A 140,849-nucleotide genomic window follows, 5' to 3' on the forward strand; every position below is an offset into this window, starting at 1 on the left:
TTCCTTCAATCTTTACAACACTCTTGCTTTCATTACTCATTAATTCCTAGCACATGCTACTGTTATCTTTTTCGTGACCATGTGACATCGCCAACCTCTGCAATTTCGTTGAGATCAGAGGCCAGTTTCCCTTTCCTTACACTGCCTTGTGTAATCTAAGAGCTATGCATGTTGGTTAACATTTGCTGTTTAAGAGTTTATTATAAAAAGTAAAATATTTATCAGAAAACAAAGCAAACAGCATAAGAGGGAAAAATGTTACCCAGTCTTTTTAGATGTAACTGTTAACAATTTCTATATTGTCAAGGTATCTTACTTTGAATTCACCGAGTCAGTTTTTCCCTTATCGGTGGGGGTATAAATTAGTAGGCCTCAATCATGAGTCTTTGCTTAGCTTTGTACACCTTTTATAGCACTCTGTTCTCTTCATAGAATAACCCTCTCCATTTATTTAAAAAAAAAAAAAAAAGCAGGGGATGATGCCACTATCAGCTGCTTCTAATTAACCTCCTCTGGCTCTTTTAGTAAATGACTCAGCACCTGGACTTCTTAAAGCGGTCAGGTTATTTTGAATCATAACCACATAAAATCACTTAACACTACTCTGGAAGTTCAACATCAACATTTCTTCCTGTAGCCTTGTTTCTAGAGTCCAAAATGACCATGTTAGAACCTTTGCTATTATCCTTTAAAAAATGACTGGGCCAGAAGGTATGAGCCAGTCAGTCTAGGAAAGTAAGTGATTCACAATATTTTCCAGTATAATAAGCCCTTTTTAATAGAAAAAAATTTTGAGGAACCCCAGATAATTGTGGCTGGATATTTAGTATTCACTGAGTGAATATATACATATTGTTGAAGATTTAAAATAGGAATATTAAATGGAAATGGGTGAACTATATTGGGAAATCCATCTTAAAATCTCAAATATTCATTCAAAATAGTAGTTTGCTTCCCTTTATTTTCCAGGTTAGGTTCTATTAGTTTTCCTATAATATGCCCTACATTAGAAAGTCTTTTATATACCTTGTAGACTGGAATTGTTATTCTGGCTTTCATTTGAACTCCAGGGCCAAACCTGGAGGTCACATATCAAGATGATGGACACAACACCTTGATACATCTGAGACCTTCTTTTTTTTTTTTTTTTTCATCTGAGACCTTCTTAACTCTCTCAAGATTTCTGAATGAGGGTAGCCCCGGTGGCTCAGTGATTTAGCGCCACCTTCAGCCCAGGGTGTGATCCTGGAGACCCTGGGATCAAGTCCCACGTCAGGCTCTCTTCATGGAGCCTGCTTCTCCTTCTGCCTGTGTCTCGGCCTCTTTCTCTTTGTGTCTCTCATGAATAAATAAATAAAAGCTTTAAAAAAAAATTTCTGAATGAGGTCCTCAAAGACACTTGTTGGAGAGAAGCGTTCACTGGCAGGCTCATTCCTCCTACGGCCTGTGCACGGTATTTGGGGGGGAGGAAGAGACCATTGGCAAAACACATGAAATCAACATCTGCTAGAATTGTGTGGGAAAGTTTGATTTTTGGGGCAGTTTATATCATCTCAAGACCCCAAGAAGTCATGGCTTCCAAGGTAAAAGAGGATTTTGGTAGTGGTGATTATGAATACAATATTGAGAAACCCTTGCAATAATTCCATACTCTTCCATTTGCCATCAACACGTTGGGAAGCAACAACCCAGGGTTTTGAAAAGATTATATACACCTGTGAACATAGCTTAGTAATTGTGGCAGGTGGGTGGAATGATGGGAAAAAGACTAGGTCAAAAACACTGACAGAATCTAGAATTACTCCATGGGCTTTGGGGCCTAATGTATTTGTCGGGTAAGGCAAGGATGGGGCAAGACTTCTGAAGCAATTATATATATATATATGACTGGGTCCTGTACTTGCTCAAAATAAGTGCCAAGGAAATCTTACTAGAGTCCTATACTTTTCAGGTGGGGGATACTCCCACAGATTTCTCCTTGGAACAGGCAATTGGGAGAGAAATGCCATATTAGCTGTCCACAACAGCTTGAGGCCCTAGTGTCCAACTCTCATGAGAATTAGCCCGACATATCATTTGGCAAAGTATTTTAAATTCCAAAGTCTAAACTTAATGAAAACAAAACAACAACAACAACAAAACACATTTTTTTGTGGTCTGAAAACCAAAGTGAGCTATTCTACAATAATTACTATAAAATATACCTGAGTTATTTTATCTGTAATAAACACCTAGATTTCATTAGTACTAGTGGAAGGAGGAACTAGCAACTTACCAAAGACACATTGACTAAGAAAAGATGGTAGAAATAAGTTCTTTAAAAAATAACCTCTACTGGTCTGGTTTAGACTAATGTCAACTAACAAAGTCATTTCTTACAGTTTCATAGGTCTAAGTGATAATGAACCAAAATGAATTAATTTGTTTAGTCAGCCTCCAATTCTTTATCACTGTGGCATAATTTATAACTAGTTGCTTCTGGCATACTTAGCGGTTAGTTTTCTGGGGCTTATTTCCTTTATACACTGTCTCAAAAATAGAGATTTCCTAAAACAGCATTAGAAAGCTCTTGAGATGGTTGCAGAGATTAACTGTGATTTTGGCCAGAGTCTAATCTTGTCTGAATTTGGCTCAGTAATAAGACAACAGCTGTGTTTATAAGAAAGATCAAAGTTTTGTGTTTAACCACCATTAGGAGCAAAGATACCAGCAGCATTTATTGTCTTTTACTGTAAAGAAAGGAAACAGGGAGCCAACTCATTCTAGCATTGAAAATGCAATTGGTAGAAATGCTTATTTTATACATCCTTGTATCTATGGGGTTACTCAAATTGTTTGCAAATGCTGAGAAACCTGGTGGCCTCTCCTTCTACTTACCATTGTTCATATGGATTTTATAAGCTTACATAAGTGTTACAAGTCCCAAGGTAAGAGTATTCTGTTAAAAATTAGTTGAGAAGGCAAATAGCAATATAACAAACACAGAAGTTAAACAGAAATAGGCCTATCCAAAGAAATTTCCAGGCAAATGTAACTTGATCCTAAATACAAGCAACAATTGTTTTTTTTTAAAGATTTTATTTATTTATTCATGAAAGACACACATACACACACACACACAGGCAGAGACACATGCAAGAAGCCTAATGTGGGACTCGATCCCAGGACTCCAGGATTACACCCTGGGCGGAAGGCAGGAGCTAAACCACTGAGCCACCCAGAGAGTCCCATAACAATTGTTTTTACTAAGGTAGTTCAAAGAACAGCTGAAAAGGTCAGAAAGGAAATTCAGTGCTTTTGATTTCCCATGAAGTCTGTGTCCATGCATGCGAAAGAAATTGGTTATGTCGAATCTGAGTAATGGATATGTCGTCAAATGTGTGTTTGTTTTTCCTTTTGTGAAATTAGATCTTCAAAGCCGATATCCTAATCATTTTGTTGTGTTACTGTGCTTAGTTGACACATGGTTGCTATAAATTAAGGTCATGTTAATACCAACAACAAAAGAAAACTTCTACCTATGGTTTACAAGGCATATTTCTTTAAATTTATAATTAGAAACAAATGTTAGATGTTTTGAAATTCTTTCCCAATGCCTGTTAAAATAAATGTTTTTGAATCAGCAAGGTGTTAGATTAAAGAAACAGAGTGTTCTCTCCTGTCCCTGTTACTGAGCACACCGACAGCTTGATAAAGATCTATTGGAACAGAATGTTGCTTCTGAGGACTTGACTATGCTCTCATGAGGAATATGTGGAAATGGACCGTCATAATGGTGATTTTTACTTTGTACATTTTATTTGGGCTCAAAACTAAGGCTATTACGGGTTTCATATAAAGTTGGGTTGAGTTTAACTTTTAGAGCTACAGGAAAACATGGGGAATAATCTGGAGCAAATACTTGTTCTCTCCTCAGAAATCAGTCTTGGGCACAATACTGTCTCATAACTTCCCAATCAGCATTTCTGGGATAATGTCAGATTTTGGACAATTACAAAAAACCAGACACAAATGTGCAAACCAGATTTCAATTTCTTCTTCACTGACATGAGATTTAAAACAGCAACAGGAACATTTCTAGGTCAGTGTCAATATGTAGTCACAAATTACCAAAGAAACAAATTGGAGTGCATGGGTGTGTGATTTTGTGTTTTGGCATGGGAGAGACATTGAAATTTTCACGGTGTACAAGCCAAATCATAAAAATAAAATAGGGCTTATGATCCCATCATTTTGAAAGAGTGGGATTTAGTTCTGACATCTTGCAGATTTGTGATATCCCGACTTTTGCTTCAATAATCCTAAATAATATGAGTTTTACAACATAACTTTTTTTTCTTTCCACAATGTTTGTAAGTGAAACAATCCTCAGGAAAGCTTATTTTCAACAGAAGTCCTCTTAGATATACAGAAACATGGAAAAACTAAAAATGTGTATGGGATACATACACATACACAAAATCAGAACTCATGTTATTTATCAGGAATTAGAAGTTATGCCCAATAAAAATTTTTCATTAAATACTGCCTCCTGTGTTAGTCTAATTTAAACACAGTTTACCAAGAACAAAGTTTTCTAAGGAAAAAGAATGCTATTACATCATTTAAAGTAACTGGACATGGTAAAATTTAACAAATGCTTATTCAGGATAACCTGAATACTGTTCCTGAAGCTAAGAGGTAAAGATATCCCTCTCATTTCTTGAGACTTTAGTGTCACCAGAGTCATCATATTAATTTACAAATGAAACAACCATTTTCTCATTTTAAGGGTAACACTTCCCACCTCATTAGCATAAATCCACAAATTTGGTCCTTATAGGACCCCTGTGGGCTATCTTTTCCCAGGACAGCTTCCCTTAACACATAGTAGTCTTACTGGGTTACTTCTTCAGACAAATTATTTTTGGGTAAGCTTTCATTCCCATTTCCTAAACAACCAAAATACAAGGCCAACGTACCTTTTCAATCTCCATGATAGGCCACGATAGCCAAACTGTGGAAGGAGCCTCGGTGTCCAACGAAAGATGAATGGATAAAGAAGATGTGGTTTATGTATACAATGGAATATTACTCAGCTATTAGAAATGACAAATACTCACCATTTGCTTCAACGTGGATGGAACTGGAAGGTATTATGCTGAGTGAAGTAAGTCAGTCGGAGAAGGACAAACATTATATGTTCTCATTCATTTGGGGAATATAAATAATAGTGAAAGGGAATATAAGGGAAGGGAGAAGAAATGTGTGGGAAGGGAGACAGAACGTAAAGACTGCTAACTCTGGGAAACGAACTAGGGGTGGTAGAAGGGGAGGAGGGCGGGGGGTGGGAGTGAATGGGTGACGGGCACTGGGGGTTATTCTGTATGTTAGTAAATTGAACACCAATAAAAAATAAATTAAAAAAAAAAAAGAATCTCCATTATAATCACAACCCATTCAATTACTAAGTCAACTTTCCTGAGGCTAAACAATTTTCAAATACACTGGCTCAATCTGTCATCTAAATATGTATGTACCCTTATTTTGGGGACACATCCTGAAATGACAAATTTTTACAAATTCTTTTGCCTATCCTAATGCTATTGAGGGTTCTCTGTTCCATCACAGAGATTGTTAAAAGGAAGTATATAAAAATTCCCTGCTCTTTGTCTTAAGTTCCAATCTGCTTATGAAAGGGTAAACTATTCCTACTATTTGGTAATATTTTATTGTATCAAATAACTGACTTGGAAATTGTTATGCTATGCACTTTTCTCATCTGTACTTTAAGCAGTAACAGTTTATACTAAACATCTACATAATTACAAAATTTATTGCATTAAAATTATCTGCAACATTTGTCTCTTAAAGCTAATTTTCTTGATTCCATAAGATATGTATTATAAGACATCTTATGAATAATAAAACACTTGAGTAAAAAAATTCAATGGCATTATTAAGTAAATATAACACCTAAATTCCTCAAAAATAAGAACTGTACATCTCTGAAATAAATTAATACCTACAAATCCCTGAACCATGAGATAGACCATCAGAGGTGTTTTTATTCATGTTAACCCTCACAATAACTCCACGAGACAGTGACTCCTAGTTCCATTTTACAAGAGGAAATGCAGCTGTAGAGGGTATTAACTCACACAGCCGCAGAGTTTGTAGGAATCAATTTTTCTCTATACTTGACTGATAAACAGAACTATAATCTTATACTCTTCAGATTACAACATGATGTGTCACAGAAACATGATATGGCTGCCTTGCATAATGATAATTTCAAGGATTTTGAGACAGTGAAGAGTTCTACTGACACTAGGTATCATCTCAAAAACATTTCAGTTTCTGGGGTAAAAATGGTGAAGATTCATAAAAGGCAGAGGCTGTCAAGATAGTAAATTATAATCCATTTTTCAAGGTAAGCTTTATTCTATACACCAGATAGAACTTCTAAGAATGTTGAGATGTCTAGTCAAAAGAAATCTGCATATAGTAAACAGGGTTGAGTAAATTGGTCACATTTTTAAAAAATGAAAATCATTCTTTATATTAAATTGAATAATAATCTTTTATAATTACTGAGGAAATTATAAGAGCCTTACACATACAGACTGCTAACAAAAATGCATACACCCACACATATACATGGAACCACTTCCAGAGTAACAATGAAATGAAAGACCTTTACCTTTTGTAAATGTTTGTGTCTCTGAGAATTAGGAAAACAGTATATATTTCAAGTATAGAGGACAGGATATACTTTGGATAATCCTCTGAAAAATCACAAATACATATGCTTCCTTAGTCATCTCTTTTCTAGAGCTGCTGAGTCAATTATAGTCTTAAAAGATGATTTAAAAAAATGTATGCGTGTGTTATGTGTACATATGTTTATATATGTGTGTGTATATATATGTATATACATATATATACACACACATGCACGCACAGAAACACATACAGAACAGAGAAGGAAAATGATTTTTCAAACCATTATTTTATTTAACAGAAGCAACAACTGGGACATTTCTAGAGCGTACGGTATATTTGATATAAAAATAAGAAATTCTTCAAAATATGTATTAAAAATACAGAGTTTATGTATCTAAGGTACAGAGAAAATTTGTTCTACATTTCAGTTACCCAAAACAACAGCTTGTGGTCTCCTCCAATTGCACACAGTGGGAGAGTTCTATGCCAGGAAAGACCAGATCCGACGGCTACAGAACCAATGAGGACAGGCTACAAAATACATGAAGAATTAAACTTAATAAATCACCAAAGATGATAAGTAAAACTACCCTTCAAAAATAAGAAATGCATCGATAAATTGTTTTTGGTTAACATAGTGGAAATAGAATTAAAAATTTGCTTCCTCATAGGTGAAACACACGCATTATTTGTTTGCAGCTGGCTAGAATGAAGGATACAAATAATCTATGAAAACTGTTGTAGCTTAGACTCAAACATTTTTGTAGCCTAAACCAAGCAAGCAAAATTATTATATTTCAATGAAAAAAGAAATAAAATGCTTTTTACATGAATAATGGCAACAAGTCTGTTATCACCAGCAATTTAAACATCAAAAAATTCTTTCTTTTTCCAATTTAAGCAGATAAGACATTCATAAATGTGTTTAGTTACACATTACAAATTTGGGGCTATGAGTAAAAAAGTAAAAAACACACATTTAAAAACACATGCCACAAAACAACCCCTAAATTACCTGAGGGTGTCCTAAATGATGAATTTGAAATTGGCTTGCAATTTTGCCAGGATAACCAGTGGTTGCAAACAAGTTCTCATTAATTGTGGACCACCTAAGGAAAGACAAAAATATGCATATATCTTAGAGATAACTACAAGCTTTTCTAAACAAGTTATTCCTTTTTGCACAAAACCGATAGTTTTATAAGTCTAAATTGTTAATACAGCTTTACAATTGGACTGGAAATTTCAGGGAAGTTAGCTATAAATATTTTCTCATTCTGTGAATATTTATTAAACGCTTATTACCACGTGCCACTTTGTTAAGTTCCAAAGTTACACAAAGTTAGCAGTTCTTATAACCAAAGGGCTAGCAGTGTGGTAGGAGATATAAACAAGGCATCAGACAAATATAAAATATTTCACGGTGCAATACATTAAAAAAAACTTAACGTTCTCATTGACATTCGTTATAAAATTAGTGATAAATTCATGCATTTAAACTCCTTGGGATGAATACAAACAACTAGAATATTTGGATATTTGAATATTTAAGTTTCAAAATATCCCAGACATTGAAACACAGTGAATTAATGAATCAAAAAGCATTAATATAGCTTCAGTGACATGCCTAGTACTGTAATAAGTGCAAAAGGGAAGATAATAAGAAAAAACAAAGGATTTTTTTAACCAAAAAAGAAAAAAGCAAACAAAAAAGAAGAAAAAGAGAAAAGGCTAAAGTCTAGTTAATATTTTTATATGGGCAGACATTAGTTGTTGTCCAATAGCCTTTCTGACATTTTCTCAAGCTAACTGAACCCCAACTACTTTCTGACAGTGTGTTCAACCCCAAGGGATGACACGCAATGAGAACAATTCCTAATAAGAGAAGAGTGCTCCTTCCTCTCCTCGTACTTTGGACAAGCTTGTACAAGGCTATGATGCCTGGAACTCTGGTAGTCATCTCATGACAGTGAAGCAACAAGCCCGAAGCCAGGCTGTGGTGGATGGATGGAGAGGGAGGGGGCTGAACTCTTGGCAGTGATGACCTACTAAAGCCAATCCTCGAGACTGCCTCCTTCAGAAGCCTTTACATCTCTGTGATGTGCTCACATTTCTGAAATCAGAGTGCACCTTACAATCTATGGCATTCTTACATTTTCTTGAATATATTTTTTTATAAGGTGTACAAAAAATGATGGTGTCCCCAAGTCCTATAATTTTATTGGAGTTATAAGAAATGTACTACTGGTTTTAGTCTCCGTTAGTAGTTTTCATGTTATTTGAAGTTAAAAGCACCCTAATGACTACTTTATGCAATGGAATATTATGCAAAAATCAATGAGAAAGATTCAGATGTATATATTAAAGTAGAAAAAAAGTCACAGATACAAAATATACTGTTTTCTCATTTAAAGCATAATAATGAAGTTTACATGATTTTAAGTGCATAAACACAGGCCCGTGCATAAACACGGGCCCACCTACACTTTACATCTTTATCAGAACAAACTATAAGTATATAACCCAAATTGTTGGAGTGGTATTAGTGGAATGGCCATGTGTTTTGTATTTTATAAAATTCTTCAAAGAAGGAAAAAAAATTCTTCAAAGAAAATATTGGAAAACAAACCACTCCCTCACCCAGACCAAAAGACCAAAGCAAAGACGTAGTTAAGAAAGCAAAATAATCATCTATTAAAAAAAATCAGAAAAGGAACACAAAAACACGCCCCCAATACCTCAATGCAAAGGAGAAGATTGGGAAAGTATTTGAGATGGTGGCACAACATTTAACAAAATAAAAAAATCAAATATAACTCCAACAAACATGGTACATTACCTGAATAAACAGGCTTGATCCATGTGGACAGGTCTCTTATCTTGAGGATAACTAAAAGATAACATTTTTGTATTTTATGAATTTATGTGGTCTCAAGTAGAGGAACTTAAGGTTTAAATGGTATTTCTTCTTTAAAGGACACAATGCCCAATGTACTTAAACTGTGACAAAATTCCAAATAAGCACTGGATTAACATAAATGAAATATGACAGAGACACAGATCTGATTTAGAACCATGATAGAACCATTGTTCAATAGAGTCAATGGTTTTCTTCTTCTTTTAACATAAACATTGCTCAGATCAAAGATTTCTTCCTTTGCATTTTTCTTCCTCAGTTACTCTCCGTAAACCTGCAAAGCCTGGGCATATATCTCTGTTATGTAAGAACGAATAGCTCTGTTCTTTCTGCAGGAGACTTGTTTCTGCTCTACAGTGAGGCTCAGGGAGACAAGAATGGCTCTGTGGACCATTTAGCAATAGCCACTGACTTTTTGTGTAAGCAACAGATAAATATACTAAGAAAGTACCTGGATCGAGTAATATCCCAAATTAACCAATCATTTCCTGCAACAGCTCCAACTTTGAAGGTATTTTTTAAACACCAGTGGGCTGACATTAATGGCATCTGTTCTGATTCAAGAGATAAAATAGCCTGTTGAGTCAAAAGATCATAAAACCGGATTGTTCCATTCTTCTCTGCAACCATCAGCTGTAAGACAGAAAAAAATAATAATAATAAAAAAAAATAAACCCAAAGAATTATTCTGGGAAAAGCTATAGCTTCAAGTTAAGTAGTCTAGAAAGGATAGAGAGCTAAGTGTGTATTTCTCAACAGAGATATATTATGTTTACACATCCTTATGAGGTGTGAATTTGTTCCCAGAATGGAAGGCAGCATAGTGTGAGGAACATGGCTGCTTCCTCCACTTAAAAGCTAAGTGACTGGCCAAATTACAAATCTTTGATTGGCAGCTTTCTCCTTTCTAAAATGGATTTGTGAGGATAAGAATAGCTACAGCATTTTTGTGCTGATTAAATGAGCAATACATGGGAGCGCCTGGCTGGCTCAGTCCATAGAGCATGTGACTCTTGATCTTGGGGTTGAGAGTTTGAATTCCATATGTTGGCTGTAGAGATCACTTAAAAAAAAAATAAAAGCAATATATGTAAAGCACCCAGTACAATGCTTGACAAATGTTAGCCACTCACTCAATAAATAGTAGTTACTCTTATTTCAGTTTCTCCTTTATTCTAAAATACTACTGATTTAAGATGTTGAACTTGCTTGCTTGCTTCCTTCCTTCCCCTCTCCCTCTCCTTCCCTCCCTTCGTATCTAAGAAATATTTTATCAATGCAAAAATGATTATAAGATAAATTTCAATCTTACAAAATATTAAGATGTGAAAAAGTTTATTTCTCAGACTCAAAGAAGCAAGGCATTAGGATACTCACTTATGGCAGTTAAGGTAAAGAGATCACTATGAATGGGTAAGTAAGTGTTGCCCAAATAAAATAACAAAATGCTTTAAAAACTTTGTTTTCTGTAAAGTTCTAACTTTTACAGAATGGTCTTGTAATTCTGATTATATTAAGGTGAAAACATTCCTGAAGGTGTGAAGTACCAGTGGTAGCCTGGAAAGAATGAGAGACTGAATATCAATAATCATGGGTGCTACTAATCTGTTGAGTGACCTGGAGTTTGCTTTTTTCCTTTCTGTGAAATGTTAGATAATTACATCAGACTCAAAATGTTTCCTTCTGGCTATAAGTAATATTATATATCACAGTACTTTTCTAAACCCTTAAAAGTATTGTTACTACTTCTAATAAGATATCATGTCTGGCTCAGAACCACTGGCAATCATTCTATTATTCATCATCTAGGAGACCCTCACCAAGCATCTACCTCTACCTTCCCCCACTGTCTACACAGACTTGAGTCTTATTATTCAGGGTAGGTAGAGTCTATTAAGTTGCTGCAAACAAGGAATTAGTGAATATTGAACACTGATCCTAGAGGAAATAAAGGGTTGGGTTCTTGTGAGTCTCTGGGCATAGTATTTTTTTGTCAGCTGACCAATATATAATCTTGTCTTATGTATGTTTAAAAATACCATATTTCATATTTATTGATTAACAGAACTCACAGCTGGGGTGCCTGGGTGGTGCAGTCAATTAAGTGGCTGACCCTTGGTTTTGGCTCAGGTCTGATCTCAGATTCTTGAGATCAAGCCCCTCATTAGGCTCCACACTCAGCACAGACTCTGCTTGAGGTATTCTCTTCATCTTTCTCTGCCCTTCTCCTTCTCCTCACTCCTCAAATAAAATAAATCTTAAAAAACAAAAACAACAACAACAAAGAAAAAAACAACAAAAAAACCAACAAACCTCACAGCTACCAGCACTCTAGCTCAGGCTTGAATAAAGCTTATCTAACACAATGTATTTTCTCCATAAAGCACATTACAGCCTTCTGGCACTTAGGAATTCTAGACCGTATTTTAGCACTTATGCTTGGGGGGCCATTTTACATGGTGAAATCACCAACAAAAAGCACAAAAATGTAGCCCTAAATAGACCACAAATAGGACACTTTTTTTAGAGTATGAGGACTAAAACAAGAAGGCAAGAGCACTGGCCTCATTCAGCCTTAGCTGGAAATGTGTACATTGGCCAACTCAAATTTCTTGTTACTTTGAGCATGTCTGTGACTGTGAAATGCCATGAGTACTGATATTGGGGTTATAAATAAGTTCCAGTGAGTAGACAAACTTGCAGATATGGAATCTGTGAATAATGAAGATCAACTATATATACATTATATAGGTTTATGCAAAATACAATGATAATTTCAACAGAAGTCAAAAGTAAGAGATGATCCTTGATATCAAGAAATTTCCCATTTCAGGGCACCTGGGTGGCTTAGTTAGTTAAGTATCTGCCTTCGGCTCAGGTCATGACCCCAGGGTCCTGGGATTGAGCCCCCACGTGGGGCTCCTTGCTCAGTGGGGAGCCTGCTTCTCCCTCTGCTTGGTGTTCTGTCAAATAATAATAAAAAAGAGTTTTCCCATCTAGAGAAGAGAATTATGAAAAAAAAAAAAAAAAAAAAAAGGACCATAGACTATAAGTAGAATATTGGTAGTCTTTGCAATTACCGGATTCTTAATAGAAAAGAAAGAACTTAAAACTACTCTTTAATAGGCAGGATGTTAAAATAATACTAATGCTACTAACAATAACAACAGGTCAGTGACATATATGACAAGATCAAATTCAACACTGAGCTTTTATATGCCCTGTCTTATTGAGCCTCCTAATCACTGTATGAAGAAATTACTATTAATCCCATTTTTCAGAGGAGGAGACTGAGGCAGAGCCTGCAACTGCATTCAGGTCCTAAACCAAGGTCTGACTACAGAGCACATGTATTTCTTATTGCAAGTTGGACTGTGAATATCGGTGAATGGTCTGGTGAGCTACATACATATAGCTGAGGGTGGGGAAGCAGTGGAAATGGGAGGAGACCAAGGGAGCCTTACCAGAATTTATAAAAATATTTGAGATTTCGAGCCTGACTCTAAAAATCTTAAGGATTTCAGGTATAAATTATGGATTGTGGACAGGCAAAGTTCATCTGGGCCAGGTCCTAAATTAGGAGAGGCAACCAAACAGGTGGTTTAGAAAAGACCTTGTTTGGTTGGGTCCTAGCTCTGCTGTATGATCTCAAGCAAGTGACCTCACATCCTCATCAGTAAGAATGGAGCTAATAACAGTACCTATTTCATAGTGTGGTATGAGGATGGTATAATTTAATATATGTAAAGGACTCAGAACAGTCTTAGCACAGTACAGGCACTCAAAAAACATTCACTATTATTATAGGTTGAAATCAGATTGAATACTCATTTATCCTTTTTTAAACTATGCTCAATTGTGATGATAGGTTATTTTTTAGGTTGAAAGCAGAGTAAAAAAGTTAAGTAAGTTTGGGAACTGCTGTAGCTAAGAAGTTTACAGAAGAATTTTTCCTTTAGGACTTTTCTCAGAACCATAAACAGGATACGCATTGAATTTTCAGAGGGGAAATATCTTTTGTAGCACAGAACACTAGAACTTGAACTAGAGTGAGGTCAAATCTGTGACTGTGTGGCCTTGGGCTAATTACTTATTAGCCTTTTCATGCTTCAGTTTTATTTACCAAGTGAATAGAAAAATGTTACCAACCTCAGTGTTTTGTGAAAATTACAAAAGAGAACACATGTAAAATACTCAGCACAGTTCCTGGCACTCAGAAAGCATTTAGCAAGTGTTGGTTGTTACACTTCATGTCATTTAGCAACAGTCTACTCTCTTAGAGTCAGAGATGATGATGTCCTCAGTCCCAATTCTCTTGATTCCATGACATCCTAAACTTTTGGTTCTGTTACTACTACCTGGTAAAATCCTAGCTCCAATTGTGGTAAATTAGATTTAAGATCTGAATTTCTTGAGATATTTTGATTTTTGTATCTTTTACTATTAAATGCTTGCATCTGCTTTGTGGTTTCCAGACTACATGCTCTTTTGTGTAGTTCACATCTCACATGATTTTCATAAGAATTCTATGACACAGGTAATCATGGACCTACCTCTCTTCTCTGGCTGCCTCATTTTCATCCAGACTAAGCAAAACAGAACAAAAATTCTGGGCTTGATTGGATATATCAGACCAAAGAGAAGCACTAGATCACTTTAGTAGTAGTAAGTGTCAATAATGACAAACAGCTAAAATCGATCTAGTGCTTATTATGTGACAGGTTCTCTTTTAAGGACTTTCTAAGAGTTCATTTATTTAGTCTTCATGAGTTTCCATTTTACAAGAGGAAGAAGTAAAGGCAGTGACTGACAGCTTTTGTGACTTGCCTGAGATCACACAGCTAGTATGTGGTAGAACTGGGACTGGACTCCAGGCTTAATCACTTTTTTGTCGCTTTTCCGTATTTCAGGTTTTTGAGTTTAGGGGTGACATGATGAAACTGGTATTTTAAGATTAGCTTAACTGAAGTGAGCAAGAAAGATCAAAGGGTGGAGAGCCAAAACTTTTGAAACAGCTAAGCCTTGGCGAGAGTTATTTGTGGGAACAGAAAGGTGAAGGATGCACCTAATGACAGAGGAATATATTCTACTAATGTGTTCCTAGGGAAGGAAAAATTAAAAACCTGGAAAAGGCTGCATATATGGAAGGAAGACATCAAAGGCGAGGTCAGGATTTTTTGAGTGTATGTGATCTACAGCAGGGACTTCCAAACATTCTGAAGGCATGGAAGCAATAAATGGAGGAGGTGGGGTTGGATGGAGTTTTAATGATATACAGAAGAAAAACAGAAATTAACTTAAAGCACATGGAGGAAAGGGGTCTGAATCACAAGCATTAAGATACAAGTTTTGGGATAGAAGTTGTAAAAACAGTTCTCATTTGTCATCTAGGTCAGATTTTAAAAAGTAGCCTACTTGGGGTGCTTGGGCAACTCAGTTGGGTAAGCATCCAACTCTTGATTTTGGCTCAGGTCATGATCTCATGATCTCATGATCTCAGGGTTAGTAGATTGAGCCCCATGTCAAGCTCCGTGCTGCATGTGGAGCCAGCTTAAGATTCTTTCCCTCTCTAACTGCCTTATCCCCTCATGTACTCTCTCTAGAAAAAAATAAAAATAAAAAAAAGGTAGGCTATTGTATTCATACGCGGTAATATTAATACTTAGGTAGACCCACTGCTATAGGGGAGAAATCTGGCAGGAAATAAAATATAGGGCCTGGTTTCAAAAATAATACTTATAGACAGAACAATCCCTATTTATGTAATATGAATAAATTGCAAAATTTTACTCATGCAAATATATAGGCTGTATCTTAAACAAGCTTTCATGGCATCCCAAGGCTCAGAGAACATATTTATATAGTCTGGTATATAGTCTGGGACATCTCAGCTCAGGATTACCTCCTCAGTGAAGGCTAATGTGCAGATCTGATTAATGCTTTTTTATGTCATTGATCTATTCACTAGATCTTTTTATTCCAACACTTAAAATCTGTGTTGCTGTATTTACGTGTTTTTCTTCCTGATAAGCCATTCATTGTATAACTTAAGGGCAAGGGCTTTATTCATTCTTTTATCCCCTTTCACACATAGAATGCAGTATAGATGAGAACTACCCTTTCTAACAATTCACAAATACCTGGTGAAAGAAGAGTTGGCAGAGGAGAAAGAAAAAGGGAAGGTCCACCTATATGTGCTCAAGAGGACTAGAATAACGCAGCTTCAAAAAACAAGTGAGCAAGGTTTCAAGATAGAAGTAACAGAAACGGTTTCCTTACCTGTTAAATGAGGATCGTCATAGTTGCCGTTAAGGATTAAGTGAGCTAACAAGAAATGCTGACAATGGGCCAAGTACATTTAGTACTATGTAAGGGTTTGCTATAATTAATCAAGCTCATCTTTTGGGCAGTGTGAGGATGGAAGAGAGTCAATAGAGAAGCATGAAGACATTGGAGAGCTCTAAAAAAGATACTGAGGGAACTGGCATGAGATCTACACAGCTAAAGAAATAACTTTATCAAGATGGACTTAGTAACTTCTTAGATTCTAGGGAAAGACAAAACAGAGTGATGTCCAAGAGAAGATACTGGCCAACAAGAGAACTCTTTTGTTGAATGAATCCTATCCTCTCAATGAAATAAGAAATTAAGTCAATTGATAATGTCATAGTATAGTTTTAGAATTTTAGAAAGCTGTACTCTGAATAGGAGCTGAATAGCACTGCAGCCAGCTCAAATTTGCCTTATGCCACTGATGCTTTCTTGTGAGTATAGATTTTAACTTTTTTTTGTTTTTAATGAATACTGCTACTAAATAGTCTGAGCATCTGTCTTTAGATTGCAATCTAACAAAGAGCAGGAAAAACGTACTCTGAAAAAATGTCATTTATGGATGATGGCAATAAAATAAAAAATTATAGAGCGTTTTTAAGTTACAGAATTCTGGACTAGTCCAAGTGCATTTATGGCAATTAGAGTTTCTGAGGTAGAAAAAGTAATTGATTTTTCTCCTCTATGTATGCATGTATTACACATGTATAGGTCTTTTCAGCTTGATAAAAGAAAGCTAAGTTATAAATAACAACCTTAAAAGTTTCCTCAGGATGCCAGCACACACTCATTCCAGGGGAATGAAGAACAAAATGAGCTGTCTGCATTCCTTCCAAGTTCCAAATCCTAATTAAAAAAAAAAAAGGCATACAATGTTAAATATATTTGCTATATCACTACTATCACTACTAAAAAAAAGGAAACTTCCATGAATTTATTCAAAGCTATTAACTAGAGTATAAGGCAGACATTTATAAAGTATATGTTAAAAAACATAATTTTAGAAAATGTGAAAGTAGTATAAAGAATTTAACCTTTATCATAACCAATCATGGAAAAACAGTCACATACATTTCTGATCTAACACAGCAACACTGTAACACAGTAGCCAAATTAAATTATTCATATGTGCTTTTATTTTGTGGGCAGAATCTTCCAGTTTCCAGTTCACCAAACAGGCTACATTCCTACTCCAGTTGTCATTTCAGTAACAAATAATTTCTGCCAGGGGTGCTTTTTACACATGCGCGTGCACATGCACACACACACCCTTCTAATATTCCCATTTTTCAAAATACCATACAAAGAAGCTAGTTTGGGATGATGTGATGTGAATTTGGGACGATAATTTCTGTACTTATCTATTTCTTCTGCTTTTGGTTTTTCGTGCCAGAGGCTACTTCCTATCTTACACCCTTTCTGATCCCGCTCACTCCAATTCTCCTTATTGAAGGTGGCCTTGATTGAAAGCTAACAGATTAAAGGTTGGCTGAAGGAACAGATACTCAGTTCCTCCTATCTTCCTCTCCTCAGTACTTGGCGAATCCATAGTAACAAGGACCAAGTGGCTCACTGACATGGCTTTCCTAACCTCATGGTGGAGGTCAAAACTTAGCCTGGGTGCTCAGGGGTTTAGCGCCGCCTTCGGCCCAGGGTGTGATCCTGGAGGCCCAGGATGGAGTCCCATGTCTGGCTCCCTGCATGGAGCCTGCTTCTCCCTCTGCCTGTCTCTGCCTCTCTCTCTCCTTTTGTCTCTCATGAATAAATACATAAAATAAAAAAAAAAAAACACAAAATTTAGAGATCTCAGTAATGGCACTCTGCTGGGAGAAGTGCGACTCCCTCCCCAAGCCTGCGAGCTGCCCCACTCATCCTTCCTGCTGTTACCCCTCACCGGCCCAGAGTGTGGCAGAGCCGCATGGCAGGAAGCAGGAGGCAGGAGGCAGAAGTGTGAACGGTTGGCAAAGTATTCACACCACTCCGGTCTTTAAGAATTTATTTATTTTTTGTGTATTTTTTTTATAGGAGTTCGATTTGCCAACATATAGTATAACAACACCTGCAGTGCTCATTCCGTCAAGTGCCCCCCGTCAGTGGCCATCACCCAGTCACCCCGTCCCACCGCCCACCTCCCCTTCCTCTACCCCTTATTCATTTTCTAGAGTTAGGAGTCTCTCATGTTCTGTCACCTTCTCTGATATTTCCCACTCATTTTTAAGAACTAAGACAGCCCATTAGAATGGAGGTGGGCAGGGGAATGTGGTAACTGGGTCATGGCAGAGGGGGGCACCTGACGGGATGAGCACTGGGTGTTATACTATGTGTTGGCAAATCGAACTCCAATAATAAAAATACATATTAAAAAAACAGAATGTCTTAGACCTTTTTTTTCCCCTAGGGTTTATAGTTCATATCTCATTAGACACCATAAAATAATTTCAACAAACATTTAAAGTTTAGGGAAAGTTTTACTTCAAAAACAGTAGGCATATGGATTGGACAATACTGCTATTCTGTGCCAAACCACACAATTTCAAATATTTATTCTCCCTTGTAGAAATTATAGGGTCTCCAATTATGAAATGTTATAGTCATAAACTAATGTAAATGTTTTTCAAGATGATTACTTGATTAAATAATTTAGAAGTGCACTCTTTTCTCTTGCCAAATCAACACTTTTCATCTATATTTACTATACAAGAGAAACAATTACAATTTAATTGAAGAGGGGAATAACATTTACTAATGGTTTGTGCAATTGTGTTTCACCCCCCCACAATGAATAAAATTATTAATTATGGCAACTGAATATTTCTTTCTTCTCTATTGCCTCTTGCATAATAAAGTGCTGGGCTAGCATATATTTTACCACTACTGAAATAGTAAGAATGTTTGGCAAACTCAGTAAGTCTCATGAGAGAATCGTTTGAAGCCTCCATTCTTTTGAACTTACTCTAATATGTATCTGATTTTTGTTTGCTATTCTATAAATTGAATATGTACCAGGATACTTTCATGATTTTTTCCTTTTAAATGAAGAAAACCAAAGTGGTAGAAATTATGAATAAAGATATTCAACAAAAACAGGTCAATTAATGAAATGTATTTTAATATGGTCCAAGGAACCAAATTTTAGTCTAATTTTTGAACAGTATTTTATCCTGACAGAATCTGACCCTTAAAAAACCCAAAAACAAACTGACTTAAAAATGAGGAGGGTGATCCAGATTACTTTACCATACTAGGATACTAGTGATTTATGGGTTATATTTACATGCTCATTAAGTAATTCTCAGTAGTTGCATAATCCAAGTACTAAGTATGCAAAATACAACAAATTGGGCTGAAATGAGTTATCAAAACTACATAAGATACAGATGGTACACTTTAAGTTGATCTTATTTCCCTTTTTGATAGATTCTGTAAGTAAGCTCTTCTCCAATCCCTTTGTAGAGCTCAACTCATTTTTCTGTCCTTACTTCATGGCTCATCTAGTTAATATTAGTTCCATCAGATAAAAATCACATTCTTTTATTTTTTGGATACAGTTTTTGCAGTTCGCTATACATAATAAAAAAACACAAATCTTAAGCATACAGCTCAGAAAGAACAGAACCCAAATTAAGAAACGGTATTTCCAGAACTCTGAAAGTTATCTCCTGCTTCCTTCTAGTCATCCTTCCTTGCTCTCTCACAAAAAAGCACCTACTATCCTGACTTCTAACAGTACCATGTACTTTAGCTTGGTTTGAACAGCATAAAAATGGAATCATAGAGTATGTATTTCCTTGGTCTGGCCTCTTTCACATATCATTAGATTTTGTGAGATTCATGAACATCGCTGCACGTTGTACATCGTTCACTCACACTACTGTAGGTAGTACTCCAGTGAGTACACTGTGATGTATTTATCTATTGTACTGTTGACACTTAGGCTGTTTCCAGTTTTGGTCGTTGTTAATAATGCAGCTATAAATTCTCTTGTATGTTTTTTAGTAAATACAGATACTAACACACCACTCCTCCACCCCACTCCCGAGTATATACCTGGGCATGGAATTGATGGATTATAGTTTACAAATAGTTTTCCAGACTGGTTGCACCTTTTCTTTTTTCCTCTCATATTTCTTTCTTTTTTTTAAATTTTTATTTATTTATGATAGTCTCACAGATAGAGAGAGAGAGAGAGAGGCAAAGACACAGACAGAGGGAGGAGCAGGCTCCATGCACCGGGAGCCCGATGCGGGACTCGATCCCGGGTCTCCAGGATCGCGCCCTGGGCCAAAGACAGGCGCTAAACCGCTGCGCCACCCAGGGATCCGATTTCTTTTAATTATCAATGGAAAAAACCTATACTTTGACAAATTTCCAACAAAAACAATTTTAAAACCATCATTTGTCTGACAGGCAAAATGTACAACTTTTCAGTTGGTCTTATTTGTAAGGTAGATTTTTGAAATCAAGTAATTCAATAGTTCCATATATTATTCAGTGCTCATCAAGATAAGTGTACTCTTGAATCCCTTTCACCTATTTTATCTATTCCCCCCACCCTCCCCTCTGGTAACCATCAGTTTGTTCTCTATAGTTAAGAGAGTCTGTTTCTTGGTTTATATCTCACTCTTCCCCTCCCCCTTTGTTTCTTAAATTCCATATATGAGTGAAATCATACGGTATTCATCTTTCTCTGACTTATTTCACTTGGCATTGTATTCTTTAGCTCCAAATATGGTGTGTATACACACACACACACACTCCACATCTTCTTTATCCAATTATCTATTGATGGACACTTGGCCTGCTTCCACAGTTTGGCTATCATAAATAATGCTGTAATAAACATAGGGGTGCACATATCTTTTCAAATTAGTGTTTTTGTATTCTTTGGGTAAATACCCATTAGTGTGATTCCTGTATTGTAGGGTAGTTCTCTTTCTAATTTTTTGAGGAACCTCCATACTGTCTTCCACAGTGGCTGCACCAGTTTGAATTCCTACCCACAGTGCAAGGGGGTTCCTTTTCCCTCACACCCTGCCAACACTTGTTGTTTCTTGAGGTTTTGATTTTAGCCATTCTTATAGGTGTGAGGTGCTATCTCATTGTAGTTTTGATTTGCAATTCCTTGATGATGAGTGTTGCTAACCATCTTTTTATGTGGCTATTGGCCACATGTATGTCTTCTTTGGAGAAACTTCTCTTCATTTTTTAACTGGATTATTTGGTTTTTTTGGTGTTGAGTTGCATAAGTGCTTTATATATTTTGGTTTCTAACTCTTCATCAGATACGTCATTTGCAAATATCTTCTCCCATTCAGTAGGTTGTCTTTTAGTTTACTAACTTTTTGATTATTTAATGAACTACAGGTTTAGACCATGTGAGATAAGAGAGTTTCTGTTGTAATAGGAAAAAAATTAATAAATTTGAAAATTTGTATTACTTTTTCCAAACTTACTGCTAATAAATTTGTTTATAATGAATAAAATTACTTAAAGTTAATTATAACCACAGAAGCATACCATTCAGGGACATGGAACATCACAAAAAAAGAAAAGCTGTTAGAGTTCATAGCCTTCTTAATATGCATAATCAAACACATGGAAAGATAATAGACTATAAAAGTATAAAAATATAATAGTATCAAGTTAAACTACCTTGACCAAAACTCAGGAGCTATATGAAATGTATTGTTTACCTATTTAAATGTTTGTAAGAGAAATTTCAAAGAAAAGCTTTGAAGGTAAAATTAATTTACTGACATATTAAGAAGTCAATATTACAGATTAAATCAAAGGACACTGGAGTACAGATAGCATCCCTCTTCAAGTAAAGGAAAATAAATGACAGTTTTGACCTAATTTGACTATCAAAAACCCCCTCCAACCCTGCCAACCCTGTGGTCCTTTCTAAGTTGAACTCTTAGATTTCAGCTGTAAAATGTACTGATGGAGAACTGTCTAGATCTACGATTATGAATTACACTTTACTTTTGGTAGTTTATTGTTAAAATTATTGCCTCATTTCAGGCTGAGCATTTTTCAGTAGAATATTAAGTATCCCTACCATATGGTATTTAAATGTAATTGTCCCATTTAATTAATAAAAAGGTCTCGTAAGTTGAATGTTGGTGTATCGGAGATATCCTAGATATTCTCAAGGGTCTTTTAAATTGTCAATAGAGGGAGATGTTCCCTCCGAGAATACGAAAGGAAATTTCCTGGGTAATACTATGTTCTTTATTTGCTCTCCATTTTTGGCATCTCATTCTCTGTTAAGGAGTTCACTGTAGAAGGAAATTTCTGCTAGTAAATATTTCTGACAACACAGACAAAAGAAGGAATGGATGACTTAAATGACACATCTGTAATTCATCTGACCATCTCTAATCAGTAAAGCAAAAAATACTAACCATAATCTTTCTTTCTTTTTTTTTTTTTTAAAGATTTTATTTATCTATTCATGAGAGACACAGAAAGAGAGAGAGAGATGCAGAGACACAGGCAGACATAATCACTAAGTTACTCATCACAGTATGGATAATTTAGAAAAAGGAAAAACAGTATATTTCCTTAGTAAGAGAACATAGAAACAGGAAGAAGTGAAACAAATTACAAAGTAATTTAGTGCTAAAATGTCTGGTTTTAGGTGCAAAATCTAGGGATTAGATGGGCAAATCTTGACAGTGGGAATGGTAAATTAGTGTGGTGACAGTGGGGGCAACAAAAATGGCATGTTAGTATAAAATAAGAATTTTGTATAGGGTATATACTTTTAGTATGTGTCAGTATTTCAAATATATTGAGGACTAAGATTAGACTAATTTTGCTTTTTATTTTAAATGCTAGATACTACTAAGCAAGTAGTATTAATGTACCAGTAAATATTAATGATAAAAGAAACAGACTACCAGAAATTTTATTCACTTGAGTATAAGAAAAATTATAAAAATGAAAGTGGTAATTGCATTTGCTTATTATTTGATGCTTCAATAAAAAAGATAATGAGTCAAAATAGAGTCAATAATCAAAGGCTGTGTGTATTTTGAAGGAGAGACAAAGGTGGCTTGTTTCAAACACAATACTAATAAACCAAGTAGTATACATAAAATAATCTACTATTGTAAATCTTCACAAAGCCTTGGAAGAGTTAAAAAATCTTATAAACTCACATGTTATTGCTTCATTTTGTTTTCTTGAAATTATAAACAAATTCGGCAGAAACTACAAGCTTATCATCACATAGGTGAGAAACCAGCTGAGGCTGCCCCAGGGGAAAATTAACATCTTAATTTATGTAGAGAGATATTTTGAAGGATAGGAATGAGAGAAATTTTGTCACATTTAAAAATAAACCTTAAAATTAAACTCTCAACCGCAAAGAAATACCATATGGTAGTTTTCAAACAGATCATATATAATGATTTCATCTTCAAGGAATTCAGAGTAAAAGGACTTTTCCTTTAACATAAACACCAGTAATACTATCCAGGAAATATTAGAATTTCATTATTTCCAAGAAAAATTTTGATATATGTTACAAACTAAAATTTGACTATTATGTTGTAAATGAGGGAAAGTAGTCCATATTAGTGACATAAATGGGCTTTCAAAATAAACCTGAAAAACGTTTATGGATCTGATTCTCATTTATACAATTCACTTACTGCAACCACACGAGGGCCACATAAAACAAGCTTAAATTACTGCAGTCACTGATATGGTAATACACCTTATGAAATAGTGGTTTTGTATTTCATCTACAAGGGTACATGAGAGAGAACAAGAATTGAATATTAGAGAGGGATATGACCAGTACACAATCATATAAAAGTTTAGTAAAGTCTTGCATCACTTTATAACTTTTACTCAGTTATAACCTTGCATTAACATACTATTTTACTGCATCGAATTAAAAAAGGTCTGCAAATATGATCAACAGATTTTAGTATATCTTTTGGATAGTTCTTATAAAGACACAGAATCCTTACATTCCATTCACTGGAGGAAAACTATTACCAAACCCAACACAAACTTTATTTATCCCATTCTTAAAGCTCTTGTTATAACTGTGCAATAATTATCTTCATTCAAAATGTTACAAAAAATTACATGGACTTTTAGAAGCAGAGAACTTTATTTCTGCAATTATTTAACCATACATTAATAATAAATAATATATATTCTGCTGATTTCACTTTGTACCTGGAATTATTTGGCACAGTTTACTTGCTCCTGATTAAGGGATTAACCTTTCCAAGGAATGCTTTACTGAAGGCTCCTTGTCCCCTTCTTTCTGTTTTCCTGCGAGGACTATTTTTAATTAGATCACATATTTTAAAATCCCAGTTGGAGCGGGGGTGGGGTAGGAACACTCCATCTTACCTATGGATTTTGAAGACTCTCAAATGTACATAACAATGGTAATATGGAAAGAACTTGACTAGCATGAGGTACATGGAAGACATTTGATAAACATTCTTTCTTTTTGTACAATGTTTCAGAAAACAATACACTGGCTTAGTGAACATCTTAAGTAATTTAGTATTCCCCTATCCAATGGTTTGGTTCTATTCCTAAAAAAAAAAAAAAAAAAAAAAAAAAAAGCAATCTTATTTTTTATATGCCACCCCTCTCCCATTCTTTTTAAAAATGATTAACAGCTAGAACATGACATGACAGGTACTAATATCCCATGTTTTATAGACGAAATGAATAGCACATTACATGTTTCTATTATTTTAGTCTTAAACTAAGAATTCTTAGTTTCTTTCTTTTTTTTTTTTTTTTTGAATTCTTAGTTTCTAGAAGCCAATTTTTCTTCACCATAAATTTTATCTAATATTTAAAAAGACTATTGGGGAGGTGGAGGAGGAAAGGGATTTACTTCTGACATCCTTTGTAGTAACAGTGAGTACTGGGTCTGCTATTTCTTTTGTATCCCCCAAAGTACTAAATGTTGGCTATACTAAATGAGTTTAATAAATAATTGTTGATCTGACTTGTTCTTACAGAACGGTACTGTTTTTAATATACAAGAACATCTGTTATTTGGCACTGACTTGGGAATAAGATGTTCTGTATTAGTGAGTTTTTAAAATAATAAACTTAACCCATTAAATACTTAAACACCATTTTCACCTTCTTTTGGAGGTGTGGGATAATTAATCTTTCTAAACGAATATGCACTTTTTTACTTCTCAAATATTATAATAATTTTAACCTCCTTTTGATAATGCTGGATCATAACTATGGACACTGGTCCTGACATTTCCCTGTGCATATGTATACACATGCATACATGCACATATGTGTATATACATATACATGTATATTTAATTATATGTGTATATGTTTATGCACATGTTATTTGAATATGGTGGAGATGATGAGGAACCATAAAGGAAATGGTATCAAACATGAGGGCAAATGGTTAATGCTATAATTTACCTGAGAATTTCTCTTAAACACAAAACACATCTGTCAGATGTTTTGGTGATGGCAAGATGCTGTGAGAGGTACGGAGTGGTATTCATTACTTCCCCCACTCACTAAGTACCTGCCACAAGGGCACCCTTGTAAAAGCTGTGATGACTCCAAGGTAGTAAAGCAGGGCTGACCCTGAAAAATACCTTATTAGTGCAAAGGCCAGAGCAGTCTCCTCTAGAGTAATTTTGCTCACCCCTACATAAGTCTGTTTCTCTTTACTCTTTTCCTCACCTATGAACTAGGCTAATGAAATATAAAGAGGGAACATGACATCATCATTTCAAGTACTGTATAGAATGTTTTAGCAAAGGCATCTTTCAAAAATTATAAATTCCTCATAAGTAGAAGGTAACACTTCTGTAGACATGACTCTACCATTCTATCAATTTTATTAAGCCCTACATAATGCTTGATTTTGATCAGAACACACAGGTAATCTGAATATCTTTTTCAATAATATAAAAAGACTAAAACTTAATGAGTGTTAAAGTAGAAGCAGCATAATGCAGTAAAGCTAGATGGCCTAGGATTCTCCTCTATTAAAAGGAATAAGAAGAAAACCTACCACATAAGGATCAAGGATTAAATGAACGGATTCATTAAATGAGAATGAAATTTACAAAATACCTCTAGAGGTGGGGGTGTTTCAAGATAGAATATACACTTTTTGCAATTTTTGTTAGCATTACATCCCATGGCATAACAGTGAAGTATTCTGATATTATCCACATAAAAACTGATTTGCAAGAATATTGTCTTTCCTTAGTTTTTCAACTTGACATCCTATAATTTGTCTTGTGTTATTTCTACTTTGAAAACATTATTTCCCTCTTTCACTTTCTATTACTTCTGACGTGAGTTTTATTCTAATAACCATAGCTCTACTCAGGTATATGACGGTGCAGAACTCCAGATGGCACTATTTTACATTGTACTTTATGCAAAACATATCCTTCGAACTGTGCATTGGCAGCCTTGCCTCTGCCTTACATTTTCCTGTCATCTTAGTTTTCTGATATTCCAATTTATTCATTGTAAACATGGACAAAGACTACCTCATTGTCTTCTTATGTAGTCCTGAGTAATACACACTACACTGTTAGTCTGTAACAATTTTCTTTTTATAGAATCCTATAATACTATTAAGATACTAAAATTATGTATTTTGAGAGCTTGTTTGGAGGTTCTAGCAGGGGAGCGCAGCTACTTGTATACCGAAGAACGGTCGCCCTCTACGACCGTGCACAGCTTCGGGAGGGAGCAGCGGTGAGGGAGGAAGGGGACACCCGCCTAGCCAGCCAGATCAGCCGAATCAACCCTGGCGATCAATGGGGTGACAGATGTCGCAGCCAGATTGCCCTCACATCCTGATTATATATTTTGATAGCTTATATTTCTCTGAGTTTCATTTAAGACTGTATAGTTGGCATTTTAAAATATTTTTTATTTTTTTAAAAAGATTTTATTTATTCATGAGAGACAGAGGTGTGGAGACAGGGGGAGAGACACAGTCAGAGGGAAAAGCAGGCTCCATGCTGGGAGCCCGATGCGGGACTCAATCCCAGGTCTCCAGGATTACGACCTGGGCCGAAGGCAGGCGCTAAACTGTGGAGTCACCCAGGGATCCCCAAAATATTTTAAAAGGGGGATACTGGGGCTGATAAAGAACTGCTAATTTAAATGAGAACTCAATTTTCTTATAAACTTGCATAGATCACAGAATACTAAAACTAGATGGAAGCTTAGATAAAATTTAAGCTACCCTCTTCTCTAATAACATTTCCGACTATGAGTAGCACGTTGGTTCACAATTGAATTAATGAAGTTAGATTACAGAATATAGAGAGGACAGATCTAAAAATATTTTCAGATATGAATACCGTCTTCTCAGGGTACACACTGAAAATTGTTACTCGGGCAGGTGAATGAGTTAAGAGTGCAGGTACTGGGGCCAGACTACCTGATATCCCTGTTCCTCTACTTAACAGTTATGTCCCTTTCCACAATTACTTAGCCTCTCTATATCTTAGTATCCCCATCGTGTAAAGTGAGTATAAAGTAGTACTTATCTCAGAATTGTTGTAAAAATTAATTAAATTTACCTACATAAGGTACTTAAGAGTGGTGGTTAACATAACATACAGTAATAAAATAAAATATTTACTAACATTTTTGCTTATTAATACTGCAATTAATTTACACAAAATAAAATACCTTTGTCAGTCTTGGGAGAAGCCTGAATGGTTTTGAAATGATTAGTCACAAGTATAAAAGTAAGTCTGTGTTTCTCCCTCCCCTTCCTCTCCTCTTTCCCTTACTGTCTCAATGCTCCAAAGAAAGAAAGAAAAAAAATAGGTCAGTGATGACTGAGTCTAGCACAGTGCCTGGTGCATAGTAGATGTCTGATATTTGCTGACTGAATGAACTAGTCTATGGGTCTATAGATTAGTTTATTCTCAATACATTTATTCTTTATAACTAGAGATAAATAAATGATAACTTCTTAAACCATATACTGACATACTAGTTTAGTATAAGTAAGAACTATATTCATTCTGTCTGATTCAGAATTTGGCAATTTCAATACAATAGATAAACCTTATGAACTTGTTCAGGGGATAGACTGTTTTGAAATGATGTCCCTATGGCCATAAATCTAGCTAATTATAATTCTGTGTCTCTCTTGGAAATGACAAAGTCAAACACTAGAAACCATGCATAGGTCAAAATATTTATTTTAAAAATTATTTTAAGTTGGCACTGAGTCAGTCAGAGAGAAATATTTTTTCTGCCCTTTATAGTATAAAATGTTAAGAATTCATATTGTAGTCCCGCTCCTGTTATATGGTCTTTTTGGTCATGGATGTAATGTGATATTCCTTTGTACAGACTATAGTATTTTACATAACATATCTTAGTATTTAAAAAATTTATTAAAAAAATTTATTGACTTAGTCACTTACTTTATTTTATGCACCATTTTAAAGTGCATGATTCACAGCCACTTAGTACATTTACATTGTTGTGGAACTATCACAACTCTCTAGTCCCAGAACATTTTGATTAGGGAACACTATTCCTACTGAGCAGTCACTTCTATTTCCTCCCACTCCCACTGTTCCTGGCAATCACTCATCTGCTTTCTGTTTCTATACATTTGCTTATTCTGGAGATTTTATATAAATGGAATCTGAGAATATTTTATGTCTACCTTCTTTCACTTAGCATAATGTTTTTGAGTTTTAACCATGTTGTAGCATGTATCTGTACTTCATTCCTTTTTAAGAGCTGAATTGTCTCTCAACATATGGATGTGCCACTTTTTGTTTATCTAGCCATTTGTTTATTTCCACCTTTTGGCTATTGTGAAGGGTACTGCTAGAAATATTCCTTTGTTAAATTTTTGTTTGAATACCTGTTTCAATTCTTTTGGATGTATACCTAGGAGTAGAATTGCTGGGTCACATGTTTAGCTATTTGAGAAAACTGCCACAATGTTTCCACAATATCTGCACCATTTTACATTCCCATCAGCAGAGTTTGAGAGTTCCAATTTCTTCACTTTTCCCAACACTTGTTACTTTCTATTTTTGTTTTTAATCTATCCTTGTGAGTGTGAAGCAGTATTTCATTGTGCTTTTGATTTACATTTCCCTAATGACATTTGGCATCTTTTTTAAAAAAAAGATTTTATTTATTTATTCATGAGACACACAGAGAGAGGCAGAGACATAGGCAGAGGGAGAAGCAGGCTCCCTGCAGGGAGCTCGATGTGGGACTCGATCCCAGGACCCTGGGATCACAACCTGAGCCAAAGGCAGACGCTCAACCGCTGAGCCACCCAGGCATCTCTATTTCACATTTCTTTTGAGAATTCAAGTGTATTGAAGTCCTCTGTCCATTTTTTTAAATTGGGTTGTCTTTATTTTATTGAAGTATAACTAGTATATAGTATTATAATAATTTTAGGTGTACAGTATGATGACCTAACAGTTCTATCTGGGTTGTCTTTTGTCTTTTTAATGTTGAATTTTAAGAGTTCTTCATGTATTTTGCATACCAGACCTTTATCAGTTATGATTTGCAAATATCTTCTTCCATTCTGTGAGTTGTCTTTTTACTCTTTGACAGTATCCTCTGATGTCCAAAGTTTTAAATTTTGATTAAGTCCAATTTATATTTATTTTGTTGTTGTTTGGTGTCATATTTAAGAACCCATTGCCAGATCCAAAGTCACATATATCTGCCCCTATGTTATCTTCTAAGAGTTTTCCAGTTTTACATAGATATTGTTGAGGATATTTTTTTTAAGATTTTATTTATTTATTCATGAGACACACAGAGAGAGGCAGAGACATAGAGGGAGAAGCAGGCTCCATGCAGGGAGCCCAATGTGGGACTCAATCTCAGGACCCTGGGATCATGACCTGAGCCAAAGGCAGACGCTCAACCACTGAGCCACTCAGGCGTTCCACTGTTGATGATTTTTGCATCAATATTTGTAAGGGATATTAGTTTACAGTTCTCTCGTGATGCCTTTGGTATCAAGATAATGCTGGCATCATAAAATGACTTAGAAAATGTTCCTTCTTCTTCAATTCTCTAGAAGTATTTGAGAGGTTGGTGTTGATTCTTCTTTAAATGTTTGGTAGAATTCACAAGTGAAGCATCTTGTCCTAGGCTTGCTTTTTTGGGAAGTTTTTGATTACTGATTCAATCTCCTTATTTTCTATAGGTCTATTCAGATATTCTCTTTTTCTTGAGTTTTGGGAATTTTGTGTTTCTGGGACTTTACCATTTCATCTAGGTAAATTTTTTGGTTTGTAACTGTTCATAATACTCTCTTAAAAATCTTTTTTATTTCTGTAAGGTCAGTAGTAATATCCCACTTTTTCTGATTTTACTAATTGGAATCGTCTGTCTTGCTGAAGGTTTGCAAAGTTTGTTTTATCTTCTCCAAGAACCAACTTTTGGTGTCATCTATTCTCTATTATTTTCTATTTCTATTTTATCTCTGCTGTCATCTTTACTTTCCTCCTTCTGCTCCCTTTGGGTTTCCTTTGTTCTTTTTCCAGCTCTTTAAAGGTGTAAACTGATGTTACTGATTCCAGTTATTTCTTTTTTTTTAATTTTTTTATTTCTTCTTTTTTAATATAGGTGGTTATAGCCATAAATTTCCCTCTGGGCATGGTTTTGCTGCATCTTGTAAATTTTGTTGTGTATTCATTTGTACTTACCTCAGAGTAGTTTCTAAATTCCCTTATTTCTTTTTTGACTTGTTTATATGTTGATATTTGTAGATTTTTCAATTTTACCTCTGTTACTGACTCCTGGTTTATTCTACTGTGGTCAAATAAGATACTCTGCATGACTTTGATCTGTTAAAATTTATTTAGACTTGTTTTTAGGCTTGACATAATGTTTATTCTGGAGGATGTTTCATGTATACTTGAGAAGAATGTGTATTCTGGTGATGCTGAAAGTGTTTGGAGTGTTTCGTATACATCTGTTAGGTCTAGTTGTTTATAATGTTGTTCAAATCCTCTAGTTCCTTGTTGACCTTCAGGCTATTCTATTGAGTATGTATTTTTAAGCATGGTATCACCTGCACATAAAATTACTTCCAAGATGAAAGAGGATTTGCCTATGATTGGACAAGGATTTCATTTGTCCAAGTGAACAAATGAAACATGCAGACCCAAACTATGGTAGGCATTTCTTTAGTATAGCGATAGGGACGATTCCTAGGATATAAATAGCTATTTCCATTGCCCAAACCACAGCTGCCATTTGGATGGTGTCTTTATTAGTAACTTGGCAATTCATTCTATACTTTGAATTAATGAAGATAGTTGTACTGAAATATTTTCCTCTTGTAGTCCTCTCGGAATCCCTTCTTCCATTTGTTATTATGAATGTATGATACTTATTATTCTTCCTTAAACTTCTTGATTTATGCTGTTTCTTTTATTTTTTTTTTAAAGATATGTTTATTTATTCATGAGACACAGAGAGAGAGAGAGAGACAGAGAGAGAGAGAGAGAGAGAGATAGGCAGAGGGAGAAGCAAGCTTTTTGCAGGAGCCCAATGTGGGACTTGATCCCAGATCCCGGGACCACTGCCTGAGCTGCCCAACCACTGAACCACCCAGGCATCCCTATGCTGTTTCTTTTAAAAGTCTCATATATATTGTTTTTGGCCCAAGAGGTCTGACTTTCTTTAATAGCCAATCAGAACTGTCCTTTACTTCTGATAGGAGAACTAACCTGATGAATTCTAAATTTAGCTCCCCAGCTATTGCTAAAATGATGTTATCAACCTCCAAATCTCAATGGCTTATAAAAATAAGCATAAATTTCTTGCTCACAAGTCTGCAGGAAGCTCTATTTCATAATACCAGATGGGTCCATATTTGTTCCATATGTTTCTCATTCTGGGACCAGTAGCTATCCAGACATGTTCATCTTATAGGAGACAGAGGACAGTAGGTCAACACAAACCAGGTAAATCATTTCAATGTCTGCTTGCATCACAACTGCTAACATTGTGATGGCCTAAACAAGCTAAACCCAATGGTGTGGGAAAATCTCCTTCCATGTGAAGGGGGAGGGAGAGTAAGTATTTGTTGAACAATAACATCATCAACCACAGTCTAGCAAAATAAGGCAATTAGGGGCATCAGAGTAAGTTTTTCAAAAAGCTAAATTTATTTAAAGGACTTACTTTGAAGTTAAGCCTTTCTCCTTTTTAGAGTAACAATGTTCTTACTTTCATAAAATGATGGTAATAATAGAAGGCAGCAGACTTTTTAAAATTCTTATTACTTGACAAAAAGTTGGCAACCCTTTGTCAGTCCCTAAAATTTTAGGACAATTTTACTAGTCTAAAAAACCCCCAAATTCTACTATAAGAAAAAAAAAGTAATCACAGACCACTGAATGTAATCCCAGGTCTCTAGCTATTGTTCACTATTCAGAGGTTATTCCTTGGCTTGCAAAGTCACTTATTTTCCCCCTTCTCAAGTTTCATTATTCCAAATGCTTGTGATTAGGAAAGTCCATGAGTTAGAGAACTAAAATGTCATTATTTGTATCTGTGATCTATTCTAAATTTTATCTTAAAAATTATCCCATTTACTCTTCAGGTCTCTATACAAACTTGGGGTTTGTAACACTTGAGGCCCTAACACCTTAAAATTTTTCTGTTCTTGACATGAACATTTTCACAGGCAGTATATAAAGAATAATGACCTATGACTCAGTAACTTTAAAAAGATGAGCTATTATGATTAAAATTGAAAGAGTAGCTAATGGCTTTACTGCCAATGTGAAAGGACACATACTTAAAGGTTTTATGTGTATACAAGTATTCACAAATACTAATGATTTTGTTATAGCCTTATCAAATATTAAAACTATGTGAAATAGCAGAGCTGTGTTTTTTTTCTCACAGTACTGTTAAAGCAAATGAAACTGGCACTCCTTTAGAATTCCCTCATCTCACTCCTGACTCCTCAGCTTATTTCCACCTCCTACTCTTGCTCTTCATCTTGTTCTTTACTTGTGAAATTCTCCACTGTTAGGCACTATTAAAAAATGTTATAGCTCTCATCCATTCCAAACTGGGGAATGGGATGGAAGAAAAGGATATTGAAATGCACTATATCTACAGAAAACCTTATATACAGACTTCAGATTTGTCAAAACAGGAAATCTCTCATGTCTTTTTTTAGCAAAGAAGATTTGCAATTCATTAAACATCAAGTTATCAGACAGGATCTGCAAAATAAATCCACAATATGGCAACTGCCTTTTATTGCCCTACTGATCTTACCCAATAGTGGAGAATTTGACCCAATATATATTTAAATTTCATAAATGCATATATATATATAAACTAAGAGGCAGAGAGGGAAGTTTTCATTATCTGGGATGAGAGCTCACTAGTTTTGAAACTTATGTCTGTGCCATGCTTATAATTTAAATAAAGTGTGCATCTTTTACAACATTTTATGGAGTATATATGAAAATTATATTTTCTGTAATTTTACAATGTAATTCTCATTAAAATAAGATGAAAATTGAAAAATGTGCTTTTAACATTAAGTAACATACCTGCAGGTATGATCATCACTCACACTTGCAATTTCTTGTCCTTCTTTGGGATCAAACACCAAGCCATTAATGAAATCTGAATGGCCCTCTAAAACCTGACATAAGGGGAAAAGGTAGTAAGAATACAGGAAAATAATCTACAATATTTCTAACTAATATTTTTACTTCACTGCCTTAAAAACTTTCACTGCATGCTTCCCTTTTCTATAAATATTTCTTAAGCAATCTGCTATTTTTAAAGCATGATTTATACACCCACTTTACTGGAAGGTTTATCTTGGAAAGAAGCTGATCACTCAACACATTGCTATTAGCTTGATCTTTTTTTTCTAGTATGCATTTCTTATAAAAACACACACACACTTTTTTTACTGTACCTGTCCTCATCTCACCTCCTCTCTCACTTATTATATAAAGCTTTAATAAAAATTAAAGCTAGAATAACTTTCTAGGGGCACCGAGATAGAGCCTCCTGAACTTTTTAACTCATACCTACTGCTCAGCAAACTTACTGCCTAATAAACACATAGTAAGGATTTCACCTTCTGAGGTCTTTATTCATTTCCTCAATGTGCCTGCCAGCACTGGAGACAAGTATTAGAAGCCAATAATCATGACAACCTAGAAATTAATTTTTGTTTTATGGTGAGAACATTTAAGATTTACTCTCTTAGCAACTTTCAAGTATAAAACCCATTCTATTAACTATACTAATTGTGCTGTACATTAGGTTCCTAGAACTTACTTATCTTATTACTGGAAGTTTGGTACCCTTTGACCAACATCTACTCATTTCCCCCAGACCCCAGCAATCACCACTCTACTCTGTTTCTATGAGTTTGGGTTTTTAAAATTCTGTATATAAGTGAGATCATACAGTACTCATCTTTCTCTTATTTTACAGGGTTATTTATTATACTAATAGAAAACATATACATAGGGTTCACTTGTACAAAACATTGTTTTGTTTTATATGAATTAGCTCAGTCAATGTTCATAATCTTATGAGACAGATACTATGATTATCTCCATGTTAGAGATAAGGAACTGAGCACAAAGAAATTGAGAACTTGACCAGTCACACTGCTACTAACGCGGGAGAACTGACTTCAAACCCTGGCAGTCTGGCTCCTGTGTCTGCGCTCTTAAGTGCTTTGTAATTCTACCTTGCCCTATATGCTGCACTAATCATTGGTTGTCTCAAAGTTGGACTCTCAACACTACGCGTGTTCATGTCTATAATCCTCCTACTATACCCAAATGTGAATTTCTAATTCTCTCTCATTTGTTGTGCCTACCTAATATTTTAATAAATATCAAATTTATAATCTGTAGTTCTTACTATAGCCTAAAATTGAGTAAATTAAATCCTAAACTGTATACTTTAAAGGTGACCATTATACGTCATTTTAAATTGAGATAAATCCAATTAAAAAGGCAAAATGATGTTTTCAAATAAAGTTATGAATTACAGTTGTCAACATACCTTATATTCATTTTTATCTTGAAGATCTGAAGTAAATAATCTTATTTTCATATCAGCAGCTGATGTACAAAATCTGGAATTAAGAAAACAAAAACCAACACAAATCAATAACTGGAGCTACAAGCAGAGACAAGGATGAATCTCACATACATAAAGTCAAATGAACAAAGCAGGACAAAAAAAATGATATTATTATTCCATCTGTATGAAAGTTCATTAAGTAGGAAAAAATAATATAATAACTATATTGTTTTAGGGATGAATACATAGCTGATAAAACTATTTTATAAAGATAAGAAGGGCAGCCCCAGCGGCTTGGCGGTTTAACGCCACCTGCAGCCTAGGGCGTGATCTGGAGACCCTGGATCGAGTCCCACGTCGGGCTCTCTGCATGGAGCCTGCTTCTCCCTCTGCCTGTGTCTCTGCCTCTTTCTCTCTCTCCATCTCTATGAATAAATAAATAAAATCTTTACGAAAAAAAAAATAAAAAATAAAAAGATAAGAATTGACTGCCGTAATAATCATGAGTTTAATTATCTTTAACGGGAAGGAAGAGGGTTGATTAGGGAGGGGCACAAGGGGTCCTTGGATGCTGGGAATGTTCTACTTCTTGACCTGGTGACCATTACAAGGGTGTTTGTTTTATAATAATCCTGTTAAATTGCCCATGTACTTTTTGGGGCACTTTTGGGCATGTATGCTATATTTCATAACATACCAATAAAAGGTAAGAAAACATAAAAAACAAAGCCTATCTACCTGGTTTTTCTCCTTTGAATTTATCCTACTATTGTTTTGGGTATTCATATTTTTCCACTCAGAGGAAACTCTAGAACAGATTTTTCTAACAACATTACTAATGTGAGGGTTTCCTAACATACATCTCCTCATACTTACGTCATAAGAAATCATTTAAAAATCATCTCTAATAAAACAGAAAAAGGCTACTTTAGAAGGTTTTTAAAAGAAATATTCCAAGCAAAAAGGTTTATAAAGTATTAGTAAAAGAGTAATAAGGCCATGTTCAGTAAAAACATTGAAAACAAAGGACTTACAGAAGTCAAAGATTATTTACTTAAAAAAAAATAACGAAAGGATCTTATTAAAGGAACACACACTCACCAAACTTTATGGCAAACCTTGTGTTGTTCCACCTTTCTCCAAACGTTGCTACTTGAGTTTATAGCGTTAAGTGTATTTACACCATCCTTTAATTAAACCATAAAGCCTCAGAGAACAGAAGTAAGGTGAAGAGTTGCTCTCCAGCAAGTGTGAAGAAAAGCAAGTAGGGATGAACAGAGAAAGACAGTTGAATGGAAGGCAACTAAACGCTAAATATAAAACTCTAGGAATGTGTTCTTTCTAACTGTAAGTTAAAAGTTAATGATGACAAGACAGCCACCAAGTTTTACTTCAGTCATCTTGACAGGCAACTCTTTAGTTGTGATAAAAATAGTATTTACTTTGGAATTTATATATAAAAGTAAAATAAGAAGTATAAAAACTTACAAATAGAGTTTAATCACAATTGTGTAAAATTATTTATGAAAAAATAGGGCATTGGGTGTAGAGATGGTTTTTGAAAATGTTTTTGTATATCCCAAATTTGATATAGTAAATATGTATTATTTTGTAACAAAAATATATAATTTACTTAAAAACAAAATTGTGCTGTCAGCTTGCTCTAAAAATATTATCCTTAAAAGTGATGGTTAGTTAATGTTCTGAATTTATTATATTTATTTGCAGAATTTAAAAAAAAATTTGAGGCCGCTTATCAAAAAGCAAAAACAAAAAATCAAACAATATAGCATATCCATTAAAAGGAGGACAGGAAAACAGGCACTAAGCAAAGCCATGGAAGAAGATACTTTGTATAAAGGAAGAAGACACTTTGTATAGCTTTCAAAGTCCCCTAGAGAATGCAGAGAGTGAGGGACTCCTGGTTTAGCTCCAGAGTCTGTGAACATTTTCTTTTAACATAAAAGGAAATGAACAGCAAACTGGCTGTTGACAATGATATACGTATGTTAACAAGCACTATTATGTGGATTATTTAAAATTCAGTTAGCTAACACCTGTATAGCTTATAGAAGGAACAAACATCTTCACAATCTTGTAGGCAAATATTCTTTAGATAGGAAATAGGATGTATATGAAAAAGTGCTCAAAATTGTGAGTCATCAGGGAAATGTCATTTCAGTCCCAACGATAATGGCTAAAATTGAAGACTGACAACAATAAATGTTGAAGAGATTTCTGTTCATGTCTTTTGCCCATTTCATGATTGGATTGGTTGTTTCTTTGGTGTTGAGTTTAATAAGTTCTTTATAGATCTTGGAAACTAGCCCTTTATCTGATAGGTCATTTGCAAATATCTTCTCCCATTCTGTAGGTTGTCTTTTAGTTTTGTTGACTGTATCCTTTGCTGTGCAAAAGCTTCTTATCTTGATGAAGTCCTAATAGTTCATTTTTGCTTTTGTTTCTTTTGCCTTCGTGGATGTATCTTGCAAGAAGTTACTGTGGCCGAGTTCAAAAAGGGTTTTGCCTGAGTTCTTCTCTAGGATTTTGATGGAATCTTGTCTCACATTTAGATCTTTCATCCATTTTGCCAACATGCATATGAGAAAATGCTCTGCATCACTTGCCATCAGGGAAATACAAATCAAAACCACAATGAGATAACCACCTCACACCAGTGAGAATGGGGCAAATTAACAAGGCAGGAAACCACAAATGTTGGAGAGGATGCGGAGAAAAGGGAACCCTCTTACACTGTTGGTGGGAATGTGAACTGGTGCAGCCACTCTGGAAAACTGTGTGGAGGTTCCTCAAAGAGTTAAAAATAGACCTGCCCTACGACCCAGCAATTGCACTGTTGGGGATTTACCCCAAACATACAGATGCAATGAAACGCCGGGACACCTGCACCCCGATGTTTATAGCAGCAATGGCCACGATAGCCAAACTGTGGAAGGAGCCTCGGTGTCCATCAAAAGATGAGTGGATAAAGAAGATGTGGTTTATGTATACAATGGAATATTACTCAGCTATTAGAAATGACAAATACCCACCATTTGCTTCAACGTGGATGGAACTGGAGGGTATTATGCTGAGTGAAGTAAGCCAGTCGGAGAAGGACAAACATTATATGTTCTCATTCATGTGGGGAGTATAAATAATAGTGAAAGGGAATATAAGGGAAGGGTGAAGAAATGTGTGGGAAATATCAGAAAGGGAGACAGAACGTAAAGACTGCTAACTCTGGGAAACGAACTAGGGGTGGTAGGAGGGGAGGAGGGCGGGGGGTGGGAGTGATTGGGTGACGGGCACTGGGGGTTATTCTGTATGTTGGTAAATTGAACACCAATAAAAAATAAATTAAAAAAAATAATAATAAATGTTGAAGAGGTAGCAGAGCAAGTTGAACATCTTTAGATTATTGGTGGGAGTATAAAACAGAAGAGCCACTATGGAAACTGGTACTTTCTTAAAATGTTAAAAACCATACGTCTACCCTCTGATTCAGCAGTTCTACTCCTGAGAAAAATGAAACCATGTTATGTACTAAAAGGTATATACAGAGGTGCTTACAGCAACTTTAGTCATAATAGCTAAAAACTGGAAACTGCCCCAGTGTCTATTTTGAGGAGAATGGATAAACAAATAGTGGTATTTATGCAGTGTAATGGAATATTCATCAAAAATAAAAGAATCACCAGTACTTGTAACATGAATAAATCTCAAAACCAACAAACTAGATTTAAAGAAATACATTCTATATGATTCCATTTATATGAACTTCTAGAATAAGCAAAATTAATTTCTGAAAATTACATCAACAGTTGCTATGGCAAAGGATGGGGTACAAAGATTAACTGGGAAGAAAGAACCTTTTGAAGTGACAGAAATGTATTACCAGCATGGATTATGCAAGTGTATGCACATTAACACTGATCAAATGGTACCCTCAAAAGTTGAAAATTTCACATGTGAATTATCCGTTAATTAAAAAAATTAGATTAGCTCAGTAAGAGCTAACTTATGGTTGCTATACTGTTACTAAAAGAAGTCATACCTTTTAGATTTGATATCTGTGGAAACAAGGCTAGTGTTTTGTAACAAACATTAAAAAACCTGACACATACTGCCTTATGAAGAAGGCCTCAGCAGGTAATATCAAGATTTTTCTCAAAAAGAAATTTTCCTTTTCAAATACTTTCATAAAAACTGAAGCCCAAGGATTAGAATTGCAGTTTTACATTATATGGTCTCATTCATTTGGGGAATATACAAAATAGTGAAAGGGAATAAAGGGGAAAGGAGAAAAAATGAGTGGGAAATATCAGAAAGGGAGACAGAACATGAGAGACTCCTAACTCTGGGAAACGAACAAGGGGTGGTGGAAAGGGAGGTGGGCGGGGGGTGGAGGTGACAGGGTGACGGGCACTGAGGGTGGCACTTGATGGGATAAGCACTGGGTGTTATGCCATATGTTGGCAAATTGAACTCCAAATAAAAAAATATATTTAAAAAGAAAGAACTGCAGTTTTATGTACTGTTTAAACATGAAAATGTGACAGTGACCTATGTGTGTAGCAGGAAGGTTCATTAACGACTCAACCAAATTTACTTATTTCAACAGAGTTGTACTTTGAGTAGGTGGTGAATTCAGGAGAATCTGTGAAGACTTCAAATGATTCAGATAAAATTCAAGAGCTTTGGAGTCAGGTCCCAACATATACTCAAGGCATCACTACCATGTTGCATATTTAAATTACAAATTCATATAATAAGCCTAAATTATGATATAATGGCTGATGTTAAAATATCTAAGATCTAAAATTGGGGAAAATGGAAATAGAGGGAAAAAAGTCCTCATGATCACATGAAACAAAGGATATTAATACTGCATTTAAAAATTTTAAACTTACTTGATTACTGGAGGCAATGAATCAAGTCTTGTTTCTGGGCTCCAAGCTATGCCATCAACTCTGACTCCATGCTGAAATGTTCGTAATGTTTTATATTGAATTCCTTCAACGTCTGCTTCTTCCTCCTAAGCATATATAGTCAATGTTTTAAGAAGTTATGAGAACAAATACTATAAACACCATAAACACTCTGATTTCACTATAATGAAGAATTTATCAGGAGGCCATATATTCCTTTGAGAAGTTCAAAAACAGATTAGATATTGAAAATTAACTGGTTCATTGAACAATGACAGAGTTGGCAGAGCAAGCTAATGTCCCTAGAAGGACGGCCTGAGATGGAAGGAACAGGGAGTAAAAAAAATCAAAAGCAAACAGGTAGGTTAATCTAAACAAATATTAGTCATATAAAACACAACTTGTGGGTTAAAAAGAAAAGAAAAACAACAGAGAACTAAGATATGACAGTAAGTCTGGAGGGGTGGTAGTAGCTCAAGAGTCAAAGATCCTTATTTTGTTCACAAAAAAGTTAAAGATATTAATTTGACTTTGTGTAATTAAGTATGTATGTTAAAGTGTCTTTGGTAACCATTAAAAGAAGAGAAACAGCATGCCCGACCTCCAAATTATCAGGGAGGAAAACAATGAAAGGAGGTTAATAAAACACAAACAGTAGACATAAGAATATGCACATTGGCAAGTTTTCAAGAATGAAAAACTAAAAATAACCCAAATAGCCAATAGAAAAATAAAATATTAATTATAGTATATTTATATAATATGCAACAATAAAAAAAAGAATTTTGACATGGAAGACTCCATCAAATACAATGTTAATAACAACATACTGCAGAAAAACATAATGCAGAATCATTTCAATTGATACAAAGTTTAAAACATGAAAAACAATATATTCCTTTGCAACACCTACATATATGGTAACTCTATAGAGAAAAAAAGGAATCACCAAAGCAAAATACAGACCTGGTTACCACTTGGGGGTGAGGAGGAAAGACAGTAAGGGAAGAATGCCCTGGGGTCTTCAAAGGAATGGCTAATGTTCCATTTCTCAAGCTGGGTAGTGGGCATCTGGGAATCTACTTTATTATTCTTTATACCTTATAGATAACAGTTATTTTAAAATACTTTCTATAAGCTTAAACTACTATGATTTAAAAACAAGATAATTGTTTTGTTATTTAAATCAATACCCTAGGTCTAGAGACTACAGCAAATTTTTTTCATGACAAATTTGCCCAAGGAATCCTCTGTATTAAGTGACTATAATTTTAAGCTCATAAAATTATAAAATATCATCAGGGAAAAAATTCGAAGCAGGTGAAACTTGTTATTTAATGGAATATACATGTCTACTTAAATAGGACTATTACCTGAAGGCCTGTTCTAAGAATTCCAGTTATCCTGAATCTAAATGCAAAGTTTTATAATGTGTACCTTATTTGAATCCTATTGGATGTGTTGGTTTTTCCAACATGGCCTTTGGGATCCTAGCAAAGCCATTTCACAAATATATTACACATGGCTTTCTCTACAGAATTCAGATGCCCCTTGGAAAATAACTTTAAATTTCAGATGAACTTAGAGTTAACAGCAAAAAGTTTTTCTCCATAAAAGAAAAAAGGAAATAGATATGTACCTATCAAGAAAAACACTGTCAAATTTCATTACTTTATAATCTGCGTGTATAATAACTGTATAGCTAACAGCTAGATATACCAAGGTAGCAACCTTTAAGCAATTTAAAAATAAGGTTAAGAGAGCCTAATCATAGCTTACTTCATAGTTCAGGTTATATCTATTTTTCCACACTGGACAAGTCAGTCTTTTAAAAATGAAGTTCTTACAATCAAAATACACATTACTTTGCTACTGTAACAACAGTGTTGACACTTAGGTCCTGTAATTCGTTACCCAAATATATATGGAGTTATTGGGTGGCCATGGAGATAAATCCCAGGGACTGTATAGCTTGAGCTTTATGTATTACTAGTGAAAACTTTTTTCCTGGCAGCAATGTCTGCCACAAAGCCAACTAAAAGGCCAGGGTGTGTGTGTGTGTGTGTGTGTGTGTGTGTGTGTGTGTGTGTGTGTGGTATAGGCAGAGACAAATGCTATTTTGGGTTTAGTTTGGGGTGTAGGCAGTATTGTACAGGCAGGAAATTAAGACACTTTGGACAACTTGCTACAATACAAATCATTTACACAAGGCTCCGGTGTATTTGAGGTTGGGGCAAAGCCAGGTTGATGAAAGGGCTCTTCTAAGGGTTTGAAATTGGCAGGCCCTCCCACCACACCTATTTAAGGCTAAATACTGAATTTTAGTCAGATGAGACTGTAAAGTTTAGCTAGTCCATTTCTTTCACTTCACATTTGAATTTATATAACATCTGGAGAGAGTTTGCACAACCTTTCTCTGAACACTCTTAAGGACAGCAAACTAGCTATTTCTTGGGGGAGCTTATTCAACTCGGGTAGTTCTAATGAGAAGAGCTCTCTTTTACATTAAACCCAAATCTGTTTTCGTGTAAATTCTACTCACTGCTCCAAATTTTCCTCTCTGGCACCAACCATATGGATTAAGCCACAGCTGATCTTAAGTGAACACACCCAAATAAGCAGATTCCGTGACAGTCTTAGAGCACTATAAGCCACAACTCCACTCCGACAGAGTTGACCAATAACACAAAATACATTTACCATTCTGAGTCTAATCCCTCTTTCACATGACAGTTTTAAGCATTTTAATATCATTCTGAAATGTCTTAAAAAAAAAAAAAAGAAAGGGCTTCAAATACATTGACTCCTTTGCACATAACATACACTGCTGAGAAATGAAGTAAAGATTAAACAATCTTGGGCAGCCCGGGTGGCTCAGCGGTTTAGCACCACCTTCAGCCCAGGGCATGATCCTAGAGACCCAGGATCGAGTCCCACATGGGGCTCCCTGCATGGAGCCTGCTTCTCCCTCTGCCTGTTGTCTCTGCCTGCCTCTCTCTCTCTCTCTCTCATGAATAAATAAAATCTTAAAAAAAAAGATTAAACAATCTAACCAATTTAGAGGGAGATATAGAGCTATGCTGTCCAACATGGTAGCCACTAGCCACATGGGGTAACTAAGCACTTATATACAGCTAGTTGAAACTGTGTATACCTTATAAAGTGCAAAATCCACACCACATTTCAGACTTAGTATAAAAAGTATATATAATATCTTATTAATTTTTTATGTTGGTTACACATGAAATATTTTGGATACACTGGGCAAAATAATACATTATTAAAATTAATTTCATCTGGTTTTTACTTCTCATAATGTGGTTACTTTAACACTTAAATTTATATTTGTGGCTCACATTGTATTTCTATTGGACAGCATTGAATTAACTCTTTTTGGTAGTTTAATTGTACTGATTCATGGTGAACCTCCAGGTGACTAAAAACCATAAGTAACCATTGTCCCTTCTAGCTCCAGCAGTCTATCATTTTAAGACTTTATTAAATTTTAGGTTGTTCAACTTGGCCCATTAATCCAATCTATTAATATTTGAGTTCGAATCACAGTGTCTGGCATACAACAAGTGCTCAACAAATACTTGTTAAATGTAGTTTATCATTCAAAGCATTAGGTATCCTTCTCAGCTTCATGTTCTATATAAGTTCAATGTGCTTGCTTAAATTAAATGTTCTCATTCAAATACCCTATTCACTATTGGTGATCCTTTGAATAGACTTAGAAACTTTCATGTTCCCTCTACCCTTTGCACATAGGACTTCTTACATCAGTTTTCTTACTGCACTGTTTTACATTTAAACATCTTAAGGTCAAGGTCCTTGCTGTTTTTAACATATGTATTACCATTTCTCAGCATCTGATTTGCATTTAATACTTGACAAATATATGACACCAGTTAATAGTACTATTATTCAGCTCAAATTTCCATCATATTCAAAAGAACACCATAAGATTCTGAAAAATAGTTTGTTGAAATTTAAATCTACTGTATTGACAATGTTTTCCTAAGAGTCTTAGAATGAGGATTGCCTTTCCAAAAGGAATGTGGAAAACTTTCAATTCAATTTACCTTTCCTTAGTTTTCTCTCTCTCTTTTATTTTTTACAGCGAGGAAAAGATAATCTCTTAATATATGGTGTTAGAACTGGACAGACACAAGCAACAGGATGAAATTAGACCACTACCTTACATTATATACTCAATGTAAAATTAACTCAAACTGGGCTAAAGACTTGAATGCTAAGACCTGAAACCATAAAACTCCTAGAAGAAAACAAACGCTATCAGTTATTTGACATCCATGTTGGTGATGAATTTTTGGATCTGATTCCAAAGTCAAAAATAAGGAAAGCAAAAATAAATAAGCTGGACTGCATCAAACTAAAAACTCTCTGCATTGCAAAATAAACCATAAACAAAATGAAAGGGCTATGTACTAAATGGAAGAAGATATTTGAAAATCACTGTATGATAAGGGGCTAATATCCAAAATAAAGGAAGAACTCATACAACTCAATAACAATAAAATAAACAATCCAATTAAAAAATGGGTAGAGGATCTGTAGATATATTTCTGAAGGCAATATACAGATGGCCAACAGGCACATGAAAATATGCTCATTATCACTAATCACCAAGCAATGGAAATCAAAAGGGAAGCATGAAATTGGATGCTATGGAACCTGAAGAATCTAACATGAGAGAATAGAAACAAATGAACAAGGGGTAGTGGAAGGGGAGGTCGGCAGGGGGACAGGTGACTGGGTGACAGGCAGCACTGATGGGGGTACTTGAAGGGATGAGCACTGGGTGTTATACTGTATGTTGGCAAATCGAACTCTAATAAACTGATATACAAAAAAACCCCAATGTTTAATAGTGTATAATTAGTTTAAAAAATAACTTTAAAGGAAACCAATAATTTATTCTGAATCTCCAAAGGCAAATTATTGGGACTCTATTCTCCTCCAGAACTGTTTGAACTATGGCTTCAACCTTTTTTGAATAGCAGCATGGAAGGAAAAGAACAGGTGTTTAGAAATGGAGTCTAGGGGTCCCTGGGTGGCTCGGCAATTTAGTGCCTGCCTTCGGCTCAGGGCATGATCCTGGAGTCCCAGGATTGGGGCCCGTGTTGGGCTCCCTGCATGGAGCCTGCCTCTCTCTCTGTGTGTGTCTCTCATGAATAAATAATTAAAATCTTTAAAAAAAAAAAAAGGATCTTAGTTTTCATTACTAGTCATACAAATCCCTGAACTTCTTTGAAGTACAATGGAAACTCTATGAGGATGGGGACAGTTGCTTAATTTTATTGCCAGTACTTGGCACAGAATATTTGTGTTAGCTACTTGCCAAGTTAATAAATCCAAATTTTTTCTTTAGGTTATTTGGCTAGAAGACCTAGCTTGCCAATCTGATAGGTCTGAGGATCAACAAGGACAATGTGCAAGACATGACAGAGCAATACAAATGTTTTTTGCTAGTTCCTTCTTCTAATTGTCTTTTTCTCTCTCTGCCACTCATTACCTCTGCCTTTCATTTTTCTGGATTTTTTCCTCCCTTCTTGACTTTCTTAGCTGAACATAAACTAGAGATAAAACAAATTTTTTCAGTATTTTTTAACACAATTCTGTATTCACAGTTATTAATTTTAGAAGTGATTAAGTAAAAAGTTAGTTTCACCTGTAGGAAGCTGCTTTATTCTTTTGTGGGTTAGTAGCCTGTACCAGAAAAATGTTTTTTTCCCCTCAGTCTTTTTCAAAAGTGTGTTATATTATTTCTCTTAATCATGTCGGCTTTTTATAATCCTAACGAAGTAGTCCAGCTAAAGTCAGGCTGTGGGTCATGGCTAGCAATTCCTACCCTAACCCTAAGAGAGACAATGTGGCACAATGTAAGAGCTTTTATATTACATTCAAACACCAAAAACCTGAAAGCTTGAATTCATACTTTCTCCTTAGGATAAATATGCATGCAGTCTAATTTTGGATAATTTTACTTATTGTACTATAAAATGCTAAATTGCATTTATGATGTCAAAACACTATATTGAAATAAAATACTGAACTGCCTCGTGAGTAAAAGAGGAAATAATAATTATGTTTATAATAGTACCATTCTAGTGGTAAAGTTACTTTAAATCTTTGAAAACTGATCACTGCCATATTACCTCACTGATTAACCTTAATTTGAGAAATATTGTTTTATGAATAATATTCTGGTAAACAAAGGATTAGCCAAGATTTCTGAGGGTTGAACTCTGATTGTTTAGACTCTTTCACATGTGGAACTAGCTTTCCTGTGAGAAAACATGGTGTGTGCTCACCGCAAAGCATCCTGCTTTGGTGATTAACCATGGGCCTGTGCTAGAGGGAAACAATGCCGAATTAATAACAGTTAAAACATTATATATATATGTGTGTGTGTGTGTGTGTGTGTGTGTGTGTATATATATATATGTATATAATATGTATATATGAATTAAACATGCAGATGCCTTACAGGAACTTCACATGATGTACTAACTACATTCTCATAAAATCCTATTAAGTATTATTTTCCTCATTTTTATATAAGAGAGATTAAGTACCTGCTCGAGGTCATATTGCTATTAAGAGGTAAAGCCAGACAGGGGTAAAAACCTAGGCATTCTGGCTCCAGAGTTCAATCTTAATGAATATGCCTAATTGCCTGTTCAATTAATTGGGTCTCATACTTTGTATACTCTGGATTATGCTTTAGATGAATAAAAAGCATGAGAGCATACTAATAGAAAAGCTGAATATCACGACAGCTGTAAAATCTCCTAGAGGATCATTCTTCTAGGCTTGATTTCCGTGTCAAAGCCTAGAATATAAAAAAACTGGATTACTTAGATCTCATTTAATTGGTGTTTTCCCTGTACATACCAAATGTTCAGTTAGTCACAACCTTCAATTACCAGAATATTCCATTTCTAATTATTAGGCAAAAGACAGGCCTCATGGTCTTTTTTTTTTTTCACTAATGTTTGCACAAATCTCAGGCATATATTACTGGAAATATCTTCCTCTGTAGTTCTTCATATTTTTTTTTATTACATTCAAACTCAATATGCTTTCCAACTTTAATCAGTTTACCAAAGTTTGTTTTTTTAACCAGTAAAATAGCTTCATTGTCAGTCACTGAGTTTTGTACACTAACCTGAAAAGTACACATGCCAATGACCACATAATTACCGCCACCATATGCAATTAGGTTTCCTGAATCCCCACTGTCAAAGGGATTAAATTCTACCACATGCACATAATCTTCACAATCCACAGTGTAGGCAGCACTTCTTGTGGCATCTTGCTTCATGTTGTATGTCAATACTTGAGCAGTTGTAATAAAAGAGCCTTCTACTGGACAAGGTGACGAAACTGTGGATTACAGCAGAGACACAACACAGATAGAAAACGTCAAAGTATCAGTCACTTTCAGCAACTGAATCAAAATAAGGACATGGTATTTCAGATGCCACAGGCAGCTAAAAAAAAAAATTCAAGTACTTGTTTAAATACTTTATAATACTTGCAGAATAAATCGTCATAATAACCTGTTTAACCAGAAGATACAGTGAGTACTTGAAGATGTAATCACTTTAGTTGTAAATATATTCATAAAAAATTAATGATAAATTAACATTTACAGAGCACTATTTGCAGGTGCCATGTTAAGGATTTTACTAACATCATGACACCTAACACTTGCAAACCTAAGAGGAGGGAAATGGCTGCCACTTTACAGAAGAATCGAGACTTCAGTAGGTTAGTTGCCATGCCCGTAAGAGGAGATAGCACTTGTAATACTTTACTATGCGTTGGACACTAATCCTAGGGAAGAAAAACAGCCCCTTTGCCTTCAAGATCACAATATCCGCTAACAGTTATGACTCAGTGTGAAAAGCGCCATAACATAAGCAGATCGAAAATATAAGATCTGGTGAAAGGTGTGTCAAAATGTGTGATATAAAAATAATACTCATAAAACCAGGCACAAAAGTTCAACTAACCTGCTATGGCCTGGTGTGCACTCTGAAAGTAGCATTCCCAGATAAGACTCAGGAATGTAAAGAGGTTTTTTTTTTTTTTTTTTTTTTGTTTTTGTTTTCTCTCTTAATTGGACGCAGTTGTCCTGAGAACAGTTGGGCTCAGTAACGAACACATCAAGAACCTGAGAAGTATTTACGGAGAATGAGAGGAATCCCAACTCATGTAGCCTATAACCTAGTAAGCATACGAGTGGGAATCCGGGACCTGACATGTGTTAAGGGTGACCAGCAGGTGGATGCCCTTAGAGAGGCACGGCGGTGTGGGGAGTGGAAAAGACTCCAGGTCAGGAAACTCGGTCCCCTTCTTGCTCCTTAAACTAGTGCCCACTCTCACTGCATTTCAGGGTTTCCCTGCACACTGCGGGGAGGGGGGGGGGGCGATGTGCCCTCTAAAACTGGAAAGGCAGAGGAGGGAAGGGATTGCGCTGCAAAGAGCCCCAACGCCTCTCCCAGACAGGCAAGTCCCGCGAGACCCCGCGACCACCTCCCAAAGCCTGAGGTCCGGGAAAAGACAGGGTGCGGCCCGGGAGAGAAGTAACTCGCAAGGACACCACGGGAGCGCTGTGCAGCCAGTAGTAAAGCAGCAGGGACCCCTAGGGCTCCCGCGCGATACGCACCGGGGGCGTCGGGAAATAGCCGGAGGAAAGGCGGTCTCCGCTGGGGGACTGCCGCGGCGCGCGCAGACTCTGCTTCCGGGTCAGAGGGCGGAAGCGCCGATTGGCTCCCGAGCCTTCCCGCGAGATTTAAAAATCTAACTCGGGACGAACTCTCACCGCTTGGAGACCGCAGCCTGGCGGGACTACTGTAACGTGGGGTCTGCACCTGCCGGCTGTTCCCGAGGCAGGTGAGTGTCATCTCTTGCCCGCCCGCCTGTCACACATTAATCTGTGATTCAGGCTGGGGCTGGTGACAGCCAAGTGACCGTCCAGAATGTGATTTGTTTAGTGGCTTTGCTCTGTAGCCTGCTTGGGTCTGGGGGTGTAGAAGAGTTCCCGGTTATCTGGTGAGAGTATGGCTGGAAGGTCCTGAGGGACGCCTGGAGGGACCTCCGTATGTTCCTTAGGGTGGCAGGAAACCATGGTTCGAGTCCCAAGACGCGAGCAGACTCCAGTTTCACTACTTTCTCTCTCTCTGTTACCGTCTCCCAAAGAATATTTAGGATCTGCACCCTGACGGCGATGCCCCTTTTTTTCTTCCTTTCCTTTCCTTTCCTTTCCTTTCCTTCCCTTCCCTTCCCTTCCCTTCCCTTTCCTTCCCTTCCCTTCCCTTCCCTTCCCTTCCCTTCCCTTCCCTTCCCTTCCCTTCCCTTCCCTTCCCTTCCCTTCCCTTCCCTTCCCTTCCCTTTCTTTTCTTTTCTTTTCTTTTCTTTCTTTTTTCTTTATTTTATTTATTTATTCATGAGAGACACACACAGAGAGAGGCAGAGGGACAGGCAGAGGGAGAAGCAGGCTCCATGAGGGAGCCCAACGCGGGACTTGATCCCGGGACCCCAGGATCACCCCCCAGGCCGAAGGCAGGCGGTAAACCGCTGAGCCACGTCCCTCTTTCTTTTTAACGGAGCACCTATTAAGTGCGTGACCCTAGGTGGATGTTTCCTTGTGTTATAGTTTTACGAGGTAAGTGATATCTTAACTCCTTTATGCTTGAGGAAATTTATGTTCATCAGAGATTTTAAATACCGAAGGACGTACATTTCATACATTGAGGAACCAGGATGTGGGCCCTGGAATATCCGACGTAGATATTCTTTTACCATCTCTCACTATCACCCTAGTGATAATTTCCCGTGACACAGTTTTTGCTCCAGTGCAGTTTGGAAGCTAGTTTTTTCAGGAGAGTGTTCATGATCACTGCCACCTGCCACTGTTGCTGTATAGTGCCGCCCAGCCTGAAATTCCGAGTGCTTGTGTAGTCATCGTCTCAGTGACTCCTCATAATTGGCTGGAAGGTATTATTCCTGTTTTATTTTTTTCATATATATAAATGTATATTTATATAATATAAATGTATAAGTATCACATATATATTTTTCCCGTTTTCTGCGTGATGACACCTCACCTGGGCAGTCAGGGGTAAAGTAAAGCTTGTTGCCCATTAGCTGTGGAAAGCATGGGGACTGGACCAGAGTTGGCAAACTCTTGGTCTACTTGTTTTTGTGCAGCCATTTTCAGTGCTAAGAACAGATTTTCCATGTTTGAGTAATTGAAACAAAAACAAAAAGAATGATATTTTGTGACATGTGAAAATCATGTAAACGTTCATTTCAGTTTCCACAAAGTCTTGTTGAAGCAGAGTTATGCGCCTAGCCTACGTTTATGTATTGTCTGTGGCTGTTTTCCCACAGGCAAGGTCAAGTTGAATGGTTGTGACACAGATGGAGCGCCTTGCACCCCTTAAATATTTCTGGTTTAGCCCTTTCCCACAAGTGTGCGGACCCCTGGATGAGACTCTGGGCTTTTCTACGGGTCAGACACGCTGCTAAAAGCTCAACTTGTACTTCTATCCTTGACTTTTCACAAACTCCTGTGACATAGGAACTATTATATTTTCATTTTCAGGACAAGGAAGCTGAGGCGGGGGAGATGACGTAACTTGCTGTAGATCTCATGGCTAGTACATGGTGTGGCCAGGATTCAAAATGGTCTAATTCTGGACTAGTTTTCATTCTTAGTAATCTGAACTCATAGTACTTTTTTTTTTTTTTGAAAATTTTATTTATTTATTTATTTAGAGAGAAAGAGAGAGATTGTGCTTACACATGAGCGTGGAAGAGGGGCAGAGGGAAAGAGAGATTGCAAGCCAGACTGTGCTTGGGAGCAGGGTGGGGCTCAATCTCCTGACTGGATCATGACCTAAGCTGAAATAGTGGGTCCCTTAACTGACTGAGCCACCCATGCACTCCAGAACTCTTATTACTTTTAAATAGTACCCTAAATAATTTAGTACTAAAGATTTATTTCAGGCGAACCGATCATATCACTGAAGCATTACTTCTTTCCTTTTTTTTTCTCCTTTAAGAAAAAGGGTGATATTTTAAAGAGAAATAAAACTTTTAGCTATTTACTAGCATTTGTGCATATGTAGATATTTTAATTTATTGGTTTTCACTTGTATCTTTAAGTTGCATTATTGATGCAACTATGAATTCTTGCTTTGTAAATGTTATATGCCCATTTTCACCATCATATAAACCCAAAATACATAGTAAATATTTGGGATTCTATTTATGCCACATAAAAAAGAAAAAGATAATAGAAAGAGTTAATAAATGGGTTGTGTACAATAAAATATATCCAAAATAAGATAATGGCATATGAACATGTTGGACACTAGCATACAAAGTAGGAAAAAAACCTTTCAGCAGCCATATCTGTAAACCCGTAAAGAAAAGAATTGCTTTCTTTGATGGACTTGAGCATGTAAAGTAGTGAAACTACATCTAATTATTTTGAAAGACTTTTGTCTATTAGGAGAAATTATGTAATATAGTGATGTAAGAGCACAGCTTATAGAGTTTGGTGTTAAGTTTGTTTTGCGATTTGCTAGCTGAGTGACATGGGGTATCACATTCTCCAGATGTAAAATGGGGATAATAGTGGACCCTCTAATAGGACTCTTTCAAAGATTGAAGGAAGTAATAAATATTAAGCTTTTGAAAAGTTTCTGGCATGAACATAGCTCCTAAATATTAGGTATTGTATTGGTAATCTGTTGTGTAACAAACCATCCCAAAACTTAATGGATTTAAAAGAGCAGCCATTTTATTTACTTATGATTCTGTGGACAGCAGTTTTGGCTGGACTCAACTTGGTGGTTCTGCTGGTCTTGCCTGGGATCACTAATGTGGCTGCAGTTCGTCTGGTAGGTTGATTGGGGCAGGAAAGTCTAACATAGCCTCCCATTACATTGGAATTGGTTGTCAGCTAGAGTGCCTTGGTTCTCTTCTATATGGCCTCTCCAGCAGGTAAACTTGGACTTTTTCATATGGTAGTCTAGAATGGCAAGATAGTAAGGACTAAAGCTGCAAAGCCTTGTATCAAGAGGCCCTAAAACCCACCCCAGGTTGGATTTTGCTAAGAAGGCTCAGAGGACTCAGTATATAGTTATGCCCACACCTATAATTTATTACAACAAAAAGATGCTAAAGAAAATCAGCAAAGAGAGAAGCTACATGGGGAGAAAGTGCATGGGATGAATTTCTGGGGAAATCAGGCATAAATTTCCAAAAGTCCTCTCTTAGTGGAGTCGTGCAGGACATGCTTAAGTCTTCCAACAACAAATTGTGACAACCCATATGAAATAGTGTCTCCCAGGGAAGCTCTTTAGAGACTCAGTATCTAGGGATACTGATGTAGGCATTCTTGGTTTATGTTCCTAAGTTCCAGACTCAGAAGAAAAGCATGTGTTCAGCATAAACTATATTATTTGTATAAACAGTTGAGGCGCAGTGAGCTACTCTTACTGGAAATCCTCCTGAATTCTAAGTTACCAGGTGCAGCCAAGGGCCAACCTTATAAGAAATCTTTTTAAAAGATAGATATCAGGCCTGCTGCTTTAACTTTTCTGCATGGGCCTTTTGAGCACTAGGCTTGGAACCCCCATGATGTCATTCTTGCCATACTCAATTGGTCAGGTTACTAGACTGACTCATACCTAAAGGGATAGAAAAATAGACCACTTCTTTTTTTTTTTTTTTAAGATTTTATTTATTTATTCATGAGAGACACAGAGAGAGGCAGAGACACAAGCAGAGGGAGAAGCAGGCTCCCCCATGGGGAAGCCGATGTAGGACTTGATCCCAGGACTCCGGGATCACGACCTGAGCCGAAGGCAGAGGCTCAACCACTGAGCCACCGAGGTAGGTGTCCCAATAGACCTCTTCTTTTGAGACAATATGGGGATGGGAGGAAATTGGCCTCCCCCCCCCCAAATCTACCACACATATTACCATTTATCTCAAAACAAATATTTTGAAAATACAGCTTTAATTAGCTGTGTCTATAGGTTTACAGAATTTGTGTATCTGTTTTGTATCAATTTTCAGTTTGAAGGTTGGATTTTGTTATTTCAAAAGATTTGGCTTAAGAAAACTAAAGGAGAGGAAAATATGATTGGGCAGAAAGTGTGTTGTTCTGTTTCCCTAAATTTAATGAAAAGCAATCTTAGTAAATATGAAATGACCTCTTGTTCACTACTTATTTTTCTCTAACTCTGCTTCCTTACACATGTTAAATATTAGTTTCCAATTAAAGTAAATCTTTTTAACATTGCATTCTGTCCTACTTTCAGAGAGGATGGCTGCGCTTAATCAGAAGTCTATCTTGGATATGATTAAAGAGTTCAGAAGGAATTGGCACACTCTTTGTAACTCTGAGAGAACTACTGTATGTGGTGCAGACTCCATGCTCCTGGCATTGCAGCTTTCCATGGCAGAGAACAACAAACAGGTTAGTAGACTATATTTAGGTTTACTTTTTTTTTAAAGTGAATTTTGGTAGCTGCTTATTTTAATTATATTCATTTCTTTGGAATATATGCCCTATGACAATATCAACAGAATTATCAAAAATATCTCTACATATCTGTCAAAATATTGCAATTGGATTTGAAATGATTTGCTTCAAAATTAAGGCCTTCATATGTGTAATATATCATAGGACATGCACATTCAATGTTTAATTTGAAATCTTAAAGTAAATGTGCAACTGCTCTTATTGTGGTTAAAAATATTTTTATTTATGATTTCTTTAAAAAGTTTTAGAAGGCATACATAAATAATGTTGATTTTAATATTTTATCAAATTATTTTATGACTAATTTCAGACTCTGTGGTATAGATTGATTATTCCTAAGCCAGGTTATGAATCAGAATCACTTGGGTGAGTTTTTAAACAATAGTGGCTTCTGTGCTTTGGTCTTGGAAATTTTGATTCTTCTAATCTGCACTCACTGAGACTCTGGAAATTGTCTTTTTAAAATCTTTTCTTAATCTGATCCTTGTGTATTTGGCTTGGATCAAACTAGTTTTTGGAATGAGCTGTACGTAAAGTGCTTGAGGTGTTTGGGTGATAGAAAGATAGGCTGGAGTGGTAAGAAAATGACTTAAAAATTTTGGATTTCAGGTAATATACTTAAAGGAGGGGAAATCTTTGGATGGGAGGGTTTTAAAGAAGGGATGAAGGAAGGAAAAGAAAATCACTTAAGAAGCATCCAGGGGGATCAAAGTCTTGATGTTTCGAAGATAATAAGGAGATGGTTTTGACCGGAGAGGATTTTTGAAGGGTGGAATAGTTTTAGTGGGTCTATTGGGCTAGATAGTGAAATGACATTCTGGTGAACTATTTTAATCCTATATGTCAGTAGTTCCCAGATTTTTAGATTTCATGTCAATAAAATTTCCAAAAAAAAATATTAGACATTGACAGATTTGAACATTTCTCAACTTGGCAAATAAGGCCATTGAGAAAAAATAGAACCATCATTTTGAAAAAAGAATAATATATTAATGCCTAAAAATTAGAAATTGTATAATCTTAAAATGAGAGATAGTCTTTACTATACATGGTTGTTGGCAGTGTTGTGTGTTTAAAACAATAAATATTAAGATGAATTTTGAACATAGTAAGATTTTGACAAAATTCTCTTATATAGTCATTCTTTTAACAAATATTTGAATTTTCACTATGTGCTAGACATTATTCTAAACATTCTGAAGGAAATCTCTGCTCTAATGGCATTAATCTTGTAGTGGAGAGAGACAGATAATACTCTAATAAATAAGATATTTAGTATTTTAGGTCATAAATACTATAGAAAAAAATAAAACAGATACAGTTAAGGATTATATAGAGTTTGGGGTGGAAGAGTTCTTGGCAGTTTGAAATAGGATGGTCAAAGAAGGCCTCATCTACAAGTTGCCATTTGTTTTTTTTTTTTTTATTGTTTTTTTTATTCATTTGAGCAAAGATTTGAAACTAGTCATGGGAATTTTTGTGGGAAGGGATTACAAGGCAAAAGGAACAGCTGATGCAAGGACCCTGAGGTGGGATTATGTCTGGCATGCTCAAGGAACAGCAAAGAGGCCAATATAGCTGTTAATATAAATGTTAAACGTTAATTTCTTCCCTTTGAGAAGTGTGTGGTTTTTGTTTTTGTTTTTGTTTTTGTTTTTTGTTTTAGCTCCTGTGTGGCAAGCATTGGGGTTAAAATGGTAAGCAAACCCAGACATGGCTCCTGCCTACCTTTTCCTGGTAGACATGTAGAGAAAAATACAAATAAATTCTAAACTATAGCTGTGAGAAGAGATATATGATGCTATGAGACCAAGGAGTTGACTTGCTTGGAGAGATCAAGTTGAACTGTAAAGGAAGAAGAAGAGTTAACTAGGCAAAGACTCGGGGGCAAGATGATGAGGATGAGGGAGCCGCATATGCAGAAGCTCTGGGCAGGAGACCGCAGAGAGATTTGAGAAAATGGAAAAGCACCAGTGTAGCTGAAGAGTGATGGTGAAGATTACACGTCCCATTTGTCTGTTTCTTGTTTTTATCCACAGTCATTGTTAAAAATCAATTTTATGTAGGTATATTGAAGAAAAGAAGTGGAAGTCATACTTTTTGGATTCTGTGTTTAAAAAAAGAGAGACACCTGGGTGGCTCAGTGGTTAAGCGTCTGCCTTCAGCTCAGGTCATGATCCTGGGGTCCTGGGATCGAGTCGTGTATTGGCTCCCCACAGGGAGCCTGTTTCTCCCTCTGTCTATATTTCTGCCTTGCTCTGTGTCTCTCATGAATAAAAATTACAGTCTTAAAAAAAATAAAGAATAAAAAATAAAAAAATAAAAAAATCAAACTTCCAGAAAAGTTACGAGGATAGTACACTGAATTCCTTTATCCTCTTCGCTTAGATTCACCAATTAATATTTTGCCACTTTTCTATCATTACTATTTTAATATTTTTGTATGTGTGTATAACAAAAATACGTAAATAAACACAAGTATGTATTGTACACATACATACACATTTATTCATATCACTCTGTACGAACCATTTGATGATAAGTAGTGGACATCCTGAGTCTTTGTTCGTAGAATGTACAACTCTTGCTATTGTACATTATGTGGGTTTTGACAATTATATAAGACATATATGCACCTTTATAGTATTTACAGAATTGTTTCACTGCCCTAAAAATCCTCTCTGCTCCACCTACTTATCCTTCCCTTTCCCCAACCCCTGGCAACCACTGATCTTTTAATTGTCAGCATAGTTTTGCCTTTCTTAGAATGTCATGTAGTTGGAATCATGTAGTATATAGTCTTTTCAGATTGGCTTTACTTTCTTTCAGATGCATTTATGGTTCCTCCACGTCTTTTCATGGCTTGATAGCTCATTTCTTTTCAGCAGAGAATAATATTCCACTGTATGAATGTATCAATTTATCCATTTACCTTTTACTTTTCTTCCAAATGATATTCAATAAGATATTCAATATTTAATAGCTTTTTAGTTTAATAATTATTGGATTTTCTGTTATCCTCTTTTTTTTTTTCAGATTTTACTTTTTAAAGTACTATCTAAGTGTGGGTATTGAATTTACAACCCTGAGATTAAGAGTCACATGATCTTTTGACTAAGCCAGCCAGGCACCCCTGTTATCAGCTATATACTTTATTTCCAAGAGCTCTTTTGTTTTCTCTTTTTGAAATACATACTCATCTTGCTTCAAGCATATATTTTTTGTTTGAAACTATTAATATTTCTTGAGGCTTTCTTCTTCTTACATAATCTGTTTCCTCCTAGTTTCTTATTTTATTAGTCTTATTTGGGAAGAATTTCTATTCTTCTATCAGAAACTTTCTTCCTGATGATCCTTGACCATGCACTTTCATTTAAGTGAACACTAAAATGCTTCCTGGAAACTCTGCATGGAGGATTAGGGGTTGTCAGCCTGATCTGACTGGGCTCTGGCTGGGGAACATTTGATACCCATGTTGAAGATATCCCTTTTACAACAGTTTCTTTAAAAAAGAGTCTTTACACAAATGGTGTAAAGTTGAGCTGCCAATGTGTTGGGGGCTTGAAAGAAGTGTCAACATTTAGAATATAAATGGTCATGTGTTTCCTGTCATTTTCATTTGGGTACTCTTGTTTTCACTTGCACTCTTCAGTCCAGAGACTGTTTTACCCTCTGTAGGGAATAAACCCTCAATCTTCTGCCAAAGTAGTTTAACTATTCTCCCCTTTTTCAGCAAAAGTTAATAATTAGGCAAAAGTGTAAATGAAAATACACTAACAATGTTACAGAAGAAAGGGACGTTAAGGAGTCAATCTCATTTAAAATTGCACCCAGAACCATAAGATACCTAAGAATAAGCCTAACCAAAGTGGTAAAGGATCTGTACTCAGAAAACTATAGAACACTCATGAAAGAAATTGAGCAAGACACAAAGAAATGGAAAAATGTTCCATGCTTATGGATTGGAAGAACAAATATTATTAAAATATCTATTCTACCTAGAGCAATCTATGCATTCATCGCAATCCGTATCATAATGCCATCAACTTTTTTCACAGAGCTGGAACAAATAATCCTAAAATTTGTATGGAGCCAGAAAAGACCCCAAATAGCCAAAAGATCATTGAAAAGAAAATCAAAGCTGGTGGCATCACAATCCCAGACTTCAAGGTCTATAATAAAGCTGTAAGAAAAAAAAAAAAAAGCTGTAAGCATCAAGACTGCATGATACTGGCACAAAAACTGACACATAGATCAATGGAACATAATAGAGAACCCAGAAATGGATCCTCAACTCTGTGGTCAGCTAATCTTCAGCAAAGCAGGAAGGAATATCCATGGAAAAAAAGTCTCTTCAACAAATAGTATTGGGAAAATTGGACAGCCACATGCAGAAGAATGACACTGGGCCATTTTCTTACACTAATCACAAAAATAGTCAAAAGTGGATGAAAGATCTAAATGTGAGACAGGAATCCATCAAAATCCTAGAGGAGGACACAGGCAGCAACTTCTGTGACCTCGGCCACAGCAACTTCTTGCTAGACATATCTCCACAAAGGCAAGGGAAACAAAGGCAAAAATGAACTCTTGGGACTTCATCAAGATAAAAAGTTTTTGCACAGCAAAGGAAAACAGTTGACAAAACCAAAGGACAATTGACAGATGGGAGAAGATATTTGCAAATTTCTTATCCGACAAAGGGCTAATATCCAACATCCAACATCTATAAAGAATGTATCAAGCTCAACACCCCAAAAACAAATAATCCAGTCAAGAAATGTGCAGAAAACATGAACAGACATTTCTCCAAAGAAGACATACACAGATAATGGCCAAGAGACATGAATAAATGCTCTACATCGCTTGGCATCAGGGAAATACAAATCAAAAGCACAATGAGATACCACCTCGCACCAGTCAGAATGACTAAAATTAACAAGACAGGAATCAACAAATGTTGGTGAGGATGTAAAGAAAGGGGAACCCTCTTACAGTGTTGGTGGGAATGCAAGCTGGTGCAGCCACTCTGGAAAACAGTATGGAGGTTCCTCAGAAAGTTAAACATAGAACTACCCTACGATCTAGCCATTGCACTACTAGATATTTACCCCAAAGATACAAATGTAGTGATCTGAAGGGGCACCTGCACCCCAAAGTTTATAGCAGGAATGTCTACAATAGCCAAACTATGGGAAGAGCCCAGATGTCTATCAACAGATGAATGGATAAGGAGGATGTGATACACACACACACACACACACACACACACACACACATATACACTAGAATATTAGCCATCAGAAAGGATGAAATCTTGACATTTCCAACAATATGGATGGAACTACAGGATATTATCCTAAATGAAATAAATCAGTCAGGGAAAGACAATGATCACATGATCTCACTCATGTGGAATTTAAGAAACAAAACAGGATCATAGGAGAAAGGAAGGAAAAATAAAACAAGATGGAATCAGAGAGGGAGACAAACCGAAAGAGACTCTTATTCACAGCAAATAGGGTTGCTGGAGGGGAATTGGGAGGGGAGATGAGGTAACTGGGTGATGGGCATTAAGGAGGGCTCGTGATATAATGAGCACTGGGTGTTACATAAGACTGATGAATCACAACTCTACCTCTGAAACTTGCTGCATACATTTAATGCTAATTAATTGAATTCAAATTAAAAAAAAGAAATGAAAAATGTCTAAAAGATTATCCACACACAAAAAAAAGATTATCCACAGAGGTAAGCATGATACTGAGGCTACTCCAGAAATCTCTTCACTGGCAAGTATCTTCATCATTACCTTCCTCTGTGCAGATTTTTTTCTAGTGGGCATATAAGAGTATTGACCTTTAGAGGCTTTGACTTCCTTTGGCAGGGTGAGCAGGGTGATCCAACTTCCCATCTTTTTTATGCTGAGTTTTGTATCCTAAACTTTGTGCTCAGAGTTCATAAAAACCAGTTTCCTTATTGCCAGAGAATGGTAGTTACCAGGAAAATACAGGCGCCACCATTTGCTTACCTCTTTATATTTGGCACTTGCTCATTGTTTTTGACCTTTAGTAATTTCCCTTTTCTTATGGTCAATTTAGTCATGCTTAAAAAAAGTTTTCCTATTTTCTCTTGTAGCTTTAGGTATTTTATACCAGGAGGGGTCTCTGCGTATCCAGTCAGGCAGATTGCCCTGTTAATGTGCCTGTTTTAAAATTATAACAGATGATATACATTCTTTCTGCATCTTGTTTTTATTATCCAGCATTGTTTTCAAGAACTCTTTAGGTGCTGATAGACAGAAAAGTTGATCTAATTTATTCATTTTAACAATCATCCTTTGTATGACTGATATATTTTACTCATTGATGGATTGGGTTGTTTGAAGTTTGATATTTTTGGTATTTTTGGTGTTATAAACAATTCTTCATTGAAATGAGATGTCTGTGCACAGAATGAGAGTTTCTCTAGGCCCCATACACAGGAGGTCATATGATAGATACATCTTTAATTTAACTTGATGCTATCACATTGCTCTTCAACTTGGTTATTAGAATTTACATTTATATCAACAGTATAGGAGAGTACCATTTTCTTATTTTTCGCTATATTAGATATTTCATTGGAAAAAAGAAAAATAATATTTCATTTTAATTTTTCTGTTAACTAGAGCATTTAAACATCTTTTAAAATGGTTATTTGACTGTTTAGGTATCTTCTTTTTATTGTCTACTCATACATATCCTTTGCATATTTTACCATTGAGTTATTTTTTATCTCTTTATTACTCTTTAAAACAGTTCTGCATGTACTTTAGATACTCTCTTTGTAGCACACTTTGCTGATAGCTTCTGATGCGCTCTATTTTACCTACCTACGCTGGATATGTTCCCCTTACATTGTTTACCAGTATTTATATGCCAGACTTCTCTACTGAGTCCTCCTTGGTGTGACCAGGTAGTTACTGGACATTTTGCCTTGATGCCCCAGTAAGGTCTCCGCATCAGTTTTTAAAAGTAGACCACATTGTTTCCTCTCTCAGCTTACCATCTTGTTCATATTCTTAGTTGCAGTCTTATATACCATTGTTCACTCAGTCATTAGACTACCCAAGGGTAATTGTAAAGTCTCTTTCCTTTGCTCTCCATTGCAATTCATGTTGAAGTCTTTCCAATTTTACTGCCTGAGCATTAAAAAAATACTCTCCCTCTTTAGTAACCTGAAGAAATGGTACTAAGGTAATTAATGGATTCTGAGGATATTATATAAATGGAATAGAGTAGCTAAAGGTTAAACTTTGGTGGCCATTCACTGGAAAATGAGGAGAGAAATTGAGGCAATTATTAAGAATCATTATTGTATAGTAATGGCAGGCTATCATTTTGAAATTAAGCAGACCATGTTCAAATTACCTTCTCTTTATTTATGAATATTTTGAAACAAATATATCAAAAAGGTAAGTGAAATGTACCCTGAAGAAAATTTAGTTTTCACTGCAAAAATTTTGATCTGTTGAAGCACTCAGTTCAAGTCATTTTTTCTTCAGGGCTTGTCTGTGGATACTCACTCAGGATCTCTTTCTACTTAATTTTCTACTTGCTAATTCACTTAATTCACTGTGAAAGTTCAGACTCTGGGTGGGAAAGAAGAGGAGAGGTGAATTGCAACTGAACTTTTCTCACTTTGTGTATGTGTGTGCCTGTATGCAATGGAGATGGTGAGCTGCAGTTCTGATTGACTCTCTCAGATGGAGTTAGCTCAGGCAGCCCCAACTGCCTGACTCAGACTTCTAAGTCACTCAGCAAGATAAAGCAGCATGCACATATCCCTGCAAATGCGTTCATAAGTAGTAGATAGTCATAAAAGTTGGAGTTGGTTGTATATATGCTTCGCCTATATTTTTCACTCTGTGATTGAGCTCTATTTAGGTTTTTAATTCTCAAAAGTTTGAGGATGCGAATCTCTAAAGTATGATTCTTCCAGCTGAATTTGACTACAATAAAACTTGAGAAAACCTAGTGGAGTTGTTAGCTTGTCTATTGGCATGCTTGTTTTTTTTTTTAAAGATTTATTTATTTATTTTTGTTTTTGTTTTTGTTTTATTTTTATTTTTTAAGATTTATTTATTTATTCAGAGAGAGAGGGAGAGAGAGGCAGAGACAAGAGACACAGGCAGAGGGAGAAGCAGGCTCCATGCAGGGAGCCCGATGTGGGACTCTATCCTGGGTCTCCAGGATCACACCCTGGGCTGCAGGCGGTGCTAAACCTCTGCGCCACCGGAGCTGCCCGCATGCTTGTTTTCTTAGCTGCTTTAATGGAGATAAAAGGTATATGAAAATAATCTATGAATTTTAGGTTTTCTGAGGGCAAGTTTTTTTTTTTTTTTTTTTAGCTTAAATCAGATGACCTCTAGGAGTTTTATACTGCTAGAGATTTAACTTATTATTAGATTCATTGAGGACCATATGGCAAATATATATGACTTTTATTATTAAGTTGCAAATAGTGTTTTAGTTATTCCTTTCTTTAGAATTGACTTCATGGTCTGATTCTGTCTGGCAATTAAATTATAAATGCTGTTTTTCATCTTAAATAGCTTTAAGAACATTACAAATATTCTATTGGATGAAACAAAGATATTAGTTTTATAACTTCATGGAAAGTCACAGCCTGTGGTTGACTGTCAGATTTGAAAATGACCTAACATTGACATAACAAAATAAGAAGAAATAGATTTTACAATTGTCTTACATTTATCTGCCCCCCCAACAAAAAACCCAATTATTATACTTTGAATAAGAAAAGAGAAAGAAAACTGACATGTTTTGATCACGTACTATTTATCAGGCATTCTTTAATCTGTAAAATCTCACTTTATAACCAAGGAAAACTATTCACAGGATCTGAGTATTTTACCCAAGGTCACAGAGCCAATTAATGCTCTTAAGTGGATCTGCTATCTTTTCTGTTTTGATAACAACAAAAATTCCAGTTAGTTAAAAATGTAAAATTTAAGTTTTTGAATAATTATAAAAATAACTTCAGCAAAATATACAGAGTACAAGTGCTCTGAAAAAGTGCTCCTTCTTTTTTTTTTCCTCATTTTATTCTTATGAAATACAATCCTTTTTATGTCCATCAGAGAATTAAAACATTGACCATCTTGAACTTCCTTCAGATATAGCCAGCTGGCATGTTTTCCTAGCAAAACATTTTCTGATTTGACCACGAGCTCTCTGAATCAGTTGTTATTGGTTTGAATAATAGAATATGCTGTCATGGTGGGCACCTGATCATGAAAACTGATATCTGGAGTACATTTTTATTTGGATTTAAAATGTTTTTACAATCCCAGTATAAACACTGTTAATCTAGTCAAGACCTTTTCTCACAAGATCAAGAGTTTGTGTAGTTTAACTAGTTAGAGTCAACAAAATGAGAATGAATTGTACATTTACATTAGACAAAATTTCAATTTATTTTTAACATAAAGGATGTCGTATCAAAATAGTTTTAGGAATTTTTGAGATAAAACAACTTAGTTTCCAAACTCTAAATAGCTGGATTTATTTAATTTAAATACCATTTGGAAATTTTATTGTGTAATTTTTGTGGGATTGCAAAGTAAAGTACATCATTTTTGATGCAATGCTGAGAAATTACAAATCTTTCTTACATCTGGGTTATGGATTCAAGGCTTGAGAGTTACTACTTCTTTTGGTTTTTCATTGAATTAGTTTCATGAAATATAATTTTTTGAAAGAATTATTTATTTATTTGACAGAGCACACACGTGTGTGCACACACAAGTGGGCAGGTTGGCAGGCAGAGGGAGAGGGAGAAGCAGCCTCCCTGCTTAGAGAGGGAGCCTGATGCGTGACTTGATCCCAGGACCCTGGGATCATCACCTGAGCTGAAAACAGACACTTTAACTGACTGAGACACCAGGTGCCCCTATAATTAATTTTTATAATTTTGATGTAACAGGTCTCTCCAAGGGACAGTAAGGATCATTTTCTTAGTTGTCTCCATATCCGTGAGTAAAAAGTTAATTATTTTAAGGCAGTTTGGACATAATTGTCTTAAATTGAGATAGTTGACTAGAAAATGTGGCTGATTTTGATAAAAGAAATATAGATTTTAAAGGGTTGGATATGTAAAAAATAGTATATTATTTGGCTCTGTTTGATTCTTTTTATTATTCTTCATTGGCTGAAGATGTTACAATTTTGGTTCCAGTGAATTATAGTTTTATTAAAATATCCATCCATCTTTCAGTGCAAATGATGGTAAGATCTTGGTGTTATCAGAAACTACTAACATATTAAGGAAACGTAACTGTGAAAGAGAGCAACATAATACATTCCACTAAATCACATATGGGTACTTAAAAGTATTTGTTATTCATGCTGCATTGGAAGGGAGTAGCTAGAATTTTTTACTGAATTAGGGCTAGCATTTTTTGGAGGGCACCATTATTAATATTTGGGATATTAAGTGGGAGCAGAATGCAATCAATTAAAAAAAGCCTTCAATTCAGTATGTCTGCTGACTAATATATCTTATTGATATTGAAGAAGAGAAAAAAAGAACAATTTCAACTCAGTAGGAACACCCAGCAACTTAGAGAAAGAAACCATTGCTTTTTAGTACTTGTTTATAGTTTAGTGTGTCCATGAGCAGAGAAGAATCTAAATTCTCTGACCCAAGGTTTTAGTACTGATATTTTGCTTTCCCTGGAACAGTAATGAAATAAAACATGGTTTTAAAAAATTTAATTTTTATGATCATGTTTTAAGACTAACAGTTGGAAGTGTGTGGTATATGGTAATTCACTATGGCTTTGAAAATTTTAAATAAGAGATTAAATATACGTTGGCAGCAACCTCTTCAACCTCAGCACACACAGCAACTTTTTGCTAGACCTATATCTCCAAAGGTAAAGGAAACAAAGGCAAAAATGAACTCTTGGGACTTCATCAAGGTAAAAAAACTTCTGCACAGCAAAGGAAACAGTCAACAAAACTAAAAGGCAACCGACATGATAGGAGAAGATATTTGCAAATGTCTTATCTGACAAAGGGCTAGTATCCAACATTCAACATCTATAAAGAATGTATCAAGCTCAACACCCCAAAAACAAATAATCCAGTCAAGAAATGTGCAGAAAACATGAACAGACATTTCTCCAAAGAAGACATACACAGATAATGGCCAAGAGACATGAATAAATGCTCTACATCGCTTGGCATCAGGGAAATACAAATCAAAAGCACAATGAGATACCACCTCGCACCAGTCAGAATGACTAAAATTAACAAGACAGGAATCAACAAATGTTGGTGAGGATGTAAAGAAAGGGGAACCCTCTTACAGTGTTGGTGGGAATGCAAGCTGGTGCAGCCACTCTGGAAAACAGTATGGAGGTTCCTCAGAAAGTTAAACATAGAACTACCCTACGATCTAGCCATTGCACTACTAGATATTTACCCCAAAGATACAAATGTAGTGATCTGAAGGGGCACCTGCACCCCAAAGTTTATAGCAGGAATGTCCACAATAGCCAAACTATGGAAAGAGCCCAGATGTCTATCAACAGATGAATGGATAAGGAGGATGTGATACACACACACACATACACACACTAGAATATTACTCAGCCATCAGAAAGGATGCAATCTTGCCATTTGCAATGATGTGGATGGAACTGGAGAGTATTGTGCTAATTGAAATAAGTCAGAAAGACAATTATATGTTTTTTCTTGTATGTAGAGTATAGAAAACATAGGATCATAAGGGAAGGGATGGAAAACTGAATGGGAAATCATCAGAGACGGAGACAAACCATTAAGAGACTCTTAATTATAGGAAACAAACTGAGGGTTGCTGTGGGCATGAGGGATGGGGCATGAGGTAACTGGGTGATGGGCATTAAGGGGGGCATGTGATGTGATGAGCACTGGGTGTTATGTGCAACTGATAAATTGTTGAACACTGCATCTGAGACTAATGTACTATATATGTTGGCTAATTGAATTTAAATGAAAATACATTAGAAGAGCTGAAAGGAACTAAATATTAACAGAATCAAATGTTTCACCAATCAGTGCTACTTAAGTACTGCCCACACATTCCTCAACTGCCCACACTGCCCACACATTCCTCAACTGAGTAGAAGTTTAGTGAAGAATGACTATGTATTTGCTAATTTTGTCATGCACAAACTTGCCATAGTTATCTTTTATAAAACCATCAAAATCTTTTTCTTTTATATCTGGTTTTAAAATTATTCCATAACTCAACTTGGATGTTCTCTTCAATAAGAATTTAATGTAGCCTTTTCTATTGAATTTTTGAACAAAATTCAATGTGTACTCCCATCTCAATTATAAGTAATGAGTATTCTGACATCCAACTTTATCTTTTTATTTTTGGCATTGTCTCTTTCAGCACAGTGGAGAATTTACCGTTTCTCTGAGCGATGTCTTATTGACCTGGAAATACTTCCTACATGAGAAGTTGAACTTATCAGTTGAAAATATGGAAGTGATTGACCATTATGAGGACATTAAGAAGACTTATGATGATTTCTTAAAGAAGAGTAATATGCTAGATCTGATTGATGTTTATAAAAAATGTATTTTGATTTCTAGTTGTGAATATAATGCCAACATATCCCCTGTAAGTATTTTTTTTTTAAATTCTATCTTAAATGAAAATTTGGCTAGATTTATTTCTATTTTAAACTATGGTGTTAGCATTTATAGTACCTTGATAATGCTTTTGCTTTTCAGATCATGTTAGAAATAGAAAATCCAGCTGCCTGAAAGTTAGTTATTACTGGAAAGAAATATTTCAGTGGTAAATTTTGCTGAAATTCTGTTATTATTTGGTTGAAACAGCTTCTTACTAGATCAAAAAATTTTAACAAAGAGATCAGTTCCAAATGTGTGATTTCTTTTTGAATTTGTGCCAAGGATTGCTTTTCTATTTTACTTTCTTGGTTTAATGTGCATCTGTTCTTTTGGCATATGTTGTATAAATTATTGCAATGACTCTTTATATGGATTAAAAATACTATTTCACTGAGATGAGGTATCTTTTGTGATGATAGTATGATGCAATAAAGATGAAGTTATATACTATTCCTTTTCTTTTACATGTACACATATTCATTGTTTTATTTTTTTATTGAATATAAATTTTAAAACTAATGGGATGCCATCCTTTGCAGTTTGGTTTTATATACATTAGACTTGATATATTTGGATGTGTCTAGTTTGTTTTAAAGTGTTGAAATGTATTTCTTTATCTTAACGTTTGCTGGGTACCATTAAAGTAGTAGTTAAATACTGGTAATAACTAAATAATTGTAGATATAATTAGAAGAAAATGTTTATTGCATTTTCTAAGATATTAAAATATTTGATAAATATTTCCATCTGATACTTGGAAATCATGTTTTGGCTCCTTGTAATAGAAACCTCCACAGTAACAGTGGTTTATGAAAATGGAACTTTATCTCATTCTTTTATAAAAGGAGTCTTAAGGTAAGCCTCTGGGGCTGATGTGATAGCTCTGTGGTTATCAGATACCGAGGATTTTTTTGTCATTCTGCTCTCCCATCTTAGTTTTTGACCTCTACCCGCAAGATCATTTGAGATCCAAGATAACTGTTGGAGCTTCAGATTCCTTATCAGCATTCCTAGTATCAGGAAGTAGCAAGGGAGCACAGCACTCTCCTTTCCTTTTAAAGAGACATATAGCTCTTTTGCTTCCATGTCCTTGCCCAAACCTTAGTTACATGGCACACCAAGATGTTAGGGGAGATGGAAAATAGTTTGTTTTTGTTTTTTTTTTTTTTTCTGGGTAACATGCCAGAATAAAAACAAAATCTCTGTTACTGAGGAAGAAGGGGAGAGTGGATATTGGCAGGCAGTTTGCTGTCTTGGGCTCAGTGGGCTATAATGGAACCCTTTGCCCTGTTATAACTTTCTTTCCTTTCTTTTCTCTCTCTTTCTCTCTCTCTCTCTTTCTTTCTTTCTTTCTTTCTTTCTTTCTTCTTTCTTCTTCTTTCTGATTTTATTTATTTGAGAGACAGTACGAGAGAGAGCATGGGGTGGGGAGGGGCAAGAGGGAGAAGGAGAAGCAGGCTCCCTGCTGAGTGAGTGAGGGGGTTCAATGCAGGACTCTACTCAGGGCTCCCTCCCAGAGCCCTGGGATCATGACCTGAGCCAAAGGCAGACGCTTACCCAACTGAGCCACCCAGGCCCCCCTGTTGTAACCTTCTAAGACACCCAAGCATACATACAATATGGTAATGATAAGTGTGAGGGAAGATAATTTTTTTCCATTTCTCCCTACCTTATTTTATTTGCTTGTAGAAATAATTTTTGACTACTTTTCACATAGTTATTTTAGAGAGGCTAATCAAACATAAGTATTTGATTGTAGGAACAACAAAGACAATCTTCTAATAAAGCCAATGGGAGTAAAATCTGCCTGAGGTTTTTGGACACATTATTTTCATCTTATCCTTTGCTCCTAACTCTTATCGTAAACCTCTTCATTTAAGTGAATCAACCATACTATGAGATATATAGATCTACATTGGAGGGAGTTCTGTGTCTCCAAATGTCAACATGTTCTGCAGAACATCAGGAGTGGAGTGGAAGCTGCTGAGATGATAGTATGTGAAGTTGAAATTTTTCTGCACTCAAAATGGAAGATTTGATCTCTCATATTTGTTTGCTCCAGGGAAATTTCCAATGAAGAAAAAGTGAGCAGGAAGATAGATCCCTAGATTGATTTCCTCAAATATGCACTAAAATAACCCTAACTTATGCTATAAGTGTGTTTTTTTTTTTTTTTTTTTTTTTTTTTTTTTTTTTTTTTTTTTTATAAGTGTGTTTAAAGAAAAAAAACAAACAAACAAGGATTTATTTATTTATTTGAGACAGAGTGGGGAAGGGCAAAGAGAGAATTTTCAAGCAGATACCCTACTGAGCACCAAGTCTGATGCAGGGTTTGATCCCAAAACCCGTAAGACCTGGGTTGAAACCCAAGAGTCAGATGCTTCACCAAATGAGCCACCCAGGTGCCCCTGAAAATGTCTTTAAAGGTACATATGCTTACGTATCTTCGTTTCTTATTTATTGTAGCCTAAATAAGGCAGGAATTACGAGGAATTAAGATAAAGGTAAGATAAGGCTGTTCTGGTAGCATGATAACTTGAACAATGCCCCTTTCCCCTGTATTTCATACATTATAATTCCTCTTTTGGGGAACAAGGATGCAGGGTCTGTGGACATCTGGGAGCTTATAAGACCTTGGATTCTAACTGAAGTCCAAGTAGAAGACAGTTGGTACAGTTCGTACAGTTTGCTTTCTCATGAATTGAACAATTATCTGAAAACCATTGAAGACTTGGGCTGAGGAGAAGAAATAGTAGATCTTAAGAAGAGCTTAGCAGCCCTCAGAAATCTGGGAACTTCTGGGGAAGGTCAACAAATACCCTCTGTGAGTGTGCCAGGATTCTTTGACTCTCAGGAAGCCGAGAAGGAACTGAATGGGTGAGCATACTATTGGTGATCCTTCAAAGACCACAAGAAGACCTAAGAAGACTCTCCCTTGGTTTAAGCAGATGACTGGCATCCTGTTTATTTTTCCACTGATGCTTCATAAAGACTAGAGACTATTTCAGTTTCTATTGCTTCTAAAATTGTTATCACTTCAGGTACCTCAACAGTCAAGGCTATAAGCCCCAAAAAGCCAATGAAGAAAAACAACAGCCACTTAAGGAATCCCAGCAGCTACAGAAAGATGAGTTACCTCAGAAACACATGTGCCCAACAGAATAGAGCTCTTAGTGGTGAATGACAACTTGATTCCATTAAAGTAAGAAATTCAAGGATACACCTAAACATAAGACTTTCTAGGTTTAAAAAAAAAAAGAAGAAAAAAGGAAAGTTTTCCCAACACAACAGATGAATTCAGATACAAATTCGTATTCTGAAAGTCAAATAAATATTTAAAGCACAGAGAGAAAAGTATGAAGATGAAGAAATCATGAAGGAAAAGTTAAGAAACTTGGAGATTGGATTTAACATGACAAATGATAGGAATTCCAGAAGGAGAAAAAGGAACAGATGCAGAAGATGCCATGATTAAATAAAATATTTCTTGTAACCACATTTGTTATGATAAAATTTCCCTGAGTCTGTTAGTTTAGAGTCTTTATGAAGTTCCAGGCTATTGAAGAGAAAAGACTCATACGTAGACATCCTGGTAAAATTCCCAAACTCTTAAGGATGAAGGTAAATAAAAGTTTCCTGGTGGAAAGAATAAGCTATTTAAAAAGAACAAAAATTAGATAGCATGTCCTGAAAGAAGAGGGCAGTGACCTAAGGATCTCATTATTGTAGTTTGTTGGGGAGGCGGGAGCCGGGAAGTAGGAGGCATTATCACTTTTAAATGATGATAGAAATGGATCTGATGTGAGTATAGGAACGTGAGGTAACCATTAATGGAATAGAGAAATATAGTTAATATGAGGATAAAAAGGTATAAATCAGTAAAATTAATAATGTATCACAAAAAAAAACCATTGTGATTTTTATGCTTACCTCAGAAAGCTTTATGCTTTATTATCTAGAATCCTTGTCAAATTTTTAGGTCTAGGAACTCCTTTGCACTCCTAAAAATTATTTAGGACTACAAGGAGATTTTGTATGAGTCATGTCTGTTACTAAAGATTAAAATTGAGATACATTTAAAGTAACAGTTAATAAATATTGATAACAAACCTATTACATGTTAATATGAATAGTATTTTATGAATAAGTTTTCCAAGAATAAATTGTGAGGCTAGTGACCCTGTTTTACATTTTTAGAAATATCTTTAATGTCATGTGTGATGGAAAATAGCAGGATTCTCATGTCTGCTTCTGTTTGGTATGTTGTTTTGATTGATATATCAAGAAAATTCAGATTCACATTGGTACGTAGTTGGAAAAGGGAGAACCTCCTGGGTCCCCTGAATGGGTCTTAGGAACCTCAGGAGTCCTTGGACCATATTCAGTGAACTGATCTAGAATATTGTACTTTACATGTCATTAAACATGAAAATAGTTTTAAACCAGAGGATAATACTATCCCATTTAAAAAAAATAACATTGTGTTTATGGAAGAATAAATCTTTGCTTTTAATATCTGTTCTGAAAACATAACCACAAGTGTGAGGACTACCTGTGTTCAAAATTTGTTAAATAGTAAATTCTTTTTGAAAAAGAGACATACCAAGAAACAGACTCTTAACTATGGAAGACAAACTACCAGAGCGGCAGGGAATAGGGAGAAACAGGTGATGAGGATTAAGGAGTGTACATCTTGTGATGAGCATGGGGTGACATATGGAAGTGTTGAATTGCTAGATTGTACACCTGACACTAATGTAATACTATATGTTAACTATACTGGAATTATAATAAACATTTTTTTAAAAAACAGTGATTTTCAGACACACCTTCCCAAAGGATTTTTCTTCTGAAAGATAATGACTGAATTATTTCATAACATCAATTTTTTAAATATTGAAAAGTTGCACTGTAACATCATTGGTGGTCATTAAATGTTTCTGGCTAGTATTTAGATAATAGGTATCTAAGTTGTCCTTTGTTTTTATTTTCTTTTAAAAATATTTTATTTATTTATTTGAGAGAGAGAGAGAGCATGAGCAGGGAGAGTGGTAGAGGGAGAGGGAGAAGCGGGCTTCTCACTGAGCAGGGAGCCTGACAGGGGCTTGGTCCCAGGAGCCCAGGATCATGACCTGAATTGAGGGCAGATACTTAACCGACTGAGCCACCCAGGCGCCCCCTAAGTTGTCCTTTGTAACAAAGGAGTAGAAGTCAAAACTTATTTTTAAAAAAGCAAATTCTTTTTTTAGTGAACTTGAATTTTGAGATTCAACCTATGAACAACAAAATCCTAGTCTTTCTAGTTCTTTTCTTTCTTATGATTAGCTCTGAGTTCCAGCTCATCATATTAGAAGAACAGTGGCAAATGCTATTATTGCCTTTTAAGAAGTATATATTGGTGAATTGTTTTCATTATAATTTTGCAATCGCTGAGAGGATAGGTGGTTTGCAATGTCATTAGGCTTTGTTAATTCCATTCATAGGTTCCCTCCAGGTTTGCTCATTAGGAATGGGGTATGCGAATACCTATGTGACCTTAGAGCCCTTAGAATAAATAATGTGGAGATGTTCAGTGCTGTGCCAGGGTGAAAGCAAATATCTCTTTATAATTATTTTTTATGGAAATTCTTATTTTGCTTGAAATATGCTGTTAGGACACTAGGTTTATTTATATATAAGTCCAAGATGAAGCATTTATTATGTGCCTTAGGTAAGCCCTTTGTCTTTAATTTTCTTCTATAAAAATAAAAGGCTTAGATTAAATTTCCATGGTTATCTTTTAACTCTCAATTTGTAAACTCTTTGAGTATGGCCATTGGAAACGGCAGCATTTTGTTAGAAAGTTTAATTCCATGTACACTCACTGTCAACAAAGATCGGGTAATAAAACTGTACACGGGATGACACCATGTAGAGCTTGGTGTGAAATAGTACTTATAGTTGGCATAGCGCTGTATTATTAGTAACCTTCTATGTTTTCTACAGAGTCAACTACGGGATTTTCTGTCTGGGAGACAGTATGAAGTAGCTGATGAAACTGATCTTTATGTACCAACATCACCAGTGAGTAAACACAACCAGGACAATGAAAAGGTACTGATAAATTATGAGTAAATTAAAGCAGGATATGATCCTCTTCAAATCACTATAATTTGATTGTACATTACAGTTATTTTGTTAATTTTTAAAAGTTTTTTTGTTTAAATAAAACTGTATTTGCAAAGAATAATACATTAGAGACTGGTAAGAGCCTAATAGTTTCTTCCTGGTTATGGGCCAAGGTAATAGACACTGTGTAAAAATAGTTCTCATCTTCCTATTTTTTTTTTTTAAGATTTTATTTATTTGAGAGAGAGAGAATATGAGAGAGATCACAAGCAGCATGGAGGGGTAGAGGAAAAGAAAGGCAGACTCCCCGCTGAACAAGGGGGCCCGATCCAGGGCCCAATCCCAAGACCTGCGATCATGACCTGAGCCGAAGGCAGATGCTTAACCAACTGGGCCACCCAGGCGCCCAGGTATCACTCTTAAGTCTCTGAAAAGTAGTTGGAAGGTCTAGGTTGCCAGAGTTCTTTGAATCTTTGTATTTGGTAAAGTCACTTATGGTTTTAAATGAATGATTCTTGGGAGGATATGTACAATTGAAAAATCTGTTCTGTCCCCTTTACAGTAGATAACTGATTCATCACAAATTGTGATAATAGAGTTTGTTGTGCAAACAAACCATAGAAAACGAACCACAGGTTTGGTCTAATATAATTTACCTTCAGTTAAATACTATGCTAGATACCTAATTAAATATAGTAATCCCTTACTAACCATAAGAGTTATGTTTATAGAAGTTTCTATGGTAAATAAAATCATTATTGATAAGATAAAAAATAAGGATGTTGAAAGAAGTAGTAAAATTACATTCAACATATCAAAATCCATCCTCTTCATTCAATTTGATGAATTATCTTCTTCATTCTTTTAGGAACCGTTGCTAAGGCAGATTCTCCCATAAGTCCTGTGCCAAACAGATAACACTTTAAAAAAAATTTGTCACTGGCCTCAAATAAATATCTGTGCATTTACTTCCTAGACTTAGTAATGTGCTTGAACATCTGCATCTAATATTTTTTCTGCTGTATTTGAAAGTTAAGTTTCTGACATCATGACACTTAATGCCTAAAGTCCTTCAGCATATCATTTCCTGAGAATAAAAGCATAATCATAATATTAACATATATAAGAAAACTTAAGTATTCTCTAATATCATTTACTGTCTACCCTATTTAGATTTCTCCATTTGTCCCTCAAATGGTTTTATATTTCTTTAGACTCTTAATCTAGAAGTATTCCCCTCCATCTTTTTCTCTTATTTATCTGTTTAATTTCTCCTGGTATTATTTATCTTGTTCCTGTATTTCCAGTAAACTGGAATTTTTATTCAAAAGCTTGCTTGGGGGCACCTGGGTGGCTCAATGGTTGAGCGACTGTCTATCTTTGGCTCAGGGCATGATCCCAGGGTCCTGGGATTGAGTCCCACATCGGGCTGCCTGTGGGGAGCCTGCTTCTCCCTCTGCCTATGTCTCTGCCTCTCTCTCTGTGTCTCTCATGAATAAATAAAATCTTTAAAAAAAAAAACACAAAAGCTTGCTTAGATTGAGGCTTAATGTTCGTAACATTGTGGTGGAGACACAAACTCAAGTTGTCCCAAATTGGCAGATATCTAGGATATAGATGTCATTTTCCCTTTGCTATGAGCAGAGATCTGTGGGGTGACATTGTGTAAATATCCTGTCCCCCAGCAACCTTTCACCTACTGGTTTTACACATGTGTTCATGATTGTTTTCTGAATCAATTATTTCTTTACTGTTTGCAGAATGGTGAGTTTCTAACTTTGTCATATCTTTATATTAATTTGCTGCCATTTCTCAGTAAAGCAGAGCTTGATAAGATAAAGCTATTTAGGGAAAGAGTTCCCAAAAAATGGCAGAGTCACAACCTAATTCTCTTTCATTATCAGTTTAGCAGTTGGGATAATATTTATAAGATGGAATGCAAATTAGATTTTTTCCTATTTATCTTCTTTATTATGTGTGTATTTATTACCACGGAATGATGAATTTTTATTTATTCAGTTTTAAAATTAATTATACTTATTAATCTTTGAGGCTAAAATGGAGGGATTCCCTTCAAGCTGGCTTCTGTGTCTTTTTTACATCTCCTATTAGACTTCTGAGCACTTCCCTTTTTTCTGGTACAAGAGAATATTTCAAGCCCATTTTTTTTAAAGATTTTATTTATTTATTCATGAGAGGCACAGATAGAGAGAGAGAGAGAGAGAGAGAGGCAGAGACACAGGCAGAGGGAGAAGCAGGCTCCATGCAGGGAGCCCGACGTGGGACTTGATCCCGGGTCTCCAGGATCATGCCCTGGTCAAGCCCATCTTTGTATGTTTTCTGCCCAGATATGATTCTTTTAGTGATTTTAACTATTTTCTCTTGCTTGAAATTAATTTTTCATTTACATTGTTTCCTTCCTCTTTTCCTCCTTTCCTCCTCCTACTGATAAAATGTTCACCAAATGCCTGGTCTTTCCTCATTGGTACTTGAGTACATTCATTTACCGCCAGAGTAGATCACTTGCAAATCTCCTCTATGATATCTTATAGGATCTACAAGGAGGAAATAATAATTGTTATTGTGCCTTTTAATTAAGAGAAATAAACTGATTTGTACATATATAAAATACCTAAGCATTTATAACTTTGGCTTACAGGTATAAAATGTTGAAGGGACATCCATGAGAAAATAGTATAGCATATAGAAACTAATGCATCTACACTGCAGGCATATAGTTTTCTCATTTAAAAAAACAGTGATAGTTTCATTGTGTGAATCCTCCACTTTTCTCTTGCCTTCCTAGGTTGTTTTCTGAGTATTTTGTCTACTAGTTAGCTAATAGATTAGGTTTTATGTGGACTTTTACAGTAGCAGCTATCCTCTCAACTATTTTTCTGTTACTTTCAGACCTCTAATATTTTCTTTTTGCAAAGTATTTTTGGAAGACAATATATTTCTATTAAAATTTCAAAGTGACTTTTTGGGTTGAAGTCTTACATAGATATATTTTGATCACAAATGTACCTTACTAATGCCACTCCAGAGTCATCAAATAGATGAATGGCATGAATTTGAGAAACGATACTTTTGTTTCCTTATTTTATTTTTCCTAAGGTTCTAAACTGCTTTAGAAATTCTGAAGTAAAGAGGGAGAAAATGGAGTAAAGGCCCAAAAAGAAAATCATCAGTTACATACAAAATTCTATCAATATATTAGTGCTAGTCCAACTTTTTTTTGTCATTATATGTAAGAATTTATGTGTTGACAAAGAAAGTAAAAAATACCTGTAGAAATTGTTAATCTCAATCTAGAAAAATGGACTTTCTTCAAATTTTAATTGAATATCTGCATTTCAGTAATAATTAAGGGATAAGAAAAGAAACTTGGAATTGCCAGAAAGCTTAAATAAAATTGTTCAACTTCTAAACAAACATTGCAAATACTTTGTGGTATGGGTTGAATCAGTTTATTAAATAAACAGAACATTATCTTTATTTTTGGTATCTTGGTAAAAGCTTGAATCTTGTGGATTTTTTCAATTTAGGCCCTTGCTTCTGGACATCATAACTGTATTTATGTGGAGTGCTTTTCCAGAGAGCCTCTTTAAAACACACTTGCAAATACAAGAGCAGGGAAACCATAACTGCCATGTTATATGACCATAATGATAGGGATAGATTTCCAATTGCAGCCATGAGTTAAAAGAAACACTCTTGTTTCTTGGAGTGAGCACTCCAAGATGTTTTTCCCTGATGTTTGTCTAGTGTCATAGATTAGAAGGGCAGAATTGGTTAGCCCTTAAAGAGCAAGTTGTAGATGTGGAGGTTTAAGCCCCAGTTTGTACCCAGTAAGGATCAGATACATACATTTTGGTAATTCTCATTTTTGGACATCAGAAGCACAATGAAACAGGGATTGAATGAAATTAAAAGTAGAAAGAGTAAAAAAGTTTGATTGCAGTGTGAATATAACATTTTTTCTGCTTTGATTTTTCACAAAATACGTTACTCTTGAAATGTGAAGGGATAAGAAAAAGAGATTCATATGTTTCAGACTGTTGCACTATGAGGTTAAAATGGAAACTTTTGTATTAGAGATTCACATGAAGTATTATAATTTACACTGAAAGTAAAGAATGCTTGAAATATAAGCAGAAAATTATGTTATGACTTAAGCTATAAAATTTTAGGATGGATCCTAAAGATTTTAATTTAGTTGTACCTTGGAGCAATTTTCTTTTTAAGGCAATGTAATATAAATATGTGAGTGCTTAGCTGATCCCAAGTAATTTTTTATAAATGGTTTTCATTTTGAAATATCTAAAATGGCCAAATATGTGTATTAAGTTTTTTTCATTTATCATTGAACACAAACTAATTGAGAACCTAATAACAAAAATGGATTGATTACCTACTACAGTGTCAGTCATTCTTTTAGGCTATAACAATACATTAGTTGCTCTCCTGGAACTCATGAAGTAGTAGAAAGATTAAGAAAATACAAAGCATTGGAAAGATCTATGCAGGAATTATAATTGATATGCATCGAGATGACAGGGTTATAAGAAAGGGAGTACATGAATTGCTATTCTATACTGGGATATCATGGGGCCTCTCTGCAAAGATAACATTTGTCTTACATGTTTAACATTCAAGAAAAAAATTTTTTCATAGGGCTAAAAGTAAAGCTTTTTTTGAAAAAAATCAATTTTGCCTAAATTTTGAGTCCATATTTAAGGTAACCTTTTCCTGTCCAGTAAAGTTTTTTTAAATTGACCCGGATTGCCTCTCATGTTTCAAGACTTGTTTTTCATAAGAAATTTAAATAACTGAAAAGCATGTTACCTTTAAAAGTGCTTTTAATGCATGTGTGAACTTGAGACCTCCTTAATAATTGTTTCAAGAGACTTCCTAATAATTTGTAATTTCTTTTGATTTGTAATTTTTTTGCTACCTTTTAAAGCTCTCTTTTATGCTTCCTAATTTAAAATTGATTAAACAGAATATGAAAAAAATTTAGGAAAGTATTTTCTTAGTTTACAGATGATAAATTATGGAGTCTTTAGCTAAGTTGTCAGTCACTGAAGGACTTAATGAATTTCATGTTTTGAGAAGGAATTGAGTATAGAATTTGTGGAGTCCATCTTTCTAAGAGAATAGGCAAGGAGATGATTTCAGGTAAATATGTGGGAGTGACATTTAAGAATTAGATACAAACAAGATTCCAGAACAAGAAGATGGAGTGTAAGGAGTTGAGAAGGTGATGAGAATTCCATAAAAAATAATTTAATTTTGATGAAATCCAACTTGTCAGTTTTTTCCTATTGTCAATTGTGCTTTTGGTGTCATGTGTAATAATTCTACCTAATTACCTAATAATTCTAATAATTCTACCTAAGTCATAAAGATTTTTTTCTTAGGTTTTCTTCTTAAGTTTTACAGTTTTATACTGTACATTTATACCTATGATCTGCTTTGAGTTAATTTTTATAAAAAGTGTGAGGTTGGGGTGCCTGGTTGGCTCAGTTAGTTAAGCATCTGACTTTGGCTCCGGTCATGATCCCAGGGTCCTGGGGTGGAGCCCTACATTGAGCTCCTTGCTTAGTGGGGAACCTGCTTCTCTCCCTCCCTCTGTTCCTCCCCCTGCTTTTGCGCGCTCTCTCTCTCTCTCTCTCTCTCAACCCCCTTCAAATAAATAAGTAAAATCTTAAAAAAAAAATGTGAGATTTAGGTGTGTTTCATTTGTTTTGCATATGGCTGACCAATTGCTCCCACACAACTATTGAGAAGTTGTCCTTCTCTGTTGTTTCTTTTGCACCTATGTCAAAAATCAAATGGCCATATCTGTGTTAGGTCTTTGTGAACTTTGTTTCGTTGATTTGAATGTCCCTTCATAAATACTATATTATCGTGATATTGTAATTTAAGATAATTTTTCAACATATTTAATATGTTGCTCCAATGTCTTCTGGCTTACTTTTTGATGGTCTGTTAACCTTATCATTGTTCCCATTATGTAATGTGTCATTTTGTTCTGGTTCTGATTCTTTTGTTGTCAAGATTTTTTCTCATCTTTGGCTGTCAGAGTTTAATTATACTACAGGAATGATATTCTTTGTATTTTTCCTACTTGAATAGCTTCTTATATCTATAAATTAATGTTTTCTACCAAATTTGGGTTGCTTTTGGCCATAATTAAATGAAATATTTTTTTCTGCTTCTGCAGGGATTCTAAGTACATGCCCCACAGAGCTCTATGGCTTTATTTATTTTATTTTTTTTCTTCTTTTGTTTTTCTGCTTTGGTGATTTCTATTTATATATTTGTAAGATCACTGATAGTTTTCTTCCACCTTCTCCAAGTTGTTGTTGAGCTCACCTAGCAAATTTTGTTTTGGTCATGGTACTTTTCAGTTTTAGAATTTACTTTCTTTATAGTGTTCACTTTGCTATTGTCTTTTCCACGTTAATTCATTGATAATATTTTCTTAATTCATTGAACGTATTTTGTTTGGGTTCTTTGAATATATTTGTACCAGCCACCTCAGTGTTTTGTCTGCTAAATCTAACATCTAGGTCCATTTGGTGTTGATTTTTATTGACTGCTTTTTATCGTAAGAAAGGGTCACACTTTCCTTTTATTAAATTGTCCAGTAATTTTTAGATGAAAACTAAACATTACAGATAATATTTTATAGTGATTCTGGGTTTTGTCATGTTCTTCTGAGGACAATTGAATTTTTATTCTAGTAGGTAGTTTTCTTGCCTGGATTTCAACTTCATATTTTGTCGCCTTGGTATGTAGCTTTTTGGATATCTATTCTTACAGTTTCTCTTTGCTGTTTTTTGTTTGTTTTGTTTTTTGGGTTTTTTTTTAGGTTAGCTTTTGTAAATCTTTCTTTTGCCTGCCAAATATGACAGTCAGCCAAGGATTTGGGAAGTATGGAGCTCATTGTTTCCATGGATTCCTTTTTTCTAGGGATTTTCCTGAATTTTCCAGTTGTTCTGACAAGTTTTGGCTCTGTACACCTAAAACTTCAAGCCTGTCCAGCTTTAGCTTTCTGAAACTTCAGCTACATGCAGTTGTGGAATGCGCTCAGTTTAGCAAACCTTCCAACTCATAGCTCTGGTTCCTCATGGCTAAATCTTTCTTAAATATATTTCTTTTTGGTTTTTGCCTGTATTTTTGATGGGCCCTCAGGAGTCTCCTCCATGCTTGTGTAGTTTCACTGTTAGCTAGGGATTTTGGCTCTTTATACTCTCAATTATTTCCAAGATTTTTCCCTTTAAATTTCTAGCTGCTTTCCTAGCCCTGGATTCTGAGGGCACCTTTATAGTAACTTTTATCTGTGCAGCCATAGTCATGAAAATTGGGCCAGTAAACAACAAACTTCATTCATTACCACACCACCTTCCTTGCCTTTTTTTTAAAGTAGGTTCCATGCTCAGTTTGGAGTCCAAAGTGAGGCTTGAACTCATGACCCTGAGATTAAGACCTGAACTGAGATCAAGAGTTGGATACTCAACTGACTGAGCCACCCATGTACCCTTGATTTATTCCCTTCTTATTGCAGTTCTGTTAAAGTTAGATATTCCTCCAGTTTCTGTTTACCTTCTAGATACTTTCCAGTACCTTTAAATAATATTTAAAATTACTTACTTACTCTTTTGTTTTTATTATCTGTGAGGTTTATGCGATCACTCACTTCTCCACTATTACAGGAAGTTTAGGGCCTTTTTAATTTAGTATTTTATTTATTCATGAGAGACACAGAGAGAGAGGCAGAGACATAGACAGAAGGTGAAGCAGGCTCCCTGCGAGGGGCCGGATATGGGACTCCATCCCCAGACCCCGGGATCACGACCTGAGCTGAGGGCAGACGCTCAACTGCTGAGCCACCAAGGCATCCCTTAGGGCCTTGAATAACCACAAATTTGTTATTCTTAATGCTTCTTGTTGCAGTTCTTTTAAAATTAAATTCTTCCCTAGTGTGGGTCTGCTTTTTGTGTTCTTTCCTGGGTCTTTATGTTTTTTGTTTTTAAAATTTTACCTAATAGTTTATAGTTACTGTGGGAGTTAACAGGTACTTTCCCAGTACTAAAAGTTGCAAGGCCTAAAATAGGAGTAAGTAGATAATTTTTTTTTTTTTTTTTAGATTTTATTTATTCAGGAGAGACACAGAGGGAAAGAGAGGCAGAGACATAAGCAGAGAGAGAAGCAGGCTCAATGCAGTAGGCCCGATGTGGGACTTGATCCCAGGACCCCAGGATCACGCCCTGAGGAGAAGGCAGATGCTCAACTGCTGAGCCTCCCAGGCGTCCCTGTAAGTAAATAATTTTAGGAATAAGATCATTGAATGCCCTGGTTTATAAACTGCTTGACTTGACTATAAAAGACAAGTACAGTATATTTGAAAGAACTGATGCCTGGGATACCTGGATGGCTCAGTGGTTGAGCATCTGCCTTTGGCTCAGGGTGTGATCCCGGGATCCTGGGATTGAGTCCCACATGGAGCTCCCTGCAGGGAGCCTGCTTCTCGCTCTGCCTGTGTCTCTGCCTCTCTCTGTGTGTCTCTCGTGAAAAAATAAATAAAATATTTTTTTTAAAAAAAAGAAGAAACAACGGATGCCCATATTAAATTCTCACAAATATTATTTATATTGTACTTGAACAATCTGTAACTCTGTTTTAGTAGTTAATGTCAACATCAACTACTTGTTATTATTTTCTTAACATTTGCTTGAATCTCTTCATTGTAATACTTACTTGGTTATTTGGTATTGTCAAAGTCAGTATCTAATAATTCTCCCCAAATTTAACTATTTAACTTCAGCCTTTGTATCTAGCCCTATATAGGTACAGGACCAAATAATGCCAGTTGGCTCGTTCCCTAAGCTTTAGGGGGCTTCATTATTCCTTGTTATTTAGTGACAAATATGTGCAAGGCAATGAGATCCAGCCTCATCAGAAATGCAGACCTTGGACTTTATCCTTTATAACATTTTCTAAAAGGCGTTTTTCAACAATTATGATAGTTATTTGCTCATTAATACTTACTAGCACACTGGTTTCATGAGCAAGGATATATTAACTTGTCCAACTCAAACTTTTGTTGTATGGCAGTTTTCTTTTCCCAAAGAATTGAGTGAGATATTGTTATTGAATGGTCATACTATTTTTACTGCATAGAAAAAAGATTATTGACTTAAAATAACTTCAATAGAGAAAATAATATTTTGTCTTACAGGTGCAGTTATTAGCAAGAAAAATTATCTACTCATATTTAAATCTGCTGGTGAATTTGAAGAATGACCTGGCTCTGGCTCATATTCTCAATATTCCTGATAGAGGACTTGGAAGAGAAGCCTTCACTGATTTGAAACATGCTGCTCAAGAGAAAAAGATGTCTATCTTTTTGGTATGGACATGTTAAATTTTCAGGATGTTTTAAATTAAAGATTCTTATGACAGTGGATACAAGTACCTTCATATAGAATTCTTTTTTAAAAAAATAATAAATTTATTTTTTTATTGCTGTTCAATTTGCCAACATACAGAATAACACCCAGCTCTCATCCCGTCAAGTGCCCCCCTCAGTGCCCGCCATCCAGTCACCCCTACCCCCTGCCCTCCTCACCTTCTACCACCCCTAGTTCATTTCCCAGAGTTAGGAGTCTTCCATGTTCTGTCTCCCTTTATGATATTTCCTACCCATTTCTTCTCCCTTCCCCTTTATTCCCTTTCACTATTATTTATATTCCCCAAATGAATAAGACCATATAATGTTTGTCCTTCTCCGATTGACTATTTTCACTCAGCATAATACTCTCCAGTTCCATCCATGTCGAAGCAAATGGTGGTTATTTGTCATTTCTAATGGCTGAATAATATTCCATTGTATACATAAACCACAGGTTCTTTATCCATTCATCTTTCGATGGACACCGAGGCTCCTTCCACAGTTTGGCTATTGTGGACATTGCTGCTAGAAACATCAGGGTGAAGGTGTCCCGGCGTTTCATTCCATGTGTATCTTTGGGGTAAATCCCCGCAGTGCAATTGCTGGGTCATAGGGCAGATCTATTTTTTAACTCTTTGAGGAACCTACACACAGTTTTCCAGAGTGGCTGCACCAGTTCACATTCCCACCAACAGTGCAGGAGGGTTCCCTTTTCTCCGCATCCTCTCCAACATTTGTTGTTTCCTGCCTTGTTAATTTTCCCCATTCTCACTGGTGTGAGGTGGTATCTCATTGTGGTTTTGATTTGTATTCCCCTGATGGCAAGTGATGCAGAGCATTTTCTCATGTGCTTGTTGGCTATGTCTATGTCTTCCTCTGTGAGATTTCTGTTCATGTCTTTTGCCCATTTCACGATTGGATTGTTTGTTTCTTTGGTGTTGAGTTTAAAAAGTTCTTTATAGATCTTGGAAACTAGCCCTTTATCTGATATGTCATTTGCAAATATCTTCTCCCATTCTGTAGGTTGTCTTTGAGTTTTGTTGACTGTATCCTTTGCTGTGCAAAAGCTTTGTATCTTGATGAAGTCCCAGTAGTTCATTTTTGCTTTTGTTTCTTTTGCCTTTGTGGATGTATCTTGCAAGAAGTTACTGTGGCTGAGTTCAAAAAGGGTGTTGCCTGTGTTGTCCTCTAGGATTTGGATGGAATCTTGTCTCACATTAGATCTTTCATCCATTTTGAGTTTATCTTTGTGTATGGTACAAGAGAGTGGTCTAGAATTCTTTTAACTTTGATAAAACAACTTTTAATTTTTTTTTCCATTTATTTATGATAGTCACACAGAGAGAGAGAGAGAGGCAGAGACATAGGCAGAGGGAGAAGCAGGCTCCATGCACCGGGAGCCCGATGTGGGATTCAATCCCGGGTCTCCAGGATCGCGCCCTGGGCCAAAGGCAGGCGCTAAACCGCTGCGCCACCCAGGGATCCCCGATAAAACAACTTTTAGATTGTGAATAGCTGTTCTTCCTTTGTATTTGAAAATCTATGGTATTTTTATTTATTACCATATTATTCAATTTGACAAGTGAGAATTTCTCTGAAGCAGTATTTTCCTACATGTGTTCTACAGAGTTGTATCTCTGTTAAATTCTCCTTTAATAAATATTTCCAAAGACAAAAGTCCCTGTTAAATGCTCCTTGAATAAATGTTTCCAAGGGCAAACAGTTTGGAAAGGATATATGTAATGCATGTTTGTATATCAAAAGCTCTGATATCTGCTTAAATTAACCTTGTTACTTAATCTGTTGTTTCCTGAGTTATTTAACTATGGAACTTTCTTCTAAATTACTGAAATTTTATGGAATTTGTTTTAAGATACACTTTAGAACATTTCATCTTTAATGGAGATGCTCTTAAGTGTAGCTACCATATATGTATTTTTATTTTTGTAAAGGCAAGGCCTTTTGAACTACACATGATCAAATAATCCTAAAATGTGAAAGTTAGATAGGGTTTTGTGATTATTTAGTCTAAATATTTAGTTCATAAATAAAGAAGATAAAGCTTGGAAGAGTTGTATTAATTGCCCAACCTTGAATAAATCAACACAGTTGACACTGAAAAACCCCTTTGTTTCATATAAAAATTCCAGAAATTTCAATCTATAAAAGAATATATTCATACACTAATATTTTATAATTACTGACATACTCTTATGAATATATTCTTATGCTTTTAGCTTGTCACCTAACTTGGCTCCTCAGATTCTACTTGCCTTACCATCACCCTTGCTGGCATGAGTGTTGCATGGCCTCTGTTTCTTTATTATTTGCTTCCAAATCAAAGTGACATGAATCATAAAAAGTGCTACTTTACCTGCATCTCTAGAAATAGTATAAATGTACCCAGCTTCATAAAGTTTTATTTTTAACTTACTAAATCATTAAACATAACTAAATCATTTATTTTAATTCACAGGTGGCCACATCATTTATTAGAACACTAGAGCTTGGAGGGAAGGGATATGCACCATCGCCATCTGATCCTTTAAGGGCACATGTAAAAGGACTGTCTAATTTCATTAACTTCATTGACAAATTAGATGAGATTCTTGGAGAAATACCAAATCCAAGGTAATGACCTTTCATAAATTACAAATGTGTGTTATAAGTATGTCTTTAAAACTTTACTGAATCAGATGTAGATTTGAATATATGAGCTATTGAAATGACCAAGCATCAACAGTAGGGAAAAGAAACAAAATATCCAGATGAGTTAATTATAATCTCATGACCTTCCCCACTAAATTTCTGCCTATCTTTGATTCTAAATTTTTGCCAAAGTCAAGTGGCATGTACTGTTTGTCTTTTTCTGGAAGAAAGATTTTTGAGGACTGGACATGACTGAATAGATAATTTCCTTAAAATTTCTATTTTAGCGCTAAAGGAAACCTATACCAAGAATGACTAAGGGAATTGACAAAGATGATGAAATCTTTATTCTATTTCTTGTTACTTTTCCTGGGTGTAAATCTCTGATTCATCTGGAATTTGTTTTTATATGATACTGGAAGTAAGAGATTCCTTATCAGATAGAGTCCCATTTATAATATATGCATATTGGATGATTAGTAATTTTGGTATTAATTTTTGAGGGGGGCAGAAGTGGGTTGTATATTTCAGCAATATGGTAGATCACTGTCACTTTGGTTGGTATGCTTTGGCAAGTACTAATAAAAACAGCTAGTACTTACTGAACACTTTTTAGGTGTCAGGCTCTTTATGGGGATTATCATTTGATCATTACAATAACCTTACAGTATAGATACTATGTAAGTACCCAGTTTAGAGAGAAAGAAACTGAAACACAGGGACTAAGTAATGTACCTCAGTCACATAATGTTATTAAGTAGCAGAGCTGGTATCTGAACTCAGTTCTGACCTTGGAACCCATTCTCTTAATCACTGCGTCTTATTTCATGAAACTTCTTTTCATTTTAAGATCCTAAGAATTTGTTTTCTGGATTTTCTTCTCAGTTGCATCCTGTCTTTATGGATATCCATTATAACAAAGTAAATTTGGAAGAGAGTTTTGAATATGTTTTATAGGCAGTATCAGTGTCATCTTCTGAACTTTCAAGTAAGGTATTGGCTGGCTAATTCTTCTGAGATAGCCGATAACTTTAAAAAATATACTTTTAGAAAATATACTTTTAGCAAAGCAAATATAAGTATATTTTGTTAAAGTCAAATAATGAAAAAGTCCTTCACAGATTGACTTTAAATTTTTTTGTATTTGTTTTCATTTAGATGAAATTTTTATGCATCTATTTGTTAATTTTTTTTTCCATTCAAGACCTTATTAACTTCTACTCTGGAAGATGGTAATTTGCCACTTACTCACACCTTCCTGGCACCCCCTTGTCTGCCTCCTGTTGCACACACACAACTTCTCTTCTTTCATCTTTCTAATATAGTTATACCACAAATTCAGATTAAATTATACCTCAGAATTTATATTATTACGGATCTTGTAAATACTGCCTATACCTAAGCTTTGTGATGTGCTGTCACTATACTTCCTTTCTTGTACAAATTTTTGTGTTTCTTTCCTAGAGTTAATAATCATCTACTTTTTTCTTTTGCTTTAGTTCCTATATATTTATCATCGATTCTTTATTGAGTTTTTCAACAAAACTATTCATATTCTTATAGTTAGATTATGGATCAGTTCTGGCTTTTGCCCTTTAGGACATTCCTTCTGGAGAGTCCTCTATATTCCTCATTCAGTGTAGACTTTTGCTTGTTAAGCCTGTTCCACAGTGGTAACTAGGAAGCTTCATTACTTTGTGAATTTCTTTGGCTCTGCCTTGTTTTTTGGATCTCAACTTTATTTTTAATTGGTAAATCTCTTATTTTTTAAAATAAAAAACAAAAGACAAAAAAAGAGAAAGCCATATGAGTAAAATATTTTATTTAAATTCGATTTGCCAACACAAACCATAATACCCAGTGCTCATCTCATCATCTCACATGGCTTTCTGAGAAAAAATAGGAAGCCAGTATCTTTATCATTTTCTCACATTTGATTGTTTATGATCTTGTATCATTTCATGTCTAAGATTATTATATTTATTTTTTAAGATTATCTGCTTCCTTGGATAGTCTTTGTTTTATCTAAGTTGAATGTTTTCATTTGTTTTGCCCTCTTTCATGTTAGAGGTATTTCTAAAATGTGTGATGATTCTGAACAGTTCTTTCATCATATTTAAGAATGAGACAATGGAAAGCTGATTAGTAGATCTATACAATGGATTTCATTATAGTATGGTAGCCATTTGGCTCTTTTGTTTGGGATTCTCCAAATGTTGGTAACTACAGATCTTTGCTTTGGGAATTACCCTAGAATGTCCAGAATGACATCCTTCAGTCTCTTTCGAAAAGCTGTTAGCCTAGCTAGTAGCATTCTGGAATTTGAGGTCAGGTGGGGGTTGATGCTGAGTCTCTCTCAGTTCAGTATGTAGACTTTTACTCAGTCACTCTGTCTTCAGTCCCTGTTGCCTTGAGGTCCAGAGCTGATCTGGCTTAGTTTCTCTAGAGTAATCTTGCTTTTTATGCTGAGGGGAGAGAATTGCACTGGCCTGACTGCTCAGCATAGGAGAGGAGATTTAGGTGTCTGAGTGTTTCTGATGTAGACTCTTAACCAATAGAGTCTCTTATTTGCAACCCTATCTTTATTGTAGCCGTCAGTATTGAAATCAATTTCTGAGAATTTCTGGGGTTGCTTCTTACTGGTGTCTCTTTTAGTAGTTGCTTATATTTTAGCTTTTTCTGTTCTGAGTAGTCAGCTACCACATGTCCATCTGCTTTTCATTTTTCCATGCTTTCATTATATGTCTCTGCTGTCATTCGTGATTGTCGTCTCTAACATTCTCTTTCTTTGTGGATTTAAAACACTTGCCTCTTTCTCATTTTTAGTGCAATTTTAGGAGGGAGCAGATAAAAATGCTTATATTCAATCCAATATAGTTTGTTATAATTACATTCCCTTTGGAGGAATTTCTGGTAGGGATAAATTATCTACAGGATAGAAGTACATTTTAGAGGCATTTAGGATGAGAGAATAGACTTAAATTCTTTAATTTATCAGTGAATTATTTTGGATATCTTGTCTTGTCAGAGTAAGAAATTACTCTATGTTCTAGGGAAGACACTGAAGAAGTAGGTATCTAAATAGTGAATATGTTCATATGGGTGTCTAAAGAGTCCACTTGAGCAATCTTTCTTTTCCTTTTTTTTTAATAAATTTATTTTTTATTGGTGTTCAATTTACCAACATACAGAATAACACCCAGTGCTCATCCCTTCAAATGCCCCCCTCAGTGCTCGTCACCCATTCACCCCCACCCCCTGCCCTCCTCCCCTTCCACCACCCCTAGTTCATTTCCCAGAGTTAGGAGTCTTTATGTTCTGTCTCCCTTTCTGATCTTTCTTTTTTTCCCTTTATATCACCTTTATGGTGATTTTGTATATATTAAGTATATATTCATTTCATTTTTTAAAAGTTATTAAAAGCTAAAAACATATATCCTATTTATATAACAATAGAAGGATGTACAGAGGAAAGGACCATTGACCTAGTTCTTGGGAGCAGGGATAAAAGTGTCAGGAATGCTTCCCTGGGTGGTTGTTAAAGTTCAGCTTCATCTTAAAGTATGAACTTGAGGGCAGCCCGGGTGCTTCATCGGTTTAGCACCGCCTTCAGCCCAGGGCATGATCCTGGAGACCTGGGATCGAGTCCCACGTCAGGCTCCCTGCATGGAGCCTACTTCTCCCTCTGTCTGTGTCTCTGTCTCTCTCTCCTCTCTGTTTCTCATGACTAAATAAATAAAATCTTTAAAAAAAAAATTTTAGAAAAAAAAAAAAGTATGAACTTGAAGGAGTCAGGCAAACATGGAGAATGGGTGTGAAATGAAGCCCAGATGAGGGGTAAGGAGGACATTTCCTACAGTGGGGATAATATGGCTAACCTATTGGGACATTGTTTCATTACTTATTCATTTTCTCTTATGATTTCAATGTCTACTAGTACTTTTGCCATAGTCTATAAAAACTGTAAGAAAATAAAACAAACCAATTTCTCTGGTTTTGTCAATTCCTTCTTTCTTTTATAGCTGCGATTCTTGAAAAAAATGCTATTCTTTATTCCATTTCCCAATTTCTAATTGTTTATTTATTTATTTTTTAAATAAATTTATTTTTTATTAGTGTTCAATTTGCCAACATACAGAATAACACCCAGTGCTCATCCCATCAAGTGCCCCCCCCAGTGCCCATCACCCAGTCACCCCCACCCCCCGCCCACCTGCCCTTCCACCACCCCTAGTTCGTTTCCCAGAGTTAGGAGTCTCTCATGTTCTGTCTCCCTCCCTGATATTTCTGACTCATTTTTTCTCCTTTCCCCTTTATTCCCTTTCATTATTTTTTATATTCCCCAAATGAATGAGACCATATAATGTTTGTCCTTCTCCAATTGACTTATTTCACTCAGCATAATACCCTCCAGTTCCATCCACGTCGAAGCAAATGGTGGTTATTTGTCGTTTCTAATGGCTGAGTAATATTCCATTGTATACATAAACCACATCTTCTTTATCCATTCATTTTTCGATGGACACTGAGGCTCCTTCCACAGTTTGGCTATTGTGGACATTGCTGCTAGAAACATCGGGGTGAAGGTGTCTCGGCGTTTCATTGCATCTGTATCTTTGGGGTAAATCCCCAGCAGTGCAATTGCTGGGTCATAGGGCAGATCTATTTTTAACTCTTTGAGGAACCTCCACACAGTTTTCCAGAGTGGCTGCACCATTTCACATTTCCACCAACAGTGCAGGAGGGTTCCCTTTTCTCTGCATCCTCTCCAACATTTGTGGTTTCCTGCCTTGTTAATTTTCCCCATTCTCACTGGTGTGAGGTGGTATCTCATTGTGGTTTTGATTTGTATTCCCCTGATGGCAGGTGATGCAGAGCATTTTCTCATGTGCTTGTTGGCCATGTCTATGTCTTCCTCTGTGAGATTTCTCTTCATGTCTTTTGCCCATTTCACGATTGGATTGTTTGTTTCTTTGGTGTTGAGTTTAATAAGTTCTTTATAGATCTTGGATACTAGCCCTTTATCTGGTATGTCATTTGCAAATATCTTCTCCCATTCTGTAGGTTGTCTTTTAGTTTTGTTGACTGTATCTTTTGCTGTGCAGAAGCTTTGTATCTTGATGAAGTCCCAATAGTTCATTTTTGCTTTTGTTTCTTTTACCTTCGTGGATGTATCTTGCAAGAAGTTACTGTGGCCGAGTTCAAAAAGGGTGTTGCCTGTGTTGTCCTCTAGGATTTGGATGGAATCTTGTCTCACATTAGATCTTTCATCCATCTTGAGTTTATCTTTGTGTATGGTGAAAGAGAGTGGTCTAGTTTCATTCTTCTGCATGTGGATGTCCAGTTTTCCCAGCACCACTTATTGAAGAGACTGTCTTTTTTCCAGTGGATAGTCTTTCCTCCTTTGTCGAATATTAGTTAACCATAAAGTTGAGGGTCCACTTCTGGATTCTCTATTCTGTTCCATTGATCTATGTGTCTGTTTTTGTGCCTGTACCACACTGTCTTGATGACCACAGCTTTGTAGTACAACCTGAAATCTGGCATTGTGATGCCCCCAGTTATGGTTTTCTTTTTTAAAATTCCCCTGGCTATTCGGTGTCTTTTCTGATTCTACAAAAATCTTAAAATAATTTGTTCCAACTCTCTGAAGAAAGTCCGTGGTATTTTGATAGGGATTGCATTAAATGTGTAAATTGCCCTGGGTAACATTGACATTTTCACAATATTAATTCTTCCATTCCATGAGCATGGAATATTTTTCCATCTCTTTGTGTCTTCCTCAATTTTTTTCAGGAGTGTTCTGTAGTTTTTAGGGTATAGATCCTTTTCCTCTTTGGTTAGGTTTATTCCTAGGTATCTTATGCTTTTGGGTGCAATTGTAAATGGGATTGACTCCTTAATTTCTCTTTCTTCAGTCTCATTGTTAGTGTATAGAAATGCCACTCACTTCTGGGCATTGATTTCTAATTGTTTAATATGTATTTCTCCCCAGGCTATAAAGTCTATGAGGGTTTTATTGGTTTTCTGCACTAATATTCCCTAGTCCTAGCACAGTGTCTGGAGGAGTAGACACTCAGTATTTATTTACTTGTCTGTACTTAACTGACTCACGGTAATTCACTTTTCCACTCTATTGAAGCTGTTCTGCAAAAGATCACTTGTGATCTAGTTGGTGTGGACTTTTTTGGTCTCTTTTGAGTCTTCAAATTTGATGGTTTTCTTTCTTAGAACTCTTTTCCCTGTACTTCTGAGATTTCATTCTCTTATTTTCCACGTACTGGGACTGCATATATGCAAATTATTACTCTATATTTCAAACCTCTTTGCTGAATTTCAAAAATATATCTTTAACTATATGTTGTGACCTCAAGGGCAACTAAAACTTAAGATGTTCCAAACTAAATCTTTGTCTTTTCCTGAATACCACTTCTCCTCCTGAAGTGCCCCGTTTGACGAAGCTTGTCTTCCTACAGCTGCCTAACCAGAAATCTGAAATATATCCTAAACTCCTATTTCTCCTTTCTCTTTCCCTTCAGACACCAGGATCCATCAATTCTTCTTAACATTTTTGATATTCTTCTCATCTCTATTCCTACCTTATTTGTTTTTTTTTAATGGAAAATCTGTTTTCAAACTTTTAACCTTTCTTGCCTGAACTTCTTCACTTCTCTCTGAGTTGTTTTTTCTGCCTCCAATTTTGAGTTACCCCATCCTGTTGTCCTTACTGCTGCCAGTGGTCGCTCTAAAACAGCAGGTATTACTCTCGTAATTAAAATCCTTCAATGATTTCATGTTAGGTTCAGGATAAGACTTACAAAAATCTCAATATGATATAGAAATTCTATAGGCTCTAACTCCTGCCTGTGTCTTGTTCTAGCCTCTGTCTCTCAACCTTAAAACTTAAAGATAAAAATGTGTTTAATTCTTATAACTGAGTATAATAGGATAGATGTAGTAGGGAATCACAATAATTGTTGAATCAAAAGGAGGATGGGGAATAGACAGGGAAGAAATGAAAGAAGAACTGAGTCTCACACTTCCCTCTCCACTGCCAACTTTTCATCAGGCCATATTAGCTGTAATTTGGTTGTATTTCTACATTTTGCCAGTAGGTGCCACCATAAAATGCATACTATACTTTCCTGAAAAATCTTAAATTAAGGGTTTCTTGTTACATAAAGTAGTTCTCTGTTGTTCAACTATTTAAGATTATGTATTTCAAGTTTATAATAGCAACTTGAATATTTATTGGACTAAATATAATACATTTATAGAATGTTAAATCTAGTTGAAATTATCCAGTCCAAAATATTGTTACATTTTTTTCTCATTTAAAAATATTCTAGAAGCATTTTTGATATATCTTATGGAGTACTTTTAAGCATACTTAATTTTAATTTTTAAAAATTTATTTAAAGGTTTTATTTATTTACTTGAGAGAGATAGAGAACAAGTGGTGGGGAAGGGCAGGGAGAGAGAGAAGCAGACTCCCTGCTGAGCAGGGAGGGCTCCATCTTATGACCTAGAGATCATGACCTGAGCCAAAGGAAGATGCTTAACCCACTGAGCCATCCAGGCACCCGCATACTTAGTTTTTACAGATATGTTTTAGCAAGTAGTTATCTAATTCTTGAATATGGTAGGGGAAAGCCAACCCATATAGTAAAGATATTCAGTAATTACAGTGAAGTATTACCAATCTGTTTGTATTATTGCTTATTGGTCTGTCTCAGTCACTAGGTATTAATACAAGCCTGTGGATTTGTGTTTTTCTTTTCCCTTTTTCTGCCCTAGGGCCCTAATGTGACACATTTGTTTGTAAAGAACTGCAATTTACCTCTTTTTCACTTAAATTCTTCTATTAATATTTGTCCAGAGTACTCATAATGTATCTTCTGGGTTGCCTTCCTGAATAACTCCTTTTTCCCTTACCCACCCACTCAGACTCCCTCCGTATCTCACTTTCTAACATGATCAGTTGTGACCTCTTAAAGAGAAAATATGTTGTTCATTGTATCCCAGTGCCTAACACAAATGTCCTGGTGTTATTTGAGTTAAAACTTCAGAGATGCCAGTCTCTAGAAGCAAGAGTCTGGATTATGCCACCATGTTGCTGTGCAGATATTTGGCTCTTAGGAGAGAATGTATAACAATGGACTGGTCGTAGCACTGGTGTTTGAGGTATTTTGCCGAGGTCAAAATGTTGAGCTTCATAATATCTGAAACACAAATCTTATAAATTTTTTCCTAATATAACTCAGGGTATTATATCATCTTTAATATTTTAGTGTATTTGTTCTTATAGAAAGAGTGAGAAAAGGAGGGAAAGGTGACTTTAACCTAATACTGTTGAAAGCATTTTTTTTTTGTTCTTGTAATTGACATTAAAACACTCTTTCATATTTTATTATCCTTTTGAATCTTTTCCAAAACTCTTCCATTAGATTACTTCCCAGAGAATGCACATAGTGTGTTGTGTTTTCATTTTGGCTTCATTTCATCCAATTACTTTCTGTGCTTTTGATTGAAAATCAAGGGAAAACACTGAAAAAGAAAGTGCCTATATATATATATATATATATAACAGTTCTTAGAGTTTACTCAGACTTCTGATTACACATTTATGGCAGACTAGGTCCCGGTTGACCCTTCCACTGAAAATTGTTAGTAATGCTGGATAGCATATTTTTAAAATACTTCTTCAATGCATTGATGATTAGGCATATGTAATGAAAATATAAGCCGAAAACTAGGGGAGGGAAGACAGCCGGAGAGGGGAGTCTAGAAGGGAAGTGAGCTTTTATTTTGAGAGTATTTAGCAATTCGGAAGATCTATTCTTACAGCCACTAGAGTCTGAGAGTGCAAAGACAAAGCCCAGGGACTGCCTAAGGTGAGGAGTCTATTGGAACATACCCACTCGACAGGGCTACCCACTCTGAAATGAACTGAGAGTAAGGGCTTTAGCCTGATAAAGGGTTTCTATAAAACCCTACTTAATGGTAAAATGTTTTAGCATCCTTTTTAGGATTTAGGACAAGATAAGAGTTCTTGCTCTTATCATTTCTTTTTTAGTGTACTATCAGATATTCAATTCAGTGTAGTAAGGCAAGGAAAAGAAAAAGGAGATTTAACAGTTAAAAGGAAGAAATAAAAAAAAAGGGAAGAAATAAAGTTCTATTTGATGATAATAGGATTGTAGATGTAGAAAACTCCAGGAATTTAGAGACAAATTATTAATATTAATAATAGTGTTTAACAGTGTTGCTGGACACAAGGTCAATAAACAAGCCATTGGTATTCCTATGCTGTCACCAAATAGAAAACTTAAAAAAAGAAAAAGAGCTTCAAGAATATAAAATACATAAAAAAAAATCTAATAAAGTCATACTAATCCTTCCCCTTCAACTAGTTCAGGTTGAAATTCTCTGATTGCCTTCTTCCACCCAGGGCTTTGTGTCTTGATCAAAGTGCTACCAGAGATTTTTGTCTTCAGGAAAAACCATTTATTCTGCTTGCCTCCCATTTAACAGCTCCCAACTTTCCACTCTAGCTCTTGTTTTTTCCTTTTTTGGGGAGAGATTAAGTGGTACTTAGAGATTTCCCCCTGTTCCTGCCAAATTCAGTAAGATATTCCCCCAGAGTATTTATTTAGTCTGCCATAGTGTAAGTGGAAAGTCCATAAGTACTTTTGTATCAAAAATAACAATAATAGTAAAAAATATATATCTTATGTCTTACTATTAAACATTTTTGATTGTTGTGTGTGATAATGGTCATTTACTCAACAAACGTATCATTTCTTCTGTGTGCCAAATATAAACTGGTAGTATAAAGATTAGTAAATATTGTTCCTTTCTCAGGGAGCTCTTTTCTTTTCTCTTTTCGTTTCTTCCTTTATTTTTAAATGAAATGTTTCCCAAGCTTATGTAGTTGTCAGAATCACCTGTAGTACTTTCAAAACAATGCAACTGTTTTGTATCCTTCTAAGCAGTTTGTGATTCAACAGGGTGTGAGCTGGAGTTGATATTTTAAACAAATGCTGAATATGATTCTGATAATCAGGCAAATGTGGGAGACACTAGTCTAATCGACCATTAAGTGTCTCTGCAGTTTTCTTCTCTATCTTGCTTTCTCTATTTGGAACAGCTATTTGAATGTAAACAATCATATTTCCAGTGTTTGTTATGAAACCTGGCTTCTTCCCCAAAACATAAAACCTGGCAATTAGGCAGTCTGGATAAAAACTTTAATTCATAATTTCCTTTATGCTGCCATAAAAGTCACAGAAAAGTTAAATAACATACCCAAGGTAGAAGGCAGAGGTGGGAAGCAGGATGTGGGAGATGGGATCTGTTATTCTGTGCTCAGGCAGCTGCCTTTATAGCCAGGACATACCACCTTCTTCTTCAGCACCATGCCGCCTTTCCAGGGATACCTTTAGGGAGAGAGATCTCCTGACTTAAAAAAAAAAAAAAAAAAAAAAAGTCCTCTCCTAGTGTTGGGCACCTCTAATTTCTTCCTTGTAATAGATCAAACTCCTTCTTCCTATATATTTCTTACATTTTTTTAGGTCAGCCTTCTAGAGCAGGAACTGCAACCTAAATTCATTTCAGGTTCAGGCTTAGTATAAAGAAATAATTGATTTCAGGTTTTTAAAAACACTTGTCTATTGAACATAGTTGGTCCAGTCTTTGGTTTGCTTTAGATCAATATTAACTAGCCTTAACTTCCCCCTTGCACACAATAACAATTCTCTTATCAGAATGCAATGTCCTGTTTCAGGTCAGTCCTCACGACCTCCTTCCTAATCCAGAACACTCTTGTGTTCTTGGACAAGCTGTTTAACCTTTTTGAGACTCAATTTTCTCATCTGTGATTTGAGAATAATAAAACTTACTCAATTGATTTTAAGATTTAAGTAATGTAGGATTCTAGGTATTCACTGAAAGATAGTGTTTCTGTTACCTTGTATCTAAATGTACATATTTTAAGTATATTATGTGTATATGGCTGCACTGCACCTGAAACTGTTATTATATATAACTAAAATATTTCCCTTCAGCTTTCAAATCAGGGAAGAAGTAACTTTGTTGAAATGACTTGCTTTAAGAAAAACCTTAATTTTCTTGCTCATAGTTCTCATTCTTTTCTTAAATGTGTTAGTTTGATTTATAAGATCAAAGTCATATTTTTTTAAAAGTGTTGATTAACTTTGAGAAGTTTATTTTCAAGCTCATACGCATCGTGTCATTTCTAATACTATTATAAAGGTGATCTTATTTCTATCTTCAGCATTGCAGGGGGTCGGATACTCTCAGTGATAAAGATGCAGCTGATTAAAGGCCAGAACAGCAGGGATCCTTTTTGTAAAGCAGTAGAGGAAGTTGCTCAGGATTTGGATTTGAGGATTAAAAATATTATCAATTCTCAACAAGGAGATGTAGCTGTTAGTACTACTGACATCAGTCCTGCCCGGGTAATGAACTTTTTATTTTTCATTATCCTTCTATACAAAACATTGTCACTTCTACTTATTATAGAAATGGTTTACTATTGCTACTTAAGCCAGAAGAATGTTTTTCCTGTGTTATGAGATATTGGAAATTTATGTTTCTCAATAGGATTATCGACTTGAGTAAATCATAACATCTTTGGGCCAAATTCTATTTGTTAAAGTGGGGTTTTGGATAATCTTCAGTATCCCTTGTAGCACTAGAAGTTTATAATTCTTAGTGGATGTTAAAGTGTTTTACAGTGTTTTTCAGTAATTATTCTTATGGGACCATTATTTTGCCATCTATTCAAATATAAAATAAGAGCTGGGTTTCTCTGGTTCTGATCCCTGTATTAGGTACTGTGTAGAACAGCAATAGAAATGGTTTCTATTCAGTTTATTTTTCTTAAGTATAATTATTTCATCTTTATGATCTGTTGGTTTCTATCTCTATTACCAGCCTCCTGCAAAATGAGGAATTTTTCCTATGCTTAGTAATCTTTTAACTATATATCCCAGAATGTTTACCTCTTTCTTGTTTTTTTTTCCTTTTTTTTTTAACATAGGTACTCAATCATTGTACAGTGTTAGTATTACAGGAGAAATTGGCTACCATCTTTCAGCTGTAGAAAAGAATTTGGGAGTATGTGTGATAATCCATTTGTTGCAGTTTAATTACTCAAGAAACAAAAGCCCCCTTCCATAGGTGTGACTGTGATAATCTGTGTATGAAGAAAGACTTTTGCTTATGTTTTATTATTCATCTATCTATCCACAGTCTTTGGGAACCATTTTTAATTGTTTTTCTGTAACAATGCATGTTTTTGGATGTATTTGAAGATGGGACATGGGGGAGATTCTGTGTTGTTGCCCCATGTGTTTTATGTTTGTTAACACTTACTGTGACTAGCACTTTTGTAATGCAGCTGTTGGTTACTCACTTATTTTATTAAGGAGACTATGGGTTCCTTGAAGTGGTGGTGTTTACCTCTGTAGCCTAAACTTCAAACACTGTGCTTAGGACTTGGTATGTGTTTATCAGTGGATTACTGAATGAATGAATGTCAACTCATTTTTTTTAATTTTTGCATTTGAATAGATCTTTACAGCCATCTATTTGGTTTAGTATTCAGATCAACAGAACCCCAACTCTCTTTGGCATAAGAAAGAGAAAATACACAGGGAGGCTAAATCCTGAGGCTAAGGTCACCAAGCTAGCTAGTTACTAAATTTTCTGACTTAAAGCCAGATGTTATTTTGACCAGAACCAATATCTTTCTGTGATGCTATTATGCTATTATTTTCTATATTTTCTATATTCTTTTATGCTTTGGGAAGGTGACAAGATTGATTTTAGTATGACTTGAGGGGGAAATATCACGTGCCTTAAAGCCATTTCCCATGATTGATTTTTTTTTTTTTTTATAACATAAACAATAGGAGACCAGTGGCACAAGAAATGAAAAAGAATGGCTGATCACCCAACTCTGGTGATTGTTAACTTTTTTTTTTTTTGATTGTTAACTTCTACTTAATAGTATTTATTGTTCTAGCCAAAGTCTTATGCCATAAACCATGGGACTGCATACTGTGGCAGAGATACTGTGAAAACTTTACTAGTTCTTTTGGATGAAGAAGCAGCCAGTATGCCTACCAAAAACAAAGCAGAGCTTTTATATGATGATGAAAACACAGTTCATAATAATGGAATTTCTATTCTTACACTTTTTAGGTAAGTAATGTAGAAGTTATATGTATGTGAGTATTTAGTCTATAAAGGGAATTTTTGAAAAAACACCTCTTGGATTAAAAAGAAATATATTATGGTAAGAAACTTAGAAACTAGAGAAAAGTATGACGAGAGAAAACAAGTTAAAAGGAGATTGAACATTTGGATATGAGAAAGTTTTTATAAACATATAGTATTTTATGAGAGTATGGCAAGTATTTTTGTTTTTATTTTTTGGCGCTTGTATTTTGCTTTGGAAATATTTATTTCCTTTGCTGTGTATGTCAAGAACTTTGGTAACTGCTTTCACTCATGTTATCTCAGCCCTTGTACAACATCTTTCAGTGATATCCAAAAAAATTAGATACTTGAGAGACAGAGATTAAGTAATTTGCCTAAGACAGTACAGTTAGCAAGTAGCAAGTGTCTTACCCCAAAACCTAAGGTCTGTCCTCCAAAGATTGTACTGCTGTGCACAAGAACAGGAGATGGGGAATATAAAAAATAATGAAAGGGATTAAAGGGGAAAGGAGAGAAAATCAGTGGGAAATATCAGTGAGGGTGACAGAGCATGAGAGACTCCTAACTCTGGGAAATGAACAAGGGGTGGTAGAAGGGGAGGTGGGCGGGGGGTTGGGGTGACTGGGTGATGGGCACTGAGGGGGGCACTTGACGGGATGAGCACTGGGTGTTATACTATGTGTTGGCAAATCGAACTCCAATTAAAAAAAAAAAAGGAGAGAGCATGTATACCAGACTACATGGGAGTTGACATATGTCGGTTCGTCATCGTATGAAGAAAAATACTTAACTAAATTAATGTGTTGATATTCTGGACAAGACATTGATACACTCCAGTTTTAACAACAACTAGGTCAAACACTGAGTAGGTTGGTATTGTTGTCCATTAATGAATGTTCATTTGTAGAAAAATGTAAAGTTTTAGAACGATTTTAAATTGTATTTAGTACCTTGTGGAGAAACTTTACAAAATCATCCTACTTGTTTGCTCTCTTCTATTTTTCTTTTCTCTTTGAAGAGAAACTTTGCAATGACCTGTCATTGAGTGTTGTCCTCCAATTTATTTTAAATCTTCTTCACCAGCTTTCAGTGATTATTATTTTATATTTCAGTGTGATATAATTTTCCCATGTTCTATCTTAAAAGTGTTCAAATATTTTCGTAACAATGAGAATTTATTCTTTCAATGATTTATGAAAAAAGTGGAAAGAAAATGAACCTTGGTTGTTTTTCTTTTACTTTACTTCTGTTTAACAAAGTTTGCTTTTTAGATAAAAACATAAATGATTAAATTTTCTCTCAGATTCAATTCTACCCTTTTCTTAGAGAAAGTTATTTTGTGTTTATAGAATTTTATTAAACAAAATCAATCCCTACATCCACTTTAAAGAAGTATTTTTCTCAACCATGTGGCCAAACATATTTTAATTGTTTACAGTTACCTTAACATTTGCAATTGTCATTATGCAAACAAGTGCCAATTCATGGTAAGGTGAATTTTTAGTGGTCTGCATTGGAATGATAAAATTAAGGACAATGTGGTGTATGAATATAAGTCAATATAAGGTTATAAACTAGTGTTTCTTAGAATAGACTATTCTTTATCCTTATATAATAGTCTTTTGAGTTAAAGAGGTTATGACTCTGGCTCTATTAAGCCAGAAAGGAATTTATTGAGGAATCCAGGTTTGTCTGGCTCCAAAGCTCCAGTGTTTCTTTCTCCATTGTGCCTTCTTTGACTGTCCTATTTCTAAACTGTATTTTTCTCTTGAATTCCCCTGCTACAGCACTTGTCCTTTTTTATTTTAAATTTTAGTTGTGTGGATATCTTATTTCCTTAGGCTTCAGGAGTCTGAATTCAGGGCAATGAATGAATCTACTTTCTATCCTTTATAATATCTTGTACAGTACCATATGTATATTAGAAACCCAAATATGTAGTGACTGAATCAATTAACTTAGCAAATTATCAATACTTAAAACTCTCATTAGTAGTACTGACACTTTTATACAGTGCTATAAACAATTAGATTCAGTTGTCTTTTTATTTTATAACTGCTTTTGGGTAAGAGAGGGGCAAAAACAAGTTAAAAAGCTACTTTTGTTTATATGTTTTTTGCTTTTTTTGGACATAGATCTCCCATACAAGTGAAAAATTCATCAATGAAATCTCTAAGAGAACGCATCTGTAAGTCAATGCAAGAGAAAAAAATTAAGGTACGGTTTCATGTACTGTCATAAAAATGATAAAAATGGTTTTATTTGTAGAAGAAAAATAGAAAGCTGAGCTGGATATTATAAATATACATTGTACTTGGAGCCATAAGACTTAAATGGAAAATGAGTTATGGCAGTGACATATAGAAACTTTACTCTTATATAATCGTGGCTGATTAGTCTTTGGTTTATTCAATCTGCTGTACCTAAATGAAGGAAAGAATTAAGTACTTGCTATTTTAAGTGTTCAATACATATTGTTCAGTGAATGAAGGCAAAAGTAAAGAAGATATGATGTTCTCACTTACATTTCTCACATTTTAAACTGATTCTTGAAAGACTAAATAATTTCCATTTTGTTCCTGTCTGAAGACATACAGCAGAATATCATTCATTGTAGATTAAGACAAGAACATTTCAGATTGTTTATTGATTAGAGCTATTCTTTATAACTTTATTTTATTTGAGCTAAGTTTGCCCTCATTCAAACATTTGTTCCTGTAAGTAGCCAATAATGTGTTTTTTTTTAAGTATTTAAAATTTTCTTGGTCTTCTTTTCTTTTTTTTTCTTTTTTTCTTTTTCTTTTTTATTCTTGGTCTTATTTTCAAAAAGAAATTTGGTCTTAACTCATTCGGCATACATTTATTGAGCATCTGCTATGTGCTAGATATTCTTCTATGGTTAAGAATTCATTCATTTGTTCAAAATTTTCATGTAAAATTTACAATTACCTTAAATTATCAAAGTTATTCATCTTGATACAACTTTAAGAACTCTAATTTGTATGCTTTTTATATTGCATTTGGTAAGTTAGTCCCAATTCGCAGAACTTTTAGTTATCTGTTTCATACCCAAAACCCATTCAATTTATATTAATAAGTCTTATCTTTCTTTTGGTTATTATTTGTTGTCAGTACTTAATACCTGTGGAATATGTCAAGGAGTTTTATACAATTTTTCTATGAGTAAAATTTGTCAATCCTTTGTTATATTACATAAGCACTTACAGTCAAGGCATAAGATCTTTTTGAAAAAAATCCATTCTTTTGACTTTATTAGAACCAGAAATGTAATGTACAAATTCTTTAATTTTTTTCCCTGCTATGGATACTTACAAACTTTAATATTTTCATTTAAAGATCATTGGTATAATACCCCTTAGTTCTACCCATGTCAACGCAAATGACAAGATTTCATTTTTTTTGATGGCTGAGTAATACTCCATTGTATTTATACCACCTCTTCTTTATCCATTCATTGGTCAATGGACATCTGGGCTCTTCCCATAGTTTGAACTAGAGAGTTTTATGCTAAGGGAAATAAGTCATTCAGAGAAAGACAATTATCAAATGATTTCACTCATCTGTAGAATTTAAGAAACAAAACAGGGTTGTAGAAGAAGGGAGGGAAAAATAAAGTGATGAAATCAGGGGAGACAAACCATAAGAGACTTAACCATAGGAAACAAACTGAGGGTTGTTGGAGGGAAGAGAGAGTTGGAAGGATGGGGTAACTGGGTGATGGGCATTCAGGAGGGCATGTGATATAATGAGCACTGGACTGGATGTGATAGATCACTGAACTCTACTCTGAAACTAACACTATATGTTAATTAATTGAATTTAAATAAAGAATAAAGATCAATGGGATATTTTGTTAGAATTAACTAAATCAAAATGAAAAAAATCTATTTTAAGAATAAGGTGGGTTTTTTCAATTTTATTTTTTTTAGAAACTGGTAAGAGTCAGCTCATTACAATAAAATGTATAGTCAAATTTAGAAAGTTTTGGGAAGTAGAGGAGATATTATCTAATGCTGTCTCATTTATGGATGTGGAGACCAAAATCTTGAGAAAACACCTTGTCCAAGATCTCATAACTACTATGAAATGTGGGCAAAGCCATGGTTAAATACTAATGAAATGATAATTACATTGCTACCTTTACTTAATAGTGGAGCTGGCTTAGTCTACATAGCTCTGACACAAAATGGCAATGGAGAGAGGAAGGAATTGGTGTTTATGATTATATCTTACTGTACAATGGTCTTTATAAAAGCAAAGTCTTATTGTCTGGTTACTTTTGCTCTTTTGGCATATAGTTCTTTTTTAATCATGGAAAGAATACATGATTTACATTTGAAATGGTGTCTTGCAAAGAGCACTTCAAAAATAGAAAATATTAGGGTACTTAGAATTTTGATGTCATAGATGATAATTGATTGGAAGTATCCATGTCATTATTATATGGGGCAAATGAACTTTTCTTAGATTTTAGTTTATCATTTATAAATAAAAATAAACACCCCTCTGATCACAAAATCTTATGAAACCATATTCATTTTAAGTCCTCAAGTTTTATTTCCTACTATTGCTTATTAGGAAACTTGTCCATGGTGGTCAAATAAATTCTACTGTGATAGATAGGAACCTTTAGGGAATGGTTACATCCCAACACCCCCTCATCCCCCATTTCAAGCAGTTTATACAAGTATCCTCATATCTCTTTCTTAAAAGATTTTAAGATTTTATTTTAAGGATACTTACCTCCTTATATCTCTGTAAATTAATTGTATTCCTTTCATGGTTTAGCAGTATTTTGTGCATCAGGCACAACTGAAAAGTCCCATGTACAGGTGTTTTCCTTATTCTGAGTTTAATGTTTTTGCCCATATACATACAATAATACATAGGATAATCAGCAGTAACTGATTTAGTAATTTAAGTGAGCTGATCAGGAAAATGCTGGATCTTTAAAACATAGAGTAGCTAGGACAGTGAAAATTAGGGTTTAGGTGGTTTGAAAATAGACTGGCTATAATTGGTACCTTTGTAAGTAGTCAGGCAGCCCAATGCTCATGGTGTTGGAAAATTCTTAAATAGATATCCAAGTTGAACTTTTAGAGTCTTAGAAAACTCTGGGTACATCCAAATTAAAATGTTAGATTGAGCTTAACTCATAGAATTTCTCTCTCCTTACAATGTCTATAAAATAGTAACTAGCAAAAGCATTCATCGAGAGCAAACAATAAAGAATAATACAACTAGATACAATAACTTCAAAAATGAGGCCAAGGAAAGAATCTGAAGATTTTGGGGGGAAGAGTCACAATATGACTTAATAACAATATAGCCACAGTCCCCAGATACTATACTAGTGAGAATTATCACTAATATATCCCAAACTGAGGGGCCAACTAAGTGCGTGTGTTCCTTTTTTTTCCTTCCCCCCTTATTAGAGAAATAGTAGAAGTGGCAACGAGGGATGCCTGGGTGGCTGGCTCAGCAGTTGAGCATCTGCCTTCGGCTCAGATCATGATCCTGGGGTCCTGAGATCCAGTCCTGCATTGGGCTCCTCACAGGGAGCCTGCTTCTCCCTCTGCTTGTGTCTCTGCCTCTCTCTGTGTGTATCTCATGAATAATAATAATAATAATAATAAAAAAGTGGCAACTAGATAGTAATGAGTAATGTGGTTAAAATGTGAAAAATGAACGCTAGAACTTATATACTTACACAGATGAAGCCTCCAATGCCATGTGATGAACTGGGGAAATGATCCAAATGACCCCCTTCCATTTGAATGAGATATAGTGGCTAAGTAGACGGAGTAAACCTTCTTACAGTACATATAATGCATAATAAACTCCTACGAGAAAGTGTAGCTAGCACCCAGAACATTTTCAAACTGTCTCCTCTGCTGTGTCCACCATTCCTCAGGCTACTGAAAATGAGGAATAACAAAGTATGCGGCCTTCAAAATGTAACTGAGGAGAAAATAAAATGCTCTCAAATAAGGAGGGAACAGAATCAAGAAATCACTAACGGTCTTAGAGGCTTCTGTTTGGAGCTAGGATACGGTGGCAGAAAACAATTTCTGCTACAATAACAAAATGAAAAGCATATAAATGGGAGAGAATATATTTTAAAGACATAGGAAAGCTATGTAAACAAAGTGGTTTAAGTAAACTAAAAATCTGAGGAGGGTAAAGTCCTTCTGAGGTGAGCACCTTATTATCAGCTTCTTTCTTCCCCAGGATTATTTGCCAGTTTTAGATACATGCCAAGGATTGATATTTGACCACATAAAGGAACTACTGGTAGAAAGAGGGACCAACAAAGACTGTGGATATCTTGAGGGCTGGCAACAGTTTGGAACCTTTAGGAGCCCTGAATGCATGGTTATTTTTACCTAGCGCACATATTCTGGATTTTGAAGCTGAGTGGGAGGCCGAAGAGCTTGTTTGGTAAACTAATATTGTCTGTGCTCTTGAGCGAGCTAGAAGACAAGGCTCTGCTTGAGGAGTGGGACCCACGTTCAACATGTGGCTGTCTCCTTTCACATATTTGTCATATTTGGAAATGAAGTAAGATGGGAGGCCAAAGAGTACAATGTATAAACCTCTGAAAGGCAAACTGAACCCTCCTCCCCCACCCAGACTTTTAGGTCAGAGATGATAGAGATTCACAACGTTCTTGACTTAAAGCCAGGGAAGGACATTCCTGAGGAAGAGATTAGAATCAGAAGTCAGATGTAAGTTATGACACATGTAATTGAGCTCTTGGTCAGCCCAGTCCCTGACTGCACTGAGGTTATCAGCCCTTTGCTATGTCTACCTACTAGAGACAAGGGAAACCTTGTCTAGTGGAAGAAGGTTCTTCATCGGGAGCCTCTACACTTTCTTTACACACAGTATCCAGCATGAAATAAAATATACTGGACATGAAAAGAAATAGGAAGTCTTGTCTTTTAATTAAGAGGGAAAACTAACAATAGTGGCAGATGCACAGATAATCCAGATATTTGAATCAGCTGACAAGGAATTGAATATTTTTTGATATGTAAAAGTTAGGAAAAGAAGGGCAAAATGAATGAAAAATTGGGGAATTCCAGCAGAGAATTAAAATCTATGAAACTGTATAGAAGCCATTCCAGAACTGTAAAAACATTATCTGAAATTAAGAACTCATTACTTGATTTTAATAGTAGACTGGATGTAGCATTAGGTTGCAAAACTAGACTTGAAGATAGGTTGTTAGAAAAATTAGAAAAAGTCTAACATGTCTAATGTGCCCAATTAGAGTCCCAGAAGGAGAGGAGAAAATAGGAAAGAAATGGTATTTCCAGAAGATAAAATGATTGTAATTTTTTCCCAAAGCCTAATTGGTCCTTTTATATCAGTTGATACTTAGAAGACGTAGGGAACAGACGGGAGGTCTCTCTTACTAATATAAAGTTGCATATGGGTTCCAGTCTTAGAGACTCAGGAAACAGAAAATGTCTGAGTCCTTTGAGGATCCATTTGCGGCACATAAAATGGCACAGAATGGGGCACCTGGGTGGTTCAGTCGGTGAAGTGTCTGCCTTCGGCTCAGGTCATGATCCCAGGGTCCTGGGATATACTACATGTGGCTAGCAGAGTATAAAAACAGTTGCAGTTCTGGTGGATTAGATAACCACAAAAGAAATAACTAGAGACCAATAAGTAAAGGAAATGGTGCTCTGACCACGAGAGATGAGAATAAGATTTAAATAGAATGGAAGAGAGACTTCCAAGCTGAGCACATAACCTGATGAAAGTATTAGATTATCTCAGTGGTATAGACTGTATATTGGGTAGTTGTAGAAAATAAGTGAATAAATAGTATGAGGCAAGGTTAAGGAAAATGTGGCTTTTGTGGTTTTAAGGAATAGTTTTTTCTTTCTTTTTTTTTTTTTGTAGGGCTTATTATGTGCATGAGAACCTGAGAAAGGTGGACTATTTAAGACCCGTAAAGGGACGGTGGATATAATAGGGCCTACAGACTCAGATGCATAATTCTCAGTACCTAAATATGAGGTAGGTTTTCCCTGTGTGTATGCATCTCTCTTGTTCCTTTACCCAATGGCATCACCATTCTGTTGAATAGAGGAGTTTACTTTGTCTAGACATGTTTTTCTATCTCAAAGCTTTTGTCCTCAGAGTGATTTAGCTGTTCTTTGCCCATCTACTTCTCTCATTTCTGTATCACATGGTTTCCTTTCGTTCTGTTAAGGAGTAGAATCCATTCTGTAAGTCTCTTTCTTTCTCTAAGCTTTGCTTACTCATGTCTCTGTTCCCTCATGCCTTCCTCTTGCTCTTGTTATACTGTTAAAATTTTACTTATTAATTGATTCATTCACCAACATGTATTATTAAATGCCTCCTGGGTACCAGACAATGTTCTAGGCACTAGGAATAGGGTAGTGAACAAAACAGACAAAAACCTTGCCCTCATGGACAGGTCTTCCCCAAATATTTGTAGGGCTGGGATACAAGAATATAAACAAAAGTCATTGGCCCACTCCTGGATCCCCTTTCAACCCTTATTCTGTGCCACACTCAGGGACACTCCACCAAGAGGTGTGCACACTCTACTCTCCATCACCCTCGCCATAAACTGTAAGTCCTTGAGCCTAGAGCAAGAGGCTAGTCCAGTAAGGAGGGGAGGGCCGCAGGAGGGCCAGAGCAGGTCACCAGTTGCCATACTAAGGGTTTCATTCATGGAGCTTCCATTTTAGTTGGGAGAGGCAAATAATGAACAAAACAAGTGAATCACGGGGAGCATTAGAAGGTTAGTAGTGCTGTGGAGTGAAATAAAGCTGCAGAAGGGAGTAAGGAGAGTGTGTTCCTTTGTGTGTGTTTTGGCTTTAAATAGGATGCTCAGGGACTCCTGGTGGCTCAGCAGTTGAGCGGCTGCCTCTGGCTCAGGGCATGATCCCGGTCCCGGAATCAGTTCCGCATTGGGTTTCCTGCATGGAGCCTGCTTCTCCCTCTGCCTGTGTCTGTCTGTCTGTCTGTCTGTCTGTCTCTCTCTCTCTTTCTCTCTCTCTCTCTGTGTGCGTGTGTCTATCATGAATAAATAAGTAAAATCTTTAAAAATAAATAAATAAATAAATAAATAAATAAATAAATGGATAGATAGGATGCTCAGTAGAGGTTTTTTTGAGAAGGTGACATTAAGCAAAGACTAAGAGAGTGAGCAGCGTTTTTCAGTAGAATGAAAATGGGATGTTTGTATTAAATGAAACTAAAGTTGAATTCATTGGGCTGAAATAAATTGGCATTTATTGAGTACCTACAAAGTGTCAAGTGTTATATTAGGCATTTTATATCCTTCATTCCAGTTAATCCTTGTTCACTTCTAGAAGGCATCATTTTCTAGTCTTATAGTTAGTAAGTAAAAGAGCAGGGTTTGTATTCAAGTATAAGACTTCAAAGACGTCATGCTATTTCCAAAGAATAAGTAAAGGCATAGTAATTATAGTGAAGAGTTATAAAAAAATAATGCTACTACTTTTGCTACTATTGTGTGTAGTAATGCTACTATTATCTTTCTTAACAAAATAAGTGAAATTTCACTGACGAAGAAATTATTTGATGCATTTACAATCCATATACCATTAAGGGTAGCAAATTTGTTCTTTTGAAAAGATAATAATATATGAAAAGATAAATTTAGAATTTATTTTCAGTTATATATTACCTATGTATTTTGAGAATAATTTACTTTTTCTTTTTTTTATAATTTTTTAAATTTAATTTCCTTTTTCGAACTTGCTGATATATTTATCAGCATAATGAGGCTTACCACTTTCATTATCTTAGTGCAGCTAACTCTGAGAATGACTGCCACTTTTTGGTGTTTTGACTCATTTGTTTTGATTTAACAGGAGTCAGGCTTTCCTATGTGAAGTACTATTTTCCTCAAAGTGGGAACCTACTAATAATTCCAATTTAAAAAGAGCTTGTGGCAAAAGGACTTTTCCAATTCTTGGCAAGTTTGAAGTTCATTGCAATTTTACTGTGGATAGAAATCTTTCCAAAGGGGGGAAATCACTCTACAAAGGAAAACATTCAATCCTTTTCTGTCATGTGATTTGAACATAAAATGATTTTAACAGCCATGTATGAATCTGGACATTATTCTTAGTTGTTTAGTACTTCAAAAGCACTTTCAAGAGGGAATTGTTTTGCTTGTTTGTGATTCCAAATCAAATACACAGAAAGATTTGGAAGATTTACAACAGGAAGTAATCTCAATTCTATGTAGCCACTAATCTTGTGCAGAAAAATTCAACTTTTATGAACAAAGGAAAAGCAATCTCTTTTAAGTTATGAATACAAGCCAGTGCATTTTGTATTGTTTCAATAACTAAAATGAAGATGCTGATTATAAGTTCAGTTTTTGAGTGGCATTCCTAGAATAATTTTAGAGCTGGCCTGGTCCTGAGGAATCCAATTTAACATATTTCTTACTCTGCAGAAAAATTATCCCCATATATGTTATTGCATTAATTAATTGCATGGTGTCTACATGGATCTCTAGAACTTATATAGTCCTTTTTTTACCTGTATTTAATTCTGACAGTTATGTGAAATAAATATTATTCCTATTTGTGGATAAATGAAAGGTTTAGAGGTTTACCTGAAATCATCTAGTTTATAAGTGATAGGGCCGGTATTAGAAGGCAGTTCTTTTAACTGCAAATCTGATTCCTTTCCCATCACATCATTGTGCATCTTTTTGTGCATGATCAGTGAAAATCTCTAGGTCTTTTTCATTTGTTACTTTTAAGTCAGGTTTTCCTCATCATCATCTGTAATGGATATTTTGATCTTAAATATAGGAGTTTGGTTATCCTCATTCATCTTCATCTTATTATTTTCTACTTATGGTTCTAGCTTTCTGACATCTTTTCAGTCTTGAGTCTGTTATCCAATTTATTTATTATTTCTTCCAGCAGCAGGTCAACAACAGGTTTTATAAGTAGAATGTCTTGATTATAAGAGTCATCCTAGTAATCTCTTTAATATTCTGGGTGCCTATCACATAGTTGGAACTAAGTCATAATTGATTTTAAAAAAAAGAAATTTTTGTAAGGGCAGGGAAAAGAAAACCCATATATAATTTCTTACAAAAAGAAAAACAAATACCTTCAATGTAACTACTTAGTTACTTCTTTTGGACATAAGTATTCCAAGATTACCATAGAACTGTTGTGGTTCTGAGGTTTTGATATTTTTATAAGTGATATTTTTTGTAGTGTATAAAGTGGTTAACTATTTCCTTTCACATCTGAATTCATGCTCAGTATTTTAAAAATCCATTGCCTTATAATTCTGGTTTTCTGAAATTACCCTACTGTCACCGAGGCTCACGAATTTCTCTCTAGGAGGCCTGAAGATAGGAAATCTAGTATAAAGAGGGCTATGTACTTATTTTGTCACTGTATTTACGTCAAAAATTACTAAAAATAACACAGCTTTCTAAAGAAATGTTTATTTTTGCGAACCATGAGATTGAGAAAACATCAATTTTCTTTTTTTATATGTATATTTTTTTATTGGAGTTCAATTTGCCAACATATATAGTATAACACTCAGTGCTCATCCTGTCAAGTGTGCCCCTCAGTACCCATCACCCAGTCACCCCATCCCCCCGCGCACCTCCCCTTCCACTACCCTTTGTAAGTTTCCCAGAGTTAGGAGTCTCTTGTGTTTTGTCAATTTTTTGTACTAAATATATAATTATTGTATTTATATTTAGAGTGTTTTGTGGGTAGTGCTGATACAGATTCTGTGGTGGGATGCTAGAATCCTCCAAGCCACTCACAGGTGCATTCACCGTCTGGGTACTATGAAAGTGATAGTCACCTAGCATTCATTTGCGTTCGTGGGCTTACCATACTCTTTATAACTAATTTTGGGCAATAAGTTTAAAATTTTCCCTAAGCAGTAACTCTGATCCAATGAAAGATATGTTGTGGGATGTCACAGATAATAATAATGATAATATTAAAGATATTTCAACAGTACTGGTTTTGCAGATAGAAATAAAAGGTTTTTGATAACATTATAGTAATAATGTGATGTAATATAAACATAAAGTTCATTTTATTAACAAAATTTATTTTAATAGCTTTATTATTTGATTTAATTCTGTATTTTTGGAATTACTAAAGTCCAGAAAAAAGTCTAGTTAAAACCTTTAGCTATGGGATCCCTGGGTGGCGCAGCGGTTTAGCGCCTGCCTTTGGCCTGGGGCGCGATCTTGGAGACCCGGGATCTAATCCCACGTCAGGCTCCCGGTGCATGGAGCCTGCTTCTCCCTCTGCCTATGTCTCTGCCTCTTTCTCTCTCTCTGTGTGACTATCATAAATAAATAAAAATTAAAAAAAAAACCCTTTAGTTATATTTTAGGGCATCTCATGATGGAAACTGTATAGTGGTAGTTATATTCATATAGATTCAGGATCCGTCATCCATAATCAAGAGCCTACTCTCTTGTATTGTTTAAAATAGTTTTTGATTTTTTACATTTTCACATTTCTTTCAATTTTGTGAATTTTTGTGCTTAAAATGGACGCTATCAAACTCCAGTTGTCTAAATTTTGAAGCAAATTAAACATGACTTTTAATGATCTGGGAACTGGAACTCTCATAGACATACCATTTGTCAGAAGGATATAAAACTTGTCATCCTGGGAACACTTGCTTTTTGCCTTTTTTTTAAAGATCTATCATCTATCTATCTATCTATCTATCTATCTATCTATCTATCTATCATCTATCTTTCTTTCTATCTATTTAGAGAGAATAGGTGCTAGCAAAAGCATGGGGGAAGGGGCAAAGGGAAAGGGAGAAGGAGAGAAGCAAACTCCTCGCTGAGCATGGAGCCTGGCCTGGGGGTCAATCTCAGGACGCTGAGATTGAAATAGAAAATTGGATGGTTAACCGACCGAGCCACCCAGGTGCCCTTTGGAAACACTTGCTCTTATGAAGCAACTGGATTAATTTAATTTCTTTTAAACTGAAGCCTGTGAATTTCACTGCCATTATTTTTGCAAACATTTAAGTTGATTAATACAGTAATCTTTCTGAATGTATAATATAATATTAAACTAGTCAATATGAAATATATAAAGTGCTATTTCATACTTTATGAACTGTATCAACCAATATTTTGTAAGTAATGTTCAGCATAATGTAATTGTTTTGAAGTGTTAAATTTTTGAATTGTTGAGGTCCTCTTTATTCATTTATCTGAAATTTAAACATCTATTTCTGAAAATGTTTTGACATCTCAATTTGAAGTTATCTCCTCATGATAACTAGACTTCATTACACATCAGCTATGATTACTGAAATTTGCATTATCCATATACATTACTTTGTTCTGAAATTAATTTCTATCCCTAAAACAGCCACTGGTTTTATGTTTGCAGAATACATTACCAAAGCTACTTTTTTGACATCCTTTTTTGTAGTTAAGAATTAAATTTAGAAAAAAAAAAAAAAGAATTAAATTTAGCTTTCTGATTTTCTCCTACTTATGATCTTTGAAGATAAATGCAAGAGTTTATTTTGAATATCTGACCATTCAATCACTTGGTCATATCTTCCTAGAATGGTATATTTGAATCATCTTTCTTATTTTCCTAAATATTCAAGTAGTCACATATTCTGGAATCTAAAATTGATTTTTCTCAACTCTTACAAAAACTATAAAAAGTTTGCATAAAGCTGGTATTACTAAAAATAACAAAAATGCCAGTTGTAACAATGGATGCGATTGTAAACTATGAAACATCAAGGGTTAAAAGTTTCCATTGATAATGAAATTTTTAAGAGAAATTTTTATATCTTGATTACTGTAGAATATATTTCTATCTGGATAAAAAGAATAAATCAAAATAAATCAAATAAAATAAATTGCAAAATCTTCTTTCTTCCTGTTACTAGATGAAGCAAACCTTAATTAGATCTCAGTTTACTTGTACTTACAAAGACGACTGCACAATAAGCAAGGATAAATGGAATGATATTAATTCAGCATCAAAGCCTTTGTCTATCCTTCACGTGGAAAATGACTTTTCTGGTAATTGAACTTATTTGAGTAATTAAATGACTATTTAATTCTAGTGTATTAATTGTTTTCTTTTTTAAGATTTTATTTATTTATTTGAGAGGGAGAGGGAGAAAAAGCATGAGCAGCGGGAGAAAGGAGAAGCAGACTTGATCCCAAGATCTCAGGATCAGGACCTGAGCCAAAGGCAGATGCTTACCCAACTAAGACACCCAGGCGTCCCACATTGGTTTTAACTTAATTAAAACTAGATTTTGTTTTGCAAAGTATGAAATGTAAAATGTAAAATTTTATATTTTTAAGACCTGGGTTTATTTAAAAAGTTAAATCTAAGTATGAATCTAGGAGGAATAGGACACAGTTTGATTTAAGTAAATGTATTTAAGAAATAACTTGTCATGCATTCAAACAAAACAAATATTTGTAGTTTGGAAGGATAATAAATGATATGGTAAATGGTAAAATGAAAAGTAATGGGATAGTAATGTAGCTGTATTTGCTCATCATGTAATTTATAGTGTTATGTGATTATAAATCAAAATTTTAAATATTCTTTAGTGATTTTTAAAGTTTATTGTAAAATTTTCACATGGAATAATACTAAATATTATAAAATTTCTTTCCTCTTTTCATCTTGCATAACAGAAGGTGTAAATTCATCTGTTGGAAGGCCAACAATTGGAACAAGTTCTGGAAATGTTCATCTGGACAGAAGTAAAAGTGAAAAAGTAGCAAGAAAACCAAGTAGTCAGACAGGAAGTAAAAGCTCAAAAAGGAAACAGGTGGACTTAGATGATAAAAATAATCTCTGTGATTATGAAAATGAACCAGCGCAACATAAAAATGTTAAGATACCCAAGACATCAAACAATTTCCAGAATAAATTGTGTGGCAAAATAGTTGGAGTAGCAAAAAATAACAAGTGTACGGCCAAGAATAAATTGATTACTGGCCAGACAAAGTTAACTCAATTTTTTAGGCTATGAATTTGTTTTTTATGTGCTTTAGATTTCTGTGTATATTTAACCATTCACCAGGGGCATCTACTTAATTTTTAAGAGATCAAGGTGTAAGTTGTGATCCTTTGTTATATTAGTCTGAAGTGTATATAAGATTAGTATGTTAAGCATTTAAAAAACACTAGTAAGTCATAATTATGCAGAATATTCACAAAGTTTAATGCACAGATAAAGCATATCATTTAGGCTACAGATACATCTTAATAACTTCTTTTAAAGCAGACATTTAACATAATACAAGTTATAGTAATGTTAAGAGCTTTTTCTCTGACAGACAGTTAAATGATTTTGTTTTCTTCAGAAATGATGATGTGGTCCAACAGGTTTCAGACTTGCCAACAAGGTCGATAGACTCTTCCCAGCATGCACCTGAGCACTGGAGGGAAAAAAAAGTTTAAATTGCTTAAAGCACTATTATCACACAGAATTTATTAGAAATGAGAGAATGGGTCTAATACAGCTAATTCTGAATAAATCAAAATCACAATAACTCTTAAATGCTTTTTAGCCCCACATCTTTGGCAGGGGTCACTTAATGTCAAGTGTAATTAAACCATGGTCTTATTTTATTTTGTTAAGATTGGATCCAAATCCAGTTAAACTCAGAATTCTATTTTATGGTATTAGATATAAGAATTGAATTTTAAAAAGACTACTCACTGTCAAAATCTCTCCTTCCTATAGGAAATTTAGCTGAATTTTCTTCATCCCCAATTTCTCTCTTTTCTTGTGTCGATTCAGTATTCTGAACTCCATTTTCAGCTGGAAAAGCTACGGATCCTTTTAGTGCAAGATAAGGTTTTATAGCCAGATTCAGTGGCAGACCATGATTTAAGAAATTATGTTTGGAGCCTGTGTTCTGTAAAGAAAAGATTGATTTGTGTTTTAGCTGCCTTACTGGTAATAGAACTATAATATATTTATAATATTCTCATTGATCAGTTCAGAGATATTTTGCACTGTTTTGACTCTTTAAAAATACGTTAGATACAAGTTTTTGGGAAAAAAACTTGTGGATAAGAAGTATTGTCCAGAGTGGAAGAACAACCTGATATGTATGAAATTTTATTGTTGTCCTAAAGCATAATGTGACTGTTTATATTATATATACTTCTGTTTATAAAAGTATCAACTTACTTTCAAAGATATCATAAAAATCATTCAGATTTCCATCAGAGAAAGGATAAATCACATGCTACTCACCTTTGAATTTTTGTTTTCCTCATCATTCATGAAACTGCTGTCATCATTTTTATATTGTTCCAGAGAAGGAGCAACAACTGACTTTTGTGGAGTATCTTCCTTCTGAAGGGCTTTTCCCAGTCTGAATGTATTAAATACCATGTCGTCTTCTAAATTTCTTATGGACTTGGATGCTGAAAGTAAAATGCCTTGAGAAAACAGAGAAAAAGTTAGTATTAATAGGTAGGAAGAAAGACTCATTTTTGCCATTCTTAGTTTGATGTTTGCATCGAGTCAAGTAAGGGTATGTAAAATGAAGAAAAATTTCTCAACCTACTCTGTGATTCCTACCTTATATATATTCCAGCTTGAATAGAAAACACTTCAAAGACCTAGACTTTCATCATTTTAGAAATGACTCATCAGATAGAGGCGAACCCCTTGTATAGCTGCTAATACCTACATTGTTTTGGTTTTAGTAGCATATTGTTTATTTTGAGTCTGAATTTTCTCAGAATCCGATTAAGATCCTTGGTAGAATGCTTTCTTTTGAGTAGATTACAGTCTCTTGAAAATGGATTGTTATTAAGGAAGACCATAGGACACCAGGCTCTCCATATTCTTATTGTTTTCTTCTGTATATTTTCCAATTAAGTATGACATTAAAACTAAAGTTATTTTATTTGAAGTTGATAAAGATAAAAGTGTTATTTACTTTTAATCCTGACTAAGTGTTATTTACTTTTTAATCCTGACTAAATTGAAAGAATCTTTAAAAAGGATTTTCTTACATAAATGCTCAGTTTAGTCTTCGGTGATTAAAGTATATATGCCTGTCAGTGTGGACAAAAAGTCATTCCTAATATATCAAAAGTTGACCTGTGAGGTGTGTTTTATCTCTGCATTTACAAAAGAATATTATATTTATTAATGAATTTAACAATTAATGAATAAGAAGTCCATGAAGAGAATATTTTTATGTCCCATAAATATCAATTTTGGATAAATATGTTGTAATGATTCTTAAACATTTAACTATAATTTTTCATTTTGACCCCACCAAGTAAGATAATATATTCTTTTATTCATCTTCTGGTACATATGTGCAAAATTTTTTCTACAGTATATTCCTAGGTATGGAATTTCTGAGTCCTGGAATACACATATTCAGCTCTACTGATGCCAAAATATTTACAGAATAGTAGTAGCCAATTAAAGCTCCCACCAGCAAGGTTTGACAGTTCCCATTGTTCCAAGTCCTAACCACTACTTGGGTATCTTAATGTCCTTTTAATTTGCATTTCTCTGATGAACTAAAGAAGTTGAGTGTCTTTCTAGATGTTTATCATTCCTCTTATATAAAATGCCCTTTTAAAAAAATCTGTGTCCATTTTTCTTTGGGTGGTTTGTCTTTCTCATATTGATTATGGGAATTCTTTATATATCCTGGATATTATTCTTTGTTAGTTAAGTGTGTTTTAAATATTTTTTTTCTCACTTTGTGACTTGTCTTCTCAACCCCTTTGTGGTGTCTTTTGGTGAATCAAACTGCTAAATTTTATTGTTTAAATTTATTTTTCTTTCTCTTTATGGTTAGTACTTTCAACATGTTAGAAATTTTTTTCCAATTACGAGATCATTAACATATATCTATACATTCTAGAGTTTAAATGTTTTGATGTTTACATTTAAATTCTTAATTCATCTGAAATTTTGTATATGACGTAGAATAAAAATACAATTTTACTTTTTCCTGAGGTCCTTACACATTTCTTCATCTTGTCTCCACTAATCTGCACTGACATCTCTGTAGTATATCAACTTTCTACATGTGGGTTTCTTTCTGAACTCTTATTTCACTGCCAAATCTAGTCTTAATTGTTATAATTTTAAAATAATTTTTGATAACTCTTAGGTCAGGTTTCCCAGCCTCCTATTCATCTACCAGTTTTTTTTCTATAGCAGTTCCTGAGTACTTTTGTCCATTTTTTTTTCATATAAGTCTTAACATCAGCTTTTTCAGCTTTTCAGTTTTTCAAGCTTTTCAAGATCCATGAGAAACTTTGGTGGGATTTTGAAGGGAATAGTATTGATTCCATAGATTAATTTTAGGGGGTAATTGAGACTTTTAAGATAATTCATTTTCTTCCCTGTGAACATGGTACTTTTCCATACTTATTTAGATTGCTTTAATCTTTTAATAACATTTACTATTTTCTTCATAAAGTTCTTAGTTTTTGTTGAAAGAATTAGAATCGGAGAAGGACAAACATTATATGGTCTCATTCATTTGGGGAATATAAAAAATAGTGAAAGGGAATAAAGGGGAAAGGAGAAAAAATGAGTGGGAAATATCAGAAAGGGAGACAGAACATGAGAGACTCCTAACTCTGGGAAACGAACTAGGGGTGGTGGAAGGGGAGGTGGGCAGGGGGTAGGGGTGACTGGGTGACGGGGGGGCACTTGATGGGATGAGCACTGGGTGTTATTCTATATGTTGGCAAATTGAACACCAATAAAAAATAAATTTATAAAAAAGAAAGAATTATAATCCTTTATAATTAAAATTAAACTATCTTAGTTATTGTAAATGATAGTTTTAAAAATTTACCTTTTCTACTATTATTGCTGGTTATACATGTGCAATTGGCTTTTTTGTAGTGCTCTTCTAAATAAAATACTTTCTAAGTTATTTTTTAATTCCAGATAGTTTATAAATGTGTTAATTCTATTGGATTTTCCATGAAGACAATTGATATAAATAATAAAATCATGGCATTTTATTTCCTCCTTCTAAGTCCTTCTATATTTGTGTGTGTGTGTGTGTGTGTGTCTGTGTCTGTGAGTATACATACTGAGACTGACAGAACCTCCAGTAAATGTTGGAAATGGAGATAACAGACATCTTTGCAGTATTACTGATTTTATAGAGTGGTTTGCCATAGAGCATGTTTGCTCTTGTTTTTTTTTTTTTTTATAGATGTTCTTCATAACTTGCAGGATGTTCTCTTCTGCTTCTGCTCTATTAATGGTTTTTATCATGAATTGTTATTGAATGTTATTGGGTAGTTTTTTCTGCATCTATTGAAATGATCATATCATTTTTCTCCTCAAATTTTTCAAATTTTTCTCATGTTAGTTACATCAACCATGTGTTCATGAAATAAACCTTTTAAAAATATAATTGGGATCAACATGGTAATATTTGATTTAGTACATTTTACATTTATTAACATGACAGATTGATATGTACTTTGCCTTCCTTATTTTTCCTTTGTCTAGTTTGGCATTAAGATTGTCTAGCTTCATAAAGTGAACTGAGGAGTAAGTTTATTGCTTTTCTTTTTTCTTCTGTAAAACTATTTGAGTGTGGTTTTTTTCTTGGTGGGATTTTTTTTTATGATAATTCACTTTCTTCAGTGACTGTAGAAACATTCAGCTTCTTTATTTTTTTAGTTTGGGAATTTAAATTATAATAGAATTTGCCACTTAAGTTTTCAAATTTGCTAGTATAAAGTTATTAATAATATTTTCTTCGACATTTTTTAAACCTTGCTCCATGTGTAGCTGTATTTCTTAATTATGTTTATTTGTAGTCTTGTGGTCTCTGCCTATCTCTCTTTCACCCCTCTTTTTTGATCAGACTTGTTAGAGGTTTATCAGTTTGGCTAGCCTTTTCAAAACAAACTGGGTTCTGTTGCTCTTCTCTGAATTTTTCTATTTCATTATTTTCTACTTTTTATTATTTTAGGGGGTGTTATTTTTAAAATTTTATAACTTCTTAAATTAGAAGAATAAATCATTACTATTTATACTTAAAAATAAGCATAAGGCTGTATAATTCCCTTTACGTATCATTTTTGCTAATTCCTACAATTTGATAAATAGAATAATCAATGTTTAATTCCCAGTTTTTATTGTTTTCATTATTATTTCTTCTTTGACTTCTCAATTACTTAGATATTTTCAACATTTCAAATATATGAGAATTGAAATTGTGGGGGAGAGAGTACCAAGTTCTAACAAAATTGTTGTCAGAAATCTTGGTCTATAAATTATAGAGTATTTGAAATCTCTCTCAGATTGAACAGTATGTAATTATGATTTTCAGCTATTTTTGACATATATATACCAATTTTGTATGGTTCACCATATAGAAACTTGCCTTATGGCCTGTATATCTTTATTTTACATAAAAGGTCTCTTTATTCTTGAAACGAATATGTATGCCTTATTTTTGAGAGCAGGTACTATGTGTGTCCATAATATGAAACATGATAATATGTTGTTTAAATCTTGTATGCTTTATTCATTTTTTGTCCACATGGACTATCAATTATTGAACGAGATATTCACAAATCTTTCACTACAATGAACTTATCTAATTCTTGTAGTTTGCAGTTTGCCTCATTTTGGGCTGATGTTATTAGAACACTCAAATCAGAAATTGTTTTATATTCCTCATAAACCAAATCATGTATCATGACCCTCTCCAGCTTTAATAATGTGACTATTACTGTTATTTTTTCCTGTATCTTTATGTTTTAGATGTATCTAATGTAAATACTATGTAGTTGAATTTGGAATTTTTAGTCTGACAATCTTTGCCTTTTCTTGGAGACTTTAGTCTATTTACATTTACTGTTTACTAAATTACTGAGATTCAGTACTACTATCTCATTTTGTAATTTTTATTTGTTCTGATCTGTTTTTCCCACCCAACCTCCCTTCCTTGCCTTCTGGCTAAATTTAATCTATTTTTTGATGTTGTTCTTTTAGAGGGTACTCTAGACATTTTATTTATTTTTATTGATTTGTTTTTTATTTTTACTTTTAAAGATTTTATTTATTTATTTATTTATTTATTTATTTATTTGAGCGAGAGAGAGAGAGAAAGAGCTAGAGAGAGAAAGAGCTAGAGAGAGCACAAGCAGGAGGAAGGGACAAAGGAAGAGGGAGAGGGAGAAGCAGACTCCCGGCTGAACATTGATGAGCATGGAGCCCAACACAGGGCTGGAATTCAGGACCATGAGATCATGACCTGAGCTGGTCAGAAGCTTAACTAACTGAGCCACCCAGGTACCCTACCCCAGACATTTTAACATCATCTTCAGTTATTTATGTTTAAGTTAATATTTTTTGCCCTTCTTCCAAATAATGTAAATACCTTAGAATCTTTAACTCCAGATATTCCTAATTTGTATGCTATTATTTTCTAAGATTTAATTTCTATTTTATTTTTTAATGAAATGAATTAGACTATTCTTTGTTTTATACTGTTAACAATTTGTTTAGATTTACCTACAAAGTTACTATTTTTTTCTCACCATTCCTTTTTACATCTGAGATCTTCCTTTGACAATCATCTTTCTGAAATACAAGTTTCTGTAATCTACTGAATTAAATGCTAAGTTAGTGAGTGTTAGTTTTGAACTAAGTTTTGTTTTAATTAAATGTATTTTGTTGTTTTTCTGTCTTGAAAAATAGAGTCAGTGACCATATAGTTATTTAGTTGACAATTATTTTCTCTTAGTACATTATTATTTTATTTTCTTCTGATTTTCATTGTTACTGGTGAGATATCAGTTGTCGGTTTGAATCATGATGTCTTTATAGGTAATCTCTATATTCAGTCTGGCTACTTTTAAATCTTCTCTTTGGCTTTGATGTTCTGCAGTTTCATATGATGTATCTGGGTTTGATTTCTTTTAATTAATCCTGGCTTAGATTCCTGAATCTGAGGTTTGAGTGTTTCTTATGAATTCTGGAAAATTATTAGTTATTATTCATTTGAATATTGCCTCTCTCTGTTCTATTTGTCTTTCTGAAATTCCCCATAGATATACATTAGGCCTGCCTGCTTACTCTGTCCTCCATATCTTTCCTATTTTTTCTTTCTCTCTCTGCATTTTAAATAATTATTCAGAGTTATACTCCAGCTTACCAGTGCACTTCACTTGTATCTAATCTGCTATTTAACCTGTATATTGAGCTTTTAATTTCTTATATTTTTTATTTTTAAAAATTCAGTTGCTTTTTAGATCTGCCTAGTCAGTTGTGGTTTTCCATTTTTCAGCATATTTAAAATCTCTTTTATTGCTTTAAATCTTTTAAACATTTTATTTTTAAACGTTTATATTTATATCTAATTATTCTCATATCTGCTGTTTTCTCCTGCTTGATTTTATAGTTTCTTATTTCTGCTGATCCCTAGCTTGTGATATCTTTTTCATGTGTTCAGTGAATTTTCATTTTTTGCATATATTCATTGAACTGTGTCTAGAGGAGTTCTTGAGATTCCTGTGTTTGCTTCTGCCTGCCCGTGGAGCATAGCAATCCAGGGTCACTTTAGAATTTCTGCTTGAGGATTTTCAGGCCACAGAGTCAGTACAAATACCAAACTAAGTATGTCTTTGTCTTTAGGAATTCTCAGGACAGTATATATTTTTTTCTTCCCACCTCCCCTCTCCCCCTTCTTCTCAGAGTCATTGCCAACATATTTCCCTCTACTAGCTGAATTTTTTGTAGTTTACTTCCTTATGGGGGTTCCCAGCTTTGTGTGGGATTTTCTGATCTGAGCTCTCATTTTACTTGGGTCCTAAGGTTTGTCTTCTGTCCCAACATATGTGGGTCATTAAAACCAGGTGCTAGGCCACCAGGAATTCACAGAATCTCTCAGGGTAAATGCTGTCTCTAACCCTTTTTAACTCCTGTGGAATATTGCATTTTTTCTTTTCTAGATTCCTATGGTGTCACTTATTTTACCACTAGTGTAGCCATATTTTATAAAAGATGTTTTTGTTGAGCATTTTAAGATGTTTTTTTACTGAGAGATGGTCTCTACACGAATATCTGCCATATTGCTGGAATTGGATGTATTAATTCATACTTTAGTGTAAAATTCTCTCTGCAAAAAAAAAAAAATCTCTGCAAGGGAATCTATTTGCACAAAATGTACATTTAGCATATTAAAGTATTTCCTTTTTAACTCTTGTGTTATAAGGGTATATTTCAAGTTCTTGGATAGTACTGTTTAATATTCTGATTTCTCTAAGTATATTTTATTAGAGATGGAAATAGCTGCTGAGTCTTTTAGGGACTATTTAAATCTTATTAGGCATATGTTTTCTGAGAGTGTATTTATAATAAAAGACTGAAATCTTCTGACCTTGTTCTTAGGGCTTCTTTATCTTATGTATGTATGTACGTATGTATGTATGTATTTATTTATTTATGACAGACAGAGAGAGAGAGAGAGAGGCAGAGACACAGGCAGAGGGAGAAGCAGGCTCCATGCAGGGAGCCTGATGTGGGACTTGATCCCGAGTCTCCAGGATCACGCCCTGGGCTGAAGGCAGTGCTAAACCGCTGAGCCACCTGGGCTGCCCTCTTTATCTTTTTTATATTGTTAGTTGTGCCTTGGTTTGTTTCCCAGGGTTTGAACCTGCTTTGAAGTGCTATTTAATCTATAGAGGTCCTGGTTACCTTTACTTTAGCTGCTGTTTTGGAAGTGTAATAAATATTTATAATTATGTGTTTTGTTTTAAATTTCCACTAGATGGGGAGCCTGGGTGGCTCAGTGGTTGAGCATCTGCCTTCGGCTCAGGGCGTGATCCCGGGATCCTGGGATCCAATCCCACATCAGGGTCCCCGCAGGGAGCCTACTTCTCCCTCTGCCTATGTCTCTGCTTCTCTCTCTGTGTCTCTCATGAATAAATAAATAAATCTTTAAAAAAAAATTTCCGCTAGTTAAATTGGTTTGGCTGATTTTCATCCAAAATTGGGACCAAATTCAAACCATTTTAACAGTTTAGAAAAGTTAGTTAATATTTTCCTTTATTTTGCTTAAATTGTCCTAGCCTCTGAACAGTGTGAGGTTTTCCCATTACCATTTAATTAGCGAGATAGTTTCCAATTTTCTTAAATGATAACTTAAGAAAACAAACAAACATTGGTTACTTTGATGTGCAATGGAGCATAGTAGATTTCTTTTCCATTGATGCTGAAAATTAAGTGTCCCCAAGTGGTAGAAAGGAACTTTGAAGAAGAAAAGCTATTGCCAGGTGGGCTTGAGTGGTTCAGAAAACCTTGGAAAGGCAAAAGGTTTATATCAGATGTGATCTTCATATTCTGAAGAATTACTAACACCAAATATTTGAAAACTGCTTTACTGAAATTTTCATTCCTCCAATTAACAGATCTTTGCCCCGTGATGCTAGTAACTGCAATACAAATAAAAGGGATTGGTAATTGTTTTACTGAGAACCCTGAATTTTTTTTGTAGGTTTTATTTATTTATTCATGAGAGACACACAGAGAGAGGCAGAGATACAGGCAGAGGGAGAAGCAGGCTCTCTGCAGGGAGCCCAGTGTGGGGACCCCAAGATCATGCCCTGAGCCACAGGCAGACGCTCAACCACTGAGCCACCCAGGCATCCCAAGAACCCTGAATTTCTTAGTGGCCAATATTATGAGTCTAAAAGCCAAGATTGCTCACTTATATTACCAAAAGATATAAGAAATCTTAAATTCCTTCTCAAATTTATACAGGAAATGACTCATATACCTCTAACCAAATTCTACCATTTGTATTTTACTATGTGTCTTTTATTATCTGTCTTTTCATCCTTCCTGTAATCATTGTAGTCTTCTAATGCATTTCAGAATATGTTTATCAATATATTCCATTAAATACTTCAATATACATATCATTAGCTAGAATGTAATATTTGCTTACAAATTTTTCTTTTAAGGGGAAATTTACAAAAAATGTAAAATTCATAAATGTGCATTTAGTGAGTTTGGACAAATCTATACACCTAGGTAACCCAAACTGCTTTCAAGATAAGATTGCCATCACCCGGCATCACCCAATTTATTTCTTCTCTTTGCCTCTTAATAAGTAAATGCCTCCACTCCTCACCCTAGTCCTCTGCTCTGAGGCAATGTTGGTTCTGATTTTTTGCACTGTGAATTGGTATTGCCTGTTCTGGAGTCTTACAGTACTTACTTAGTCTTTTGCATAAGGCTTCTTCCACTCAGCATATTTGACCTTCATCTGTGATGTGTGTGAATCAGTAGTCCCTTCCATTTTATTACCATTGTTTGAATAAATCACATTTGGTTTATCCATTCTCCTTTTGATGAACTTTTGAGTTGTATCTGTTTTTTGTTTTTTGTTTGCTGTTATAAATAAGGTTTCTATGAAAATTTTTGTACAAGTCTTTTTGTGGACCTGTTTTTATTTCTCTTAGGTTAATACCTAAGAATGTAATTGCTGGGTCATAGGGTAGATACAGATTTGATTTTTCTTTTTTAAGATTTTATTTATTTGACAGAGAACAAGAGAGCACAAGCAGGGAAAGCGCCCAAAAGAGAGAGAAGCAGGCTCTGCGCTGAGCAGGGAGCCTGACCTGGGGCTTGATTCCAGGACCCGGGGATCATGACCTGAGTGGAAGGCAGAAGCTTAACTGACTGAGTCACCCAGGTGCCCCAGAAATTATCAGATTATTATTTTTTTAATTATTCTACCATTTTATACTTCAAGAATTTATTAGAGCTTTGGCTGCTCCACATCCTCACCAACATTTGATGTCAGTCTTCTTAATTTTAGTCATTCTGGTAGATGAAGAGTGATATCTCGTTGTTTTAATTTACATTTCCATGTTAATTAATGATGTTGAACATGTTTCATGCATACCTCCTTAAATATTTTGCTTTTTTGTTGGGGAGAGGGATTTTTTTAAATTGTTGAGTTGTAAGAAGTTTTTAAATACCCTGAATTCCAGTCTCTTATTCGTGTGTGTATATGTGTCTGTGTCTGTGTATTTTTCATCTCCTGACTTATCATTTTCTTACTTGGGTGTTTAGATGAACAGAAGTCTTTAAAATTGGTAAAGCCTAATTTATCAATTCTTCCCTTTATCATTATTACGTTCTGTGTCCTAAGAAACCTTTGTGTACCTCTGAGTCTCAACGGTATTCTCCTGTACTTCCTCTAAAATCTTTATGGTTTTGATTTTTACATTAGGTCTATTATGATCCACCTCAAATTAGTTTTTGTGTATGGTGTGAGTATGAGGTAGAGTTTAAAGTTCCTTTTTTTTTTATATGGATATGTAGCTGTTTAGGTACCATTTGTTGAAAAGATTTTCCTTTCTTCATTGTGGTACTTTGGTGCCTTTTTCAAAAACGAAATGACCAAAAGTACAGACCTATTTTGAGGCCTTAATTTTCCATTGATCTAATTGTTGATTGTACCATATTATCTTGATAACTGTAGTCTTTTTGTTTTTAAAGATGTTCTTTACTTATTCATGAGAGACGTAGGGAGATGGGCAGAGACACACAGGCAGAGGGAGAAGCAGGCTCCCAGTGGGGAGCCCAATGCCGGTACTTGTTCCCAGGACCCCAGGGTCATGACCTGAGCCAAAGGCAGATAGATGCTCAACCACTGAGCCACCCAGACATCCCAATTACTGTACTTTTATAGTAATAGTGAAATCAAGAGTATAAGTGGCTCAACTTGGTTCATTTTCAGAGCTGCTTTGAATATGTCTCAACAAATTTCATGTTTGAAATCTAGTGTATATTCTTTTATTGCTCTGGAATTAAACCAGAAATCTTTAATACAAAACTAGCTAAGACTACCTTCATATGTTTAGATATTAAACAACACACTTTTGAGTAATGTATTGTTGAAGAAAGCAATCACAACAGAAATTCGGGATATTTAAACTGAGGATAATGAAAATATGGTATAATGTGGGATTTAGTTATGCAGTGCTTATGAGAAAATATATAGCTCTGAAATGCATATTTTAGAAAATAAAAAAAATTTAAAAATTAATTATCTAAGCTTATGTCTTAGGGAATTAGTAAAAGAACAGCAAAGTAAACTCAAAGAAAATAGAAGGGAGAAGTTATAAAATATAAGAGCAGGACTCAATTAAATAGAAGGCAATCATAGAATAGAAAAATTTTACAAATTTAAAAGTAATAACTTAGTGATTTGTAGCAAGATTGATTAAGAAAGACAAAAACACAAGTTACTAATACCAGGAACATAAAGAGAGAACATTGCTACAGATTTTATGGACATTAAGAAGATAATTGAATATTATGAACAACTTTTTTTTTAAGATTTTATTTATTTATGAGAGACGCAGAGAGAGGCAGAGACACAGGCAGAGGGATAAGCAGACTCCCTGCAGTGAGCCTGATGTGGGACTTGATCCCAGGACCCCAGGATCATGACCTGAGCTGAAGGCAGATGCTCAACCACTGAGCCACCCAGGTATCCCCTTAGGATCAACTTTCTGCCAATAAATTTAGATGAGATGGATCGGGGATTGGCCAAATTCTTCTGTAAAGGCCAGATAGTAAATAGTTTAAGCTTCGTGGATTATACAGTCACATCCAATCAGCGCTGCCATTGCAGCATGAAAGCAGCTTGTATAAATTTTAATAACTGGGCATGGCTGTGTCCCAACAAAGCTTTATTTACAAATGCAGACATCCTGAGGGACATAGTTTGCTGACTCCTAAGATAGACAAATGCAGTAGAAAAAAAAGACACCAAGACTGGCACAAGAAATAGAAATCTAAACATTTCTGTATCAAATAAATTGAATCCACAAATTAAAACCTTTTTCCACAAAGAAAACTCCAGGCTCAAATGGTCTTGCTGGTGTAATCTTCCAAACAATAATACCAATCTTTCAAAAACTCTATCAGAAAGTAGAAAAAGAGGACACATTTTCTGTGGTAGCTTTGTAATGTATGACTTTGCTAGGCTGAATTATGTTTTCCAAAATTTCCTTCCCTTTCTATTTCCAATTGGAGTCAGCCACAAGATACATTTTTGTATGAGACTTAGAGGACAGACTTGTGAATCAGCATTCATTTTTGTAGCCTGCACATGTCGTTGCCTACATGCTGGTTCATCAGGTTGTCCTGGGCAGCTGTCAGGCCTGCTACTGCCATACCTGCCCCTGGGCGCACTTAAAATTTTTCTGAGTCCTGGGATGTGCCTGCATGCATGCGTGTGTGCATGCGTGTGTGTGGTTCTGTGATAATGGGCATGTCAGATGCAGCAAGATCAGATACGAGTTTCAGTCTGTTTTCACTGGTTTCAGCTCATGCTTGTGGGTTCCAGCTTTGTCCTATTCTTCCCTACTTTATATCCTATCTTTCCTCCCCAGCTGCCTGCCCTATGGACTCCAGCATCAGATGCCGCAATTTTCTGGAGACTGACTAACTAGCTTCCACAACTGCATGACAGAATCCCTGTAATAAATCATGTATGTGAGTGTCTGTCTGTATATGTTTTGGGTTCTGTTTCTCTGAATCCTGATAATTTCCCAAGTCTTATTTTGAGTTTAGCATAAACTTGGCACCAAACCTGACAAGGATATTACAAGGAGTGAAAATAATAGGCCGGTCTTTCTGATAAACATAGATGTAAAATTCTAAAAATATTTTCAAGTAGAAACTAGCTCTATGGAAAGGATCCTAATTCATGTCCAGGTGAGGATTATTTCAGAAATGTAGAGTGGTTTAACTTAAAAAAAAAATCAGATTTAACCATATTAAATGAATAAAGGAATAAACACATGATCATCTCAATAAATGCAGAAAAGCACAGGGACCAGCTGTGTCAATCGCTACTGGGTAAGATAACTGGGAATTCATCTTTGATTTAGCCATTTGAGAGACACTTGATGACCTTGATGAAGTTTCAGTGGCGTTGATAGAGACTGAACCCCTATAGGAGAGGATTTAAGAAAGAACAGGAAGAGAATAAGTGGAAGTGTTAAATATAAAAATTATGGTAACAGTTTATGCTGAGGAATGCAGAAAAATTGGGCTGTGGATGAAAGGGTGTGGCACCAAGGGGATATTTCTCTTTTAGATGCTATATCATGATAGCAAAGAGAAATGGCATTGCTGGAGTCAAATAACAGAAGACTTTACATGTTATTGGCAGTGTGGAATAAAAAGGACATTCATTACCCTTCCCAACCCTTAAGTATGTGTGGTGGTTAAAAGATCGGTGAAATGGAGAAGGTTTTAAGGGTGTTTATTACCCAGAAAGCATAGTACAAATTGGAGCGGGAGAAGGGAGGAAGCACAGAGCTGTTTGGAGATGACTATGTGGAAGATTGATGACTGGAGGGCTCACATTTGGATGGAGAACAAGAACAACAGGGTATATAGCAAGGTGGATTTGGCTGGCAAAAGAATGAGTCCCAGCACTTCTTAGAAGGGGGCGGTGTTTATGTAGTAGTCAGGGAAGGGCAGCTAGATCCTGACGGTCATTTAGGCCATTGAGAATTTAGCAGTGAAAGTAGGAAATGTCACTTCTGAGGGTTAGGATTTAGTTGATGAGTTGACTCCAGTCTTTCTGCAAAGAATCTACTTCAGTCTGTCTTCAATTTGAGGGCTCAGGAGAGGTTCAAGGCTCATGGCCTTCAGACCCAGGCTTGTAGGGAGGGCTGAGAAATTATTCATGGATATGGGGCCCAGCTGAGGGTTGTGGAGGCTATAAAGCTTTTCAGCTTTGCTCATATAATGCGGATGGGTAGGGTATTTTGTCAGCATGCTCAGTGAGGTGGGTTTGTGGGATGGTAGGTGGAAGATGTAGGGAGAGTTGGTGATGCTTTACTGGAATTAGCCCAGTGAGTATGAGACCAGGTGAGTAGAAACACTGGTATCCTCAGGCTTTGCTGCACTGTGACAGCTGCTAATTGATTTAAATATTTATATTGGCTACAATACAATCACATACAAATACAAGATGTATTTGAATTATAGGCCTGCCTTGCATGAGGTTTACTCTTTTTATTTAATTGTATAAAGATTTAAATTCATCTCTACACACACTAGTGGACTGGCTGTTTTCCTGAATTTCATTACTGAATGACAAGTTGCCATAAGTGTCATATAAGCAGAATTAATAATTAAAGAGTCAGATGAAGGACCAGTTCTAGTGAATTATATATTGCCTGTAGTTAAGAGCTTAGAAGATTCTTGAGAATTGCCTTAAAATCTTAATGCCATGAATCAAGATATAAGTAACATTAAGAGTTACATGAACATGCTTGAGATTATGTTTGTGGCCAAATTTTTCAGTTGCTTGCAGAGAAAATTCTTGGATATTGTTTTGATTCTTTGCAATTTTGGAGTCATCTGATAGCATGCTTCCAAAATAACAATGTGATGATAGCTTTCAACATTGGGTTACCAAAAAGGATTGTTATATTGTATACATTGATTCATAATTTCAGGTTTCTTCACCATTATGGTAAATACTACATTGAGACTTCGTTGTTGCACATGTTTGGAATCTTATGTTTGTACTCTCATGGCTGTCTTCAGGCCTCAGACATTCCTAATTATCACATTGAGAACTCTAGACTCTCAAAACATTTTGAAATGGAATGGTTTCTATTATGTAGGATGCATATGAGATTCATTTGTTCTACTTCATTGTTTTGTGTTTGTGATAGAGATCAAATCAGATAGAAACCTCCTGATATCCATAGACATGCCAGTCTTCATTCTGTTTGTACACGGTGCTCTTTTCTCCCATCATAACTTTGTTCATGTTGTTCTCTGTCCTTAAAATTACCTCATTTTGTCCTTCCACCTATCTAAAACTAAAATATCTTTCAATACCCTTCTCTTTTTAGCTTTCTCTGTGTATTATAGTCAAATACCTTTTTCTGAACTCCTTCATGTGTAATACATTATTATCCTGTTTAGAAAACAATTGTTTCTTACATTCATTAGTTTACCAAGGCCCTATATACCTGCACAAGCTTGCCTTGATGGCTTCACTCATTCATTGTTTTCTGTATCTCTCCCACTGTGGGCAGAGTTGACCTACCTACCCCTTGACTTTGGCCTCAGTCAGGTGACTTGCTCTAACTAATGAGCAGTTACCAGATATCATGCAAGCAGAGGCTTGAACCCATCTTGCACACTGGGGATTCTCTTTTGAACCTCTGCCATCATTGTGATAACATCCCCCTGCTAGCATCTGGAGTGAGTGCTACGTGGAGCAGAGTGCCCAGTTGCTACAGCTGAGAGCTTCCTGGATCAGCAGTTACCAATTCAAACATCAGATATCAAAGCAAGTCCAGTTGAGGCCAACAGAGCTGCCTAGAGACTTTCAGCTGATTATGGAAGCACAAGCTATAAACATGAAGTTTGTGTTTGTTACACAGCACTATTGTAGCCATAGATAATTGATACAAATGTCCTGCATGGCCTGGCCTGGCCTTCCTTGCTAAGTCTCTTACTATTCTCTTCTTCCCTTTTTTATCACTCTCTGTATTGGCCTTCTTTCCACTCCTCTGATATGCCAAGATCTTTCTTGTTCTAGATCTTTGTCCTATTCTGTTCCCTCTGTCAGGAGCATCTTCCTCCTATTAAGATAATAGGAGACATTTATCCTTCATCATCATGAAGCTCCGCTCAGATGGCATGATTTCTGAGAATGCTTCCTGCCTCCTCTGCCCTCTTCCTAGTTGTTCCCTGTTTCATCTTATTTTTTAAATATTATACACTGTGCTTATTGTTTTCTAAAATTGTCTTATTTGTGTACATGTCCAGGAGTGTAGAGACTTTGTTTCTGTTTACATCTCTATCCCTGGTATTAACAGAATCTGGGGCACCTGGGTGGCTCAGTTGGTTGAGCGTCAGACTCTTGGTTTCAGTTCAGGTCGTGATCTCATGGGTTGTGAGACAGCCCCGCATTGGGAATCTGTGCTCAGCAGGGAGTCTGCTTGAAGGTTCTCTCCCTTTGCCCCTCCTCTCACTGATCCACAAGCATCCCCCCTCCTCTCAAATAAATAAATCTTAAAAAAAAATTCTGGCATATTGTAGACTTTCAATATATAAATGATAAATGCAGTACACTTTCAATAAATACATGATAAATATTTGAATAATTTTTTTAACATAACAGTACAAAGTATGATAGGCTTCTAGGGCTGCTGTAACAAATTACCATAAACTTGGTGGCTGAAGACTACAGAAATGTATTTTTCACAGTTCTGGAGGCCAGATGTCTGAAATTAGGCTGTAAGCAGGGGCACAGTCCCTCTAGAAGCTCCAGGGGAGATCTTTCATTGCCACTTCCAGCTTCTGGTGGCTGTTGGCATTGTGGCTGGCTGCGTCTCTCTCTCCTCTGTCTTCATAAGTTCTCCTATTTTGTGTCTTCTTCTGTGTGTCTGCCCGTAATAACCCTCTGTTCCTCCCCGTAAAGATTCATGTAATGGCATTTAGGGCCCACCAGGGTAATACAGGAATATCTCTTCCTCTTAAGATCCCTAATGTAGTCACACCTACAAAGACTGCCCCCCCCTTTTTTTTTCCAGATAAGGCTTCGTATACACATGGCCATATGACTTAACCTCTTTGTGCTACTTCTTCTCCTTCCTCTCCTCTCCCAAAGAAAGTTCTTTGTGAAATTGAGAGTACCCGCTTCTGGTCATTAGACTGTAAGCTAACTAAGGGCAGAAGGTTTTGACTTGTTTTGTTTCATGCTTCTCCCTGCGCCCCCCTTCCCCACCAAACCAAAACTTTATTTTCAATATAGCATCTAGAGTAGACCTTTGAAAATGCAAGTTGAATTAGTTGTCAACTCAGAAACCTCCAAAAGTTTCTCATTATTCTTAGAAGCAAATTTCAGGTTGTGTAGTGGTGTCCAAATCCCTCCTTCACGTGGTGGCCTCTGACAATCTGATCTCTTCTTCTGCACTCCTAAACTTGCTCTATCAGGTCCGGTCACATTGGTTGATTTGTGATCACTTGAACTTGCTGTTTCCGTGCCTGAAAGTCTTTCCCCGGGTCTCTACTGGCTTGCCTCATTACCTCTGAGTTGTGTCTCAGATTTCGCCTTCTCAGTTAAGTCTTCCCTAGCCAGCCCTTTCCTTGTACACCTTGCCCCACTGCCCCCACTTTCTTTTTCTCCTTAGAGCTCACTACCACCTGACATGCTATTTTACTAATGTCTTTGTTGCCTGGCTGTCTCTAGGCACCAGCATGTAGACTCCATGAGGACAGAGATTTTATCAGTTTGTTCACTGCTGTATCCCCAGAGCTTTAAATAGTGTTTGGCACACAGCAGGCATTCAATACATGTATGTTGAATAATTCATTGAATGCTCTGCGTTTTGATGGTCCAGTTAGCTATTCAGCACCGCTGTGGCCTGCCTATCTGACACTGTATGGAGATATTAGTTCTCTGGGTTTATTGGTATTCTAAATGCTTGCTTGGCTTTGTGCTCTTAACTTTTAGTATTATGTATTTGAAATGCTGTTAATTCTCCAGATAGTTAAAAATGGCTAATTTCTCTTCTGCCCTATTTTTACAACTTTTTGGAGTGGAATTCTCAACCTCTAAGCCATCTTTCTTAGATTTCTTTTAGTTGCGTATATCTTGAGGGCATTGGTAATGGGGAGAAAGGGAGACTTTAATGGAAAAGCATAAGTTAGGATTCCCCATTCTTGACTTAAAACTCCAAAAAATTCTTTTTTTATAAAAACCAAGCGAGGCTATGTAGCCTAAGATGCATAAAGGGTAATGTAGTGTAGTTGCACTAGTCACATTTCAAGTGCTCAGTTGCCATAGATGGCTAGTGGCTATCATATTGGACAGTACAGTTATTAGAACATTTTCATCATTCCATAAGGTTCTACTGGACAGCATTGTCCTAGACAGTGGAGCTGTGAAGATTAATTCAGATAGTAATATACAGTTATTTTTATGTTTTGTCTCCCCACAGGAAGTGTAAGTATAGTGTTTCATGATTGTGCCTTTATTCATTCAACAGATGCTTACTGTGTATCCAATAATACCTGCCTGGTGGTGTGTCAGGCAACCGGGAAATCAGTAGTTGATGGGAGAGTCTCAGGCCCTTCCATATGAAGCTTATATTCTAGTGGGAGAGATACTCACTAAATAGCCAATCATACAAATAGCTATAATCTGCAAAGTGCTGGGTGTATAATAGCTGTTTAGACCACCTTTGGTTAATTAACGAACATGTACAGTGTCACCAACTTCTTAGATCCTCACAAAGTGCAGGCATAAAAAGTTCCATGGTAGCTCATAGTTCAGGTCTACAGTCAAAAGTTTCTGTGCAGTCAATAAATTTGATAATATTCAGACTGCTTTCTGTATTTTTCTTATTTCTGACATAGAACAAAGATTATGTCAGTTGCCCTGTGGTTTAAAGCCACAGTTATTCTGGGAGTGCACAGTTGCCATCATTGAATAGTAGCCGATCCAAAAGAATTCCAGCCAAGATCTTGCCAATGATGGAAAGAAATGATGTGTCCTGGCAGTTTCCAAGAAGTATATTTTTCTTGTTGATGGCAATCATTGTGTCTTTGAGGCTTATCATATGTTGTGACATACATATATGAGTGTTTCTCAGAAAGCATAGATCATGCTGTCAGATTTTTTCAAACACTACGTACCTCTATATAATTCTCAGCTAATCGGATGTTTAATAAGTGTTTTCAGTACTGCTACTGCTGTCGATGTTGCCAATGACATTCGATAGAAAGTTCTACAAGTGCCATGAAGACTGGCACTTTATCATTGTTTATTATTTCAATTTCATTTTTCCCTTCAAATCAGCAAGTCTTGCTCATGCTATTAAGTCCTAGAATTCCTTCTTTAAGTAAGAGGGTATGAAGTGTAATTAAACCTATGAGAATTATTTTTGTTATTGATTTCTTCAGACTTCTCTAAGGTGGTATGTCTGTGTGTGCTTTTTATTGCTCAACACACCTTGCTGAAACTCATAATTATCAAAGGGATTGGGACACCTGAGTGGCTCAGTGATTGAGCGTCTGCCTTTGGCTCAGGGCATGATCCTGGGGTCCTGGGATCGAGTCCCACATTGGGCTCCCCACAGGGAGCCTGCTTCTCCCTCTGCTTATGTCTCTGCCTCTCTCTCTCTCTGTCTCTCATGAATAAATATATAAAATCTTTAAAAAACATAATCAAAGGGATTATTGCACTGGTTAATAATTAGCTGATTAACAGATTTACAATAGAGGCACCTAAATAAGTTGAGAGATTTAGTTTCCCTATGCAAGGAGGAGTCTGGGAATAATCAGAGCAGGGTGGCTCCAGAACAGCTCTGTCACCAGAAACTAGGTTCTCTCTTTGTTCTTAGCCTTTCTTAGTACTGGATCCTATTCCCAAGGTCACTGTGGTAGTTGCAGCAACTCTAGTCATCATATCTGTATTCCTGGCTGAAAAGATGTGGAGCGGAGAAAAGCAAAATCTAGCACACATCAGCTGAAGCCCCACAAGGTATGTCTGTCTACCTTTCCTTAGTGGAAGGGAAGCCAGGAAGTGATTTTTAGCTAGATCTAGTTGGCACCCAGAATAGTATTGAAATTCTATTAAGTAGGAAAAGTCAGGACTGTGGATGTTATGTTGATAGCTTACAGTCTTGCTTACTGCTTAGCACTGATTATTGTTGGTAAACTATGGAAAGGGGGGAAAAACTGCTGTTTTAAGAGTGTGAAATTGCTGACAAGTCAGCTTTTATTTTTTTACTTTTTAAAAAATATTTATTCATCAGAGACACACAGAGAAAGGCAGAGACACAAGCATAAGGAAAAGCAGGCTTCCTGCAGGGAACTCAGTGTGGGACTCAGTCCCAGGACCCTGGGATCATGGCCTGGGCTCAAGGCAGATGCTCAACCACTGAGCCACCCAGGCGTCCCAGTCAGCTTTTATTAACATGACTTAAATGTAGCTCCGTGGAAAGCAAGAAAAACACACTTTGTACTTTTATAAAGGAAAACCTGATTAAGGTAATGAAATATTTTTGGTAAATTTTGTTTGACCATAGCTAGTCAAATATTTCCCATGACCTGAAATATCATTCATTCAGGAAAGAAAAATCAAACATGTAGTAGGCATCCAATAAATCTTACTGAAATTAATCACATTGAATATCTTTCTTTGGTAGAAGTTTGTCATGCATGTGATTTCCTTATTAATACAGGATAATGTTATACTGGTGTGATAATGCTACTTGATGAAGGATATCAGCGAATTATTTCTTTTTTATAGTTCAGTTTTCTCATTTTAAAATATGACAAAACACCAAAAACCATAAGATACCTAGGAGTAAAACTAAAGAGGTAAAAGGTCTGTACTGTGATAACTAAAGAACACTTGTGAAAGAAACTGAAGATGACATAAAGAAATGGAAAAGCATTCCATAGATCCTGGATTGGAAGAACAAATATTGTTAAAATGTTTATGCTATCCAAAGCAATCTACACATTCATTGCAGTCCCTACCAAAATGCCACCAGCATTTTTCACAGAACTAGAACAAGCAATCCTAAAATTTGTATGGAAATGGAACCAGAAAAGTTCTCAATTAGGCAGAGCAATATTGAAAAAGAAAACCAAAGCTGAAGGCATCACAATTCCAGATGTCAAGCTCTCTTACAAAGCTGTGATCATTAAGACAGTGTGGTACTGGCACAAAAACAGACACATTGATCAGTGGAACAGACCAGAGAATCCAGAAGTGGGCCCACAACTAATTTTAGACAAAGCAAGAAAGAATATCCGATGGAAAAAAGACAGTCTTTTCAACCAATGGTGTTGGGGAAACTGGACCACTTTCTTACACCACACACAAAGATAAATTCAAAATGGATGGAAGACCTAAATGTGAGACAAAAAAACCACCAAAATCCAAGAGGAGAACACAGGAAGCAACCTCTTTGACCTCAGCTATAGTAATATCTGCAGAGGCAAGGGAAACAAAGCAAAAATGAACTCTCGGCACTTTATCAAGATAAAAAGCTTCTGCACAGCAAGGGAAACAATCAACAAAACTAAAAGGCAACCTACAGAATGGGAGAAGATATTTGCAAATGACACATATGATAAAGGGTTATTATCCAAAAGCTAGAAAGAACTTATCAAACTCAACACTCAAAATACAAATAATCCAGTTAAGAAATGGGCAGAAGACATGAATAAATATTTTTCTAAAGAAGACATGTAGATGGCCAACAGACACATGAAAAGATGCTCATCATCACTCATCATCAAGAATACAAATCAAAGCCATGATGAGACACCACATCATACCTGTCAGAATGGCTAAAATGAACAGGTTAGGAAACAACAGATGTTGGAGAGGATGTGGAGGAAGGGGATCCCTCTCACACTGTTGGTGGGAATACAAACAGGTGTAGACACTGTCGAAAACAGTGTGGAGGTTCCTCAAAAAGTTAAAAATAGAACTATGACCCAGCAATTGCACTATTAGGTATTTACCCCAAAGGTTACAAAAATACTGATTTGAAGGATACATGCACCCCAAAACAGCAGCATTATCAACAATATCCAAACTATGGAAAGAGTCCAAATGTCCATTGATGAATGGATAAAGAAGATGAGGGGCGCACATGTGTGCGTGCGTGGGCACACACACAGAGGAATATCACTCATTTATCAAAAAGAATGAAATATTGCCATTTGCAACGATGTGGTTGGAACTAGATTAATTATTATGCTAAGTGAAATAAGTCAGAAAGACAAATACCATATGTTTTCACTCATATGTGGAATTTACAAAACAAAACAAATGAACATATGGGAAGGGGAAAAAAGAGAAGGAGGGAAACCATAAGAGACTTAACTATAGAGAACAAACTGAAGGTTGTTGGAAGGAAAATGGGCAGGAGATGGGCTAATGGGGTAATAGACATTAAGGAGGGTACTTGTGACTAGCACCAGGTGTTAAATATAAGTGATGAATCACTAAATTCTGCTCCTGAAACCAATATTTCACTATATGTTAACTAACTAGAATTTAAATAAAAACTTAAAGTACGACAGCAACATTTGTAAAGGACTTATTTTAATAAGACTTTTCATATTTGACCAATTAGCAAATATTTAGTGGAACTTTTGGCCATTTTATTGTAAAATAATGCAAAAAAAACCCCAAAACATAAATGTATAGCTTAATGAGTTATTACAAGATAAAATAATCACCACTCAAGAGAAGAAATAAAACTTTTCTTTTCATACACCCAATAAATCTCTGTGTGCCCAATCTCAATCTCAACGTCCCAGTTAACACCCCCAAAATAACCATTATTGTTTTATAGTAATCAATTTTTTGAATTTCTCTGTACTTTGAATACTCAAGTGTGCATGCCTAGACACCATAATTTAGTCTTACTCATTAAAAAACACACTCTGATGTCTTAAAAGTTTCTTTTTAATATGTAGGTTTCCCCTCCATCATTTTCTTTTATTTCCCCCCACGATTTATCTTTTATTAGCCCAAAATAATTGACTTGTAGAATTTCCTCAGGATTTTGCTAATTATATACTCATGGTGAAGTTCAACTTATTTCTTTGCCCTCCTTATTTCATGCAAATTGTGGTAGGATCCAGAGACTTGATACAACTCATGTTTGATCCCTTCAGCAAATGTATAAGGGATGTTTTTTGTTGTTGTTGTCTGATCAATAGGTACATAAATGTTTATTATTAGGTTTTGATGCTCATTTGGGGCTTGAAAATGGTGAAATTCTAATTTTATCATTCTTTTCATTTCTAATTTGAAATACTTTTATAAGAGATGTTTCTTCTTTATGTAATATTTTGTTTCTTGGTGGTACATTGTATATGAGAAATGCAAGATAGATGCTTGATTTTTCCCCTTATTTACAGTTCAGAATAATGAATTGCGTCCCTCTCATTCTCAAAAGGTGGTCATTTACCTTTTTTCTAAGTATCAATATGAACTCATGGATTTAACCATATTTGCTGTGTTTCAATCACTTGAGATTATTACCCAAATTAAAGCTTAAGTTCCCCCATCTTTGGTCAGTGGGAGCCTCTTTACATGGACTCCTGAGGGTGTGATAGCTTTTTTGCTATCTAGTATGACCAGGTTCATCTAGTATGACCAGGTTCCAGGTTCATCTTGTGCATTTCTTTCACTAGACTTGGAGTTGTCATTTCTTCAGTAAGTCTTGAAATAAGAGTTGGAATTTCAATGCAGAGATTTCCTGGTAGCAGAGATTTCATTGCTACTGAATTAGTCATTTTTTCTAAGCCTCTTCAGTGGGTAGAGCAAATAAAACCAACATATTAAATAAAATATCTGATGAATTCATACTACTGCTTTCAGTTTAAATTCCTCTATAGCAATTTTTAACTCAGTCTGTTTTGTGTTATATCTGTATCTTTGTTCCCCTTCCCATTGAAAATCCTAGTTCTCAAGGACACAGAGGATATTAGAGTATCTTGTAATTATTCCTTTATTTTTTCCTAAATTAAATATATAATCTCAAAATATTAATCTATTAATAATTCCACTACCAGTATACTGAGGAGAGTCTCATTACATAACTACTGTCTTCTGTTCTTTAAGCACTCATTTTTATTTTATAATATTTATATGTCTAATGTTCATTACTAGACTTATATTGATATCTCTGTAGTCATTTTGGTTGATGAACTAATTCTCTGGGAGGTTCCTCAGTAAGGGCTCATAGGAACAATACTCCCTGAGCTTTTGCATGTTGTTAAATCATTTGCACCCTTTATCAGTGAAGATCAGTTTTGCTGGATATAAAATTTTTAGCTCACATTTTATTTTCTTGAGTATCTTAGATATGATTATTTTAACTGATGCTCACAAGCATTTGATTAAATTCCACAGCTGTTCATGGAAAAAAAAACCTTAATATGTAGGAATAACATATGTCAGATACTAACACCAAAAAAAATAGCCTTACAACATTTCTACTATTGTCAGGATTAAGAGTTAATGCTCACTGTTATCACTGTTTTTCATCGTTGTTCTGGAAGTTCCAGCAAATGCATTAATAGCCAGAAACAATTTTTTCTGGCATTAACCAGAGTGGAGGAGACAAAATTACCTTTGTTCACAGATGAGTGTCTAGCTAAAAAGGCTACAAAAAATAAAAATAAAAAATAAAACAGAATTGAAAACAAATATGTTGAGTATGATAGCCAGAGCCAATGTCTATAAACAAAATCATTAGCTCTCCTATTGTGCAGGAAAGGAATAACTCAGCAGGCCTGGGTTTCTCAAACCCTGCACACTCCTCAAAACTGCCCATTTTGAGGACTGGCCTTTGGCTGGCCTCTGGGAACTGAGCTCTTGGAATGTTCTTTCTAATAAGAGTGTTTTTGTTTTGTTTTGTTTTGTTTTGTTTTGTTTCATACCTGAGGCCTTGAGCCATGCTGTACTAGTTTGTCCAAATAGTTTATGCTAACAATGTGATTTAAGGTTTGTTTCTGAGATCTGGAATTAGGTAACTGATGTTTATCATGCAAGAGCTATATATCTACCTGAATGGCCCCCCAATTAAAAAACCCAGGGCATTCAAACTTGGGAGAACTTCCCTGGCTGGCAACACTTTGCATATATTGTCACACATTGTTACTGCATGAATTCAGTGTGTCCCGTGTGATTCCAATAGGAGAGGACATCTGAAATCGAGTCTGGTTTTCTCTGGATTATCTCCCATATACTTTTCCTTTTACTTCTTTCTATTCTTTCACTGTAATAAACCATAACCATGAGTGTAACAACTTCTAAGTCCTATATAGGAGTCCCAGTGAATCATTGGGCTTGAGAGTGGTCTTGGGGACCCCCAACACATCTATATACTGAGAATATCTGTATGGAAAGTAAGACCCCATTTATCAGAGTGACAAAATAGAATATCTAGAATATATGTTCTACCTATAGAATACTTAAAAGTTTAATAAGGCTTAAAATTAAAGACTAATAGGTTTTTTTTGTTGTTGTTGTTGTTGTTGTTTTATGATAGTCACAGAGAGAGAGAGAGAGAGAGGCAGAGGGAGAAGCAGGCTCCATGCACTGGGAGCCCAACGTGGGATTCGATCCCGGGTCTCCAGGATCGCACCCCAGGCCAAAGGCAGGCACTAAACCGCTGTGCCACCCAGGGATCCCCTAATAGGTTTTGAAAAGACAAGATGAAAGTTTCACTTTGAGATTTAAGAGAAGACTTGAACAAATGAATAGAGAGGGCTTATCAAAATATCAATTTCCCCCAGATTATTAAAAAAATTTTAATATAGTTCTAAATAAAACCATAATAATAATAATAAAAACAATTACCTGAGAAAATAGTCTGTATATTTTGGGGAAAAGAATTCTGAGTAGGGCCTTGCCTCCAGATAATTAAATTTATTTTTTTTATAGCTATAAGAATTTTTTAAAGATTTTATTTATTTATTCACTAGAGACAGAGTGGCAGAGACACAGGCAGAGGGAGAAGCAGGCTCCATGCAGGGAGCCTGACATGGGACTTGATACCAGGACTCCAGGATCACACAATGGGCTGAAGGCAGGTGCTAAACTGCTGAGCCACCCAGGATCCCTATAGCTGTAAGGATTAAAACAGTGTGGTACATTTAGAACCAGGAATAGGTAGATAAATGAAATTAATGGAAACAAAGCCAAATACTTGTTAGAATTTAGTATAAACTAAAGACTACCTTCAAATCAATGAGAAAAAGTTGTTTATTCAACAACTGGTGTTCAGAAAATGGACTAACCATTTGGAGAAAAGTTAAGTTGGAACTCTATTAGTCTTTAAAGAAAAATGCAATTCAGGTGTAAGTAAATATTTAAATTGTGAAAAACCAAACCAAACCATAAAAGGATTAAAAGAAAACATGAGAGAATGGTCAGATAGTCATGGTATGAAAAGACTTATATGTATTCATTCCCAAAGATGTACTATTAGAGAATATATCTAAACCTCATAAATATTTAAATCTGATTTCTGTATACTAAAACAGCAACACTGTAAAAATCCTGTCATTCTGCTAATGAAGAAATGCAAGTTAAACTCCAGTAAGTTCTTATACTTTTCCAATTAGATTGGCAGTGATTTAGAATAATGATAAAAGCTAGGATTTGTGAAGAGATTTGGAAATGAGGACTCTCATAAGCTCTAGTGGAAGTGTAGATTGATAAAACATTTTCAGGAGGTAATTTGGAAATCTGTGCCAAAATATGTATCTTTTGCCAAGTAATTCCACACTTAGAAATACTTTTTTTTTAAAGATTTATTTATTTATTCATGAGAGACAGAGGCAGAGGGAGAAGCAGGCTCCCTGTGGGGAGCCCAATATGGGACTCAATCCCGGATCCCAGGATCATGCACTGAGCTGAAGGCAGATGCCCAACTGCTGAACCACCCAGGCATCCCTAGAAATCCTTTTTGAGAGAATAACCAGGAAAGAAGCTAAGAGGTATATATGAAAAAATGGTTTTTGAAAAATTAGAAACTGTTTAAATTACCATAAATAGAGAATTGGCTAAACACATTCTGGTACAGCTATACTTTGTGGTCACTAGGGATGATGATATAGGTATGTGTTTGTGCACATGTGAAGATATTAGTATATTATTTAATGAAAAAGTTACAAAGCCATTTTAAGATACCTTTTAAAAACACTATGTGTGTATGCATGTGTGTCAATATTGTACACTGCAATACCAATAATGTTATTTCTGGGTAGGAGGATTATATGTATTTAAAATACATGTATTTACTTTTCTTTGTGTTTATCTGTATCCTGAATTTTCTATATTAAACCTTGTTAAGGAAAAATAATGAACTAAAACTAGTTCACTCTATCTGCTTTAATAATATCAAGATTCATGTGGAAAATATGCTTTGATGGAGAAATAGCTTTTAAAAGAATG

The 140,849-nt window shown here is 35.3% G+C and overlaps 3 protein-coding genes across 10 annotated transcripts; 1 reads left to right on the forward strand and 2 right to left on the reverse strand.

The window, feature by feature from the left end:
* Positions 1–6,972: 6,972 nt before the first annotated feature.
* NUP37 (nucleoporin 37) lies at positions 6,973–48,782 on the reverse strand. Of its 2 annotated transcripts, XM_049094168.1 has the most exons (11): positions 48,689–48,782; positions 48,033–48,193; positions 47,183–47,400; positions 39,970–40,094; positions 35,036–35,108; positions 33,550–33,644; positions 16,708–16,798; positions 10,074–10,255; positions 9,545–9,595; positions 7,721–7,814; positions 6,973–7,236 (listed from the first exon to the last, which is right to left on the reverse strand). In XM_049094168.1, exons 3-11 carry the CDS (start codon positions 47,336–47,338, stop codon positions 7,123–7,125), a joined length of 981 nt encoding a protein of 326 aa, XP_048950125.1. In that variant the 5' UTR covers positions 47,339–47,400; positions 48,033–48,193; positions 48,689–48,782; the 3' UTR covers positions 6,973–7,122. The 2 variants fall into 2 exon arrangements, with proteins under 2 accessions (XP_048950125.1, XP_025294681.1); XM_025438896.3 differs by lacking the exon at positions 48,033–48,193 and having other exon boundaries at positions 48,689–48,775.
* LOC112654403 (PARP1 binding protein) lies at positions 48,775–115,803 on the forward strand. Of its 7 annotated transcripts, none has more exons than XR_007402320.1 (13): positions 48,813–48,915; positions 52,771–52,929; positions 53,361–53,518; positions 66,035–66,265; positions 72,265–72,372; positions 80,546–80,713; positions 81,638–81,808; positions 84,327–84,481; positions 95,796–95,979; positions 97,551–97,729; positions 99,883–99,964; positions 105,686–105,802; positions 111,728–111,857. XR_007402320.1 is itself a non-coding variant. In XM_049094163.1 (13 exons), the coding sequence occupies exons 2-13, from the start codon at positions 52,788–52,790 to the stop codon at positions 112,835–112,837; spliced, it is 2,055 nt and encodes a 684-aa protein (XP_048950120.1). In that variant the 5' UTR covers positions 48,814–48,915; positions 52,771–52,787; the 3' UTR covers positions 112,838–115,803. The 7 variants fall into 7 exon arrangements, 6 of the variants coding, with proteins under 6 accessions (XP_035555084.1, XP_048950123.1, XP_048950124.1 ...); XM_049094163.1 differs by lacking the exon at positions 105,686–105,802 and adding an exon at positions 112,497–115,803 and having other exon boundaries at positions 48,814–48,915; positions 111,728–111,863; XM_035699191.2 differs by lacking the exons at positions 52,771–52,929; positions 105,686–105,802 and adding an exon at positions 112,497–115,803 and having other exon boundaries at positions 48,775–48,915; positions 111,728–111,863.
* PMCH (pro-melanin concentrating hormone) lies at positions 113,523–114,322 on the reverse strand. The gene is made up of 2 exons (XM_025438690.3): positions 114,074–114,322; positions 113,523–113,729 (listed from the first exon to the last, which is right to left on the reverse strand). Exons 1-2 carry the CDS (start codon positions 114,320–114,322, stop codon positions 113,523–113,525), a joined length of 456 nt encoding a protein of 151 aa, XP_025294475.1.
* Positions 115,804–140,849: the final 25,046 nt, after the last annotated feature.

This window comes from Canis lupus, chromosome 15 (assembly GCF_003254725.2).
Source record: "Canis lupus dingo isolate Sandy chromosome 15, ASM325472v2, whole genome shotgun sequence".
In the NCBI taxonomy this organism is placed as follows: Eukaryota; Metazoa; Chordata; class Mammalia; order Carnivora; family Canidae; genus Canis; species Canis lupus.

Excerpts from the sequence above, each read along its gene's own strand:
- LOC112654403 (XM_049094163.1), top strand. The coding sequence starts at position 52,788 with ATGAGAGACACAGAGAGAGGCAGAGACACAAGCAGAGGGAGAAGCAGG. Across the intron at positions 53,519-66,034 it reads TGGCAGAGAACAACAAACAG|CACAGTGGAGAATTTACCGT; the intron begins GTTAGTAGACTA and ends TGTCTCTTTCAG. Across the intron at positions 80,714-81,637 it reads TGAGCCTCCCAGGCGTCCCT|GTGCAGTTATTAGCAAGAAA; the intron begins GTAAGTAAATAA and ends TTTGTCTTACAG.
- PMCH (XM_025438690.3), bottom strand. The coding sequence starts at position 114,322 with ATGGCAAAAATGAGTCTTTCTTCCTACCTATTAATACTAACTTTTTCT. Across the intron at positions 113,730-114,073 it reads AGGAAAACAAAAATTCAAAG|AACACAGGCTCCAAACATAA; the intron begins GTGAGTAGCATG and ends TTTTCTTTACAG.
- NUP37 (XM_049094168.1), bottom strand. The coding sequence starts at position 47,338 with ATGAAGCAAGATGCCACAAGAAGTGCTGCCTACACTGTGGATTGTGAA. Across the intron at positions 9,596-10,073 it reads TGGGATATTACTCGATCCAG|TTATCCTCAAGATAAGAGAC; the intron begins GTACTTTCTTAG and ends GTTATCTTTTAG. Across the intron at positions 7,815-9,544 it reads GATCAAGCCTGTTTATTCAG|GTGGTCCACAATTAATGAGA; the intron begins GTAATGTACCAT and ends GTCTTTCCTTAG.